The 140,149-nt window shown below is 44.4% G+C and overlaps 3 protein-coding genes and 2 long non-coding RNA genes across 7 annotated transcripts; 2 read left to right on the top strand and 3 right to left on the bottom strand.

The window, feature by feature from the left end:
- Nucleotides 1-11,276: 11,276 nt before the first annotated feature.
- Nucleotides 11,277-13,801, bottom strand: LOC104910121 (tubulin beta-2 chain). The gene is made up of 4 exons (XM_010708411.3): nt 13,643-13,801; nt 13,154-13,262; nt 12,782-12,892; nt 11,277-12,570 (listed from the first exon to the last, which is right to left on the bottom strand). The coding sequence occupies exons 1-4, from the start codon at nt 13,697-13,699 to the stop codon at nt 11,510-11,512; spliced, it is 1,338 nt and encodes a 445-aa protein (XP_010706713.1). The 5' UTR covers nt 13,700-13,801; the 3' UTR covers nt 11,277-11,509.
- An 8,456-nt stretch (nt 13,802-22,257) lies between these two features.
- Nucleotides 22,258-24,695, bottom strand: LOC146544606 (uncharacterized). Its single transcript, XR_014882309.1, has 2 exons — nt 24,578-24,695; nt 22,258-23,416 (listed from the first exon to the last, which is right to left on the bottom strand). It is a non-coding gene; the product is annotated as an uncharacterized LOC146544606 (long non-coding RNA).
- Nucleotides 24,696-24,730: 35 nt separating this feature from the next.
- PSMG4 (proteasome assembly chaperone 4) lies at nt 24,731-29,257 on the top strand. Of its 2 annotated transcripts, none has more exons than XM_085220278.1 (3): nt 24,731-24,975; nt 25,049-25,124; nt 25,666-27,901. In XM_085220278.1, the coding sequence occupies exons 1-3, from the start codon at nt 24,799-24,801 to the stop codon at nt 25,728-25,730; spliced, it is 318 nt and encodes a 105-aa protein (XP_085076404.1). In that variant the 5' UTR covers nt 24,731-24,798; the 3' UTR covers nt 25,731-27,901. The 2 variants fall into 2 exon arrangements, with proteins under 2 accessions (XP_085076404.1, XP_085076403.1); XM_085220277.1 differs by lacking the exon at nt 25,666-27,901 and adding an exon at nt 28,996-29,257 and having other exon boundaries at nt 24,734-24,975.
- Nucleotides 29,258-30,492: 1,235 nt separating this feature from the next.
- Nucleotides 30,493-129,821, bottom strand: SLC22A23 (solute carrier family 22 member 23). Of its 2 annotated transcripts, none has more exons than XM_010708408.2 (10): nt 128,509-129,817; nt 114,813-114,916; nt 109,368-109,522; nt 59,686-59,854; nt 56,617-56,744; nt 46,163-46,265; nt 42,761-42,993; nt 40,026-40,058; nt 38,920-39,043; nt 30,493-34,704 (listed from the first exon to the last, which is right to left on the bottom strand). In XM_010708408.2, the coding sequence occupies exons 1-10, from the start codon at nt 129,007-129,009 to the stop codon at nt 34,347-34,349; spliced, it is 1,908 nt and encodes a 635-aa protein (XP_010706710.2). In that variant the 5' UTR covers nt 129,010-129,817; the 3' UTR covers nt 30,493-34,346. The 2 variants fall into 2 exon arrangements, with proteins under 2 accessions (XP_010706710.2, XP_085076402.1); XM_085220276.1 differs by lacking the exon at nt 30,493-34,704 and adding an exon at nt 34,872-36,401 and having other exon boundaries at nt 128,509-129,821.
- LOC146544605 (uncharacterized) lies at nt 128,622-132,790 on the top strand. Its single transcript, XR_014882308.1, has 2 exons — nt 128,622-128,767; nt 131,712-132,790. It is a non-coding gene; the product is annotated as an uncharacterized LOC146544605 (long non-coding RNA).
- The last annotated feature ends 7,359 nt before the right edge of the window (nt 132,791-140,149 follow it).

The raw sequence follows: 140,149 nt of genomic DNA, 5'->3' as shown, positions 1-140,149 counted from the left end.
GAACACTGTAGTACGTGCCTTTTTATAATAGTAACTTTCCTTTAGTCTTAGCAGTGCTACAAGAATCAGAGGAGAAGAAGGCAGCCCAGAAGGGATCGTGATCATCCCAAGCAGCCCAGATGATCTGTATTATGTAGTTAAGGGCTAGCATTACCTCTGCAGTGAGAGCTCCATGACATCTTGTCTGAGTGATATAACTGCATCCTCATTGCTGGACATACAAAATAAAATTGGATTGGGCAGAAACTTGATTGTAAGACATTAATCAATTTGCAGTTGTACATTTTCAATTGTGGGAAAAAAAAAAAAAAGTTTTTTATTTGACTTGCTGGCCTAGCAAGGACAGCTGTACACCAGGACCGAGGAAGGGAAATGACAGCTTCCAACAAGGTTGGCAAAAAGGCAGCAGCATGGTGTACCTCATATTCAACACAACAGAGCTGAAGGGGGTCAATCTCAAGCATGTGCACACAAATACAGAAATGCCAATACCATGAGGACAGCCTGGCAAACTCTCCCATGTTTGCTGGTGAATCAGCACAGCAGAAGGAATTAGCACGAGTGAGAGATCTGTAGTTGCAGAACTATGGTGTTGTGGGGATCACAGAGACATGGTGGAATGCTGGAGTGCTGCAATGGATGAATGAAAGCCATTTAGGATGGACAGGGTAGGAAGGTGCAGAGGAGTTACCCTTTGTGTGAAGGAGCAGCAGAAACACGCAGAGCTCTGCCTGAAGATGAATGATGATCTAAGGGTCAAGATTAGAGGGCAAACTAATGTATGCTGTATTGTGGTGGTTATTTGCTATATGCTTCCTGATCAGGAAGATACAGATGAGATCATCAAAGAACTGGAAAAAGGCTTCCTCTACAGACCCTTATTCTCAAAGGGAACTTGAATCTTCTGAGCATCTCTTGCAGGACCAACAAAGTAGGATACAAGAACTCCTGGAAGTTTTGGAGGCAAATCAATGATAACTTACTGTCATGAAGTCCAAATAGGATAGAGATGCTGCTGGACTTTCTTATAAACAAGAAAGAACTGGTGAGGACTGGGAAGGATGGAGTCATCTTTGGTAGCAGTGGCTATAAGACTGTGGAGTTCAAGATCCTGAGAAAAAATGAACAAGGTAAATAGCAGGATCACAAAAAAGGTTTCAGGAGAACTGACTTCGGCTTCTTCTTTGGCTTATCTGTTTGCAAAAATTCCATGGGAGACTGTCTTGTAGAGAAGAGAGATCTGAGAGGACTAATTGTCTTTCATCACTCACCTCCATGAAACAACTCGAGAATGGTGCTTTCAGACATCAAGCAAAGGCTGCAAGATGCCTAGGCAGACAAACAAGGAGCTGCTGGTTAAACGCAGACATAAGAAAGAAACATACAGGAGGTGAAAGTAGGGTCGCATGACCCAGGAGGACTATAGAGACACTGTCCTGGTGTACAGTGATAGCTTAGGAACATCAAAGCTCACCCAGAGTTGAATCAAGCAAGGGATGTAAAGGACAGCAAAAACTACTGATCTGTCTGCAGCAAATGTAAATTTTTGACCCACTACTGAACACAGAGTTGATGACAAAGGACATGGAAAACACTGAGGTATTCAGTGTCTTCTCTAATGTCTTTTACTATTAAGGAAGCTCAAGCTTGTGAGACCTGTTGGAAAATCCGGAGCAATGAAAATTTATTCTTAGTAGAGGTGGATCTTCTTGAGGAACATTTAGATGAATTGAACATGCAAAAAGTGTGTAGACATTGGTGAGATACACTCACAAGTGCTGAGGGAGCTGTATAATGTCATTGTGAGGACACTTGACAATCTTTGAAATATCACAGCAACTGGAGAACGTTCCTGAGGACTGGAAAAAGGTAGATGTCACTGCTAACTTCAAGAGGAATAAGAAGGAGGATCAGAGAACAGGTCAGTCAGCCTTACCTCAATTCCTAGAAAGATGGGAGAATGAATTCTTCAGGAAACAACTTCTGAACACATTAGGGTCAAAAAGTTGGTTGGCACTAGTCAGCATGGATTTACAAAGAGGCAGTTATGCCTGACCTAGCTGACAGCCTTCAGGCACCAGTGCATGGTGGAGCCCATTCACAAGGAAAACAGCTTTGCAGGAAGGGGCTTGGGGGTCTTGGGCACTGAGTTGAACATAAGCCAGCAGTATGACCTTGCTACAAGGTCATACAGCAGCCTGAGCTATATTAGGAAGAGTTACCAGCAGTTCAAGGAAGGGGCTCTCTGCCCTCTCTGTTCAGCCGATGGTGACACATCTGGAATTTTGCATCTAAATTCTTTACTTGGCTCCCCATTGCAAGATATAGATGAAGACATTGTCCAGTGAAGAGCCATAAAGGTTGGGGGACTAGAGACTCTTGTAACACAAGGAGAAACTGTGAGCTAGAACTGGTTGTCCTGGGGAATGATTGGGGTACTTTACCAAAAATCTCATAAATACTTGAAGGGCAGCTGCAAAGAAGATAGAGCCTGGCTCTTCTCAGTAGCACCCAATGACAGGAAGAGAGACAATGTGCACAAACTGGAATATCAGAAACTAAATGTAAACGTAGGAAAAACCCTTAATGTCGGACACCGGTACTTGCTGGATGGTATCCTTGGAGATATCCAGAACTTTGGACACTGATCAGCCCTGATCAGTCTACTGTAGCTGACCCTCCTGGGTATAGGATTGGAATGGGTGATTTCAGGGGATACCTCCCCACTTCAACTATTCATTGATGCTGCAAAAGGGAGAGGAGTGGACCAATGTGTGGGACAAGTAACATCAGATTGATGGTTTATTGGTCCTAGCACCACACTGTACTATAATGTAAAATTAAAATTATAACAAAACAAGCAGAATTTTGCAGATGTGAGCTAATAGCTGATCTAGTAAAATCACTAACTCTTTGTTTTGCGTTTGGCTGCTGTGACCTTTGGAAAATAAGGTGGGGATTTTTCAAATGCAGTCCTCAATTTTCTTCAGTGTATTGATGTGCAAACAAACTATGTCTCATTTCCTTCCATAGAGCAGAAACCTCAGCTGCAGTGAAATATCGTGAACTGGCTCAAGCTTGGTAGCACATGGAATTACATGCTATTGCTTTTGCAACCACAAAATATCCAAGATTGTATTAGCACTGAGATCTTTTTTTTAATTGGCTTCTATGTTCATTGTATCATTGTATCCTGCTATTGTATTTCCCACTGACATATTTTTGTAGCACTTACTCACAGGCAATCCTTGTTACTGCTAGTGCAACTTGTGCATATACATTTCTCATGCTGTGGGTGTAGCCTGCATTTTTTTAGGCAGCCCCGGGCTGTTGCATCTTCTCACTATTTGCAGAGCTGCAGAACAGCTGTCCCTTTTGGCATCTCTATGGGATATACACAAGCATTTAAGAGCTTTTTGGCTGCCAAGTTATTCTTGGAAATCTACAAAGCAGCAGCTTTAAGCGTTCTTACTCCCCATCTGAAGGTACCTGGACACTCCCTGACATGCCTTCCTCCCACATACATACAGTGGCTTCCTTAGAGCTTTATTATTATACTCTTAACGATTTTGAACTTTTAATTCACAGAAACTATAGCACCCATTTCTTTGTTAAAACCTCACTGGTTTTTAGGGGTGTAACTCCAGATCTAAAAAAAAAAAAAAAAAAAAAAAAGTATCCACCTACAGTGAGGCTCACGTTTATGTATCTAAAAAGTTCCCTTATCTACAGTAATACTGAGCACTCATGAACACCCAGCAAAGAAAATTAAACATTAATTGCTTAAATGTCAATCCAGAATCCTACATTTTGGCAAATAAACACTATAAAAAACCCTTAGCCAATTAATGGCATTTAAATGAATAGAATGGTTCACTATAGCATTTTTAACAGGTTTTTGTTTCACTAATTTGAGGTATTTAATATCACAAACAAAAATCCAAATACCCCATTCATAGATTTGCAGTGCCTGTGCATGGGAACGCCCATGTGCCCCTCTGCAGCCCAACCACTGCTTGCAGCTCAGCAGCCAGCTGAACAAAACTCTACCTTCCCCTGTTTCCAAGGCAACCACAGAGCCTTGGAAATGAGCTGCACAAGGGAGGCAATGGAAATCTTAGCACATTTGAACATATCTGTAATTTCCTATTGTAGGATGGAGAATTGCAAACATACAAATACGGGAGCTGCTGAAGCATACACAATAATAGATTGAGCATCTGCCTCTGGCTTTATTCCCATTTACAAGGAGTGATAGCACATATTGCTTAGACGAAATGATTTTTTTTGAGTCTTCCCATTGAAATCAATGGATGTTGCTCTGTTCATTAGCATTTTGTCTGAATTCTATCAGACAATAACAGTATTACCACCTGATGAAAACTCTGAGATCACCTATGGCATCCAACGCTTAACCACTAGCGATGTGTGTTAAGAATATTTCCCCCAGCAAGAAAGTGGAATATTTGTGGAGGAATTTTTAATTCTAGTAGTAAAATGATAACAAAAATCTATTTTTATCTCAGAATTACAACCCACTGCAGGCACTAAAAGCAGTTACATAGTAGTGCTGAGCACAGTTTTATGAATGAGCAAAAGCAATTTCATTGTAGAGCCTTTTGTACTTGTGCTTTTTTCTTGGACTTAAATTTTCATGTTCGGCCAAGAACAAAAGAAGAGATAGGATGAGCACGTAAGACAACATCACAGAACAATATAGGGCACTGTCAGTTCTGAAATAACCGTTCTCTTCTTTAAATAAGCACAGTTTTCCTCATGAACTTAATGTTTCTTCCATACTGTGGCTTCTCTTGGGAACTTAGCCTGTAACCTCAGAGCCAGGAATTTGTTTACATAGTCCTAAAGGACACGACAGTCTCTGCTCATCTGGCTTCCAAAAGTTACCATAACAAATAGAATCATTATGATATCACTAAATGACTGCAGAAAGGGGAAAATATGTTTATCATCACTAGGCACAGATTTACTGAGAAGGAAAGAGGCAAAACAATACAGCCTCTCATTATTTCCGCTTGGCACACCAGATGTGATGGGGTAGCTGCCAGATGGCTCCTGCCCCCAGCCAGCCTGCATCTACCTTTTAAGATCACTCAGAAGATGAAATCTGTTTGCTATCTCTATCAACTAAGGCCTTCAAGTCAATATAAAACAGATTCCAGCATCGATATAAATGAAACGCTGCTAGCATGTTTTCCAGGGCAGCCTATTTCCCCCTTGTCAGTGGGAACAAGGAACAGACAGAGGCTTTGATCAGCTAGTCACAGTTTCTTTTGTTCCTCAGCCTCCTTGCTCTATCTTGCAATCCGATCATTACTTGTAATTCAAAGCGACACTCAGCTAACTCTAAGCTTCATCCTGAGAAATTTCTAAGAGATGCCATAGTTTGTGGTGGGATTTGATATATATTGCTTCAGATCACCCAGGTTCTCTGCAGGAGAGAGCAGGGTGGTGTTGCTCCAGGTGATTCCAGCCAACTAAGCACTTGCTCTGCTCTCCCCTGCGGACACTGTTTTTTGCCTTCTCTGTACCAGTTCTCACTTTGACGCACTCCTTAATCCAAGAAAAAGCTTCTTCCCATCTCATTTACCATATCTAGGTGGTTTAGGAAACTGATTCATAAAGGGATCAGACATGCTCCAGAGGGAATTAAAGCAGTAGGGTAGGACCATCCTTTTCAGCAGCTGAAGAATAATGAATGAGGCCCACCCATGGAGCTACCCACTTCTGTGAGCAGCAGCTCTCTTAAAGTCCTGGAAACCTTGAATCCAAACTCACTATATGGCTTTCTACCTGTCCTCTAGTGTGGAGCTGGAGTTTTCAAATACTAGTCATTCTACTAATTTATTAACAATAAAATCAGGATTATGCTGGATGCACGGTAGCAGACTAAGTCATCCTTGAATTTCATTCAATGCATGTAAAGCTTTTTTTTTTTTTTTTAGGCCATTTGAATTCTGCATGAAAACCCTGTTTAATTATTCACTGCGGAGGCAGGCAGTGTATTTGTCACATCCATAGAAATATGCTGAAACATTTTTCACTGCAAAACAACACAAAGCTGTTTACTGAACAAACTATACAGCCTCTGCCAGGGCAGCCATTCCATCTCCTTGAGCAAGTGCTTTCACATTCTTCTTAAGCTGAGTTACTAGCACTTCTGTTTGCAATGATAAATACAGTCTTGACAAGAAAAAAAGTGCCTTGAAATTATCAGATGAGAAGCCAAGTGAGGAAAAATAATGATTATAAAAGATGATATATCAGTAACTGGGACCAATTTGAAAATCTGTATCTCAGAAGAATCAAACATTAATAAACAGGAACTTAAAGCCAACTTGATGTTTTCTCAGGAGAAAAACTCTGCACATTAAAGAAAAATGGTTTTGAGTAGGAAGGATGGGAGGATCTAATCTTAAATTACTTTCTTACTCTAAATAGGTAACTGGTGTATAACACTAAAAATAAGTGATTTTTCTTTCTGGCAGTTGTAAATAAAGTACTTGAAACTGGAGATTGAAGCTAGAAGCAGAGAAACAGATTGGTTTTCATTAAACTGCTCAGGGAGAAAGATGAGTTTATCACCTGCACTATTTCCTTTGCTAGGATTGAACTCTTCTCAATACCTGGCCTTCAACATGCATTAAAACAAATGCTTAAAGGGCTCCAGATGGGCGAGTGTCCAGTAGAGTAAAGTCTAAGAAATGTCTTTTTCCAAAATACTCCACAGCCTCAGGCATTTCACTGTGTGACCAAATGCTTCCATTTTGATTTCTGATGTAGGCAAGCTAAGGATAACAGCCATCTAAATGGAAGCATTGATACGCAGTAGCATGCACTTTCCCATTTTAACAAATAAACAACAGAACACATTATTGGTGGAATATCAGAAGGCAGATGCCTAGCATTTTGAGATTGATAGGAGAAAGATTCAAGACTTTTTGATCCAGTCACATGCAAAATTGCTACAAATACTACGAAGGTTTATTTTCTGCACAGTGAAAGTTGGGAAAAAAACTCACCTAAGTTGTCTTAAGCCCCTAACACAGTCATGAGATTTGTTTAATGAAGACAGCAAATGTGAAAAAAAAAATGCACAGGAATATTGAGGAGTGAGAAAACAGTGCCTCCCACGTGCCAAGCATTACTCGCAGCTCCTAGGCAGGCTGCAGTGTCTGATTAGTCACTGAAAGTACATGGTAGTTACACTTTAATGTGGAATGGAAAAGTAACATCCTCTGGCAGAAAGGGAGTGACTACTCCTTGTACTTGGTACGCATGATCTCTCTAGGGAGGACTTCCATTTCCTCATCCCTTTAGCAAATAGGTTTTCAGGCCCTATTACATAGAAAAATAATCCAATAACTGATACACCACCTCTCTGTGAAGCAGAACTAATAGAACCGTAAAAAAAAAAAAAAATAAATTGTAAGGTAATTCTGTAAAAAGACCTCAGTGCAATAACTATGAAACTAATCATACTTTAAGGTGGTATCAGGGTTCATCCTGATACAAACTTGTTATTCAGTTTACAGAGCAGCAAAAGCAGCAAGTCAGAGGAGAACTCTTCCCTTCTGCATAGAATAGTATACTAAATGTTCTGGCCTTGTTTTTTGAGAACAGAAAAGAAAACCTGTTTCTCTAGGCACCACCATTACATTTTGCAGCAGAGCACTGCAACATCCACGTCACGTAAGAGACAGTCTGCTTGTGGTTTGTCCAGGCATGGGGCACTTGCACAGATGCCTTGAACGATCTACTAGCACCATGCTACTGTAGCATGGAACATGTGAGACTATCATCCAGAAGCAAGCTATTTCCTTAAAAATCAGGGTTTTTTTTTGCCTCTATTTGTGCAGAGAATTAGCTGGAGAGAAGATTCTAGATTACCTTCTTTCTTAAGTTTGTATTCTTGATTTACAACCTGATTTATCTCATACTTCCTGCAAAGCAGCTTTTGTCAACAGGACAGGCCCCATGGATTTCATTCTTAGATTATGCTGGGACTACTCTGTATTAAATGCAATCCCATTCTGATGTAGAAGGCCATCTCATATGTTGAGTAAAGGAAAATTATTACTCCAAACTGACAGGTTGAAAAACATCTGTTGAAAAGCAGATACTTGAATGTTTCAAGCTTTTGGATACTACTAGATCGTGTGATATTTGTGACAGAGGGTATCACAATTGTTTCTTTCAGACCCAGCCCATATACTGGACTATCCTTCCACAACACTGTTTGCACAATATCTTTAGACTGAGGTCCTAGAACAGGGAAAGAAAGAGTTGGCATCTCAAGTTACTGAACCCTAAACCTCATCCCATTTTTATTTGAAGTGTTTACAGCCTTATTTAGCTTTATCATCTACACTTCCACCTGCAGACAGTTGTTCTCTTGTGGTATGCATTAGCAAAGATGTTCTGCTAACACCTAAAAATGCCAGACATCAAACAAAACAGATGACAGAGACAGCTCTCTTCCCTGACACCATCAACTCTAACTGTTGACAGGATTTCCTACAGGTCACCATTACTACATTTAAATGAAAGAAACCATTTTTTGATAAAACCTCAATACAGATGAGTCATGTAGTTTAAACTGTACCCCACTGAGCCTGTAGTATCTACCATCATTTCTTCCAGAAAGGATGCTTCATGCAAGACCTTAAATCTTGGACCTGTTTATCACACGTATAAGAACAAATCACCAGCTGATGCAGGTTAAGGCAATCAGATAATCTGAGATAGCTTCAGTGGTTCTACTCTTCGTGAAAGAAGTAGAGCTGTGAAATCGTGAAGAGACATTCATCTGTCGCTTGGCAAACAGCAGTCAGTCGTCAGTTTTAATAATGAATGGTCCCCTAGGTGGCAGATGCAGATAATGCTCAAAGGTACAGCAGAAAAAAAATTGTACTGCAGCTTCCAGTCACAATACGAGACTACTCTTCCATTATAATTGATTTACTACTTCTATCAAACAGTTTTAAGCCTCCCTTTTAAGTCTCCCAGTATCCACTTCTCCTGTATTATCCTTAACTCCTACTAAAGTTACGTGGGAGGTGGGTCTTTTTTTTTTTTGGTATTATGGCTGGCAAATAAACTGTGTAGGATGGACATGTTTCTTTAGCTCTACTTATGGTTTCGCTTCCTCTAGGAAGCGGAGAAACAACATTATTTCAAAGAAAGCAATGTAGGAAGGTGTTCCACCTTCTAATACAGGAGCTGTAGTGCAGTAGTTCTCCTGGGTAGCTATACTGAAGTGTTAGCTGAAGATACAGCCATTACACTAAGGAAAAGGATCCGAACATGCTGAAGAATAGTGAAACTCTAAGGTCCCACTGTAGAAGGACGGATCTTTACCATCACTGTCAAAGACCAGATTCTCATATTTTTGAGAAACTCAAGTTCTTCTCCAGCTTCCTTCTCACCTTTAGGAATCAAGCTGTTTCTGACAAACAGGTTCAAGCACAATCCAGTTGGGTAATTTCAAGGGAAGGTTACTGTGACAACCAGACAGGTGGTTATTTCTCAAAGGGCCCGGGGCAGCACACAGTAACTCAGTTACTAAAACAACCTGAATTTGTTTAATACTTAATCCCAGAACTGCTCAAGTTCTAAGAAATACAAGTGCTATTATGAGTGCTGTATTTGTTTACAGACTGTTCAGGCATTTTAAGCACCTCTCACCTCTCTTTTCAGAGGTTTCACCTGGAATGAAGGATAGAGATGAGGAAAGAAACTGTATGAAAAGCTCATTGTTCTGCACTCAATTTCAGATCTTACTGGAGGATAACAAGCCCATCAGCAAAGCAACGGCATGCTCAAGCAGTAGAGTCCATTAACAGAGCCAAAACAGGCAAGATAATTAGTGCACAGTAGCTCCCTTTTAAGTCTTGATTCAAGTAATGCCTTCCCAGAGTTCCATTCAAGGATCACACAAGAGGTTGCAAATATGTGGATAGCTGTTTCTTCAGAGCAGTAAGGACCACAGTATTTGTTGCATTACTAATAGCTCTTAAAGTGTGTCGTTTGGGATTTTTTAGGCATAAGAGCACTTCCCTAAGCAGTGTTGGGGGAACTAAGAACTGTAAGCTCACATATGGGGTAACAACTATTCTGACAGTAGGATTTTATTCTCATCCTGTAGAAGAGAATCAGACATTATAATAACTGATTACTATGCTGTAGGCTCACTACATCTCAAATTCACCTAGGCTTCTTGTGACCTTTAAGCACACAGTAACACAAATCCCACCACCCTCACTATAAAGAAGCTGAACTTACCTTAGCAAAGATGCACACGAAGATCCTGCTGCACTGCTCATCTGCCTGGCTGGAGGTCCACCTCTTGTTGCAATTACTGAGAGCATCAAACAGCAGCAGTGTAAATATGAAATTGGGGTGTGAGAGACAGCTACTGTCAGGATATGCACATGACTACTCCACGACCATGTTTATGCTCCGGGCAGCTTTGAGTCATGTTAATTCGAAATCTGCCTGTCATCTCCTCCCAGGTCCTAAAGGGAATTGGCTGCCCTGAAGGGTCATTCCCTCTTACAGAGAAGGCCCACTTAGTGGCTTTTTTTTTGTAAACATTCACCTTGGAAAAAGTCTCCACACCTCAAAACAAAATTCAAGTTAACATCTCAGCTACTATTGTGCTGAAGGTACAGAACCTCCATACACCGCACATAAATTCTTTCTACTTAGAGAGAAAGGATCACAGAGCTTGGACAGCAAAGGACCAAGTAAATCCACAGCCAGCCACCCATATCCACAGCATATATGCCCTGAAACAAGGTCAATCAGAAGTGCTCTAGATGGCAGCTGAGAAGCCTGCAGCTATCTTGTCAGATCAGTTTTGACAGTTTATAACATGGCATTCAATGCCTTCTGGCTGACCTCACTACAATGTATGTCCATAAATAGAAGTTGCAAAACCCTCAAGTGGAGCATCTTGTTTCTATTAGTTAAGGCAGCTTTCTCTGTAACAACAGAATAACTGTTAAACATGAGTGCCTAATATTGAACTCAGTGCCTGTGGATTTGCTACCCTCTTACAGTGCCCATACATTAACTACTCACTTAAGCTGAGTAACTGCAGTTTACGTACTCTGCAGAATTAATGGTCTGAAAAATCTTGTTTTATTGACTTAAACCTTTCACAGAGGGTAAAGGCTTAGAATGAGAAGTGAAAGAGACAGAAAACTAGAAGAGATATTTTCTAGAACTAGAGAGAAATAAGGCAGAGGACACAGTTTAGAACACAAAAAGCCTTTATGTTTGAGGAGTTAACCATTTCAACAGAAGACTCTGAAGTATTTTTGCAACTACTGTTACATTGGACAGTCGAGGATACAAAACTGCTGACAAAAGCAACAGTGGAGAGCACCAAATTAAGAAACGCATGCTTCAGCACAACTGCACAGATTTATCCTCTCAATGAACACTTGCCTGCTCAGACTACACTTGACTTCTACCCATTTCCACTTCATGCCTCATCCTCCTCTCCTTCCTCTTCAAATTCACCCTGCTCATCAGCAGTGGCATCCTGGTACTGCTGGTACTCCGAGACCAGGTCATTCATGTTGCTCTCTGCCTCCGTGAACTCCATCTCATCCATGCCCTCGCCCGTGTACCAGTGCAAGAAGGCCTTGCGCCGGAACATGGCCGTGAACTGCTCCGAGATCCTCTTGAAGAGCTCCTGGATGGCCGTGCTGTTCCCTATGAAGGTGGCGGACATCTTGAGCCCACGCGGGGGGATGTCGCAGACGGCCGTCTTCACGTTGTTGGGGATCCACTCCACAAAGTAGCTGCTGTTCTTGTTCTGCACGTTGAGCATCTGCTCGTCCACCTCCTTCATGGACATGCGGCCTCGGAAGATGGCAGCCACCGTCAGGTAGCGGCCGTGGCGGGGGTCGCAGGCGGCCATCATGTTCTTGGAGTCGAACATCTGCTGCGTCAGCTCGGGCACCGTCAGGGCTCGGTACTGCTGGCTGCCGCGGCTCGTCAGCGGGGCAAAGCCCGGCATGAAGAAGTGCAGCCGCGGGAAAGGCACCATGTTGACCGCCAGCTTGCGCAGGTCGGCGTTCAGCTGGCCGGGGAAGCGAAGGCAAGTGGTCACGCCGCTCATGGTGGCCGACACCAGGTGGTTGAGGTCCCCGTACGTGGGAGTGGTGAGCTTCAGGGTGCGGAAGCAGATGTCGTACAGGGCCTCGTTGTCGATGCAGTAGGTCTCATCCGTGTTCTCCACCAGCTGGTGCACAGAAAGGGTGGCATTGTAGGGCTCCACCACCGTGTCCGACACCTTGGGAGAGGGCATGACGCTGAACGTGTTCATGATGCGGTCGGGGTACTCCTCGCGGATCTTGCTGATGAGCAGGGTGCCCATCCCCGAGCCGGTGCCGCCGCCCAGCGAGTGGGTCAACTGGAAGCCCTGCAGGCAGTCGCAGCTTTCCGACTCCTTCCTCACCACGTCCAGCACGGAGTCCACCAGCTCAGCACCTTCGGTGTAGTGCCCCTTGGCCCAGTTGTTGCCGGCCCCGCTCTGACCTACGGGCAGACCGGCAGCAGCGAGCCACGTCAGTGCCCTCGGAAGGAACGCAGACCCACCTCCGCCCGCCCCATGGGGCTCACACCCCTTCTGTTCCCATCCCCAGAGCGCTGCTGGGATCCAGCCCCCGGCTCGCTCACACGCCTGCTCTGAGCCTCCTGCACGCACCTCGCTCACGCTGGGGGACGCCTGCACGGCACGCTCACTCACCAAAGACAAAGTTGTCGGGTCGGAAGATCTGTCCAAAGGGGCCGGAGCGCACCGAGTCCATTGTGCCGGGCTCCAGGTCAACCAGGATGGCACGGGGGACGTACTTGTTACCTGCGGGAGGAACCAACGCAGCCTTATGGCCCTGCAGCCACAGCAGCACCGCTGCGCTCACCACCAGCTCCCTGTCAGTCATCACCCACGGCATGAGGGCATTCTTAAGAGCAAATCAGGGGCTAAGACATAAGTCAGCTATAGGGCTGTGCCAGGAAACAACATGCTGCGCACAGCTCTCATGACAGAACACACATGTAAGCTCCCCATGCTCTCTCCCAGGAGAGATGGAGGAGGAAAGCTACTCCACAGAACAGTTACCTGTGGCTTCATTGTAGTACACGTTGATCCTCTCCAGCTGGAGGTCGCTGTCCCCGTGGTAGCTGCCGGTGGGATCGATGCCGTGCTCATCACTGATGACCTCCCAGAACTGCAGAGACCACCAGAGAGACAGGGGCGTCACCGCGGCCCCGCCCCCCTCGACCACCGCCCCGCCACGCAGCGCGTGGAGAGCCGCAGCCGCTCCACGGTGCTGGGGTGTGGCACCGACTCCCCGGGACCCCGCAGCCCACGGAGACGGCGGCGAGCAGAACCGCTTCCCCGTACTCCCACCTCGGAGCCGCGCCACGCCCGCACCACGGAACCACCGCAACCCGACCGGGAGCTGCCGGCAAGGAGAAGCCGAGCGGAACCGCTCGTGCCTGAGGACGTGGGGACCCTGTAGGAGAGCCCCGCTTTAGGGCGCACAGAGACCGGCACGCGCAAACACGTGGCAAATCGCCGTGCACAAGGTGGGACGGCAGCCCGTACCTTGGCGCCGATCTGGTTACCACACTGCCCGGCCTGGATGTGTACGATCTCACGCATGATGCCGGTGTCCGCCGGTGCCGCGCTGCTCCCGCTCCGTCACCTCCCGCTCTCCGTGCTGCAGCGGCCGCGCCCCGCTCCGCGCCTTAAATCGGAGCGCTGAGCACCGCCCCTCGGTGACGTCACGCGGCAGCGGCGCGCAGCCAATGGGAGCGCGGGAGTGGGGCGGGGCTGCGGCGCCGGAACCTGTAGCGGGGAGCGGGGGGCGGGGCTGAGGGACAACCCTTCGCGCACCGGGGCCGACGCCCAGACCCCGCCCTGCCCCGCCGCCGGCACCGGGGACAAAGGCGCGGGTTGCGACGGGCGTCGGGGCCGGGACGGCGGCCCGGGGGTCGCGCCCCGGGGCTGCGTTCACCGCGCGGGTGCCGAAGCGTCCCACCGCCGCGGTACCCGCGCCGCCGCTCCTCGGCGCCCGCTCGGCCCTTTGTTTGCCCATCGCTGCCGCAGCGGCGGGCGGCGCCGGGAAGGGCGGGGGCTGTCACAGGGGGGTCCGCGAGCACTCGCCCTGAGCCGACAGCCGCTGCTGGGGGCGGTTAGGAGGTTGCTGCCTGCGGGGCGTCGGTGCGCCCTGCCCCCCCCCCCAGCTGCAGGGCACGCACGCGGTAGCGGGGCGGTGAGGTTGGCCGCTTGTTGGTTTTTCCCCCAGATGTGAAAGAAGCGCCTTGCTCCGAGCCGAGGAACGGCCCGACGTCGGGGCTCGTCTGTACCGGGGTGCGGCTGTCCCGGGGGCACTCGGCGCGCCCCCCCTCCGCCCTTTGTCACCGCCCATCTTCTTTGTCCCCGCCGGCCTCCCGTGCGACCCGACGGCACCGCGCGTGGGTCTCCGTGCCTCTAATTTCTGCCTCCGTGCCAGAGCGTCCCACCTCCCTTTGTTAGCGCCGCAGCTGGGGGGGGAGGGGAGGGCTGGAAACGCACCCGCGAGTTTGTCTCTTCCACGGGGATTTGGGGAAAAATCCCATCACTTGCGCTCCCGCTAAGAGCTGTCTGCACTGGGCTGAGCCAGGAGCGATTCCATTGTCTGGCTGAGCACGCTTCGCCGGCAAGGTGTAGTTTGAATTCTACGCGAAAGGTTTTTGCGGCACACTAAGGATAGGGTGGACACCTCTCCCATCGCTTGCCTAACAAGCAGCCCGCAGAACAGCAGCTCCCTCGGAACACCGCATGCTGCAGGTGCTGACCGAGTGGTGCCGTTCTCCCCTGCTGCTGCTGAAAGGACGGCTCGGCTCGGCTCGGCTCGGCTGCAGCAGAAGCGGTGCAAAATGCCGGGACCACGAGTGCTTGCCGCTGTTATCTCCAGGTGTTCCGAGTGCCACACGCTGTGTGTTAGTTGCTTGCTACAAGATTTATTGGCATTGCAGGGAGTAGCTGATCTCGCTCATCCTCCTTACCTACACTAAGCTCATTGCCAGCAGCTCTAGGATCTGAAGGAAGCCATTTTAAAACCCAATTCAAGAGAACGGATTATTAGCACCAGAAAGAAACCCACCCTGCCTGCTTGTTCCTAGAAGAAATTAATTCACAGATTTGAAAGGGAGGAATACGTGTCTGTGTTTTCTATAGAACTTGTTGAGACTGGAACGGAAAAAGAAGAAGAAGAAGAAAAAAAGGAAAAACAAAAAGAAAAGAGGTTATTTCCAAATGAAATATGGGGAGTGAGGGGGGAGAAGCAGGTCTGTGTTTTGCTATGTATCCCAGCTGAAGGCTGCGGCCATGCATGGGAGCCACCCAGATAACTGCGGCAGCCTTTGGGCAGGGCTCGGCGCACTCATTGCAAATGCTCCGCAAGGCCACAGCTTGCTAAGCTGCTCCTTTCTGCTGCCCGGGTTTTCCTCCCTGCACCCCCGTGTCTGCCGGCCGCGGGCTGGATGCCACCCTCAGCAGTTCCCCAGGCAACCGGTCCGGTGGCAGAAACAGGCTGAGCTGCAAAGGGAGGGGAACAAAAAGCCCCGCGACGATTTCGCTTCCAGGGCTGATTTCCCATGGTGTAAAAGTGGTGTGGCTACATGAGCCAGGCAGCGGCAGCTCACGGGTTGTTGTGCAGCCATCCCCGTCAGCCATATGAGTGTGAACAGGCACAAAGTGACCTCAGCACAGAGCCCGATTAATGAAGCTCAGAGGATCGGGCCGGTTTTCTCCTATGCATCTTCTCCCCGGTGCTGTTGGGATTTGCATCCTCCCATCTGGGAGCTGGATGTGATCCCCGTCAGCCTCTGCTGCCAGAATGATGGCTGATGGAAGCCAGAGGCCCTCGCAGGGGGCAGAACATGGCCAAGGGCAGCCAATGAATGCCCCAGGGAAGGACTCGTCGTCTTTGTGATATCTGCATTGGTGCGATGTGCTGCAGCAGTGTGTGTGCTCACTGGGATGCTTTTCCCAAGGAGGAATTTGCTCTTCCTTTTGGAAACTGTGCGCCTACCACACATCCTCATCCAGGGACACCTCAGGAGGATGCGAATGGCTCGAAGATCTGTCAACTACGACAGAGGCTGGGGAGCTCCATGGTGTAGGGGCATGGTTAGTGGGCATAGTGGTGGTAGGTTGATGGTTGGACTAGATAATCTTGGTGGTCTTTTTCAGCCCTAAAGATCCTATAGATTTGGGAGGATTTCACATTGGTGTCCAGGCTGAGGAAATGTTCTTGTCTCAAGCCGTGCTGGCTGGAGGGAAAGGGTGCGAAGCAGCACAAGGCCATGTGCTTGGCATGACTTCTCTGCAAGCTTGCCCCCACTCCTGCACAGCCCCGCTGCACAGCCTGGCCCAGGATCCTGAGAAAATCTCTAAGCTCCGAGAAAGTCATTAGAGCAGAGCCCTGCCAGATAGGAGAAGGTAAAACTGCAGACAGAAAGAGGATTATAGGAACAGGATCATGGGTAGCTCCAGGGCAGGGGAGGATCAGCAGTGGCGCAGAAAGCCTTTCTGTAGGGAAGAAAAGAGGGAGGGCTGGGAAGGATGACTGCTAGGGAGAGCTGCTGCCCTACAGTGCTCGCAGTGCAGGCATTTCTTGTTTTGGCTCATCCATGCTGAGGCTCACAGGTGTGCCCTCATGGCAGCAAAGGGCAGTGTGAGCACCTAACAGCATCTCAAACCGTGTGTAGTAGATGAGTATAAGCCACCGCAGTACAAAAGGGAGGTGAAAAATGGTGTCCGTGATTAGGAAATGATTGAGCAATTAGAAAGGCAGAGTTTTCCTGAGATGATGCAGGAGTGCTGATGAGGAATCGATCCCCACATAAATCTCCTCGCATGGACACCGGGCACGGCAAGGTGCTCTATTGGTGCTGTGGTCCCCGAGCCAATGGCAGGGGGGCACTTGGTGCTGTGTGCACGGCTCTCCAGGCATAAATATTAATAGGGTTCCAGCGCGGCACTAGTGCTGATGCAGCTGTTTCTTACGTTAATGTGGAACGAATTCACTGAATGCAAAAGAGCGAGGGATGAAAGAAAATATTCAGTTGCTAGTCTGAGTTGCTCTTGCAATCTGCTCTCAGTCGGTTTTGTCCTGAGCAGTCTCTTTGTGTGCGGTCTGAACCGAGATGGGGCAGATTTGCATAGCTGGAGAATCTGGTGGCAGATTGCAACGTTAGAGGGCAAAAACACTGCTGGAACTTCATTTGCAGTCCCCGGGTCGTGCTCTGGAACCATGACGACACGCAACCCACATGCCCGGGAAATGCTTCTTTTTGCTTCAAGCCTTGTTGTTTAAGCCTTATTCGCGTCCATCCCAAGGACTCTCATCCTTGAAAACCCAATAGCAACACACTGCCCCGCATCCCTATGGATTCAGCATTCTACCGAATCCACTGCTCGCTAGGACCTGGTGTGTTAATGAAGCAGGGGCTCGGTAACCGGGTTGAACAAAGCATTTGTCAAGGTCTCCTGTCACCACCCGCTCTCCCCTCCCTGCAGCAGCATTGCGGAGAGCAGCGCAGCTCCCTGCAAGGCAGAACTGCTGTCAACTCGTTAACACTTTCTTTCTCTTTGCAAAAGGCACCGCTGTGCAAATGGATTGTAAAGATCTTATCAGGCGTTGGCTGCTCTCAGGTGCCTCTGATACGCACTTTTCTGTAGGCTAAAGAAAAATAAAATGCTTTTGGAGGAGGAAAAAATGGCCTCAGATCATTTAAATATATCTATAATATTAAATCTCTAGCTTACGGAAAAATAAAATGGCTGTTTGGAAAGATCTCTTTCTTCTCTCTCCCCAGCATCAGCTGCTCTCCTGCACTGGGAGGAAGGAGAAGATCGGGGTGCCAGGCATTTGCAGTTGAGAAAAGCAGGATTTGGGGCGGCTGCACTGCGCTATGCTTTCAGGAGAGCAGCGCAGCCTCTCCAGACGGCAGGATTCAAACAAAGGCTTTGATCACTTGGGTTATGAAGCTGGAAGCGTCCTCACCAAACTGGGGCGGGTGGCAGACGCGGGCTCTGCTCCCAGCCCTGCTTTTTGGCAGCCCCTGCCCAGCAGCACACGCAGGCTTCGCGGGGCCGAGGGCACACCTCTGCCAGCCTGACTGCAGCGCCTTGGGCAAGCGATAAGCGAGGCTTATAATTAACAGCTTATCCTCAGCTCTCAGAAGCCAGCAGGTGCTCTTTCAATTGTTTTTGGTAGCGGCTGGCTCAGATCCTGAATCTGTTGCAGGAAGGTAGTATGCTCCCAAATGCTGTGAATTCCTTTGTCCTTCTCTCTTTCCCAGTTTTCCCATTCGTGACTCTCTACAAGCTCTGGGATGATTTTCACCTAATTTTTCTTGCCCCAGAAGAAGCACATAACAAAGGTGAGCTTTGTGGCACCTGGTACTTGTGTTTGCCTCTCAGCCCTGGGGAAGGACACCATCCAAGCGCTCAGCTCCAGCCACGCCTGGCACAGCTTCTCCAAATGCACGGCCAAGCTGGGAGATGGCTCCTCCTGCTTTCCAAGAGGCAGCAGGGAGGGATGCTCTCAGCTGCTGCTCAGAGGTGGGACACAGGCTTTTGGAGGTGCTTGCTGGGACCCCACGGGACTGAGAATACAGTAAATATGTGGTAACATATTCCTGGGGTAGCACGTTCTGTCAGCTCAGCTATTGTCTGGCCTGCTGCCGCACTAACAGGTAACGCACCCTTCTTCTTGGATTTATTCTGCATTTATGCTGGTCGTGCTAAGAATTCTGTTACATTTGAAAACTTTTATCCCCAGAGAACTGGGGACTAAGTGACGTTTCTGAAGGTTACACTCTCTATAATCATCACTCACATGAACTGGGTGCCAGCAGCAGTTCGACGCTTGCTGCTAGGAAATCGGATGCACCCCCAATATCACATACAGATACCAAACTACCATGTGGGATATTTGCTTTTTGTGCTAAGCCCTGTATCCAACACAGCAGGAAGCAAAGCAGATGCCAGCTTGAGGCACCCCATCTCTGAGCAAACGCATGGGACTGCCAGGGACAGTGCCAGGCTGTTAGCTCTGCTCCCTGCCTGGGGAGGAGGAAGGGAAATAATCAAAGCTGATTTTGTCCAGCTGGTTTTGTTGAGAACGGAAAAGTTAAAAGGCTGTGGCAGGACTGTAAGAAGTAATGAAAGAGGGTGACTGTCTGGAGAGCTGGACTGAGACACTGGCACTTGGTGCTCAAGAAAGGGGAAAACTGTGTGCAGACATGCCTGGACAATCCGCAGGCTGCAGAACTAGCAAGGACTATTCAGTCCAGGGAAGAAAAGAAGATTCATGGAAATTCTGCCATCAGCAAAGGAAAAGCACCCAGAAAGACAGGGAAGAGGCCAGCAGTGCAGCCAGTCCCACGGCCACTGCAATAACAAACTATCCTTCCTGAAAAGGCATTTCATTCCCCACCAAAATCAACCTGAACCTCAGTCAGACCATGGCTTATAGGATAACCAACACTGTGTGTTGAGTCAGAGATTTCCAAGGCTAGAAACATAGCTGTGTGCTGTTTGAGCAGTAGACTGCCTCAGCCCTTGCACTGGGAGCTGCAGCAGCTTCACATTCTTTCTAGATTCAAGCGCATCCTGGGGATGCTGACACCCAGCCTTGGTCCTGTTGGTGGCCTGAGGACAGAAAGACAGCAGCATCCATCATGTGTACTGAGTGCCATGTGGGATTTCGGCATTCCTTCCAGCAGTATAAGGAAAAACATTGCTCAGTACCATCTTTTCACACTTCTCTCAGCCTTTCAAAAGCTCATTTCCATTAAGCTTTTGTGTCCCTTCTTCCAAGTCCTATCACAGCCTTGTCACAGACATGTAGTAGCCAATTGCAGCTGCAATACAGCTTCTACGTGCCGGAGTCAGACCTTGCAAGCTGTCTGGGGTTTCTCCAGGGTGAAGTGCTTTATCTGTGTAAAAAATATGATTTCCACTTGATCACACAACCTCTTCTTGTCTTGAGGGAGCGATGAGTCACTCAGTGTCAGTGCCACGTCCACAGACAGACCCACGTGTCTGAGAAGCTCCGATAGATCTATGACAAGTTCCTCCCATGACTCATAACAACAAAAAGAAAATATCTAAACCATTTGCTCTGTGCTCAGAAAGCTCCTTGAGATCTGAGTTATGCAGATATTCATTCAACCGCAGGGAGACAGGCAGGATTGCTACACTTCCAGTCTGCAGATGAATGAAATGAAGCAGAGTGGAAGGCATTTGAATACGGTGCTAGGGAAGCACAAAGTCTGATTTCTGGCTGAGGACGCTGCAGCAGGTCACAGTGAGCTGCTGGCCAGCCTTCTGCACCCCACCCCATCAGAAATGCCAACAGCTGTGGGTACCAATCCCATGAAAAGAAGAGGCTTTCCCCCTGGGGAGGAGCTGCTACCTTAAGTCCTTTGGAAGTCAGGAACTGGATTTCCCTCAGTGATACCTATCCAGGAATCCTCAGATGTACCTAAGGTCCCGGCACCAGGGGACTATTAGAGCAGTTCTGCTAACATTATAATAAACATGTAATTGCTTGCCATCTAGATTTTACATTTGCTTATGTATGCTTTCCCAGATGTGAGCCTTTCAGGAGGAATTGACCTTGATATTGCTTTGGATCATGTAATTCATAGTAGGAGTTCAGTGCACTCCCCTTACAATTCCTTCTGAAATTCAGCTTGAATTCTCTTTTGGCCTTCTTTCTGGGCCCACAGAATGTGGCTGAACAGTGCTTGGTACAGATATTTTGAGACTTTGGGTGAACAAAGGACTGTGATTACGTTAGGACGGCCCAGGAGCAGTTTCCCATCGCAGCTGAACACCTCTTGCTAACTGCTGCTTCCTCTTCCTCAGCTTGCCTTCCTCAAGGAGCTAAACTCGCTAACCAGAAGGAACAGCTTTGGTCAGCTTAGCTCCCCACACTGACTCATCAACACATCTGACAAGGCCTAGGAAGCAGGACCAGGGCGGCTCCACCTAACATTGCTTTAGTTTGCCACAGCAACTGTATGGTAGAAGCAGAAGCACTTCTCCCTTTCTTGCCTGCTTGTGCTAGCCTTTTGCTGCCCTCCATTAGACCAAACATTTGAGCAGGGGTATGGCCAGTTAGATGAAAGGAAGTTCAATATTCAGAGCAAGGTGGGGACCCTGGAAGCCCAGAGCTGCAACAGTTGCAACATCGTGGTACCACTAGACTCACTGGATGGAGCAGCTGGAGGGTTTCCGTTGGCTTACTGTAACAGGCATTTATTCCTCTGCAAAAAGACAACAAATTGAGAAACCAGGAATATTCTGAGGCAGAGTCTTCACTTGATACATGTTAATGGTCAACTGCTTTTCTCATGTATCAAATGTACATCTTATTCCTACAGAAAAAAAACTGCAGAATCAGTGACAAGTCGTGTCCCTAAGGGGTCAGGGCTGGGACTGACACACTGTAATATTTTCACCAATGCATTGACAGTGGAATCCAGTGTACTCTCACCAAGCTTGCGGATGACACCAAACTATTTAGTGCAGTTGACATGCCTGAGGGATGGGATGCCATCCAGAGGGACCTTGACAGGCTCAGTCAGTGAGCCCAGGAGAACCTCACGAGGTTCAACAATGCCAAGTGCAAGGTCTTGCACCTAGGTCATGAAAACTGCTGCTAACAGTTCAAGCTGGGGAATTAAAGAATGGAGCACAGCTCTGACAAAAAGGACTTGGGGGTACTGGTGGATGGCAAGCTGGACATGAACCAGTAATGTGCCCTCACAGCCCAGAAAGCCAACTGTATCCCGGGCAGCATCCAAAGAAGCATGGCCAGCAGGTTGACGGAGGTGATCCTGCCCCTCTCCTCTGCATTGGTAAGATCTCACCTGAAGTACTGTGTCCAGATGTGGAGAGCTCAGTACAGGAGAAACATGGACCTCATTGGTGTGCGTTCAGAGGAGGGACACAAAAATGATCTAAGGGGCGGAACAGTTCCTATATGAGGACAGGATGAGAGAGCTGGGGCTGTTCAGCCTGGAGAAGAGAAGGCTCTGAGGAGACCCGATAGTGGCCTTTCAGTATCTAAAGAGGTGTTTCAGGATACGTTTGGATCTGAGAGATGGGATGTTTCAGGAGCAGAGGCAAGTAAACTATGCACTCAGAGCAGCACAGAAGGTTATGGGTTTTATTCAACACACATACACTTGTACATACACAGGCATCCATTTTAGATAATCCCCATAAGTGAGAAGCAGAAACTCCCTAAGCAAGTACACTATTACTTACTGACTCTTGAGAGACGGCAAACCATCAAAAAGAGAAAGAAAGAACAGGTCCCTGCTTCAAGGTGCACTTTTCCTCTCTCTCCCACCACAGCCTCTTTCCTGCTTTTTACTCTCCTGGGGGTCTGCAGGTTTTTTTCCATGTGCACACTGTATCCGCGTGGACAACATGTGATACAGAGCCCAAGTTGAACACCTACTTGCAAAACAAGTCTTTGCAAAAACAAGATAAACTGCCAAGGTCAGCTCTCTCTACAAAACAAGGTATTTGCAGCTCCTGCAACAAGTATCAGTTTCCTTAAAACTGTCAGGGTACTTTGTTTCATCCCAGGAGCATTCTTCAGTCAGGGCCCTTTAGGTCCCCAACACAAGCGGGGCTATGGAAAAGAAGGGACAGACTCTTCAGCAGGGTCCGCTGTAATACGACTAGGGGAAATGGTTTCAAGCTAAAAGAGGGGAGTTTTAGACTGGATATAAAGAAGGTTTGTTTTTTCTTATTTATGATAAGTGTGGCGAGGCACTGGAATAGGTTGCTCAGAGATGAGGATGCGCCATCCCTGGAGAGATTCAGCACTAGGCTAGCTGGGGCTCTGAGCAGCCTTATCTATCTGTAGGTGTCCCTGTTCAGTGCAGGGGAGTCGGACTAGATGACCTTTCAGAGCCCTTCCCAACTCAAAGGAGTTTGTGATTCTATGAAAATATTTGCTTCTTTCAGCAATATCCCAGTTCATAATCATGTGCTTTACATCTGTTAGCCCTTAAGTTATCAGTAAGGAGATTTACTCATGGTTTAGAGGGAAAAGGTGGGCTGCAGATTCAGTGTCTAGGATTCAGTTGCTCCCATGGGCAACATTACTTCCGGAGAAGAACAGGAAGAATAGAAGCGCATGCCTTTAAACCACACTCCTGGGGCTAGGACCTCATCACAGCAGCAACATAAATGCATCCCTATATACACATGCAGTGCTTTTTGCTACAGTATCATTGCTTTATCATTGATTTTCTATCAGATGCCTCACTGCAGTTGATGTTCATCCTGGCCTTGTACCTGACAAAACAGACAGATGACAATCAGCTCAGTTTTCATAGCAAAATAAAGATGAGCATGTTAAAAGAAATGCAAGAGGTTTCCTGTGCTGCTGGATCGTGCTCTCCTCTAGTTTTGCAGGGCCTCTGACAGCCTCGCAGCACTGTAATTAGAACATATGTTTCACACTTGATGGTCTGGTTCTGCACATTTCCACTCACCCTTCACAACTGCGTGGCAAACCAGCATGCTCACCTTCCATTTACTTGCCAGGTGAATACTTTTCTGAGCTTGAACATGGACCCAGCATGATTTACAGGCAACATTTATATTTCACAAAAGACCTTAAATATGTAGAACTGCATACATGCAGAAGGGCCTCTAAGGGCACTCTAAGCCCTTTAAGGACTTGCTTTAAAGGTCTGGAGGTCTCAGGATCCCAGGGAAAGCTACCAGTGCTCTTTACCTCTGAGATGACTTCTGAGGAGGAGAACAGAACATGGTGAAGTAAATGCAGTCACCCCTCTTAGGGAGGGAACAAGGCTGTAGGCAGCCTTATGAGCAACAGAAGAGACCTACAGTTGGTGGTGTAACACCAAGGGAGAAACAAGAGGACTGCTGCCTCAATTCCTACCCAGCAGGAGAGGCATGCTGGGCGGAAGCTCTACTAGATCAGAGCCTCCACTAGGACCGCACAGAGCTGGCTCTGGCCTAATGTAGCAGAGAAACTGGCTCCGGGCATCTAGAAAAAGATTTACCTATGTGAATAAATGTCTGCAAGGCCCAGCACACCTGCCTGACAGCCTAACTTCCCTTATGTTGATGGAAAGCAGGGCTCAGCAGAGGCCCAACGCAGCTCAACCTAACTGTGCCCCACACTGCTCTTTTCCCCCCTAGAAAACCTCCCCCACCTGCAGGTGCTATCACAGGCACCTCACCACCACCACCTGTGCAGCTTCTGATAGAAACACTACACAGCGCCCACTTTTTTTTTTTTTTTTTTTTCCTTTCTCCTTTCTCTACTTCAGACCACAGCTTTAGCTTCAAACGCAGAGCAAACCTGTGGCTACCAGAAGCAGAAAGATGAGAGTGACACAAAGAGAAGAGCTCAGAGCCCACCAGCAGCCCGCAACCAGCACTCAGCCCTCCCAGCGCAGCTTTGCCACTCGTCTGCCTCATTACCTCTAGTGAGGCGGACCCGCCGAACCTGGTGGCTGCCGCTTCAGGAACGAAGACACCAAACCCACCCCCCACGACTGAAGCCGCCATTTTGGAGGCCGCCCCGCGCCGCCATGGCTGCTCCCCTCCCGCCCCGCCCCGCCCCGTTCCGCCCCGTCCAGACGCTGTCTGGGCGGAGCTCCGCGCGGTGCCGCCTCCGGTCCCGTTGCGGCCTGGCCGAGTAGATGGAGGCCGCGGGCGGCGGTGCAGCGCCGGGCTGCATCGATCTGCACGATTTCAGCGGGCAATTGGGCGAGCAGCGGGTGCACTTCCACGCCATGCGGCTGCAGGACTCGCTCTTCCTCTGGGTGGGCGCTGTACCCGCCCTGTCCAGCCTGGCCGTGGCCATGTGCAGCCCCCGGGTGAGTGTTTGTGTGTGTGTGTCCCCGCCCGGTGCCGTTCGGCGGCTCAGCCCGCGCTGTGCTTTGCCCGCAGGACAGCGTTCCCGTGTCCACCTCGTTGCTCGGGGACCCATCCGACACCGCCTCCGCCTGCCTGGCCCAGCGCCTGGGTACGTGCGGGGCTGCGGGACCGAACTGTAGCCCTGGGGGGGGCTGGGGGCGGCGGGGGCGCCTCGTGCGGGGCGGGGCGGGCCGCCTTCCTGCCGGGCAGGAGTGCTTCTGGGGGCCGGCGACACAGAGAGACAGGACATCCCGAGTTGGAAGATGCTTACAAGAGCCATCGAGTCCTGCTCCAAACACTCTTGGACTCCGGCACTTGGGGCCGTGCCCACTGCCTTGTGCAGCCCGTTCCGTGCCCACCGCCCTTTGGTGCAGACCCTGTCCCTAACCCCAGCTGCCCTCCCCTCACACAGCTCCATGCCGTTCCCTCGGGCCCTGTCGCTGTCACACAGAGCAGAGCTCAGCGCTGCCCCTCTGCTCCTGTGAGGAGCTGCAGCCGCCATCAGGCCTCCCCTCAGCTCCTCTGCTCTGGGCTGAACAAAGCCAGGAACCTCAGTCACCCCTCGTACCCCTTGCCCTCCAGACCCTTCCTGTTTTCATAGCCCTCCTTTGGATACTCTCTAATAGCTTTATGTTCTCACTGTATTGTAGTGGCCAAACTGCACCCAGCGCTGAAGGTGATTGCACCAAACCCTGTCACATTTCTCACTGGTTAGCGCCCACATTCTGCCCTGGTGAGCCCCAAGCTGTCTCACAGGTGCTAGCACTTGCTCTGCCCCTGCACTACATAAGGTACACCTCTGGGGTTGTCACCTTCTTGTAACCATAGAATTATTGAGGTTGGAAAAAACCTCTAAGATCATCAAGTCCAACCTTCAACCCATTGCTACCATGACCTCTAAACCATATCCTTAACGTCTCCAGCCACTGTTAGAGCATCCTGGTATACCCACAGCACAACACCAATGCGTGCAGTAACCCAAATGCATGCCTCCATCTCCTGGCATGTCTCCTGTAACAGCACATCCTGTCAATTCACCTAGCACCTGCTTAGCTTCAACAGCAGCCTTGTGCCGGTTATTGGAGCTCACTAGCCAGTGACTGGTACAGCTCCAGTGGGCAAACTGCTGATGTGCTTCATACTGGGTGTTAGATGCTGGATGACGCATTGCTTGCTTTCTACTTACTTCTGTCATTTCAGTTGAAAAAAGTCATCTAATTCTTCCTCACAGGCTGGATCTTGATGCAACATGTCAAGAGTTTGTAGCACCAGGCAGTTCCATGAGCCTGCCCCTACTTCTCTGTGGCCCAACACCTATATAAAAAAAGGTTGTTCAACAGGGCTAATCTTGGACAACCATCACTGGTGTCCTTTCCTCATCCCTATAACTTGTCTTTTACCAGTTACTGCTGTAGCCTCCCCTGATGGCAGCTCTTTCTCTTACCAGGTTTAGGCATCTCCACCATCACTAGTAGTTCTATGGGGTGCTGTTTAACATGATGTGTTTATGTGTAGTTAGTGCATTGTCCTTATCTTTGTTACCAAGAGCTTAGTACTGGGATATCAGTTATTCTTGATCCTCACAGCATAACACATCTTCATCTCTTCCTTCTCTTTGTGTGCCTGCAGTACCTGTTATTATTTTATTTTATGCTTCCCATGCCTTGCTGGTCTCTTGGTCGGTGTTCCTGTCTGGCTCACCTCATGGCTGCAGTTTTCACCCCCCACCTATGTTCTTAATAAATTCTCTTCTCACTTGTAGTTTCCTGCCTAAGGAACACCCTACTGAGGAAGACCTGGGGACCTTTTTCACTTTGGGTTGGAAAGAGAAAGTCAGTGACACACTTCTGGCTTTGAGTAATTACGTGCTTGCTGATCATATTAGCTAATGGGGTTTTGAAAAAGAGAATTGAATCTTCTTTCTGAAATTCTACACCCTGGTTTCTAGCCTTACTTTTGTCAGCCCAGCAATGTAACGTGGGCCAAGTGTGCTTGCAGACACTCAATTCAAAGCTGTTTTACACTGAAATCAGTGTAAAATTACTGCCAAGCCTCTCTGTGTCTTCTTTGTTCCATGGACTGCGCGGCAAGGAGATGTGCGCTCTGCCCAGAGCAGAAATACCAAGCATTGCTTTGGCTGGCATTGAGCTTTGCTCCGGGGAATTAAATTCTCAGCTTCTGCAGTAACAGAGATGGCTGTTTGATCCCAGCCTGTCCCGTTGCTGAGGCAGCCTTCTTACCCATCCTGTCATCTTGGAACCTTCAGGCAGGCAATACCTTCTTTTTCTCTGTGCTGTCACCACATTTATGTGCCATTTCCATTCTGCTGTTTGCAGGCACTCGTTTAAGTAGCACACAATGCCATCTGGAGGCAAATAGTATTATTTCTTCTGCTTCCCAGTTGTGTTCCGTCACCTGTGCTTTGTTCCTGCAGTGCCAGGTTCCCTGTTTTGGGGCAGGAGTTTTGGTGTTCCCATGTGTCAGTGTATGCACATCCTCCCATTGTTTTCTTTACAGTCTGATCGACTTCCTAGCCCGAACAGCTGCATTTAATGTTCTGGCTCTGTCTTTTTCCTTACTTTATTTTCTTTCCCTCCACTGATGAAAGACCATTTGCAGCATTCCCATTCCTACATGCCTATTTCTATCTGTACTGGGTGCAGAGACTGCTTCCCACAGCTTACTTCCATGCCCTGCCTCCACTCTTTAACACGAGATGCATCTAGCCTGTTGAGAAACCTGCATCCTAAAAGGTTGTTCCCCGTGAGCTGGAGGAGCCCCTTCTAGAGAAATCTCTGTGTATGTGTAGCCTCTCCGTGCTAAGCGGGTGAGCTGGTAGAATGGAAAACGACAATAAACAAATTTGCATAAAGAAAATGCCTCAAAGGAGTAGTTAAGCTACATTTTATATATATGTGTGTGTGTTAAAATATGATTATGAACATATATATTGGTTTTCTGAAATTAACTTTCCAACTGAAGAAGGACTGAGATATTACACATTCTGGTGTCCTTATTTTCAGTTTTTAGATTCCAGATGATGATTTTGAATACTGAGTGGAACACTCTTGATTTTTCCTTGGGGCTGGCAGCTCCCAGCTTACTCCTGTCATGACTGTGGTGTGACCTAAATACCATTTTTGTCTTTTATTTCATGCAACTATTTTAAACTTAGTGTCTGTTTTTCCCTATGGTGCTTCAACAGTTGAGCTTTAGCCATGTATTAAGGGAGTTACAAAACAGCGATATCACAAAGGTAATATCTAAGTAGAATTCCATTTTATTTATAAAATGTTTCTTTGTATTATCTGTTCTGCTCTGATAATTAAGTTTTCCTGCCCCAGTGGACATTGGTTTTGTCACTGTTAATTAGTTCTCTGATGGATGACAACTCTTAATTTTATAGCACCTCTCTCCAGGTAGTTACCAGTGCAGTAGCCCAGAAATTCTGATGTTCCTGGATATGATGAGTGAAGGGTAGAGGAAACACAGCCACTGACAGCAGGCTTTGACAAAAGCGATGCACAGCTTTGGGAGCCTTTTTGGGACGTTCATAATGAAAAAAAAGAACTTTGCTAATTGTGCTCTGATAAGTTTCTTGTTGACTTTCCCTCTGTGTTTTTCATGAACCAAGTGTCAGTGATGCAGTTTGAGCTTGGTCCGTTGTTTCGCTTCCACTGTCCTATATTTAAGAAGTGTCCAAAATGCACAAAAAGCAGGGGGAGGTTTTCCAGCAACTGGTGGCTTTTGCATCACTCCGAAAACTCATTCGCAGTCACCAGGTGGGATTACATTGCCCACTCTAGCAATGTGCAGAGCTTTGCCAGTGTGCTGGGTGCTTTACAACTGGGTCCTGGCATGTGGGAAGTAGAGAATAGTCTGTAGGTGTCTTCGTGATCGTTTTTTAGAATGAGTGCTTGAGTATCTCCATGGCTTTTGTAGCAGTAAACTATGCCTGAATCTTTTGTTCTCTGTTTTAGCCAAGAAGACCAAAAAACAGGTATTTGTCAGCTACAATCTGCCAAACACAGACAGCAGTTTCACCTTACTCATAGAAAACAGGATCAAGGAAGAAATGATGGCTTTTCCTGAGAAGTTCTGACACTGCCATCATTGTAAAATAACTGGAAGTTTTTGTTTCAGAAGAACTGACTGCAGTTTTCACACTACCATTAAGCAGTGTACTTGTTTTGTATTGCATTGATTGAATTTGCATTTGTTATTAAATGTAACTGACCTAAATACAGTTGGACCTGGAATTTTTTTACCCCAGATTTGCCACCCTGCCAAGCTGGGGACAGGTTGGTCGAGTAGAAAGGTGCTGCCATACAACGTCTGGCCTGCTTCCTCTGCTGGGAAATCAGTGCCAAGTTGTAGCAACTTGAACGTGGCAGAGCAGCTTCTAGTTGTCTGTACGAACACCTGTGAGAGTACCAGAGAGCACTGTCTTTTGCTTCAGAGGAAAATGATGGTAATAGCTGAAATAGGGACTATTATAATTAAACCATTTGGTTTTTATATTCAACAGCTGTAAAATACAACGAATTACCTTGCTCTGTCATTTTAGTTGCTGTTGTACTAGCACTAAACATTGAATTTCCTTCCATCTTCTGGACACTGGGAGGCTTTCACAAAGGGTTTTCTGTACAGCCCTGACAGTGGCGTAGAGGGAAAAAGCACAGCTTGACTTCTGGAGCAGTGGGTAAGTCTGCCAGCTGCTAGAAAAACATCGTGTGTATAAACTGAACATACTCATTAGAAAAATCAGAGCAGTTAATACCCCCACCACTGCTAGGCATTCTGTTGCTACAGCTCTAGACTTGCTTCTTGCTAGGATATCCTTTCAAAGGCAAATCCCCCTGCTATTTTGTTCAACAAAACGGGCAGATTAAAATTAACTGTGTGAAAAAAAACCCCAAAGCCCAAAACACACCATAGAGCCAATGGTGTAATGACTGTTTGTAGCTGTCAATACACGCTGTGCTATTGAGCAGTACCTACTCTTCACAGCAATGTTAGGAACATCGAGCATAACAACCTGATGAGCAAATTGAGTATTTTTCTTTTTTATTTCAAGTTGAGTCCTGACTCAAACTTCTGATGCAACTGAAAGCTCCAAGTTCACCAAAGGTTGGTGTGAGGTTGAATTACAGCCGGTCTCCAGTTGTCTGAAGGAGCTGTAACGTCCATGACTGCAGACCTGCTGTGTGGGAGCACTGGGCCTGTTCTTACCTGGTAGGCACAGCCACCAATGCTTGGCTGCAGTTCAGGATCACGGCAGCAAAAGCAGCTAGTGGAGGGGATTTTAATTTATACAGCCCAGGAAGCAGAGTCAGCTGTTCTTCAGTGACTGAATGCAGAGGATAATTAGTTGCAAATCAATGTGCAGATTTAATTAGCCTGAATTAAAATCAGTTCATTCTGTTTGGAGAGGACCAGAAGTCAGGGTGAAGGAGACAGACCACGGAAGGCAAACCGATGGGACAACATCTTTTTATTCTGTACATTTACATACAAAGTTTCTCAGTAGGTACAACGGATGTAACATCATGCAGACATTTAGCTTGTAAGACTGTTTTCAGTACTCGATTTAAGCTTGTGCTATGAGGAAGCACCACCAGACTATTCATGATCAAAACATACAGTAACATGATTCTTTAAAATTTCATCAGAAACCGCAATGGGGAGGGAAGTCTCACCCACAGACATAACACACTGTTACTCCTTTCCCAAAACATTTTACACAATACATTTAAAATGAGGTTTGTCATTTTTCTTAAAAAAAAGTTACAGTGGGGGAGATGATCCCACACTTAATTGTGTTGTCTTATGTGCCAGCTACAGGCGCAACTTGACTTGACATTCACAGAGTTCATTTAATGGCACTTCTGCTTCCAATTTGGTGACCTTTAGTGTTTGGCTCCAGGAAGTGGCAACAGTTAAGCAAAATACTTCCATTAAAAAAAATAAAAAAATAAAAAAACCCAACAACCGTACAACAAGCGTGCTCACCAAAACTGCAAGGTAAATCAGACAGAACCCTCTCACAGGTGCCAGAAAACACCTCCAAACAGATGACAGCTTTCTCCACACTGTCCGTATCTGTCTGTAGTGTGTCAGGCAGCACAAGCATTACGGAAACCTTAAAAGGAAAGACAACAAAGATCAAGCATAATGTCACTTTCACGTTTTTCTTTAAAACGAGAAAGAAGGAAGAAAGCCCTTGAATGGTAAGCCAAAAGAAAAAAATCCATGGATGGGCTTAGGGGTTACTGAAGGCTCGCAGAAAAGGGCTGACGTGAACAGCACAACTCGGAGCGCTTCCTGCATTGTGGTGGCCAGAAATGGCTGTTGCAGAAGAGCAGCTCCTGGCCGTGGCTGCAGAGGAGCAGGAGGAGCCGACAGCTGAGCAACGAGGCACTGAGTGTCTGCCTGTGGCACCGCGCTGCTCTGCCGAGCTCTCCCACACCAGAGAAGCTTAAGAAAAGCTTTCCAGCTACACGAGTGTGGGGAGAAGGAAACAAGAACAGAAGAAAACACACACAATTGTTCATCCTTTCAGGAGAAGGTGCAAAATGAGCTACCGATCTTGTGTTCTATTATCACGACGGAGGCGGAGGGCCAAACCGGCCTGAGAAGCTGGGACTCCCCACGTTGCACATCAGTACCGAGTATCTGCTTACAGGCAAACAAAAAAAGCCTGCAGTAATTCACGTCACTTTTTAAAGAATTGACAACAACAAAAAGTGCGAAATATTCCTGTCACCTTGTGTTCATTACGTAAATGTTGATATGTTTAAACGAGCATTCTCTTCCCTGGGCCTGCCTGTCCTCAGAGAGCAAACACCAGAATAGGAAACGGTAAAGCGCTGTGGACACCAGCGGTGAGCACACCGGGACCGCTGACAGTGCTGGAAGCAGCCAGCTGTGTGAAGGGGCTCCAAGAGCCACACTGCAGCTTGAGTACACACAGAGACCTTTTCTATTCCCTTCAAACTTGTTCTGCCTCGTCAATTTCCCTTGTGAACCCACTTCTTCCCCCCAGTGCGTGTGGCTTGCCACAAAATTCTTATACTGAAGGTGAGAGGTATTGCACAAATTTGGCACGTGGATACTGTGTGGACTTGAAAGGCCTTGGGTTTTCCTTAGGTGAGCACAGATTGTGGAAGTCAGCACAGAACAGAAAGAGGGAAACGGCCACTCTCAAGCTGGGCAATAAAACTTTGGTGTAAGGAAGATCAGGCTCTTGCCGTCACAGCAAGTCTAGCAAAGATGAAAAAACAGCAGTGTAATTTTGGGCAAAATTAGCATCAACTGGTCCAGTGTTTTGTACCGGGCTCAGGAAGAACCCAAATGTCCACATCCTCTGTACAAAAATTAGTAGCTTTAGGACAACATTGCTATTCTGAACACAACAAACTGTTGCTTCTGCAGGTCTACCTGTCCTCCTGCTCGGCAGTTATCTGAGCTGTGCTGTGGCAGCACCTCTCTGATTTACTGGGGACTGGAAGAGGACATCAGCAGCCTAGTGGGGGATGGAAATCGTTAGGTTCAGTAGTTAGTAGACAATATATATACAGCAAAGGAGGAAGGGGGAGGGCAGGTAGAGGAGGAAAGTGCAAACAAGCGCTTTCCGTGCTTGCAAACGCAAGATGTACATCAAACAAAGTGGCAATCATATGGACACGCAATACAACATCAACATCCTGCTGCTCTGTTTGTTCAAACGTCTGCACTACTGCGCGATCACAAATGGATGGCCTGAGTGGAAAAGAGGGAGGGAGAGGAGAGAGGTTAACGACAATGCAAGAAAGCTGTTTGTTTACAGTGTCCTTGCATTGAACTGGATCCTCACAGTCATCACACAGTGAGAATCAAAAGCCGATGGCCAATGAAAGCAGTTGGTTTGGAGTCCGGAGGAAGGACGTCAAGTGGCCGTGATGGAAGAGCTATCCATACAGTATGTGACAAATCGGATGTTCACTTTCTTTAGAGTAGCAGAGTGGGATTGACCCAATTTTTTCTTTTTTTCCTGAAAGAAAATCCTACAAAAGCAGTTAGGAAAGGGGGGAAGTACAGGTGGGCTCACCGTGTATTCATGGGTCAGAACCAGAAAACATTTCAAAAACTCCCAAGACGGCCAACAGACAGTAAATCATTCACAGGCTATCAATTCCTTCCTTTTTGATAGTCACTTAAACATTTTGTCCACTTAAATTGGCAACAAAACCTCTGGTTCTAAACACAGGCAGGGCAATGCCAGAACGCTCATTTCCCAGGAGCGGCAATCGCAGCCACACTGCCTTGGAAAATAACAGTACAGACTGTAGCCAATGCTCCTTACTTTTTGTCACTGCTGGTCTGTGCTCTTCTGGAGCGGTCAGTTGTAGATTCAGGACCTCCTAGTAATTAAAGCCATTCTTGGCAAAACTAATTTTTGCATCATTGGTCAAATCATTTACATCTACATTAGTATTAAACGCCAGCAGGAACAGTCTAAAATAGGTTAACAGACTCTTAAAATGTGTAAAGCCAATTCTCACTGAAAAATCAGCTTGTTTGGGTAGGATTTTCTTCAATGCATTCGGTTAAAAAAAAAAAATCTTACTAATTTAGAAAGTAACTCTTAAATGCACATGGGCTATAAAAAAAAACACAAGCTGCCTAAAATGCAGTCAGAATTTCAGTCACAACAGGTTTTGCTTTGTTTCTTCTTTTTTTTTTTGGTGTATACAAACACAGCAGGCAACCTGGGCACTTTGCCTTTCTACACAGGCAGAAGAATGTTGCACAAGTCAAAGTTTCAGTCGATTCAACTTCGCAGTGATACCTCCTTCCTTTAAAGAAACACAAAAACAAAACAAAAAACAACCTCCCCCCCCATGGTTTCTTTCTTGGAATGGCTGCACCTCTTATAATAAGATGGCTTCATTTTTGTGATCTATGAAAGGAAAAGGAAATAAAGTGCTTCTTGAGAATAAATCAAAATAAATATACATATTTAATGGCAGGAAAAAAGAGTTCTGAAGGGCTATCTCCAGCCAGGTCTTTTCTCAGATGAGTATTTTCCCCCATAATTTTTTCAAGAGCGATCTGCACAACAGTTGATGGTTCCTACAAGTTGCTTCAGCAACAGGGTTGAATTCCCCCAAGTCTGCATATGCTCCATCACTGGTTCGTAAAACCTGCGCAAAACACCTTTGCCCGAAGTGCCGTTCCTCCTGCACAACAGCATCAAATAAAATACAAAAGGAAGGGGAGAAGGGGAAAACAAAAACAAAACAAACACCAAAGAAACAAACAAACAAACAAAAAGAGAAAATCCACCCAGTTACATGGACTTCATCCCGTTGGCAGTGGTGTTCTCAGAGATGCCATCGCTCACAGTCGCTGAGTCGTGAAGGCCCGAGTAGTCCTTGAGTTCAGAGTTTGTCAGGAGCAGGGGCTGCTCGCCCTTCTTGTGAGGCAGGAGGGGCTGCCTGGTGTAGTGCTCTCCGTCCGGGATGTTCTCGGGCAGGTTCTGATTCTTGCTCTCCGGCAGCAGCAGGATGCAGATGATGCAGATGAGCGTACAGCAGGCAAAGATGACGTGGTGCAGGAAGTAGCCTTTCTGGTTGTGCAGCTCCATGATGGGGGCGGTCAGGCGGCCAAAACCCGCGCTGGCCAGGACCAGCCCCAGCCCTCCGCCCCTGCAAACACAGCAGAGGTGAGAGCACAGTCCCACACGTCTGTGCTGGAAAAGCACTTGAAGGACCCTTGGCCCCAGGCTGTCTTACTGGGCAAGTAACTTGGGCACATGGACTCTGAAATCTTTGAGGCAGGGCTGTTTGCTCACAGCTTTTGTGCTGTGCAAAAAAAAAAAAAAAAAAAAAAAAAAAAAAAAAAAAGCTGTGTTGCTTTGCTGTTGTTGTAGATCATTACTGCCTATCTGCTGCTATGGGGGGAATAACAATAACAATACTTACCCATGTATCTTTTCTCACCCACATAACTGCACCTACATAAGCAGAAGAGCAGCTGTATTGTGCGAGTATGTGGCCAGCCCTCTAAAATATTTCAAGTGCTCTCGTATTTAATAAGGGCAAACCAGATTTTGCTTAACATCCTGCTTAGACAAAACACACAAGAAGTGGTAAGCACAGAAGCCTGTTTTGGCTGTCCCCAAAGTATCTGGCAGCAATGGCCAGCGGAGGCAGGAGATGAGGCTTCACAGACCATTGCCTCATTCTGTTGTACCAAGCACTGAGTGCTGAAATATTTTTCCTATAAAATGTGTTGGGGCTGGAACCTCTACATGCACTGGTGTTGTACCAACATGAATCATTTTCAGAAAAAAAAAAGATAATAGAGCAAGTGGTTAAAATAGGAAAATAAGTCAGGAGTTCAGGGATTCATTTCTGAGACCTCTTCCTGACTCACCATGAGGCAGGTGCCTCACCCCACTCTTGCTTTCCTTGTGCATTCATGTGCTGTGCATCAAGAGGTGACAAAAAGGTGAATACAGGTAAATGCTTAAATTATAAACAGGGAATTTCACAGAATATTCTTTATGGCACAAATGCTCATTTATTAAAGCAACGTGCCAGAGTACTGAGATCATACATGCAAGCACCAAGAAAGAGTAAAAAGGCATTAAAGCTCAAAAAGAACCCTAAAGTGTAAAACCAGCTCTTCTGTCACCTCAACACAAGAACGGAAACGTTTGCACTGGCTGCATTCTGTGCCATTTCAACTCTGGGTTATGCAAGCAGCCCCTGTAGCAATGCCTTACCTTCCCTGAAGCCTCTCCAAGCCCTGTGCACACCCAGCCACGTGGTCGGGGCTGCCCCATCCCGCCTGGTGACACCGCAGACATGTGCAGACCTGTTTCTGTGGCAGGAACACCGAGACCTCTGGGCTGTCACCCAAAGCTGTCCCCTTAGCTGCATCCCACAGAGCTGCAGCGTGTCCTTCTGCCCTTCCCAAGGCGCCCTCTCCTGCACAGGGAGGTCAGGCCCGGTGGCAGAGATGTGCGGGTTTCAAAAAACGCTCCTTACGACAAAAATTCCTGTATGTACCTTCCATTTCTCTAAACTTGGTGAAGCTCTTTTCATAGATAGGAGTGAATTTTCCCCAAATATTGCAAAAACCCTATTTAAAACCTTGCCAGCTTTCCAATGGCAATTTAGAAACCTCGCTGAATGCGCCCCTTGTGCAAACAGCCTCCCTGCAGCTTCATTAACAGGCTCACATGGGTGCTCTGCAGAAGTTCCCTCCTGAACACATGGTGAGCTGCTCTCCAAGTTGGCTCGCTCACATCAGCACTTGCTACAGCTACACTGCATCTCAGCGAGCGAGGGGACCTGAGGTGATCCTTCAAAGCAGCTGCGGAAGGACATCGGAGAGGCTGAAAGGAAGCAGGAAAAGGCAACAAAGGCAGCTCTGTCACTACAAGGCAAGCAGCTTCACGTTTGGAAGGGGAAAAAAATACAGTTTTTCCATGTCATGGCAGTAATTAGAACAAGTGTTACTTTATCCTACCCTCAGAAACTGGCAGGAGAATGACTGAAAATATATGTTGGTGTATGCTTTGTTTTTTCATGTCTGACTATATTGCAAATATGAAAATGAAAGAAGAAAAAAAAAAAAGCAAAAAAGCAGAACGCTCTGAGAACAGGGAAGCAGTGCCACCACTAGGGAGCAGACAGAGCTCATGTTGCTGCACAGCAGTTAGCAGGTGGCCTGGCAGCCCTGCTCTGTCCTGACAGGGCCTGTGCCCAAAACGGCTGCCCTGTGCAGGCAGTGTCCATCGGAATGCAGCACAACATCCTTCCCTGTGCTCTTGGCCTGAGCCCGGTCGAGCCTAAGAGGAAGGACTCACCCTTCTCAGTTTTGCACAGAGCACCATCATCTTATTTTGAGTGGGCCATTTGTCCTCAGAACCAACTGCTTATTAGGACTTTATCCTGGTCCAGGCCTCTTCTCCCACTCGTTAGTGACACAGAGGACAGGGAGAGGACACCACGCTTTTCTCAGCCCATTCATACTGAGGAGCTGTGAAATCCATAGTGGTATTCTCATCAAGATTACTGGAGATGGACTACCAGTGTTATTTGATGCTCAGAATCAGTAGCTGGAAGGCCCTGGTATAAATAAACCATTTGATCAGGGAAACCTCAGAGACAGCCCCAGCCTCTCACTACTTCTCTTTTCCATAAGGCTCCTCAAGATTCAATAAAATGCACAGTATGATGCTCTGAAACATTAAGGGATATCAGAATACCAGTGGTATTCTGGAAAAGAAGCAATGAGGCCAGAGCCCACCACAGTGCAAGACACAGCTTAACTCTACTTCCACCTGAGACATGTTTACAGACTGCCCTGAGAGCCACAGCATAATTACAGCCCCAAGCAGATGTCAGCAACAGGTTTGCAATGGTAGGACTGCAAAGTGCTGCAGAGTATCATCATCCCTATTTATAAACAGGGACCCTGAGGCACATCCAGCTATTGTCACTTGCCTGGTGTCACCCAGCAGAGCCAGGGGAAGCAGAACTTTGGTTCCCAGACAGGAATTTGTCCCCCTCTCTGTTACATGAGCAATTTAAGGGAAAAGTTTACTAGGTTCACACTGCATATCTGACCCCACTTGGCAGATCTTGTTCTAGTGGACTCGGCCAATTCCTTATCTGCATGCCTTTCAAATAGAGATGAGAAAAAACTGAAGAGGCATAAAGAGACCAAACAACTGACAGGCACGTAAATATATAGCTGCTAGTGTTATGGGCGCTGTGCAATCTCCTCTCACACTGCCCTTCCCTGTGGGAATAATATTATCTGTAAAATGCATTCACAAAGTCAGAGAGCTTAGAAGAGCAGGCTGTGGACTGAAGGGACTGGTAAATCTGACAGTTTTATTATAATGCTTTTACAAAGTTATTGAAAAAGGAGTAATTGGAGGGGAAGAGGGAAGCTCAGAATCTCCTCCTCCCCGCTCCCCTCTCCTTCCCACCCCTATGACCTACGTTCCTATGAAATTCAATGGAAATCAGAGCAGACTCCTGAATCGCTGTGGCACTGCTGAAAGCATTATCCAGAACACACAAGCATAAACTTCATGCCGGGAAAGATAACGGCGAATAAATAAAATGGTACATAAGCCACACAACACAAAGACAGTTTACAGAAGGCTCTCCAGAGATCATCTGCCTGAGTACTACTACTGCCCAGCATGAGAGCACTCCCCTTCAGAGAAACATTGAGCCTTGGCTAAAATAGACCTGGGGGCAAAGAGAAAAATGGCAAAGAGGTGGAGTATGATTCTGCAGTAAAGGCAAAACATGGTACTGTAGGCGAGGCTGCAGATCCTCAGAGCACCTGTACACTCCTGCAGCACTGAACACTGCATACTGCAGTATCTCCTTTCCACTGAACTACTCCTATAGCAGGATTAACTCACCCTATGGAGGCAGGGAACTGACTGCAGCTACGTCCTTCTCTGCACACCTGTGTAAACCTATCTTATACCCAGCTGTGGGCTCACACAGTTACCACTTGCACAAATCCAGCAGGGTAAGCAGAGTAACGAAATGGTGCAAAACTACAGAATCTGCTTCAGCTAAGTAATTTAGACCATACCATGCTGTGAACAAATGCAGTTCACGTGATGACTAGCCTGCTGAAAATCACCACGATGGGGTATGAGGTAGAGCCATCTGAAACAAAGCCTCTCTGTCCTAAGATAGGCATTTACTTAGACAGACAGACTGCAGCGAGTAAAAAGTGGCTCAGAAATTACTGTGCGGTCTCCAATTATGGGAGATTTCCCCCCCAACCCATACAGTGTTAACTTACACAGCCAGTTATCAAGAAAATGAGTTTAATTTCTTCCCTGTCCTTTAAGGTGAGGGGCCCTGGTGTCTCACCTTATTACTGTGGGTGTGATTTCAGCACAGAAGAATACGCTGAGACTTCCAACGGCATGCGAAGAAAACATCCCCACAATGGAAAATGCGGTAGAGAACTTGTCTTTGACACTGTCACTCATACCTGTCAAGACAACGATGTGCATGAAAGGAGAGAATGAGGCCAAATCTCCAAGAAGGAAAACAAGAAAACAGATCTACGTTACTCATTCTCCCTAAATAAGGATTTGAGTCATTTCTGTAAAGCTAATTTAAAACAGGTATTTATAAAATCCTTTCCCAAGCATCCAAGACATAAACACGGATGAAAAAAAATCGTAATGTCATGCCAAAAATGGCAGTGATCTCTGCATTATTTATGCTCAGCCACCACAAAAAAAACAAAAGACCAAAAAAAACCCCACCTATTTGGGCAGCCTTTTAGGCACCAGACACTTCCCTCCCAAATTTGACAGACAGGCAGATGCAGGCGGTGTTCATCAGGTTGCCAGCACTTACAGCTCAAAGCCCTGGGTGCTGGAGAGGCTCCTGGGACAGCAGGGGAGGGAAACAGAAATGCTCCCACTTCCGTTACACCTGCCAATGCCCTGCAAGTGATGGGTCTGCAGACTGTTCCAACTCAGCTTGACCCTCGCTGTGTTGGATCCAATGGATAACCACCCGCTTACATTCTTGCTGAAAGTATCAGCTCTTGGGAGAGCAAAAAGTATCTGAGTCCTTAGGTCACAACTTTTGCAGTGTACTGAATGATTCCCACAGCCTGCTGAGGGTTAAGCCCTTTCTGCCATCCACCCCAAGTCTGTAGGAGAGGACAAATCCTGCTGGCAGACAGGGATGTGAGCGCAGTGCTTTGCACACTGGGGCTCTGTGAGGCTCTTGGGCACTTTTTGTAGCAATGACCCAGTGGGCACTACTAGACAGAACAGACCTTGGAAAAGCCAAGACCTTGGAAAGGCCAGGTCTGATCAGTCAGATGCAGAAGTTCCCCTGCAGCCCATCGCTGTACATGACAGTACTTAAGGCTGAGAAACAGTGTCTGAGTCCCCTTCTCAGAACAGACCTCAGCACTGCTTCCTGCACATTGCAGACATGTATGTAAACCGTACCTGAGTCTGGAAGTTGACTGTATTTTCCAATCACTGTGTCCAAGATCACGAAGTTACAGTATGATAAAAATAAGAGAGGGAGAGAAAACAAGAGTGTACTATTGTTACTCATGCAACTCATCCAGAGTAAAAAAGACAAGGCAAGCCCTGCATGCCTCCCTCAGCCCCACGCACTCCTCCTGTCCCACAGCCCCCTGATGCGACGTGCCAGCTTCAGCCAAATGAATGCTAATGAAATGGTGATAATAACCACAGATGCAAAGCATTTTGAAGAGACCCAGAATTACTGCTGGGCAAACACAAAGGCCTCTTTGTTGTTAACAAAGAAGGAGAAGAGAAACTGCCCCCATCCTGCAGCCCCAAGTAGATGGCCAATGCAGGCTCTACTTGGAAAGCAAAGCTCTCAGTGTCAGCATCACTGTGTGGTGAGTGACCTCCTCCCTTGGTAGCAATGCAAGGGGCGACCTAAAGTCTGGAGCAATGACATGAGCCTCAATGCCTGCTGCTGATGGATACACTCATCTCCCTCTCCCCCCTTCTGCAATTCCCATTTCATTTGCTAATTACACTCAAATTATGCTAAACTGAAACATAAAGCTGTAACAGATTTAGTATTTGGTAGGGTCGCTGCTTCTCTTTAAATGCTGTCCAGCAGTTTTGAGGAAGAATTGGGTATCATCTAGAACAGGAAGAGACAAGCTGCTCCAAAGCTCAAGACTGCTCTTCTCTCCTCTTTTCACAAAGAAATAGGGGAAGAAAAGAAGGAACAGCCTACAGGAACAGGACATCTACTGAAGTCCATGTGTCAGCATAGCAGAGAGCACCTAGGGTTTGTGGCTGTTTTTAGGTTTTAGCAACTTTGTGTCACAGAATGGTCCGGGTTGGACAGGCCCACTCAGCTCCAACTCGCTGCTGTGGGCAGGGTTGCCCCCCACCAGCTCAGGCTGCCCAGGGCCCCATCTAACCCAGCCTTGAGCCTCCAAGGGTCGGGCACTACAGCTTCTCTGGGCAGCTGTGCCCACAAAACCACACAGACCCATCATGGAAAAGGTTCTAGCAATTCTTACAGGATGTTCCTCCCCACCATCAGCCCTTGTTGTTGCTGAAAAACTGAAACCAAATTTTAATGGCTCCAGTGTACTTTCTCTCTACAAAGCAACTATGTTTATTACCTTGGCAGCCTCCACAAATATGTGATGCCCTTAGAAATAAAGATGAATGTATTATAGAGACCCTGCTGGACACCATCACGAGAACCTGGAGTTTTGGGAGAACGAACACACACACACACAGTGTGCATCTGCATGTCACAGTACTTCAGAACATGAGATGAGACACGGAGCTTCTCCCCTTTCAGTTGATGCTTTTGGGCACAGTAAGTGCGCTCAAAGGAAATGTAAACATCTGTACCAAGTGGAGAGCAACACTGGAGTCTCCTCAATGTCCTGAAAGATATTCACTGTTCCCCCTTCCCACTTTCACAAATAGTTTGTTCACTAAAGGTTGACTTGGTCAACACTTTCAGGAAATATGGTCTGTAAATATGGGCAACACTTGCTGGCCAAGGGCTCCCCCTCAACACGCGGGAACATAAAAATCTTTCCATCCTCAATGCAAAAATCCTCTCTCATTAAAGCTCTGAAGTCATTTCTAAACTTAGAAGTGGAAAACAGCAACAACCAGTGTTCTCATGTTTGTCACAATTCCAGTTTCTTCAGAGGCACGTCTCGGTCTCTCAACAGCACCCACAGGAGGGGGAGAGACTCTTTTTTTTGAAAGGAACAGTCCCTCTGACAAGCTGCATCACCTCCTGAAATCATACCTACATATACACGTAGACCTTGCACACATGCCACAGGAGAAGTAGGGTTCCTCAGCTGTGTTTCTCCGCTACCCGCACATTACTCGGAAGCAGCAAGATGCCCAGATCAGGCAGAAGACGTGCACCTATTGCTTTAACTCCTGCTTCTTTTAGAGGCCATGTAGAAAGCAGAACCAAGTGGGAAGGCTCCTTCCTTCCCAAGCCCCTACTCAGCTGTTTCCCCAAAGCATATTTCACTGAAATAAATGCTTTTTTGTTTGCTTGTCTTTACGTGACAGAACTAGAAGCAGCACCAATACTCAATGAGCTTCACCACTGGGACTCATCCAGAACACAATTCCTCTTCTTAATGAGTCTAAGGCAACAACTGTTTGGAGAATCCTTCAGATAAATTCAGCTGCTTGAAGCTAAGCAGGTGTACTGCATGTCAAATCAGAGAGAGGTGATGGAAACATTCCGTGGTCCCTTATCCAAAGATCCTTGGAGGTGGGGGGGAATGAACCTAAGCTGCATAACATTTTCCATCAACTCTATGAACATGTTAAAATCAATTCTCCCCTCCCATAAGAAAAAAACATGGAGAGAAGAGAACCTTCATCCAAAATTCGACAGTGAATTGTTAACTCTGACAGAGTGTAAATCTCTGTACCTGTACAGTGCAAAGAAACATCGAAAAGGAGATTCCTATGAGCACCTAATGATGTTCTACTTTAACTGATAAAAGGGAGCCAAAATATACTATAAGTGACATTTCTGCTATCACCATCAGCAGGATCATACAGCATAGAAATCAGCCGAGTTCCCACACAGCTACTTGGCTGTCAGACTTTCCACCATCAACTGCTATGACCATTTTACCCCTACGTGTCACACTCAGCCTCCTGCAGTCCAGAAAAGCGCATCTCCAACTCACAGTTCAGAAGGCCCAGCTGAAGAAGCGATGCCAGAGCTGTAAGGATCATGAAGAGCAGGAGCCCTCCTCTCCTCCCCAGGAACCCAACCACGGGGCACATGGCCAGGCAGGATGCCAGTGCAATCCCAGCCATGGTATAGTAGTCTGCATAGAAGTTCTGGGTAATCGTCATCTTCGCTTCGTGTCCCATCATACTTTTTGCAAAACAGTGGTGAATGCCGTAGCCAGTCAGCCTAGGGAAAGGACAGCAAGAGATCATGGCCATGTACTGCAATGTAACTCAGCACAGGAACATATTCACGTGCGAAGCATTTCTGTGTGAGAATACAACACCTACTGCAAAAAAGACCCATTTCTAGTTAGTCTTCCAGGCAGTATCATTAAAATAAGACATTATTAAAAAAGAAAATTAAAAAAAATCCTTATTCAAATAGAGATTTGTAATCTACTGTCTGCATTTGCACATCTTTTGGTCAAGATCAGGATATGATAAACTTTATAAGGACTCTTAGTACCAACTCAATGATCCTTATGGCCTCTTCCAACTTGGGATATTCTGTGATTATAAGATTCTGTGACTAGTTTTCCCAACACATTTTGGAACCCTCCCCTTGAGCTATTTCCAACATATCCAACTGCTGATGGCCACTCAGCCAGCACTGCTGGGACAGAGCAACCCGTGTGCTTGGGCAGCAAAACACGCACAATACAAATACGTCTTCCAGAAAAACCCTCCTGCCCACAGCACTGCATCATACTACGGATGGCATCTCACCCCTCACATTAGTCTGTTACAACTGAAAACCCCTTAGAAATAAGCATTCGAAGTCACACACACTGTTCTGCAATGATTATTACTATGATGAAACAATAACGTCTACACACGTATCACATTAGAGCAGTATCTCTCCTTTTAGAAGGTTCTTCATGATGCCAATCATTCCACATCTCTTTGCACTGTTATACTCCTCTTCTTCCTGTCCTTTCCTCTCAATGCAAGAAAGAAAAAACAAAGAAGACAAGGAAGGGAGAGCAGGGAGGCTGAAGGCAGAGAAAACACTGTGAGAAGCCCACACGTCACACCGTGTGGTGCCATGCTGCACTGCACCACCATGGCTTCGGCAGGAGGTTGATGCTCTCAACTCAACAACCCCCAGGGCAGCAGCAGTACCCCTGCAGGGAAGGGCCTCCTGCCCCAGCACCTACACCTGACAAACCTGCTGCAAGCTCATGTCAAATTGATGCTGCCTCACAGCTGCAGAGCCAGGTCTCCAAAAATGAATGGCAGGTACATTATACTGATACACCTCTATCCTCCCGAGTGTCAGGAACTTGAAGCACTTGTCAGTGTAAACTGGATATTTAAGCATAGAAACAGCTGGGGAATACACAATTGCTGAGTGCATGACTACTTGGAACCTGGGGAATTTTTCTTGCTACCTTGTGAATTAACACCACAGTTCAAGAATACTTGCCCCAGCACCGCACTCCCCCCCCACAACAACAAACAGCTATGCAGTTACCTGCCATTATAGAGAAATGTCACCTGCTTTGGGTATCTGGATAACACCTCCTTCTAAGTGAAATATTAATTAGAAAAATCATTTTTTAATAATGGAGCAGCATTAACCACCTTCTATCTTCTCCCTTTCTCTTGTCTGCATGCACGCATGCTTGCTAAGGTTGATATTTAGGCCATAACCAATAAGACAGATTAGCATATCATCTGTGTTTTGCTACTCAGTCTGCTTCCCCACGAATTGCTCAGTTATCTTGCTGAAACTTAAGACATTTATCTGCCTTGATAACTCACCACTCCCTGAGAAAGGTTCTTCCTCCATGTCTCATCCACACTGCTAAAACTTAGTGCAGTCCCATGCAACAGAATCAACAGAACTTAGATTTATTTTTTCCCACCTCATAAAGACAAACCTGAAACACACATCAGCTGCACACTAGATGGATGGCAAATAGCCTCCATATACTACTGCTCTAACTCACTCTGTGGGCTCTGTAGTTCTGGGTTAGGGAATTTCCAAATACATGTCACTAGAAATGGTGTGGGTGAAAGGGAGAATTCCCCCGTATTTCCACATACAGCTGTATGGGAACTGCTGAATCATGGCCTGAACCTCTGACTGATCACCTGAGGCAAGCAATGAGTCAGCCCTGGGTTGCACCTCTCCCAGACCCATTTAAGAGCTGACTACCAGTGGGGAAGGATCTTTCTTCTGGAGATCCCTCCTTTGGAGTTTTACAGCGAGCCCAGGACAATGGTAAGCACTCCATCTATTCTTCCTTTGGTGTAATAACCTGCTTAGTCAAACTCTCTTGTATTTCATAATTATAACATCTGTATATTCATTGATTATACAACAGCTAACTCTGGTTATTCAATCTGTTTGCTCAGCCTAAGAAGAAAACACTGCTTCAGAACCAGCCCAAATACTGAGAGATGGCAAAGAGGAATGTAAAGACCTAAGAAGAGAGTTGGTTCTGCAACCAGTGCTTTCAGCAGCTGTCCTCTCTGTGTTAAGACTGGTTCATGTGCCTATTAACAGGGACAACGGCTGCAGAGTGGAGCCATGAACTGGGGAAGAAAAAGCCACAAGAGCACTACAGACTTTCTAAGGAGAACAGAAGATGTGCAGATGTCCAGTCTGCTCCCACTTCCCACTGGAAAAATCTCAGAACCAAATTCAAATGGACATTCTAGAAAAATTAGAAAATCTCCTTTCTACAAGCTGGATTTCATTAGAGGCTAAATGTGCAGCCTATCCATTACCTTTAAAAAGAGTTCTCAATTTTGGACAGGTCTCAGAGACTGCACCAGCAAAATTCTCAGGCAGAGGCCTCACTCTGCACACACATAAGCACATACCAGCTGAAGCTTCAGGACATAGGAATTGCATTGCTCTGTTCTTGATTAGGGAGATTTGAAACAACGTTGCAGTTTCTTTTTGAGGCCACACCAAGGGCACTGTTGTACAAGGGAGCAAGCTTGTGTTTGCTGGTAAGCAACGTCTTCCTCTGCGACGCAGCTATATCAGCTGTAAACAACTCAGGCTTGCACTCCTGTGGTATTAATGATTTCAAAAATCCCCTCCAGGATACCAGCAGCAGATGTTTGCAAGTGTAAGCACGTGGCTGCGTGAGATCTGTCAGAGCAGTTCTGATGGCAGTGCACTTGCAGCGTGACAAGTGGTGCTGCTGTCTGAAATGACCATTTCCTCCACTTTGCCATATAAAATAGTTTTCCTGCAACAGCTGGTACTTCTCCATGGTTTTTACCAGAGGCTCAAGCTAAGGGTCCCTCACTGGAGAGCCCCCATCATTTCCCATTGTTGCTTTCAGTTCACCAACCATAAAAATAGTCAAACAGAAACACAATATGAGACTTACGAGTTCACACACAATACCACAATGTTTTTCCACAGGTTCCTGGTTCCCACCACTTTGATAATGCAGACTTTCTTCGATCTCCTAGTGATCTCCTTTTCCAGCTCTGAAACAAAACAAATAAACCAAATTATTTGGTAATTAGTGATAGGATTCATAGGATAGTGACAGGAGAGTTAATGGCCTTAAGTTGCACCAAGAGAGGTTCAGGTTTGATATTTGGAAAAATTTCTTCTAAGAAGGAGTGGTAAAGCACTAGAATCGGTTGCCCAGGGAGGTGGTAGAGCCACTATCCCTGGAGGTATTCAGGAAATACATGGATGTGGCACTGAGGAGCACGGTTAATGGGCATGGTGGGGATGGGTTGACAGTTGAACCAGATGATCTTAGTTGCCTCTTCTAACCTTACTGATTCTATTCTTTTAATGAGGACAAAGAGAAGGAGCAGCTTAGTTTGTGAACTACTGGTATCTCAGGGATGTTCTGAAAAGTAGGATACTGCGGATGGTTACACTTACGCAAGTTACAAGAAGCTCAACTGCCTGCTGAATTCCATCCCAGGTTTTGCTCTTCTTCCCTCAGCAACCACTGCCTTAGGGCTGAAGAACTGCCCAGGAGTCCCTTCTGACAACAGCCTTCCCGCATGTGAAAACATTATCTAGAAAGCAGGCAGTATGGAATGTGGTCCCAGCAAGCAAAATGTGCTGAAGAACTTCAGGACTCTGCTGACTTCTAAACATCCCGAGCAGCACCATGCTCATGGAGGGTCCTTGAGTTGTGTTAGAACTTGTGCATTTCTGTAACACACATCTGAAATCCATGGGAAGGACTGGAGTTCCAACCTGATTTGTAGAGGAATTCTATCAGTTTTTTCTGAAACTTGTGTTTAAGCAAAGTGGTCACAGCACTATGCCAGTTCATTCTCTTCCCCTCATGTTTTAAATAAAGATGCCCTGAAGACATTTCCTTAGGGAAAGAATCCTGAGCATCATCAGTGACTTTTTTGTATTTCAAAACTAAAGCTGTGTCACGTCCTTAAACTGCTGAGCTAACTGCAAGACAAATTCTATTTACAATCCTGTAATAACACACAAACCTCTAAATATTGCATCTGATACTCTCCTCGGTGTAGGATGAAATGAAAGACATTGCTCAGTTCCAAAATATCATTAGCTTAGAGACTGAAAGTGAACTCCTTCCTACCCAGGATGCAACAGAGCCACTGTTCCCAAGCTATGGGAAGCAGTGAAGTCACCATCCCTGGAGGTGTTCAAGATGTGACACTGAGAACAGGGTTAGTGGGCACGGTGGGGACAGGCTGGCAGTTGGACTAGGTAATGTTAGAGATCTATTCCAGCCTCAATCATTCTAAGATAGAGGAACAGTGAGATAACCAGGAGGGCATGAAGCCTGCTGCAAGCAGAAGCCACAGCAGAATCACAAAAACATTGTATCCCAGGAGTGCAAATCACAACTGTTTTTTAGGGCAAAGACTTCTACTGCCACTTTCCAGCCTGCTCCGCAGCAGCAGCAGGGCCCCTTTCTGCACCCTGCTTCCATTCCCTTTGTGCATGGGCAATCAGCCCAGTGTCCTCAGCTGCCCACATTGCACTGCCCTGGCCTCTGCTCTACTCACTGAACAGTAATCCCTTCAAGAGATGCAAGACAGAGAGGAGGAAAGAAAAGAAAAGCAAAAAAAAAAAAAAAAGCAAACGACTACAGAGAAATGAGATAGACCAACTCTAGTTTACAAGTAAAACGAAAGATGTGTTTGTCTGTTGTTACTGGAAAACAGTGTCATAAAAATAATAAACCAAAGAAACACTATTTAGATGCAAATAGTCGCGCTGTTCACTGCTCACAGGTCACTCCTGGTCACCTATCTGCTGTAACAACAGGGAACGTTTCTGAGAAAAGAAATGAAAGGCATTTCATTGTACTTAATGACTGTACTTAAGCAGGATATTACGGCACTAGCCTCCTTATACCTGATAATATCCATTCTCCCCAGCATCTATGCAGCGTGAGGCCCACAGAATCATAATAGCAGAGCTGGAGCAAAAGAGGAAATTGGTCAAATTAATATTTGCAAGACAGGAGCACCCAGTGGGCTCAGCAATGGATTGGGGCTATCTTAAAAAAGAAAGCAATAAAAATGGCGCTACTTAATCTCAAAGAGCAAGGTTAAAGTGATTTTTGTAGCAAGATTCTGGAAAGGATTAAATGGAAAGAAAATAATTCAGAACAACTAAAGCAGTTAGATAAGACAGTCTATAATTGAGCCCATGCTAAACCTTATGCACTGAAAAAGTCAAACAAAACAGAAGAAAAAGCACAAGGTTCTGAAGAGCTTAACAGTGGATGACTGTTTACTAATTTGGCTCAAGAGAAACAACAAAAATCAATGCCCACACAATACACACACTGTACAGACTTCTTGGGGGCACGAGGCTTCTCTCTCTGTCTGTTTAAGTACGACCAGATCTGGACTTTCAAAGCAAAACATTTCCTTCTCTGTCAGCAGAAGACTGTCCCTAATGCCACGTTCTTTGGACTTTCCCAGTTTAGGTGTTAGTGCTTCTCAAAGTCGTTTTTCATTGTCAATCTGTGCTTTGTTGAGCCACAACTTAGTTAAATGAAATTAAGAGGACACGATACATATATATACATATAAGTCAGGTGCTATTTCCATTCTTTCATGTAATACTGGTGGAATCTTTGGGCTCTACCACTTATTTTTCCCCCATCTTTTCAATTTCCAAAAAATTCAAATCTACTCACAAGTCACTACCTTCAGATGATTGGCTGTCCCCAAGTCTCTAATATCATGTATCTTTCTGATGGCTTTCTCCATCCTTTGTATATATACCAACCAACAACAACAACAAGAACAAAAAAACAACCAAAAAACCAACTCATCCACCCCCGCACAAACACAATAGGCAAAACATTACTGAGATTGCAACAAATAAGGTATGTGACTGTGATTGGCCATAAGGAGAGCAGCAGCAGGGCCTTGGCAGCTCCTTGGCTGTCTAAACACTGCAGGTCAATGACAAGATCTTAAAAGTCAAGCCAATGTCCATTAAAGTCACGTGGAAGCAAACTATTTCTCTGCCAGTTACAGCAGGAAAACTCCCCCTCCCCCAACCTTTTCTTTGATTTTGCATTGAAGTCACCAGTTCAGAAGAAATTTGCATTAAACATTTCATTCTGACTGATACACCAGAAAGGCGAGTGTGGAAAATAAAAAAAACCATTTTTTCCTATGTACTCAGAAGCCCATTATGAGTTTCCCATACTCCAGAGCCCACACACACTGCAGGCTTCCTATTCAAGCACTCAGTAGGAAACCTGTCAGCATGCTAACTCTTCATGTCTCAGTGGAAATTAAAGCTATTCACTGGGACATTCTGACAGTCTCACAGGGAGGGGAACCCCATCAGCTTCCAGCTCCCACCGTTGCTGGATTCTCGTGGGATCCACAGCATCCCAGGACTATGGCTTTCAAAATTGTAAAGCATCTCTCAAGACTTCAAATGAAGCCACCCATCTCTGCACTGCTTGGCAAAGGTAAAATGGACAAAGTTTGAAACAAACCTCTGAAAAAGGATGTCCAAGGTGACAAACGTCATATGGTGATAGAGTGTTGCTGGATTTTTCTGGCTGCTAAGTGCTACTGTCAGTAGTGTTTTAAACATGAAAAGAGCTATGGAAGCATAACAGAAAGGCTCCATTGGGCCCCAGAGCTCAACAGTTCTGCAGCAGGAAGCAGACAGGGCTGAAATGCAGAGCTGAGCAACCTGCCATAGCCACAATGAGCTGCTGGTGAGCAGGGCTGTTCCCAGGATTTCTGTCTCCAGAAACTTATCTGTGCTTGCTTTTGTCTTCAAGGACTAGCAAGCAGCCTGGTGTACTGTATTTTTGAAAAGCCTAATGCTGGAAGAGTATTGAAGGCTATCAAGTCACATACAAAAATATGAGCTGGGTAAAGAGCTGACTGATGGAAAGGCAGCAAAAAGGGGCAGAAAAATGGAGATGACAGCAGGATGCAGAAGATTACTGCTGGGTGACTTGTGTTATTCTCAAAAATGAAAACAATATTTAATAAACTCAGTAGGGAGTTTGGCACAAAACTTAGGAATGTGTCAATGATGACTGCTGATGACAGCGAGGCGCTATCAGCCATTCAGCACAGAAATGGGACAACAGAGATAAATGGATGAACCTGAGATCGTGTGCGGCAAAAGCAAGGTGGAAATGCAAAATACAACTCAGCGATTCAAGAGAAATGCTTCTGCTGGAATATGAGCTTTTAACAAGGATTGCAGTGCCGCTGGCTCTATGCTGCTTGATCTATATGGCACTCTTACGTTGCATTCATAAAGCATTTCCAATTCAGACAACGAAATATGGGTGCTCTTTTAAAATTCTGGTCACCAACATCAGAGAAACTGAAGCCTTGGTAAGCCTATTTATCAAAGGAGGAGATAGAGAAGAACTCCAGCTGCCTGCTGATACAGTATAGGAAAAGAGAATAAGAAAATTAAGATAGAGCCAGTTGCAGAACAGGAGAAAATGGGAACAGAAAAAAGACAAAGAATCTGGACAGCTACAGTATATTTGAACTGAATGCTAAAACGTAGCCAAGCATAAGAGTGATTTGGATGAGGGAATGGCTTTCCAACAAAAGCATGGGACAAAAAAGCTAACAGCATTTAAGATGAATCCCGAGTAATCAGAACAACTGCGTAACTACTTGACTACAACCACAAAGGACTGACTGCAATAATCTGTTTCAATCCCGTGCTTCTAATTACATTCAAAAAAGGTAGGAAAAGCCAGACACAAGGTTGCCATTGCAATATTTCCAGTTGCTCATACACATTATGATACAGCAGTTTATTAGATGATCACACATTAGTCTTCTCTTCCAAAATGTTCAGTGCAGTCAGAAAATGAGCAGCTATTGATGATATTCTCTACCTTTCTCATTCAAGATGTGCCCCTCTGCCTTATTATTCAGACCTCACAGTGAATGCAAAATCGTAGCTTTCCTCAGAGACATTCCCACAGTGCTGTCAGAATATTCACGTACTTCATAAATATCAATGAAATCATCTCCACTTCTTTCTCATAAGATTATTCCAGTTTTGCAATGCAGGGAGACGAAATGCAGAGGAATAATGTCCAGAATGAGAAAAAAATCACTCAGCATTTTTAGGAGTATAGCTTGAGAAATATGAGTGCTGGGTTGCTCAGAATCCTCTGCATGCAATATTCATTGTAGGTACTGAAATAAACACACTACCTTTCTGCAAACCAAGCCCCAGAAATACATGCTATTGAGACACACGCTGAAGAAACAATCATTGGTGACAACTAGAAGAGCTTAATTGCAGGGAATGTCCTATCATTGTGCACGAATATCCCTGGTGGACACAGACACAAGTACAGCTCTTCAAGAGCTATTCAGCTTCACTCCCCTAAGACTGCCTTCTTTCCTCCTGCAACCCTCTGACTCATTCACTACACACCTTCCAAATTCTGCAACAAACGAGGAACAGACAACAGCTTCATTCCCACAGCATCGTCCATCTTATGCACTGATTTATCCACCCTATGTCCTGTGAAAAAATAGGTTGCAGTCATGTTATTAGAGGCTGTATCATCTTATCTTCATGCCAGGAGGCCAAACAAGGGTTGCCCAGGCAACCTGACTTTTTGCGTTTCTGAGAGCCTGACTTGCCAATGTTTACATTCCGCTAACCTTACCAACTCACACACACACACACACACACCCCAACAACACCAACAACAACAACAACAACAACAACAACAACAACAAAAAAGAAGAAGAAGAACAACAACAACAACAAAAGAGTATCTCAAATATCATATCTCAAATGTCATTGTGTGGAGCTGTATTTGGGCCACCATGTTACAGATACCTACGCAGGTGTTACGGCTACCTGTGGCTGGAGCTATGGAGGGAGGCTCAAGCAAGCTGGTTAGCAGAGAGGTGAGGCACACATTTTAGAAGTGGATTTCACAGGAAAAGAATGCTGAGACTGCATCCTAGGGCTTGACAACTTGTTCTGGAGGGAGGAGGAAGCAAATGGTCACAGCCGCTATGATCTCTGTGCCCTAGCTCTCCTTCTTCCTTCCTCTACAGCCATTAATGTCCCCTCTGTCCCCCGTTGCCTTTGTCTGTGGAGGTCACTTTCAACTATCTTCATACTTTGCCCCCACAACTCTTCTCACTCTCCTACTCCCTCTCCTCTCTATTAGCAGTCCCTCTTAGTGCTCTCCTCCTCTGATTGGCTCTTTAGGTTTCCTCTCCTCGCCCCTCATCCATGCCCTGTTCAGGCATTGAGAGCACCAGGGTTTGCTGCAAGCCCTCCATGCCCAGCTCCCACTGAAATTCAGTCAAGCTTTAAGAGAAGCTGATCACTACTGAATTGTTTTCATTTTTTATTTTATTTTACAGCATATTTCGCTTTTCCCAGTGGCATCACAAGGCACATCCTCAGTACAATGCTTCCTTCTACCCCGTTCCCACTTCAAATCCTGTAGCTGTCAGGTCATTACTGTCTTCACAGGGATACATACAGCCAGTGCATGCATGAGCTCCTCCTCCACTTCTGTATATTCAGCCAGCAAAAGAAGACTTACATTCATCAGTCTTACTCTTGTTGCTCACTACTTTTCCTGTATGGCATGCCTTGAAGGAGCTGCACAAACTCCATCAGCTGCCACTGGCGGACAAGAGGGGACTGTCAGGAAAAAAAATGAGCCCCTTCTGAAAACTGATAGGATATTCAAGACGGCAACAGAAATCACTGCCTGCTGGCTGGTTTCCTTTAACACAGAAATCTCTTTTGTCCGTGAGACTTAAAGGCTGCCTTTATTCCAATGGTTTGAACTGAATTTCCCACAATGTACCTGACAAACCCCTGGGACTTGCATGGGGTATTTAAGCTTGGCACTAATAAACAACCAAGAAACAAGACCTTGTAAAGGAACACGTCCAGCAGGTTTGCATGGAGCAGTATCACATGAAGCTACCCTGTATTACTGAGCTAGGGAACTTGCTTTCTTCCTCTATCTAATACACCTGGCTCTTCATCTATCCCAGTCTGTACACAGTACTGTAGTTGTAGCTGTGGTGGCCCGAAGGTACAATCAAAGGTTTTGTAGTTATTTTCTCATATTGGAAAGGAGACTGACTCAAACGTAAGGTGAACTTTTTTTTTTTTTTTAATTCAAAGAAAAATCCCCTGAAAACCACAGCTTTCCTAACTGCAATCAGCATTCATATGCACACACAATACTTGTCACCATCATACACTTTTGCAATTACATCAGCATTATTTCTCCAAGCTGCAAAAATATTTCTGTGCCTCCTTCCATGGCTCTACCTTAGAAAGCAATGCCTATACACACTATAAACCTTTCTGGTTTGTGTTTTCATCTAGAGTTGAACAACAGAAACCATTTTCGATATTCTGCCCAGTCAAGCAGTTTTTTTTTTTTTTCTGTTAAGGAACATCTAGAACATCATTCACCAAAGAAGAAGATAGGCAAAATGATAGTAGGGTGGGCTTTCACAGAAACATTATGTCTGACAACCAGGTAGCTGCTGCCAGGGCTTTCCCTGCTGAGCATTCCCAAGGGCACCCACACACAGTGAGGGACTGGGTATCAGTGCAGCACAGAGCAGTGTGCAGCATGTGATCTGTTCTGGCCAACACACCTTAGGACAGCTGGTACTCTGGGATTTCCAATACCCCTACACACTCTTTACTCCCACACTTTAAGAAGTGCTTCCTTAGCCTTTATTTCACTAAAAATTGACTGTTCCATAACTGATTTTGAATACCTTGAGTTGGAAGGGTCCCACAAAGACAATCAAATCCAACTCTGGTCACCACGCAGGAACCGCACAAAATTCAAACCCTATGTCTGAGAGCGTTGTCCCAACACTCCTTAAACTCGGGCAGCTCAGGGCCGTGCCCACTGCCCCGGGCAGCCTGTTCCGTGCCCACCGCCCTTTGGTGCAGACCCTGTCCCTAACCCCAGCTGCCCTCTCCTGACACAGCTCCATGCTGTTCCCTCAGGCCCTGTCGCTGTCACACAGAGCAGAGCTCAGCACTGCCCCTCCGCTCCTGTGAGGAGCTGCAGCCGCCATCAGGCCTCCCCTCAGCTCCTCTGCTCTGGGCTGAACAAACCCAGAGAACTTGGCCACTCCTCATGCATCTTGCCCTCCAGACCCTTCACCACCTTAACAGTCCTCCTCCTTTGGATAGTTTTATGGAGTCCAAAATGACATGCAGTACTCAAGGGGCTTGTGGTGTACCAGTGCAGTGTAAAGTGGGACTGTAAAGCTGTAATGAAAAATGTGTTTGTTCTTTATGCTCCACAGGGAAACAGAGAAGAGATGAGAAAGTTTTAGAAGAAACTGGCAGTGAAAAACCTCTACTAAATTAATATTATAAAAATATTTAATTTGCTCATGACTGAAGATGGCTTTATTCTGGCAATGTTTTGAAATATTTCTCAACAAAACTTAACAAGCCTGCTTTATAAGCTACATTTCAGAATGCAGCGGGATAAAAATAATTATTTTGTTGCAACAATGAATTTAAACTTCTCTTGCAAAAAAAGAAGGTGAACTGTTGAGCCCGGTGGTAAAATTGAGACTTCAGAGATACTTAATAAGGACATCTCTACTTTTCTTGTGTTAAAGAAGAAAATACAACTGCATAAACCACCAAATCTCCTCAAGATGGCAAATTATTCATAGCCAAAATCAAAATGTGTACCAGTTGTCCCAGAACAAAGCCCTTGCTAAGGGAGCAACCATCCATTTGTTTTGCAGTTCAGAACATACGCTGCCTTCACATTCTTAGGGCAGCTCACAGAATCACAAAATGGCTTACATCAGAAAAGACCTCAAGAATCATTAAGTTCCAAACCCTACAGAGAGGGTTGTCAACTGCTAGTTCAACATCCTCACTCACATTATCAGTGCCCCCTTACACCTACAAAGAGAGAAGGCCCTTCCAAAATCTTTAGTTAAACTCATTTAACCAGTTTGGTACTACTCTCATCTTAACGTTTCTAGAAAAATAAAGCATCATGGTACAGCTAGGTTAGGGAAGCCTTAACATGGGTTGCAGAGAGAGTCAAGAAGAAAAAAAATATATAGATAAAAACCCACTTCACATCAAAGAAAAAAAATCCAGCATCAGCAAAGTGGCAGAACTGCGCACATTCTGTATTACTAAAGAAGGTGTGCAAAAGGTAACATGCTGTCAACTACGATATCAAAATGTATGTGCAGGCAGAGTCTATGCCACTAAGAGTTACAACAACACTGTTTTGCACAGGAAAGGGAGTCCGTCCCTGAACAGGACTGTGGCTCTACCATGAAACTGCTGGAAAAAATAATCACAAGCAATAGGCATAAAACCATTTTGATACTTAGCACTACTCCAGTGACAATGTAACTAGGAAGAGCTTAAGTAAATCCCTCTAGCACCAAGTTGCATCTTTATCGTTTTCCTTAAAGGAAACTCAAGTAATTATTTTTCCCCTAAAAATACAATTTATTTTGTCTGCAAACTCAAGTAACTAACTAGCTGAGAAAGGCTAAATTTAGACTTGGTTGGGAATCTCCAAGTCTAATTGTGAGACCTTTTATTGCCTCTGAAACACATTTTCTCTAAGTTCCTTCATCTACCCTGAAGAAGATCTGCAGAACAGAGACAGGGATGGAGATCAGGGGCTGCTCCACACCTTTGAGCTTTTCAGAACTTTACCAAGAACATGTCAATTACACTGCACAGCCATGTTGTGTGTGATGCAGATCCAAAAAACTTCAGACATGCAATTCACATGCAAACAAGGTAATTAATACAGGTCTGCCCACTACTACAGAAATCACAGCAGCGGCCTTGGTATGACTACCAAGCTGAAGCACAGAACCAAACTGACCTGAGCTATTCCAGAGACCTCAACAATGAGTACCAGAATTTGATACAGAAATAGGATGTGATTTAGTTCGCCATGGGGCTGATGTTTCAGAAATTGTGGCTTGGGTGCTGCCATCTCACCCGTCTCTGTGTGATGGGCAGGACTCCAGCCAGAAGCTTCCTTACAACAGTTACCAGAGGCACACCGAGCTGACTCACTGCAGCCATGGTAAAATCATCCAAAAGATGCTCCTAAAAGCATATGGCACTGCCAGATGAAATGTAATTACTAGAACTGTTCATCAGACTGTAATTTTAAATATGGTTCTGGACTTTAGAGCAGTTTTTCAAGAAAAACAAAATTAATGAATAAGTGGAATGATTTTTACAGGCAGTAAATAGACTGTTTAATTCTGGATAATAACTTCAGAAGACAATTTCATCTGAATGGTTGGATTCATGAATGTCTGTTCTACTCACCAGGCACCACTCCTTTGATGTCGCTTTCCGCGTTCATCCTGTTCTTGCGAGTGAGCTGCAGGATGAGTTCCTTGGATGCCTCAAACTGCTGCGTAGCCATCAGCCACCGTAGGGACTCTGGGAAAATACTTCAGAGATGGAAAACACATTAGGGTTGCTCCCCAGTTTCTGCCAGAGAAGTATAGTGGGTAGCTGCTCATTTAAGTATTTGTAGGTAATATAACTATTTTCAAAAAGTGGAAAAATCATCTGTTAAAAAATATAAGAGAAAAAAGGCTCAGGGCACAGGAATTGGTGACGTTCAGTTTTACATTGATCCACAAATAATACAGGAACCATGCCATCACCTTGAGATAGGACATATTAGAATTTTATAACATATTAGAGGAGTTCTGCCTATTAATACCATTGTGAAAGAGCAGAGAGAAGGAGGAAGCACTTTATGCAGGAGACATTCGCTGCCAGGCAGGGGATAGATGAGCTGCGCAGTTACACAGGATAATTCAGGCCACAGAAGGAAAACATATGACAGAAGTGATTTGAATTCTCTTGTAAAGATGGAGATTAAAAAGTGAAAAATTACTTTCCAGGATTATAATGGAACAGAATTTTTAAATTTTTAAACATGTTAAAAATCTTCTTCCTCACATGCAGATTTTAAGGCATTCTTTTATACGGGTGAGTATGGTGTGCACTCCAGATAAAGTTCAGTTGCTGCTATAAAAGTTTTTCCCAGTAAAGACCAGATTATGTTAATTGAGTTGCCTTACAAGCATACACAGAAATGCACATAGTCATAATATAAAAGAGTTTATTTTTCATCTGTTTGGTTTCCTCAAGTGCTGACGTTCACCTGAATCTCCAGCTTAATTCTTCCCTATTTGTTTTTCAGGTAAGTTCATTTCATTTTCATTTTCATTTAAAACAAACAACCAAACAAACAAAAGCAACACAAAATAAATATAAAGATTTTTAATAAAAAAAAGCACCCCCAAACCCCCAGCAACACCACAGCCCTACACACTTCATCAATACAGATACTTTCAGAACGGACATATTTTTTTTCCTCTTGCTTTGGCCTCATTTTCATTCATTTTCCAAAAAACTTCTCTAAGAACGAATTTATCAGCTTCTTTTAATTTCAAATATATAGTAAACCTCATATTTCCTTCACAAAGCACTGACCCTTGCTGCAAATGCTACCCCAGCTCTTCTAAGCAGTGGAGCAGTCAATTGTACTGTTAGGTTACCACTTTTTAAGGTTACTGCAATATGGATCTCACCCTTAGCAAGAACTTAATTGTAAGTAAAGTACACATACATGTGAGTGTATTTAGATGAATTTATACATACCACAGTATAGTTGAACAGCTGTCCTAACCAGAGCCCATTTCAGCAAATGCAAAAACCCCAGGCAAAGTAAATTCTGCTGCTTTGCCTATTACTCCTGTGTGTCATATCACATATCATCTAAGCGGGATTAATTTGCATTCCCTGCCTGTCCTGACCAGCCAAAACACCACAAAGCTCTTGCAGATTTGGAAACAAGTTCTAGCATTTGCTGTTACTACGATCCCTTGTTAAGAGGTCCCCATTGAATTCTCAGAAGAAATGCAGGAGATTCTGCCTCAGCAATGTGGGGGAGCATCCCCAGATGACTACTGGGGAGTCACCGTCTATCATGCTTGTTAGGTATCTTCATTCTGCTTGGACACAGATATCAACAAGCATTGCACTGAGTTCTATCCAGCAGTGGATTATAATGCCCTTCAGCTGGTAGGATTCCAGCAGGAGGCTTTGGAGTAGACCTGTAAACATTTTGCATGTGTACATCATGTGTCAGGTTTGGGGGAACAGTATTGTACATTAGTGAGAACATTCTAGGCTACTCAACATCGAGGTATCACCAGCAAGACACTTATTATAAACTGGAAATTGAAAAGGGAAAAGAAGTCATTATCTTATAAAAGACAACTTTCTCCTGTATGTTGCTTTCTGCCCTCAGCCCAAGCTGTAGTATGCCCACCTATGTGAGCTCAGAGATGGGCAAAGAGATTTCTACTTAAGGGGTTATGGGGATGAATGGATGAGAACTCTAACTTTACCCAAGAACAGAATTGTTACGTATCATAACAAGTTCTTACACATTGCAACTTGTCAGGTGTTACAATCATCAACTTTCTCCTTTTCCAGTCCACAGCAACTAAATATTTAAATGTAGCCAGCATTACTTTAAAATTAATTATTTACTCTATTCTCACTGTTATGGTTTTGTACAACCCTGCTCTTGCAAGTCTCTGCTATGTTGTGCCACCACTGTGTGTCACTCTTTAGACAGAAGCAAAAAGACATGTTTTTGGGAAGTTTATGAAGTTTTGGTGGGGATAGAGCTCCCCACTCCCCCAGGACAGGCAGCACCAGGCCTGGAGCCCTTTGCCAAAGCACAGTCCATAGGGCTGGCAGTGAAGAACGGAAGGAGCCAGGACAGAGAAGCAACCTGTGGGAGTGCTGCCCAGTGCAAGCCGGCCACCTGGCTGGTGCCCTGTCAGCCTAGCACACAGTAATTTGGTCAAAACCTAGAAGGGAGGCTCAAGAGCTGGCCACCTCGTGCACACATTGGGCCCAGCTGTAATACTCACAAGAGGAGGTGTGTTATTTTTAACCTAGATGGGCTAACCGAGGCCAAAGGAATGAACAGTGACTGCCCAGAACCACAGTGCAGTTTTAAGGAGAAAACTGAGCTGTGCAGCTACAATTCGAAGCAGTTAAGCTGGGACACATCCTTTTGCATCTGTAAAATGGAAGCGACTGCCAGAGAAATTACAAAGTACAACTTTCTGCCCAGCAGAATACTTACCTATTGAGTCCTGACACATCAACATGTAAAATTTATGGCTACTACAGTAAGCTATACCATTATTCCTTCTTACTTCACAGTCAAAACTTCATACAAAGTGAGTAGAAGAACAAGGTAATAATTCATATGTATGGGGAAGCACCCTTATTTCCAGGCACCTCCAGTATTAGGAACTTGAGCTGCCTTTGACCAAAAGGGTAAGAAATACTTACACCCAGTAGAGCAGCATCAGCAGGAAGGGGCAGATGATGACGGCTTGGAGGACCTGCCAGTCCCTGCAGAGAGCAGCCAGCCCGGGCATCAGGAACTGCCCTGCCATCTCAATGAAGCTCGCCACCATGGTGATCATGAACCGGTGTGCAGGAGGGCAGAGCTCTATCCCTGAAACACAGAGCACATGCAATGCATTTAGACCCCCCACAGGAGCACCTCCCCACAGCAGGCTGCCCAGCTTCATGAAATTCCACGGACTTAGCATCAAGACCTTTGGCAAGAGTTATGCACCATCCCATAAATCCTGTTTCCTCACGTATGTGGGCTTCAAATACCCTCGCAGCAATAGAGAGCTCATTAGCAGCAAGCTGTGGTGCTAACATGTGCAACTTATATGCACATACTGCATCTCCTGCAGACCTGCTGCATCTCTAATTGTCAGCCTATGCCTCCTTCCCCCCAAAAACATATATTTAAGGAGACTAGAAGATGAAAGATGATCCACAGATTTCACGTAGAGCCTTTTCGCATTTCTCGAAGATACCAGACACCTTCCCAATCAGTCTGCTGAAGGCAGAAGAGCACAGCTCTCAGCAGGATCCCAGCTCCTACAGGATGCTAGCTTCTCACAGCTAAACATGCTGCAACTCAGCTGGTTTCAAGCCAAATGCTGAGTGGATTGTTTCTGGGTTTGGTTTTTGTTTTCATAATAACTGGTCTTGATCAACTTTCAAACAAGACAGCCTTGTATCTGCCTTATCCTGTCTCCCATCCTTCCTTTTGTTGTAGGGCAAATTACCACCATCACTGCTAGCATCGGTTGTTTCAGCTGCACTGTGACAAGTGATGCCAGTAGACTAAAAGCTTCCTTAAGTCCTGAATTGTGGCTACCTTTATTCTTGACAAAATAAGATGAATTTATCAGAAGGGCGGCTTCTTCTTTTTTAAGACGCAGAAGAAACAGCATTAAAATGCCTTTTTCAAATATATCCAAACATATACTGTTTTCACCAGTAGGAATACAATAGAACCCCCTATTTCATATTTCTCACTTGCCTACATTCGCTTCTACAGATTAATATCCAAGCACAATAAACCTGCCAGGACTGTTGTGGAGTACTTATCAGTATGCTGATACAGAAACACAAGCTCATAAACACTCATGATGTGTTGCTGTCAGTGCTGGTATTTTACCTTGGGATGTTTCCTATAGTTATTTTAAATTATGATTTAATGGTTGTTAAAATTGTAATTGGAAAGCCATAAGACAATAGGAAGCTGCTCATTTATTCACTCTCTGATCTGTAGCTTGTTCAGCACTTACCGCTGTAACACAGATCTAAACTCACTGACCAGGAACTGGCTGCCTGCAGATCAAATATAGGATTAGGCACCACATGCTGTTTGTTTCCTTTTCCTTCAGCCAGTAGCAAAAAACACTGATGCTTTTTTGTTAACACAAAAGGGAAATGTATCTGTTGTGAAGCAGCCCAAATTTTTGTTAGTTTAACCAGAAACACAACAGCTTTGGAAAACGAAGGGGAAGAAAAATCCCTCAAAGATTTTCACTTGCTATAAAGGGCTTTTACATTTTAATTAGGGAAATGAGATTAAAACACAGGACTTCTTATGACATTAATATGGCTTCAACCTTACTAACAAAGTATTCCAAGCCTTGGTGACTTTTTTAATTGTGCAAAGAGTTCACTTCCATTTTATTTTCCTGATCTTTAAGTCAAAGTGTTTCTGTTTCTCTTCAAAATGCCCTGAAGTCACAGTCACTCATGCTCCAGTATGCCTCCACTAAGTGCAAGGATGACTTTTGTTGCTATAGAAACAGAAAGTCTGCATTAGATAGGTGAGACTTTAGCATTTCAATCGCATTGCTCAGGTTAGTATAAGATAACAAAATTAACTGAGACAAGAACAACTTTTTCATGATGTCAGGAAGAGGCATTAAAAAAAAAAAAACTTATGCTCTTTGGAATCACTGGAGCATAATGTGTATAATTCCACATGCAGCAGTCAGTCATTGCATAGGATGGAAATCACTTCAGGAGTAGCCTGGCATCTATTTTTTTTTCTGGATAGTCACAGGCCTTTTTTTTTGCCTTTTCCTCTGGAAGAGCTGGAAAGGGGTAAAAAGTCCTTGCAGTAGTTGGGTGAGCATGACCTTAAAGCACCATCAGCAAGTGCTCTGCTTAAATGAAATATTGCATCTCTGTTGAAATGTTCTACATATCAGGACAGTCTACTGACTTTCCACAACCTCTGCCTTCGATTTGACACAATAAAATATTCAGTGCTGCTGTTTTTAGCAAGCATTTAGCAGTCGGGCTTTTTCCAGCCCTGTCAGTAAAGCCACTGCAGCACCTCTATGCAGGACTAGCAAGGGCTTCCTGATGCTCTCACCAGTGCTGCAATGTGTTCACCCAGTCCACAAGAGACATTACCAACTCACGTGCAATCATTGCAAGACAGAAATCAGCTCTCTGGCAAATCCAGTGAGAAAACTCCAGCTCTCCCCTTCAGCAAAAAAGCTTTCACCTCAAATATCTTGCTGAGTGTAGAGAGTCAAGCAAACCCTTGACACAGAAATGACCACCAGTATTATGAACTCCTGGACACATCCATTTGCTCTTGGAAAACATTATGTGGGCAAAGAGAGAGGCACTGAAAAGATTTTTCTTATTTGCCCTATAGTTCTGTTCCCAAAGACAAGTGCCTCCCCACACACGCGTTGCAGTTGTGGGCCCTGCATGCACCATGAATATGAGACACACATCACGAGCTTCGGTGCACAGCCCAGGCTCTTATGGGAGACACAGAAATGAAAGGCAGAACTCTGCTTTGGAAGTCTACCTATGTGCCATTTCACTAGTGAAATGAACAAATCAATGAACACTAGCCTTACAGTCTGCAATCCTGCCACACAGAGAGACAATGTGAACCATGTCCTCCGACAAGGGCATCAACCATTTCTGGTGGCTGCGTGCTGCACTCAGTGTAACCCCATGGCTAACCACACAGGATGTACAGAGATGTCCCCAGGCACCGAGGGAACAGAACCAGGCCCAGACACATCGCTACAGTCAGCCTCACACAGTAACCTGTAAGACAAGTGTTAAGACTGCTGATGAACAAAACCACTGTGACAGTGTGTGAGAGGAGCAAATGAGCTGGCACCAGAAGCAGGCAGAGCATGGGACTGGTACACATCCACCATGTCAACTGCAGTCCTTCTGCGACTTCACCCAAGTAAAAGAAGAAAGGACAAACCTAAAGGTATCCAAAAAATGTGAAGAACATGATCATGGCCATAAATTATCATGACCAAGAGGGAAAAAAGAACAGAGAAATTAAATTCATTAAGTCTGTCTGAGAGTTATGAGAGATGAGAGAAAACAATGAAGCAAAAAATTCAACATCAGTGCCTTCAGAAGTATGAAAGACCCAAACTGGGTTGTTGCTGTCTGCCAAGAACAGCCTCAGGGATGTGATGAGAGCTCAGGAGCCACTGTCTCATGTCCTCTGTGCTACAAAGAGCACATAGACATAGCACATCTGGTGGCTGTGAGCACAGGGATGCAAAACTGTGCATGAAAGAAATTCATGAGAGAATGAGCATGATTGTGCAAAATAAACCCACTAGAGATACTGGGGGGAAAAAAAAAAAATCAAATCACTTTGTTGTTCTGTAAAGGTCTCTCATTATATTATTTAGAAATCTCATGGGAATTTTTCAAATATTAGCCAAGGGAATAAGAACCAAAGCACCAACGCTGGCTGCTCCCAATCATAACAAGAACAAGCTCAAGAAAAGGACATTCAAGTGAACAATTTTTGGTGTACTCACTATGAGGACAGATTTCAGAGCACTCAGAACTCCACTGCTGATTCACATGCTGGCCTTCTTGCTCTACCCTCCAGCATTGCAGCAAAGGCCCTGCTTAGTCCCTAACAGAGCAACATGCACTCTTAGGATGTTTTAATCCTTCTAGATCACAGAATCATAGATTGGCTTGGGTTGTAAGGGATATTAAAGATTGATCTGTTCTGAATCCCCTTGCTGCAGGCAGAGCTGCCCCCCACCAGCTCAGACTGCCAAGGGCTCCATCCAACCTGGCCATGAGCGCCTCCAGGGATGGAGCACCCACAGCTTCTCTGGGTAGCTGTGCCACTGCCTCACCACCTTCTGAGTAAAGAATTTCCTCCTAATACTGAACCTAAATCTCCCCTCTTTTAGCTTAAAACTGTTCCCCCTTGTCCTATCACTACCATGTAAAAAGTCTAAATCCCTTCCATTTTTAAGATTCCTTAAAAGTACTGCAAGACAATGAGGTCTCCCTGGAGCCCTTTCTCTTCCAGGCTGAACAAGCCCAGCTCCCTTCTCCCTCAGCCTACCTTCACTGGAGAGGTGCTCTAGTCCTCTGACCATCCTTGTGGCCTACCTCTGGACCAGTTCCAACAGCTCCACATCTTTACTGCACTGGGGGCCCTAGAACTCGGGTGGGCCTCATTAGTGTGGCATAGAGAGGGAAAATCACCTCCCTCACCTCTCATGAGGCTTTTCCCCTCAAGAACCCGAAGGGACCAATGTCTGTTTATGACTTAATCTGGAAACCAATGTGGCTGGAAATGCTTCTGGAGCAGAGCAGAAAATGTTTCTGGTGTGATGCTGTAAGCAGATGAAGTATGGTACTTCTCAGGATTGTATTTGTCTTTGATGCATGTGCTGAGAGCCATTAGTCCCAAAAGCTTTCACTTCTTTTTTAAAATCATTTTTGGAAACCTAGATACAGCTGGCTAAAGGCAACAGGGCTCTAGACTGTTCAATGCCAAAATTAATTGCCATCCGAACAGCTCACCAAAAAAGCTCAGATTTACAGAAAAGGACAGCACTGCACCACATGGCCCTGCATGGCCGGCAAGGTTTACAAGGCCAGGGGCTGGAAGCTCAGGTCATAGTTCAAGTGAGAGGAGGGAGCTCACGGGAGGCTCTGTAGAGGAGGTGGACACGCAGACAGGCAACCATGGAGGAAGGACTACATTAACACTGTGCTGACATAAGCTCATGCAGCCACAAGGCATGGCCTCAAACCTGCTGAGTGGGCTGGGAAGGGACTAAGGGTTGTAGCCAGCCTTTCCTGCTTGGTCTTAGCCTTGTGCAGTGGTAATAGACCTCTTGCTTCAGATTTCAGAAAGACCCTTATTTGTTCTCAAAGGGTGACATTTGCACAAGGATGAATAGCAAAGTCTTTCATTTTAAAAAGAAAAAAAAAAAAAGAAGAAGAAAAAGTAGTAAACCATTTGCAAATAATACATCAGGAGAGAAAAGAGGTTAAGTCACACTGCCTGAAGAACTCTTTAGCATTCACTCACCTGTCTCTGGTCCCAAAGCACAAAGCAATTCTCTCAATGCAGTCCATACGCTAGGTTTACAAAGCACAAGCTAACTACTTTCTGTGCCTTTGCAGTTTTCTCTCCCCTCCCAGTTTCAGTCTATGAGCTGCCAAGGCTGTAATTATATAGGATAATCCCTTGGAGAAAATGGCCAGGGAAAAACACCTGAAGCCTGGGCAACAGCATTCCCACTGAAAAAAAAAATCCTTGAGGAGATGGTCTGACTACAGATTCATTTTCAGTTTTATAATATATGTTTTAAAAAATGCTGGAAAAAGAAAGACAGAGGGAGGGAGGGAGGGATGAAGGAAAAGAAAAACAGCTTTTGGTAGTTTTCACCATATTACTACCTATCCAAAAGTCTTAGTTCCCTCACTCCAAGGGCTTTCAAGATGCAATCCTTACCCCAAAAGGGAGGAGAACGGTCAGTTCTGCAACAAAGCCCTCATTACAAGCTGAGCAGAGGAAAGCTCAGGCAATGTAGTGTTAGGTATAAAATGCAGGGCGCCTGAAATCCTTAATGTCAGTAGCATTATACGCCCTGTGCGCGGCACGCTCCAGCACCTAGTGATCCTGGGGACTGCTCAGAGGTGACCCCATTCTACTGCTCTGTATTTCCCAATTTCCACCAAGCTTTCTCAAACCCCAGGTGTCTCTTCCTTCAAGACTCCTCTGTGGGATTTGCCCTCAGCTGGGAGCAGATTGTTCTGCTGGACTTTCCTAGAGGAACACAGCCCCCATACCAGCCCATGGCTAGACTACCAGATACTATTACAGCAGAAGCTATTAATAACTCCCCAGCAAGCCTTTAAGTTTGCAACTGGCTGCCAGGGGAAAAATAAACACATAAATAAAATCCAGCAAATACCTGCATATATATCGAAATTTCCAGGTGGTTATAGATTCAAACTTGTAAACGCTGCATGCCCTACTCAGGAGCTCGATCTTCTCCTTGCCTCAATCAGCGTGCTTCTAATTCAGCACAGGTTAAGCCTGCTTGCATTCCTGGCTCAGTTTAGACACAGTGCTTTTTCTTGATCATTTTGGTTGTCACCAGAAGCAGCAAAGGAAGCACGCTGTGTAAATACAGTTTATTAAGGAACAGCAAATAAAGCAGCATGTGGAAGGAAAGGTTATCGCACACACCACAATCAGCCAATTCGTGTAAACAAATGACAGAGATGGAGAGAAAGAAAAGGAAAAATCTAATTTCCTCTCTGGAGAAATTCAATCTGTTGTCAAGTAAAGAGAGCTGTAACAGACTAAACTTCAAATAAGAGAAATGGGGTTATTTTCCTCCTACACAGCACAGGACGAAAGTTATCCTAAAATGTATGGGAAAGGACACTGATGCTCCTTTGAAAGTACTTTTCTACGCATCTCATGGTCGATTTCTTTTAAACACACACTATCCCACCATTTACACCCAGTGAATGTGTTTAACTATCCAACCAGCCACATGCAAACATGTAACCTGAGCTGGCAGAGGGAATGGTTTTAAACTAAGACAGGAGAGGTTTATGTTAGATGTTAATAGGAAGTTTTTCACACAGAGGGTGGTGAAGCACTGGAACAGGTTGCCCAAGGAGGTTGTGGATGCCCCATCCCTGGAGGCATTCAAGGCCAGGCTGGATGTGGCTCTGGGCAGCCTGGTCTGGTGGTTGGCGGCCCTGCACACAGCAGGGGGTTGAAACTAGATGATCATTGTGGTCCTTTTCAACCCAGGCCATTCTATGACTGTGATGGGCAGCCCAGTCACATCTCACCACACACATAGTGGCACTCCCCATGCCTGGTCAGGGAATGCACCTGGTGCTATCAGGCTGAGCTAGGAGATAAATATCTAATTTGAATGGGTTTCTCTTACCAAAACGGCTCCACGTGCTCATTTTGAGTACAGGCACCAGTGTATTGTAACAGCTGCCGCTAGGCAAAGCACCTTCCAGCCTCAATACCCAATTTCTGCCAGCATGACCCCACAATGTGCAGTCACGCAGCACTGGCCAAGGTGGCAACACCTCTTGTCCAAATCCAGCCAAAACAGAAGGCTCAGCATTTCCTGACTTCTCCCCGTAAGAGAAAGGAGACAGCCCAATAACCTGTCCTCATTTCAGACTTTCCAAAACCAGATCAGTATTTGTTTTCATTTTTGTCCCAGAGTAAGATAGCCTAGAATTGTTGCATTCTTCCTTGTTCCAGAAAGTTGGCTTGCTCTAAAAGAAGCATGCAGCTGATCACATGACTATTTTGCAAACCTAACACCTCTGTTGTTCACGCCAACTGGCCCCTCTTCTCCTGGCAGGTTCTAAATCAAAATTGGCATCTTTTTGATGGGGATGAAAAAACGCAGCTGAAACAAAAACCAAAGCGCAAGAAGCATCGGAGCATGTCTATTTTTTTTTTACACTTCCAATGAGGGGAAACCTGTATTTGTTGGAGAATTTAAACAATACGGTAGTCACTTAAATTATAAAAGAAGAAAATCAACAGCTGCCAATGCGCATGGCCATCTCTTAATTAACCAAGTGACAAATAATTTTCCAACAGCAGCTATTTCTAAATCTCAGCTCCCAAGCTTCAGACAGATGACAGTTCCTGAAAGGCGAGCACAAACAGCCTAATACCTTGTTTGGGGTTTATTAAATGTTTCTCCCCAAGACAGCAGGGCAGCAAATACTTTGTGCCTTTAGCTTGTATGAACTTAATAACAAAACACCCAAATGTTTTTACACACAAGGTCTAAGCAAATATTTGGGTGAATGGTTCTTAAACTTCCATACACTGTTGTGATCACACACATATACTCTCTATATGTATATAGAGATACATACACATAATTGTCAAGCAGGCCGGCAACTCAGCCAAAGAATTTCGTAAGTACATTTGTGAGAGGCTATGACACACTGGGCCCCCAGGGTGCCCTTGTTTTTCAAGGTTTAGACTGGACACTCTAAATAGAAGTCTTGCAAACAATGTGAAAGAGGAATTCAGGGATTCAGAACTGATAAGCTGTTGCACTTTGGGTGTGTTCATTAGGGTACCCACCTGCTGGCAATGGAAGTACTATACAGATTAGCAGGAAACTTTCGCCTTAATGGTGCTCTGAGATTCAGCATGAAAACTGACACAGATCAGGGAAGGCAAAGACAAGAACACAAAATAAGAGTGCTCACACGGTGACCGAGGAAGTGGAACTCCTTAGAGTGACTGACTTGAAGATGTAGAACAGTACAAGAGCTACTGGTATTACAATGTCCATGTAAATTGCTCCGCTATGTATGACCACACAATACCAGAACAGCCCATCCAAAAACATCAGCTTGGATTTGAAGTTTTCTAAGGGTAGGAGCTCTGAAAAATATACGAGTTAGTTCAACACTGTATGTTAAATCCAAGCAGACTAGTCCTAGCAGGGGAAAATACCTGATAAAACTGTGTTAAAAGTGGAATATTTCTGCTGAACAGATGGCAAAAAATGGCTGCTCCCTATTCATTTGTAATAACTGGAAATGAGAAAGCTGACATCTCTTCATAACTCCACAGCAATTAACAGAGATGTCCCTTTGCAGAAGAAGAGCCTGCAGAGGACGCTGGCTCTCAGCAGTGAAAAACCTTTCATTCAACTGTCACCCACAGTGGAGCTTCAAAGATGGCAACAGTTGCTGATTTGTTCCAAACAAAACAAGAACGAATTGCTGAACTAATTAATAACATAATATTTAAAAGAAACTAAGCTTCTTGGAAAGAATCCAGCTGCACTTCATAAAAGTGGATTTCATTTGCTCTGATGATAGTGTTAGCAAACTTCGTACACATCACAACTGCAAACAGAATTGTCAAGATACGTACACGCACTCCTCTGCCCTTTGGAGGTTAATATTTAACCTCTCCTTATCAACTCCCAAGCGATTCTTTACATGACTTATGCATTTCACACAGTGGGTAGGACTGAGATGTGTTTCACTGCCTGTGATGATGCAAAGTCAGAGGCAAGGTAAGAGCTATGGGCAGAGGCAATGCCAGGAGACCTGGCACAGATCTCACCTGCCTGAGTGCAACTGTGCAGCAGTAAGGTCACGGGATTTGAGGGAGATTGTGTCTCTACTAAGTTTTGCTGTTTGACTTGTTTGCCTTGAAGACAAATGCAAATAGCAAGCAACATCTCAATTACAATCGTATTATCATTTGTACAACAATACACGGACTGCTCCCAGTCAACAACACAACTCTGACATCCTTTGCAGGCAGTGCGACTGCACGCAGCAACAGAGAAGGGGACAGGGAAGAAGAAAGAAGATGAGAAGGTTGGGGAGAGGGAAAACTATGGAACTATAGATAAATTGTTCTCAGCTTATCATTTAAGGTTTCCTTCTGTAATGCAAAAGCATTAGCATTTCTGCATAAGGTTTACTGATGTTGAGGAAAGTAAATGGAGGCAAGTTACCATTCATAAGTTTAATAGAGAGGCACTCGCAGTACTGGGGGTGGCCAGCTGGTACAGCTTCCATCAAGCCCTCATTACTGGAGGCAGCCCTAGGGTTCCCCCTGCAGATACTGGTGCTGGCTGGCAAGATGTCCACATGCTCCTTAGTACAGTGGCCATACACATAACAGTGGGAGACAATAAAGCATTGTGCATCAGGATAAGCAAGGGTACCTAGTTACAAGTTACCTAGTTACAAAGCAGTTTCTCACAAACAAGCTTCTTCCAGCTACCTGCAGAAGCTAGAGCCAGTTTACTCACGTTTCCAAGCTAATATGAGCTCTTTCTCACGGACTAGTTGCCTGTTCTGTAGTTTTCTACGTATCTCCCCACACTAAATTATGAACAAATCACTCTGTTGCTTAACATAAGAGGAATAGTTAAGTCACAGTTTCCAAATTTTCCTTCTGATCTTCTTCCCAGTAAAGAGATAGGAAGGAAAAGGCAGAACTGGAAAAGTATGAGAGCCGAGCTCAGTTTTCAGCTCAGACTGAAAACTGCGAACCTTTATTCTGCAACCATATCCACCACTTAAAAGAACATGGTAAACTAGACAGGTATACCCATCCCTCAGACAAGCATTGAGTGGTGGGAGGAAAAAGGTTGCTTTTTGGATGGTCCTGCCTGTCCATAAGGGCTCCTCAGTGGCCCCAGGCAGTGCTGGGACACCAGCACCTCCCGAGAGGTGGCCTTGGACCCACTAGCAAAAAGATTTCAATGCAACTTTTAAGCTGCATAGTCCAATTAGGAAAAACACTCCATTACTTAACATTCTGATCTTACCAATGGGTAAGATCAAGATGGCTTGGGTTGGAAGGGACCTCAAAGTTCATCTAGTTCCAAACCATGAACAGGGCTGCTAACTACTAAATTTGGCACTAGATCAGGCAGCCCCTGGCTCCATCCAACTTGGCCTTGAACACCTCCAGGGATGGGGCAGCCACAGCTTCTCTGGATGACCCTTGCTAGTGCCTCACCACCTTCTCAGTGAACGTACTTACTAATGAGCTATATCCATAAGGCAATCTAGTTTGTATGCCTGCAAAGAATAGCTAAATCCATAAGATCTGTTCTTACTTAAAACTAAGTGTAGACATTGTTTGAAAAATTAAATTAATGCTCACTTCCATTTATATGTATTTACAGAACAGAGAAAATGTGAGCAGCTGCTCTGTCTTGCTGAGTGATGTTTCTAATCAAAATTTAAAGGAAAAAACTAAAGACATTTGGAAGTGCTGTAAACCCTTCAGCTATGACAGACATGTGGAGAGTGCCACCACAGAACAGCTGTATTTGTTAAGCTGAACTCCAAAGCTTGTACAATGAAGGATAAAGCTCAGAGGGCTTTATAATTGGGACACATCTCGAATTCTGAGCCAAAGGCAAAAATAAGCAAGTAAACAAGGAGGAGTAACACAAGAGTCATAAAAATAAAGAGCAGAATTGTTCAGAACTACAGGTTCTAAACAATAAACCAAAATACAATTCAAAGTTTCAAAACACAAAGCTTCTATAGGCATACTATGCTATTTATGGACTACAGGAAGAAAAATAGTTCTGCTATTTTCGTTTTCAGTTTTCATTATTCCAAGTGCAGTCTCAGAAGAAGGGCTTTTGCCATCTTGAGGTCTGGAGGAGGGATTAAAGGAACTTTCTAACCATGAGATCTCAGGATCAGGTAAAATTAAATGGCTTACATTACACGTGGTGAAGACTACCACAGCTACCACTACCTTGCCTCATTACCTTTGAGCTTGATGGTCAAAATGAGAAAAAGCAGACATGTCTAAAGACACAAGGCCCACAAGTTCTACACGGAGAGCACAGACAGAGGTGGCCACAGCTCTCTGATTTCTGCCCGTACTTCCATAATCTGAGGCAGTTCCCACATGAGACTACAGGGAAAAGTAAAGCAAGCAGAAGTCTCTTCAGACTACCCTGCTTGCTTGCATGACACTTGCAGACATCTTGTGCAGCACTGCTAGCTTCTCTGCCAGCCATCTATTTTTCACAAAGCAATTTTAAGCTCAGGTTTCTAAGAACAGGAGCTTCTATTATTGCCACTGTTTCCTTATTTTAAGGGATTTTCCTATATAGTTAAGTCACGATAAAACTCTCTACAAAACCATGCAATGTGCAACACTTCACTTGAACCGCTTCTTCAGTCACTTCCTCACATTTACAGTTTCACCAGATGTTCCATATGGAAGAAGGAATTCCACTTCTACCAAGAGCAAAAATAGATGAAAGCAAGCTCTTTTCTAAACAAAACTGCCTTCGTCCAAAGGAGAGGAAATGCCTGGTGCTCTTAAGTGTTGGATGATGAAACACCCTGAGTACCAGGCGAGTGAGGTGGCAGACATCTGCTCTGCAGTGCACAGCCTGACAGAGACTAAAAGTGAACTGGCTTTCAAAGGGTTACATGGTACTGCACCGGCCTTAAGCAACAAAAATCCCAACCCCTACAATCACATTTCAGTGGGAAAATCTCTACTCAGGGTACACGCTGCATTCACAAAAAAAAAAAACCCACTGGCATCATGACTCCTCTGCACATTCACGAGTGAGTAAAGTACACCATTAATTTCTTTACAAAATTGTATTTGTCGTAATGAGCTTTTATTTTGCTGGGGATATCTGCATCTGTATACAACCATGCCTGAACAGTTCAGAATTTGCCTGTGAAAGAAACACAGATCTCATTTTAATGCAAAAAAAGGCATTCATCAGTCTGGGTATAGAGGTAGTATTTCTAAGTGAAGAACCAGCACCACAGGTTTCTCATCTCGAAATTTCTTCTGCTTTAATGTGAGCTGATGTCAAGCCCCCAGCTGCCCGCAACACATTTTTTGTTTTTATTGTATAAATAAACTTAGGAAGTAGATCTGCTAAATTAAACATCTGGCTACATTAGATATACAAGGGGTGGGTGGTTGAGGGTCCACCACTCTGAGAGCAGGGAGCTCTTCCCACACCGAGCAGAGCTGAACGCACAGCCACAGCATTTGTTCTGCTCTGCAGCTGCCCTGGTGTAGCTCTGGTTGTCTGCTTGCATTACTGCACCCTGTAGGGCTCACCCTAGACCCAGCGTACAGCATCCGTGTGGCCAGCCTGTCTGTGCTCCTTGGAGAGCACAGCTGAAGGGCAGCCCAGATTCTCCAAAAGTGAACCTTATATATGGTTGCAGTACAGCTGTGTGGGAGAAGGCAAGCAGAGGTGAGCTAGAGCAGCAAGAAATGAAGGACGCCATGGGCTGGTTATTTAATTTTGCTTTCCTGCCTTACAGCAGGCAGTGAATATGACCATAACTGAGAAAGGAAAGCCTGACCAACAGCTGTCACCAGAAAGAGTGACAACAACAGCCACCATGTCCTAATGCCAGCAAGAGACAGCACCAGAAGAGGAGACAGGATGCAAAGTCTACCAGAGATCTTCCAACACGTATAGCCATGCCTACCACCGAAAAAGAAATTCAACAAAAATTCTACATCTGGAGAAGCTGAGCTAGAGGCAAGCAATAGCATACAAAACTCTGGAGATCATATATAGTAAAATAAAAGAGGTTGGATATAAGGAAAAAGTCTTTTATAGTGAGCACGGTGAGGCACTGGAACAATTGCCCAGAGATGTGGTGGATGCCCCGTCCCTGGAGACACTCAAAGTCAGGTTGGTTGAGGCTCTGAGAGACCTGATGTAGCTGTGGGTGTTGCTGTTCACTGCAGGGGAGTTGGGCTAGATGTCCAACTAGTTGGAAGGATCCCTTCCAACTCAAATGATTCTCTGATTCCAGTCCAGTGTTCACTGCACAACAGTACACTGCCCGTAAATACACAAACAACCTGCAGAACTTCCACTACCTATCATGAGTTAGCCTCACTCCCAAATGCAGACAACACATCCCTTTCCCTGCATAGAGTTAAACAGTGGGAATAATCCTCACCTTAAGTTGGAATTTCCTCTAACCTAATCAGAAGCTGTGGCTCAGAGCACTTTGCATCTGGCACTGCAGACCTATAAATAACATAGCCAGGCACCCATGTGCATTTGATTAAAATAAACCCTCCTAACAGGGAGGCCACCTTTGAAATGGAAACAAATAGAGATGGGAAAGTTGAGGCTGTACAAGAGAACTGCTGAGCTAGCTATTACCAGAATGCCACTGTCACCACGATGCCGTTGTCTCCAGCAACCCTTCTATATGGCCACAACGATCAAAGCAAAAGCAACTGTACTGTGGTGCTAATTTTTAATTTGGGAGGATGCAAATCAAGGGAAGGATTGGGAACCACGCAGGAAAAAATGTAGAACAATCACCCAGGTACAAGCCTAATCACATTAACATATTTATTACTACATGTGGCTGACAAAAACGCAATACGCAAGTTCCTAAAAGGAGAATACAAACACAGGCAGCACAGAAATTAAACAAGGCAAATTGTTTATTAAGAAAAAGAAAATTGCCTGCAGCATAGATACCAAGATAACGATATATTGGGTTCCCTGCCCTACACAGCTCATCAAAAGCAGTGCAGCTTGGCAATGAGCACCAACACAAAACTACCTCTTCCCTCCTGTGCTTGGGGCTGCTTTTCCTGCGGGTGTCCCCCGCAGCTGTGACTGGCTCAGCCCTATGGGCACAACACAGCCAGATGGGTGAGAAGCTCAGTGAGCACTGCCGTTTGTCCCCTTTCCCCTTTCCCCCCCGCAAGGAACTTGATTTACAGCCAATTTCTGAACTCCAGATATGAGAAATTGGAAATGCTGATACAGACATGGCTGCGGGGTTTTCGGCAGTGCAGCATGGTTTTAATATTGACCCAGCTGGCTGCTGGAGAATCATCTGCAAACAGTGGTGGAGATTAAGATCTGAAGCATGGTAGTAACTTCATTTCAAAATCCTCCTCCAGAACTGGAAAACTCCCTAGGCAGTCCACTACACAAAGGACAGCAAGCAGCAAAAAATATCCAAGTTCTGCGCAAAGAAGGAAAAGCGTAGGCATGAAAAGCTTGCACTGATTTATTATTGGCTCATCAGTAGCTACATACAAAACCAACCATAAAAGCAACAGCTGTAAAATAGTTTTCATTTCAACAATCATTGCACGCCCTTCCTAAAAGATATAAAGATTTTTCCACTGTAGCAAATGTCTGCACAAGCATAACAAAGAGGAAACAGATGCTGAGGAGTTAAAAAAAAAAAAAAAAAAAAAGAAAAATAGAAAGGAAGAAAGTAAAATTAAATGGATTTGATTTTGGATCCTCTCCCTCACCTAAACATGAATAATGTAATAACAATTTCAATGTGTCAGTGTATTCAAACACAGAACCACAACGCATCAACTCCAAACTGAACCATTAGGAAAAACAGATTAATGTTATGTAGAGACATACAGGAAACAAAGAAAAATGCCTGGAATTGGTACTACTAAAAACATCTTCACGCCTGAACATTGCACACCTACACTGAACTATTTATAGCAAATTTAAAGCTCTAGATCTACTTATTAATTTTCATACATCATATCAGATTCAATTGCCTATTAAAAGGATTTTCCCTTTTCTGGGTAGTCAATTATTCATAGATCTCCAAGAAACATTCATAGAAGACAATTTATTTCAGAAAAGATTAGGGAATTGTCATTATGAAGAAATTTGAGCTTATTATTTAAGACAGAAATAGGACAGGAGATAATGGGACACAAACGGCCAACATCAGAATAATCACACGGAAATCATTCTGGACATTCTCTATGAGTACAATTGGTACTAGGCGAAAGAATACAACCACAGCAGCAATAAACCAACATTTTCAGCTAGAGAATGTATTTCAAGCAGAAATTCTTACATTTACAATACTCCTGTAGTCCATGTAACAGGTTTTCCTAGATCTGATGCTTCCCTCAGCTGTGTTTCCACTTTGTGACTGACCATGCTACTTCCACTTAAAACACACTGCGTTCCGAAATAGCCAAATAGACATCTGTACTACAAAAAGCACTGTCACGTACAACAGACATGATAATCAAAGAAGAGTATAAGGTATCGACAAGTCAAAGGACGTGTTTCTTTTGATTATACCTTGGGCCAAAGCAGTGAAGAGAAAAAGCTCGCCTGTTTCAGGCTCTTACTTCCCTGGTGTTAAAACACTCAGTGGCTATGGGCTGCAGTATGTGCAGTTGGTTGATGTTTATCTCACTCATGCTACATAGCTCTGAACACCAAAGGATCCTAACACAAAATATAATTGCCTCTCAAAATATGCAGGAGTTGCTACACATTCACTCAACAGCTGCCGGTTCCTGGCACAGAGTAGAACAGCTTTGCAGAAATCCACAGCAATACTTCACTCCAGCTCAAGAAAGCAGTAAAACTAATCCTTGCTCTGACATGAGATGGGGAATTTGCCATAGACTGGGATCTGCAATGCTCTTCTACCAGGATGCAATCTGGGTTTCTGTTCTTGGCAGAACACTGGTACACTGGGTGAAAGAGTACTTAATCTCCTGACTTTTGTCTCAAGTAGGGCAACTACAACTGCCCCATGGATATTGGAAATGATAAGAATAAAGGGAAGAAGCGTTTTCTTCAAGAACCAACTGACGTCCTAACAGAGTTAACATACACTGCTGTCATTCTCCAACAACCTGGCTAATTGAAAATATCATATATCAAATATTCATAGTCTGGGCCCTACAACAACTGAAGTGAGTTTTCTGAAGCTTGGATGGTTAAAAATTGATAGCAATGGGGAATATTTGAGACCTTATTTCCTTCTGAACCTTACAGAATTAAAATATCATGTTGAATATAAACAAGGCTGAAACAGCTAACTTCAGAATTGTCTGAAGCGTGCTCAACATCTTGCTTTCACCAGTGCTATCTGCTGCTGGCAAACCAGGACCAGTTTATCCCCTTTTCTGGAAAATGGAATTCATTTTTTCCACGTAAGTAAACTTCCCCTCATTCAATTTTCTTTTTGTATGGAATACAGAAAAACAGGTTGGTTTTCAAAAATAAATAAGATATACAAATAAAATCACAAGCGAAACTACTAGGTAGATCAGGTAGTGAAATAAGGCCAGAAGCTGGCAGCCTCTTGTTCCCCAGCATATTCACAGCTGTGCAGCCCTTGGGACAACATCTGCCACGCAGGGAACACTCTTTATTGGTTATACACCAAATGATCCTCAATGCACTTCTTGGCAAGGAAGCAAACAAAGCACTGAACTTCCAAGGAAACACATCCCAAGGAAGTGGGATGGGTGACCATGGTTTTGACAAAGCTTTAAGATAACTAATGATGTGCAAAAGCATTCTGAGAGATTTTTGTGTGAAGCATCTAAAAAACATCCACAAGACAATAGAAGAGTCTTTTCCCCACACATTATTGCTTAAATTAAAACTGATCCCTGTAGCAAGGCATACACCAAAACTTATGAAGGCCCATGGCCAAATCCACCCTATACAGGACCAGAATATGCAGAACTATGGCTAAAAAAAAATAAGTTTTCTCTGGCTGAAGCACATTCCCTGTGAAAAGCTTGCTAAGAAATGCCATAAGAGCTACAAACAGAGGCTCTGTGCTAGAGTTAATGTAACATGGTAGGACACATACATGCTTAACAACTTTGAAATGAAAGAAGGAAAGGCAATAAATAATTTCTTTGTACATCTACAATACTGGCAACAAAGCAGATTTCCATACCTTGTATTAGAAGACAACCAGATAGCAATTTATGGTGTTATGGACTTGGTACTGTGGGCCAAATCTGCTTCTTATCCAAAGACACAGATGTGAGGCTTAATAAAGTATCCTCAAAAGAAGCACAGCCTGAACTCCCTTCCTTCCCATTTTCTTCAGCTAGCAGCTACATGCCATGTCCCCCAAGTCCCATCTTGGCAATGCGTGTGCTTGAAACACTTCAGCAGCCACCGTCTCTCTTTGAGAGGGGCCACAGGGTCTCCTTTGAATTGAGTTAGCTGTTAGAAAGAGGAAGATCCTCTTAAGTCTCATAAATAGAGGGAAAAGACAAAAGAAGTAGAGCTTGAAAAATAGTGTTTTTCCTCAGGAATCAGACTGAGGATATTTTCTGCATGGGAAATCAAGGAACACAAGTTGGTGCTATTTGAGAATTAAGGTATTTCTCTTCCTAATGGGCTTCTTTGGAGACAGTACCCGCAATGCATGTTTTGCCTACTTGTTTGCTGTAGTACTGCTTGCTCACACAAGCAGGCAGTGTGCCAGGTCTCTGCACTGAGGAGAGCTGCAGAGCGAGCAAAGGGAAGCATCCTCCTTCAGAGATCAGTCTTCCCTCCCAGAGTAGCTGCATTCCAAGCAGCCTGGCACCCACCTCCTTCCCACAGCCAAAGCGATCTATCTCAGACATTTTTGCTTTTCACTTGTTCATCACCATTCTTGCAAACCATACGGATTATTCTTCCCTTTACAAGGGTAACAACAAGCCCCAAAGCCCTCCTTACATAGCAGTGAAATTGTAGATTCATACAGGTTGGAAAAGACCACAAAGACCTAGTCCAACCAGCAACATCTCCACCACACCCATTAACCATCTCCCTCAGCACTGTTTATACCCTTCTGATGAACATGTCCAGGAACAGTGACTCCACCATCTTCCTGGGCAGTCTGCTCCAAGACCTCACCACTCTGTTTAAAAAGAATTTTTTCCTAATATCTGATCTGAATTTCTCCTGGCACAACTTAAAGGCACCACCTCTCATCCCTTTGCTAGTAACCTAGGAAGTGACCAACCTTCATTTTGCTACAACCTCCTTTCAGGGAGTTCCAGAGAACAATAGTTTCCTTTCCCCTAAGCCTCCTCTTCTCCAGGCTAAAGAATCCCTCAGCTGCTTTTGTTGCTCCCAGAGGAACTGGGAACTCCTTTTGTTGCTCCAAACCCCCAACCAGCTTTTGCTGCCCTTCTCTGGACACGCGCAATGTCTTTCTTGTAGTGAGGGGTTCAAAACTGAACACAGTACTTGAGGTGCAGCCTCACCAGAGCTGAATACAGAGGGACGATCACCTCCCTCATCCTGCTGGCTACGCTATTTCTGATTCAAGCCAGGATGCCATTGGCTGGGGCACACTGCTGGCTCATGTTCAGCCCGTGCCTTGGCTGCTATTCTGTGGAAGAACTTATGTTTTTGCCATGAACTGTCACATCTAAATGGAGAGGAGCTCCATACAAACTTGCTTACTACCTTTCACATCATTTTTTATAGCTATGGCTAAGTCATTTCCAGAACTTAAGAACTCCTGGGTCTCCACTCCATCTACAAAGCAGACATAAACTCAGATAATACAGCTGCTTTCCAGTGTTGGCTAACACCTGCTGAAATCATTAAACACACTGAAGTAAGCTGATGGTGAGATGGTACGCCTTGACTGCATCCAATTCCGGGGCCCCCCAACACAAGATGGACACAGAGCTGTTGGAGTGGGCCCAGAAGAGGGCCATGAAGATGATCAGCACCTTCCCCTGTGAGGACAAGCTGAGAGAGCGGGGACTCTTCAGCCTGGAAAAGAGAAGGCTCTGAGGAAGCTTATAGTGGCCTTTGTATGGGAACTGCTGAATCACGGCCTGAACCTCTGACTGACCACCTGAGGCAAGCAATGACTCAGGCCATGGGAGCACAGGTGAAGGCAATTCACCTATTCTACCGGAAGGGATGGAGCCTGACTGCACCTCTCCTAGATCCCATTTAAGGGCTGACTGCCACCAAGGAAGGATTTCTTCCTGGAGATCACTCCTTGTGGAGAATATTGTGAGCCTACAACATCGGTAAGCATGTTCCATTTATTATCCTCCTGTTGCAATAATCTCACTTAGCCTAACTTTCCTGGTTATTTGTTAATTATAACTGTATGTTTGTTGATTATACAGGCCTTCCAGCACCACAAGGGGCCAACAGGAAAGCTGGGGAGGGACTTTTTATAAGAGCGTGTATCAATACGACGAGGAAAAACGGCCTTAAACTGGAAGAGGGTAGATTTAGACTAGGTATGAGAAATTCTTTACTGTGAGGGTGGTGAGACACTGGAACAAGTAGCCCAGTGAGGTTGTCGATGCTCCCACTCCAGAGGAGTGCAAGGCCAGGCTGGATGAGGCTTTGAGCAACCTGATCTAGAGGGAGGTGTCCCTGCCTATAGCAGGTGGTTGGATCTAGCTGATCTTAAGGGTCCTTCCAACCCAAACCATTCTATGACTGTGTGATTCAGGCAATTTTTTTTTTTCTTTCTTTTTTTTTTTTTTTTTTTTTTTTACATCAAGGAACTGTTAAAAAGAAGAAACAGGAGTAACATCTATGTCTGATGCTACTTGTTTTTTTCATTCATAGAAATTAAAAAACAACAACAAAAAACTATAAGCTTAATATCTGTTCTTCCTGAATCATTGTTTCTCCTTCCTCCACTAGGAACACACCTACCTGAACAGATATAAGGTGATCTTTCTCATTCCCATACTCCTGACTTAAGAATTATGCCAGCCTACCTGCAAAGCAACACCTAAGCACAGAGTCCTCTCTGATGTAAGGGCTGTCATACACCACAGGAACGAGGTAGGAAACAAAGGTAAATTCAGGAAGTCAAACGTGTTATAAGAAGCTTCTGTTGTTGCTCTTCCCCCCTCTCACCATACTGGAGGAGCCAAGGCATTCCAAAGTTGAGTCGAGAGATGCTCCTTCTCACATGACGAGCAGTTTCTGAAACACCTTAATCTGTTGGTAAGTGCGTTGCTGAAGTATCAGATAGTCCACAGAAATCTTGCCTTATTTTTGACATACACACCCAGCTACTTAGTTTTTAATCTCCAATTAAAATATAGGACTAGCTTTCCTTCCTAGAAGACATGTTTTGAGTATGTTGTTTTTCATCTCAGTATGATGTTTACCCAATTTTAAAATCAGGCTACCAGCAAAAGCAAGACCTGCTGGGGTGGGAGATGGTTTATGGAATGAGGAACCTTTCCACTACAAACCACACTTCTGTAGCTAGATTTAAATTAGATCTGAATTTCTTAACCAAATTCTTCTAATTCTACTACTGAAATCAAAGTATGCTTACTGTAATCAGAACTAATTCTAAAAAAAATTTAAACCAAATTAATTGAGAAGTATATTCAAGCAATTTATGATTTGCGTGAAAGCTTTAAAGAAAGACAGATGCTGAAGTCTCAGTAGTCCTTGACTAATGCTCTGAAACAGGAGTTTGCAGAAAGTTTTCCTAACTTTTGAAAACTCCACTTCTCCACAAAAGTGTAAAGAATTTAAGTTTATTTCAGTTTGTTTAAAGTAACCTATTACTACAGGCTTTCAACCTGATGCTGAAAACTATCTGAAGGGAGGTTTCAGGACACCAAAGGCTTACTTGTCTCTTCCCTCCAGTATACACTGTTATCTACTGTAATATCTAAAGTCTTGAAGGACGTGAAGACCAGAAACAAAAAGCCACAATGCCCCCTTTGTTTAAAGAGATTGGGTAGCTGTAAAGAACAGAAACACGCTTTGATAAATTTCCTTCTCACTTAACCAAAAAAGCTTGTGAACAAGCTTTTATTTTACTAATAATTAGTCTTTAAATGCTGTTTGTGCTTTTCAACTCCATTTTCCATCCAAATGCAGCTTGGCACAAGCCACAAGAAAAAAAAACAGCTATTAATCAGGATCTGAGCAAGTGTGAGTCGTACAACTGCCTCAGTAAGAACGTGTACAGAGAGATATAGTGTGCACCCACTCAGTTTTCCAGGAACAGAGCCAAATGAATGTGAAAACTATACTTAATTACAAGTCATCATATTTGAATTACTACCAGTGATCACTTCCCCTTGGAAAAGCATCTTAAATAATTTAGCTCTTATTTTAAGCTGGAGTTTCAGCCTGAAGGCAAGAATATAAAATCTATGGCCAACTCTAGGTGTTTCCCACACCAAATATGCTATTTTAAGCTATGATGTGAAATTGGAATTTGGACTCAGCAGCTGGATCTAGCTTTTGCATTTACTGGCAAAATCACTGCAATTTTGTGGATTACGTTAAGCAGCATCCGACCCTGTTGCAGACCCTGACCTGAGTGAATGGGGCTGCTACTGCAAGTATGCGTTGAGTGGTTAAACAACAAACATCTGTAACCTGACCCTGAACACACAGATGTCCTCGTATCCCAACATGCACTTTGCATGTATTTCCATGCTTATAGAGCAGAAAGTTCTAAGAACACTCAATTATGATTCTTTTACACTGACTGTGGTTGAAGACCAGAGTGTCCTTGCCATAAACCTTACAGGTGCAAACCAAAAAACAAACAAAAACTCAAAACCATTTTTGCTGCATCATAAAACCATAACCTCAGTATTCTAGCACACTGTAACAATATCTTACTGATGGCATTTCTGTTGAGACAGAACTGTGCAATTATCAGGTGGTAGGATGCGGTCAGATTGCTATTACTTCTCAGTTTATCTAAGACTAGAATATTTTGCAATAACAATATCAGATGTTTCTTTCAAACACTTTTCTTGGGGGAAATAAAAAAAAGGAAGCAACAGAAGTGGCTTTGATTTGAAAATCTCTTCCTCAATTAAGATGTACAGAAGAGCACTCTTTACATATTGCTTTGGCATTAGATTTTTGATATTGCTGTGATGGCGTTTTTTTTTTTATGTACAGAAAGGTCTCTGTGAAGCTCTTAACCTTGATTTTTATTTTTTTTTTTAAATGGCTCTTATATCTCGGAAGCAAAAATTGACAGCAAACAACTAGAGGGAAAGAGAAAAAAAAAAGCACCCAAGCCAATAGGAAATGAATTTACAGAGCAAATGACACTTTGGTCTGGGAGATTAGACAAGTGGATTTAAATCCACTTAATTAAATTTAAATTCACTTTCATGTGTGTTCACTACAGCTCTGTTTTTTAAATATATCCCTTTGTAGGTTCATTCCATTTCCCAGAACAGCCTTATTGCCAGGCATGTAAATTCAACTGGGTTTGAATGATCACAAGGCATTCTTCCCATCCAAGGGCTTAAGGACATCCAAAGCACTCTAAGCAAGGAAACACATATCCAGCAGCTTCTTTCTAGCCTTCTTTAAATAAGAGAAGGGAACTAATATGTTTACATTCAAGTGGGTTTGATTTTGACCTTTGAATGAATGACATTTTCAGACAAACGAATATACTGGATTTGCATCAGTGAAAACGTGAAACTCAAGAGATTTCTAAATACCATCCAGCTTCCCTTCCAGAAGGAGCCACATCCCAGAAGTGTCACTAGATATCTTAAGAACATCAATGCATGTGTAAGGATTTCCTTGGTCTGCTAGTCTATGTGTTAAATGTAACTAAAACCTCTTGCTGTAACTGCAAATACATCTTGGTTTGAATCAACAAACCAGGAAAGCAATAGCCCAAAGACCCCTAGGGCTCCTTGGTCTGGATTTCTCCAGCACTAATTGATATAACATCTTTGTGCACACATGAAGTTCATTACACTGTTTTGATTGTTTCTATTCCAGATAACTTCAAAGCACTGAAGCAAGTTCAAGAAATCCTACAAAATACAGAGACTTCTGGTCTACAGACATGGCTATATAATCAGTATGAGAAAAAGAAGTCTCCGCTGGAGATACTGCTCTACCAACAGCGACCTTCACCTCAAAAACTGCTTTATCAAACAGCATTTAAAAAAAAATAACAAGAAAATTTTTCTTCACAAGAAGATTCCTAGTCTCTCTGGAGAAAGGCAGAAAGAAGCTGCAGCTTTGCTTACAAGCAGACCAACACCTACTACACCCAAGGCAGCCTAACATAAGCTTTGTGAGAGGCATATGAGAAGTCAGTGATAATCTAAAGGCATACAGCTCATTGCACTGGTGTGGCACTTCAGAGACATGGTGTAGATGAGGGCTCATCTAAACATCCCTCTGACACCTGCACAGTACTTGAGGGGGCCCCAAGACAGGATGAAATTCCATGACCTGGTGGGACACTTCCATTTCTCTATTTCAACTCCTCTTTTCAAGAGTGGGGAACAGAGGGCTCTGCTCTGCGTGAGGCAAGTTACTCATTAAGTATAAAGCACCTAACTGAGAGACTCTCACTCCCTCTCAGGAAAGATGCTTGGGAACAACACGAGTCCCAGGAAGCAATGGCCTTCACTCAGAAAGGAGACACTGTCTCACAACTGTCCTGCTACCCCTGCCTGAGCAATCGTGCCATGCTGAGATGCATTTTATCTCCTGGCACCAAACAACTCCCTGGCCAGAAGGTTACCTGCACCTGCACTGGTGACCAAATATCAGTCAGATCTCAAGAGATTCAAACCCCACAAGTCCTGCCCAACATAGGTTTCAGTAAAGCCTCCTGTCAACAAAATCAGAACAACCAGTTTCAGAGCTTGCTATCTATTTGTTTAACCTAAAAGGAGAGAGCACTTCCTTTTATTTTTGAGCTGCGCTACTTTTCCTTTTACTCAGCTGCTCCAGGAGCTGGAAATATTTCGCACTGCACCCATCTGTCCAGGAAGCTTCAGGACACGTAAGCATCTCCTAGGCCTGTCAGCCATATAATGAGACTCTATGAGACCTGAAAGTTAAAGTTTAGTTGGCAGTCATTAGCTCAGTCATTACTACTTCTCCACAGGCATGCACAGGGTTTTAAGCAAAACCTCTGTGGCCACCTACGCAGGAGGAGGGTGTGAGCTGAGGTCTTGTTTACAGAAGCACTTGACATTATAAACATGTGGAAACTTGGCAACAGCTAGCAAAGCTTAAACGCCCTATGAGCTTTTACCTATTTCACTACCTACTCAAAAACAGAATCTAAGAGCCTCTTCCTGCCTTCAGATGATGCTCAGCACCCTCTGAAGGTACTGAATGCTGAGCATTTTAACACGGCTGGGACAACACACAGCAGCTGCCACGTGCCTGGCCTGCAGCCCTTCCAATCTCAGTTCTAGGCACTCCTCCTCTTCAGCTTTCCAAATTTTAAGTCTGGTAACACCTGCTTTCAAAGAGAGGCACAGAATAATAGTGAGGAGCTGCACACCAAGCTTGATGAGTGCTTTGCAAACAAATGAGATCAAACTCAAGACAGCTCCTGAAGAAGGGAGCCATGGGCTCAAAAGGGACGGGGGCAAGGAAAAGGGAGCATGAACGGGAAAGGGGAGGAGGATACACACTAACCAAATGAGCTAAATTAGTTGATATTTGTAGGCAAACAGGCTTAGAAAAAACAATCAGTTAATGGAATGACAAGTATCTAGGCTCAGGGATGCAGGACATTGAAAGCAAGGATAGGAAATGTGGAGTGTTCTTTCCAGCTGTGCCCATACCAGAGCCACCTGACAATGCTTGGGATTGCTTCCTCACAAGACTAGTAGCTCCTGGACAGCTGCAGGGGACAAACTATGAACTACTGCTTAACTACAAAGCCAAGGAAAGGACACTCCTAAAGAAAAGTACTAATTGCTTTCACGGCAGCTACCACACTTTCAAACAACTTTGTTCTTGGCCTTCTTGGCATGCCAAAGAGATATGCAACAGTGTTTTAAATGGTCTGACTCCCTCCCTGCACATCATGCTGATTTACACTGTCACCAATTTGAATAAGGCACAACACCTAGCTAAAACAACCGCACCCAAAAAGTCCAGTTCAGATTCTCACTTTGAGGATTAACGAACAACTAAAATACCCATAACTTAGCCTTGGTGCAGCAAGGACAGACCTTCTCCTGCGATGCCCGCTCAGTTCTAACAATTACCATAGGCTGCTAACTTGTCCCTCACACTCTCAAGTAAAAGACTTGCTTTCTTACTATGAGACTAGCTCTTGTAAGTCAGTTAAAAGATGAAATGTATAGAAAGCAGCAATAACTCAAGAAGAAAAGTTTTCTTCTTTCACACCAACTTGGCTTGATATTCCAGAAAAAAGTAATCTGCAGTTAGAATGCACAATATGATTTTTCATTTGTTGATGTAAAACTGAGCACGAGCCAGCAGTGTGTACTTGAAACCCGGAAGGCCAATGGTATCCTGATTCCATCAGAAGAGGGGTGGCCAGCAGAGACAAGGACATGGTTGTCCCCCTCTACTCTGCCTTCATGAGGCCCCAGGTGGAGTACTATGTACAAGTCTGGGCCTCTCAAAACAGGAAAGATGTCGAGCTTTTTTGAAGAGGGTCCAGAGGAGGACCATGAAGATGATCAGAAGTCTGGAGCAATTCTCCTATGAAGATTCACTGAAGGAACCAGGCATTAGATGTCAGGGGAAAGTGGTGTGTTGTTTTTTTTTGTTTGTTTGTTTGTTTTGTTTGTTTGTTTGTTTTGTTTTTTTTACAGAGAGAGTGGTGAGGTGCTGGCACAGGCTGCCCAGAGAGGATGTGGATGCCCCCGTCCCTGGAGGTGCTTAAGGCCAGGCTGGATGTAGCCCTGGACAATCTGATCTAGCAGCTGGCAATCCTGACATGACATAGGGTTGGAACTTGATGATGATGCTTGAGGTCCCTTCCAATCCAAGCCATTCTTCGATTCTTTGATATAACAAGAACTATGGAAAACAGAATGTGTTGGCAGCACAGAGCGTGAAATGACACAGGCAATTTGTCTGCCAACAGCAAAGACTGTTTGGATTAAATAAAACTAATTGTCAAATGTTTGCCTGTGCCAAGAAAGCTTGACCCTGACTTTTGAGAAAGATATTAATTTGTTGATAACAATAATAATAACAAATTAAAGTTTCAATTATGCATTACTTACTGCTTGGAATTAAAAAAAGAACCAACAAAACACAGCACTTTATATATACTCTGTATAAACTGCTGAAGCCATACAACCATACTGCTTGACACTGTTAGGATGGTGCTGAGATTCTCTCCCCCTCCCCCCACTGCTGACCAATTCATCCAGTACAGTCACCATCGATTCAGTGTTGTGCAGGGCAGAATGAAAGCTAACCAAGTTATTCTCCCCATTCCTGCTGAAGGCTTGGCAGTACATATAAACTGGGAAACAATTTCAATTCAGCATTTCAGAAGCTTAAAGTAAACATGTTAAACTAACACTGTAAAGAAGCTTTGCTTTTAACAACAATAGTTCTGTGCTACAAATTCCAGAAAAGTACGGAGAATGTATGGCACACAGCAAATCCAGCCTGATACCTGTATTTCTGCATCAATCCTGCCAGTACCAGTCCTTCTACTTATATAAATGGCTATTAACATCTATTCTGAAGAAATGACAGCACTGCCTTAATAAATAATATACCTTTTAGAGCCCAACCAGGCAATCAAAATTAAAAACAAAAATTAAAAACCAACAGTGAACTAATGCTCTTTGTCACACTGGCAGCTAATCAAGCTGTCTTCCTTATGGCCCCCTCCCCCTTGCCATCAATCATCTGCTTTTACTTCACTTGTTACAATATGTCACCTCTCTGCTCACAAATACTTGATGATTACTAATAAAAGACATATTGGAAATTAACTTAAAGAGAACAGGCTCAGGACAAAGTAGCTTATGTAATTCTATGTTTTTTTCACAATGCCAACAGCACATAATAAATATGGAGACACATATATCCTAGCTACAAACAAAAACCCTGCAAAATCACTGTGCAGTGGCTTTTGTGTCTTTTTTGTTGTTTTATTTTTTGTTTTTAAGCTTTTTTTCCTCTTCTCATTTGCTATGTCATGGACATGAAGATCACTTTGCTGACACCTCTCAGTTGGATCATACTCAACCTATACATTCCAGCATATACTTCCAGCACGCATGGAGACTCTCCCCAAGCATGATGTAATCACAGTTTTTGTGCACCTCAGCTCCATCTGAAGTAATCAGCCTATGTGCATTCATTTAGTTTGGAAGACTCGCATACTTGCCAAAGCATACAAGCTGCTGGGAGCAAGGAAGTTCAGTAACTACTTCAATTTGAACCCTTGCTCTCAGGCTAGCATGCGAATTGTAGCATAGTAACAACTATATTTTAAAGTGACAAGAAAAGAAATGCTAATTGTTCCCACAGTGAACCTGCTAGCTTCTAACTTCCACTGAAGGAAGAAAGCTTTTCTTCTTCCTAAATAGGTGTCTAAAATTAGAACATGGTTTAAGGAAAGGCTTAATGACTGAGAGGACACACTCCTCCTTCAGAACCACTTTCCAGTTTTAACAAAGGGAGAGCGGAACAACCCCAAAGAGCAGGGAGAAATGAAGCAGAACTCTGACAATTTGGTCATATCATATTGATAGGTCACACCTATCAAAAGATCTCAGCTTTCAAAAAATCTGAGCAACGCTACAATCAAGAACATTGTTGTCTTACAGCAAAAAGAAGATGTAAACAATTTAAACCTCTACAGAAAGCACAGCTCTTCAGAACAATTTTGATACAGCCTTACACTTAATGCACCAAGGGCCCTGACCCTGCTGGAAGCAGCTGCTAATGTTGAAGAATGTTTTAGACACTTTTTTTCATCATTACTTTGGGCCACATGAATAGCAATGGCCCACTGTGCAAAGCTAAAAGGGACACAAAATTAGAGCCTTGTCAAATTAGCTGTAACACTAAGTAAGAGCAAGAAAGCTAAAACATATCAGACAAGAAGTGCCTGAACTCAGCAGAGGGTGAAGAGCTAAATGGAGAGCCTTACAATTCAAACGAATGCAAGCAATGAGCCAGGCTAGATTTGTCCCAGGACACAAGAACATTTGAAGATGCATGGCACCAGAAAGATGTGTAAATGACAAACAGAAATCATCCAGCCAAAAACTGAGTATTCCATAGCTGCAGCAACAGAAAATGACATGAACTATTAAGTTCTTCAGGCACACAGGACTAAATTTTTCCCAGGTGAACGTGGCAGGGATGACCTCCCCCCTAATCATATCAGTTAAAGACAGATGTGCCTACTTTCCTCATCTCACATGAGATCTCTGCATTATCTTCCAGGCTATCTGTAATAAAGAGAAAGATCCGTGATTTCCACTGCAGATCCTGTGTGGTAATCTTCTCTTTGCAGAAAACCATTTCAATTTTATATATTTCTGTTCTCCCTCCTCTCCTAGAATAGTTTGAAACACAGACATTCTTGCAGAGTGAAAACAAAGGTACTGCCAAGAAGCACAACTGAATATAAATGGATTCACCAAAAATGAAGGAAACCTAAGATACTACCAGAACCTGAGCATTCCAGATAAAAGTTTCTGAATCAGCACATCTGGAAGTTCTCCGTATAGCCTTCTTTTCCTGTTACTGCTTTGGATAGCTCTGCACTACATGGAGTACCAGTATCAAGACTGCACAGAACAGCTGCTCAGGAAGACACTTTTCTATGCCTCCTCAATCCTCCTGAGGGTATCTAACAGAGATGCCTGGCCAAACTTTTTAAGTTTTAACTCAAGGCCGAAACTGATTTTGATTCTTCAATGAAATGTTCTCCCTCATCTTCTTTTTAGCTGATGTTCCCGTTTTCTTTATTTAAAAACAGATCAAGCAGCTTCTAAATTTAGACTTTTTGCTCAACTTGTCTTCCAAAAATATTCATGTAGTTTTTTTAAATTCATATCTCCATCAAATCTGGAAAATAATTAGCAGTATCTCCTTTGTTGTGGCTGTCTAGGAGCAACATATACACATGCAGAATGGCAGAAGATCCCAGGTCATTTCTAGTCCATCTCACTTCTGGTTCTACAAATCTTCACCCACACAAAGACTATTATTAATTAATATATGAGAGAGAGAGAGAGAGAGAGAGAGAGAGAGAGAGAGGGGAGAGTTGGGAACAAGCACAGAAAAGCATCTTCATCCCCAAAATGCTCAAGTTCTTTTCCAAGCTGACCAACTTCAAGCACATTAACTATCATCCTGAATGCAAACTACTTCTAATCATGCCCTGGCACTTTTTGTAATCAAATCCCACTGTTGTAACACCTGAGCTTGTCATCAAGATTATGGCAAGACCTTGTTCATGAGGAGAGGGATTTTGCCCGAAGCATTACTAGTGACAAACAGAATACCAGCTTTGAAATTCTGCACAACACAATTCTGGTTCTACAATCCAGGATTTCTACAATAGTATTAAAAATAACCAAACAAAAGAAGAAAGAAGCCTCTTCATCACTCACCTAATCTAAAGCACTCATCTTCACTCTGAAATGCAGAGAGGATACATGCAAGTGATCATGCCCTAGCAAAAGAAGACTCCCACCTCCTGTAAAACACTCAACAATCAGACTGCCAATACTCAGTGAGGTAGTTAAATAGAGTCTGAACTAAAGAAGGAAGACACCAGTTTTTGAAATTCTGATGGAGACAGATTCAAGCATAAAAGTACTCAACAACTGAAAACAGAGCTGATAGAGGAAGGGAACACAAGAGGATGACATCTCAAAAACTTGAGTTAAGTGTTCGCAAGACAAACAGGGAGGAGAAAAACCCATGAGAAAGCCTTGGGAAATTACAAAGTAACAGGAGCAAAAAGCTTCCAGTTTACATTGCTTGTACACAAGATTTACAGCATTCTTCATCAACTGACACTGCTGTAACCTATTGTTAATACACACTAAGCCCTATTTGTATTTAAGCTACCAAAAAACGAGTACAACTGTGATGAATACCTGGCATTGCCCTTGTGCTGAAACATCTTCTGGCAGCGCTACGCAAATTTAAATCCTCCATCTTTTCCCTAAGATTACCTGTCTTTTAGCTTGGTACAGCCTGCAGCGTGTTGTGCACAGTTTACATTTTTGATGCTCTTCTTTTAGTATCCCAATGAATAATTTAGTCCAGTTGATGATAAATCCTTTTGTGCACTTCGGGCATCCTCCCCTCAAGACTATCAATGCAGTCCCAAAGCATTGAACTGATGGCACTTAAGCAGGTGTATCGACTGCTTCTCTGCCTGTATTTGGCCTGTTTCATAAGAAGTATAGTTCAGAACACAGGTCAACAAGCACAGGAGAGATTTTACCAAAATCCATACAGCAAGAACAGAGGGGTACTCCAAGGGTGCTTCCTTGTTGTTGTTTCTTTAAAAGAAAGAAAGGTGGGAGGCACTTGGTATAAACACCTCTTCTTCCTCCAGTTCTGAGGAAAACACAGATGTCTCCCTCTATCGCACCATGGAGCATCTCATCAGCACTCTGAAATTCAAAAAATCCCTTTCTTGCTTTGTTCATAGGCAGGACCAGGAGAAAGCTCTGCACCATGGCTGTGCTGAAGTCATTCACGCACAGCATGTGTATTCCCTGCAACACAGAAACTGTGCCATGTTTCCAAATAGCATCACAGGTTGTTTACAGAGATAAGCCAACTGAAGATATTTTTACTCTCATCTCCCAAGACTGATTTATAATTAGTGCAGCCTTTGAACAAGATACACTTGCAGCACAGCATCAACAGGCTCTCTCTAAAGAGGGCTCCATGCAGTGCCTGTGGCCTTACCAGGACAGCTTTTCTTAATGACTTTTGGCATAACAGAGGCCACCCAAATGCAGAATGGGAGGGCTGCTGGACACAGTGCAGACTGGGAGTTGTGAGTGTAGGAAAGCACCCTGCAGGTGGAACTCCCCCAGGAGGAAGTATTCCTTCTCCAAGCGGATGATGCTCCCTGCAACCTCTGTGTGACTGATCTGTTGAAAGTTTCTTCCCTTCTACCGATATCTTAAGATTTGCTCTGCTGCTGTGTGGACACACAGCAGTTGCTTTGAAGAAACACCTACATGGCAGCAACCACCAGCATGCTTTGCACTGGCTGGCACTGCAGCATCCCTTCCATTTGCCTGAAGCCTCTCTACAGCTCCGTGCTTTGCTCACAGGAGTGTGGGCCATACAGCTCAGGTCTGAAGTGCTCTGAAGTGCCTGGAGCCTCCAATATAGATTACTGCTGTAGTGTTTCTCACAACACACAAATACCACAACTTCATCTACAACAAAGGCTTCCTTGTGCAGCACAGCACAGCCTGAGAGGGGATCACAAGGGCATGTAGCAAGGGAGTAGGAAAGTAGAGAAACTGAGCCAGAAGAGAGAGAGTAACAGGAAATCTGAATCCAGCTGCCTCCTCCTCCTCTCCCTCTCCTCATTATAGTGAAATACTAGGTGACTCAAACTTTGCAGCATTCCACTCACTTTGTGTTTACAAAAAGGAGAAGAGAGCAAGGGAACCCCCCCTGGGGTCCCACTGCCCCCCAAATACTGGACTGCTGCTCCTGTGGTGGCCTCCAGGCACCCAGCACTCAAAAGGCAGCAGCTAGAGGGCAAGGGAAGCCAAAGTCAGATAACACTTCAGGTCTCATTTCTGGGACAAGGCAATTATAAACCCTCCATTTGCCCAGCTCCATCAATTACCAGGTCAGGTAGTTTCACCCAGCAATTTGCCTGCCCAAATAAAACCACACAGAAGTCAGCGCCAAAGCAAAAACAGGGAGTGAAGTCCATAAATTGCAGTGACATCCACCCTGAACTCTTATCTTCTTAAAAAAGAAGGTCTGGGGGTTTAAATGCAAGCAGAAATATTTATGACAATCCAAGCAACCCTCCTAAACATAATTAGCAGTCTTGTTTTGTTCAGCCATGAGGTCACAAAGACTCCTTTTTCTATTCTGCCAGTTTTCACTATAGAAAAAAAAAAAAGGCACCAGAAACCTCATAGATGAAGCCCACAGTAAATTAACTTGGCTTCCTGTCTTCCTTTGGCTCAAATAAGCAAAGCCATTACCTCAGGAGAAACAACACTTGTTACCTGCACCAATGAGACTTCAGGACATTTCAACACAAATGGAAAGCCTAATCAAAACAGCCACTGCAGTGAGCTAAGAAACAATCACCATCCACTGAGATCTGCTTCGTTAGGTGTGCTCATGCTCCCCTGGCAAAATGCTGTCCCCCTTCCACAAGTTTCTTTGCAGTTCCTCAGCCTGCTGAGGCTCTTCCTCCTATCACAGCTTTACCCCTCCACAGGAAAAAGCTCCTTTTGTTCCTTTCTGCTGGAAGTTAACCAGAAAGTAACAACTTCACTTCCTACAGCAGGTTCTGCTTTTATAACACACCAGTAATCTTTGCAGCATTTCTCACATTTTCAAGGGAGGCAAAACATTAGGTGAATATATGCAAGCAACAGCACTTTCTAGCTCCCATACACTAAGGAGCAAAAGATTCTGGGGTGTAAATTAAAGGCTTCCAAGTCCTGAATTGGCCTTCGGTGCCTAAAAACTAATAGTTGCTTTGCTCTGCCTTAGCCATCCTGACTGCAGCTACTTCAGCAAAGAGAAATAATCCCATGGAAAACGCTGGCCCGTTTCCAAGGTAAATAAATAGCGATAAACTGAGAACAGCTGAAATCATAATTACAGACAACAGTCAGTTTGGTGTTGCATATTGAGTAGCCAGGGAGAATGGATAAACCGATCCTCTCAAAAGTAGAAGAAAACAAGAGGCAACTTATGACCTCTAGAACAGTGTGGCTACAGGTCAGTGGCGTAAGGAAAAAAGCATGCAACACAACATATTTCTTGTGAATGTGTGCGTGTCAGAGCCCTGCACACAGATCTGGCTCTTAGTGAGAAGTGTGGTCTAATGCTGGCACTAAACTGTGCTCCTCCGTTCCAGGAAGGAAGAATACTCAAGTATGTGCACTCCAACTCACAGTTTTTCATATCAACAACACAAACTGCAGGACAGCAGGAAATTGGTTTGTTTTTGTACAGCCATCCCTTAAAATAAGTTACTTTTTGAAAACAAAATCAGTAATTAATTTGTTTCTAAAGTAAAATGCATACAGCTTTACAACAAACAGGCAGTATTTCTGATGACTCAAAGCATCGCTGCTATAGCAGCATTCCAAACTAAACTGTAGACCTCAGCAATCCTAGCAATGTGCGTGCTCCAATGTCTGAAATGAAGAGCTGTGCGTTTCTGTGATCACAGTGGGAAGTGCATACTTTGCTCTGACGGCGCACCACTGCCTGTTGGATGTCCTGCTGAAAACTGACAAATGACTAAAATAGCACCAAACTGAAAAACAATACTTTTCTTTCTACCAGCCATCAATACTAACCAGTACTCATCATGAGCACAGTTACTAACAGCACTGCAGGGAATCGAGGAGCACAGGCTTCGTTTTAACCAATTTTCTCTGTTGATTCAGAAAGAAACACCGTCCCAGGTGCCCACCGATGCCAGGCACTAACTGTACAATTGAGCTGCTCCAGGCAACCCATACAATCTTGTTTGGCAACTGAGCAGCGCCCCAACCAGATTAAAAGCAGTTAGACGGGGCAGAATGATATTACCCTGTTCTTTTGCTTCTGGAAACCAGGGCAAAACACTGGATCAGCTACAAAGGCAACACTGGTGGACTTAACTGCATGGACTGCTAAAAAAAAAAAAAAAAAGGCTAAAAAGGCAAAAAAAACCAGCACTGAGGAAGTCTCCACTTTGACATCACTGCCTGACTGCTGAGACCTTCAGAATTTAAGCTCTGCATATTTTTGAATACAACAAAGCAGGGAGGGGATCAATTCAAAGGGCTTACGATGGCCATCAGCACTAGCTGGAAACACAATTCGTTAGAGATAGGGCTCTCCACTTCTCTGTCCACCTCTTCCCACTCCTTAGGCTTTAGAAACTAAACCAGAACCACATTATTACTCCTTTCATCTCAAAAAGCTTCTTTGTCCTTCCTCTCCCCAACATGCCTTCGCCAGTCCTGCCTTCATGCCATGTGAATATCAACCAGACTGAATGAAGTGCAAGAGTGGGCAGGACAAAGCCCAGCACACAACTGTGACTCTCCCACCTGAAAAAAAGCAGGAGTTGCTCAGCTCAGAGAATACTGCTAGAAAACCCAAGGGGATCTCAGGAAGAAAACGAGTACTGGCACAGGGAGCAAGTACAGAGTCCTCCTGCTTCACACCACTCATGCTGAAGCAGAGGTGTTCCATCCCTTGAATCATTTTTGTGGCCTCCTCTGGACGGGCTCCAAGAGGTCTGCATCTCCCCTGTACTGAGAACTCCGCATCTGGACACAGCATTCCAGATGAGGTCTCAGAGCTCAGAGTAAAGGGGCAGGAGCACTCCCTCAACATGCTGGCCATGCTTCCCTTGATGCAGCCCAGGATACAGTTGGCTTTTTGGGCTGCAAGGGCACACTTGCCATCCACAAGTACATTTTGGCTGTGCTCCATTCTTTCATCCCCCAGCTTGCACTGATAGCAGGGGTTGCCTCAACCCAGGTGGAGACCTTGAATTTCTATTTGTTGGACCTCGTAAGGTTCTGCTGGGCTCACTGCTTGAGCCTGTGTAGGTCTCTCTGGATGGAATCCTGTCGCTTGGGTGTGTGAACCACACCACATAGCTTGATGTCATCTGCGAACATGCTGAAAGTGCACTTGATCCCACTGTTGATATCACTGATGAAGATAGTAAAGAGCATCAGTCCCAGCACTGACACCTGAGAGATACCACTTGTCACTGATATAGACTGGTAAGTGCTCCAGACTTACATTTTCATTTGTAGTTTTACTTCAGTTCCCACTCCCCCAGGTAGCATCACAGCCATACATTTTCATTAATTCTCCTTTGAAATAATGAAGTGAATTAGAAAATATAAGTAATAGGCACCCTGTGCACAGCAGTAGCAGCTTCCTCCCTCCCTTCACCTTCTCTCCTTGCACTCCCCATCTATTTGCTTCACTCACCAACAAACCAACAGAGAGAGTGTGAAGATTAAGAACTCTTAAATAACTGTATTTTTCCTTTAAACTAATCAAGATGACAAATACTGGGAGATTACAGATAAGACCTGTTGGATTTGAGCAGACGCTCCTTAGCACCATTGCCTTTTAGAAGTCAGGTTAGTCTCCAATAAACCCCAAATTCAGATATTCAGAATACAAACAGGCAGTTGTGCTCTCAGATCATCTAATTCTGAGAGGAAAAGCAGAACGCATTTGTTTGAATGAGAAATAGTTGCTATTAACTGACTGGAATTAGGTTTCACTTCAGTGCATTTGATCCAACTGAATTCCAAACCATCCGTTCATAAACATAAGATGCAAGGAGGCACAAATAAAGTCTTCCAGTCTTTGCTGCACGTCACTGAGATGAACAACTCCAGCAACTCCAGTACTTAGTTAAATCCAAAAGTTGGTACAGATGCTGAAACCTCAGCAATTTCTCAACAAATTAATTTACTGAACTGTCTCTTGAGGGGAGAAGTTTTAAGCCTCTGAAATGTATATCCAAGTACACAGCTAGCTTTAAACAGGAGATGACAAACAATTGCTAAGTTGGCTGTCCTCCAGTTAATCAGTCTGCTTTGACGACTCAGATTCATCTACAAACTGCTGTTGAAAACCAATTGCTTGTTTAATGGGGCAGAAAGATGAAATCAATTTCAATATGCACATCTAGAGCGTCCCTCTTATGTAAAAGGGCTGCCTGAGGGAGTAGGGGACATTCTTCCTTCTGGTTGTGCCACTTCCGCTAGCAATCTGCTCTCCCTACAAGTACAGAATTATAAATCTACATGATCTTTTTGGTGTACAGCATCCTCGATGCTGAGAATTCGTCCCTGGCCTTCAAGGAGATCACAGCCTTATACCCAAGTGAGATCAGTTCACACTGACTCATCAGGTGTTTCATTAAGAAGCTGTGCCAGCAAAGAAACCGAACCCAGGAAGCAGGGAGAATGCCAGCTTCTCTGCTACCAGCACCCACAGTGCCCTACAGAGGGGTGGCGATGAGCGGAGGAACAGATCACGCTGTTGTGTCCAGGGAATCCAACTGAAGCTTATAATAGACATAAGCCATTAAGTGCCATCACCAGGAAATCACCACCAGTAGTGAGGCAGACAGGCACAGCATTATATGACTTTGCTCAGGTGAAAAGCGTTTCCACTGGATCAAAAGAGGATGCAATGCCATCAGCAAATCCATCGTGACACATAAATGCGTGACTTGCTCCTTGTCCCTGCCCCATGGGGAGTCACAGTGGCTCAACGTTCCCTAAAATACTTAGAAAAAAAATGGGGAAGGAGAGCCTAGAAGAGAGAGGAAAGAGTGGCAGCAAAATTCAGGGCAGTGCAGGCAGGGAGAATGGCACAGGATCACACACATACACAAAAAAAACACTCTCCTCCTGCGTTGCACAGAACATGAGCATTGCCAATAGAGCCAAGCACACCAGCAGCAAGGAGCCAGTTTTGTCTGCCTGTAGATCTAGCACCTGATCTGAGACCATTTTACCATCAGATGTAACTAAATTCACAATTTGTATCTGACAACCTTTCATTATGCACCTTAAAGACATTACCTTTAGAGGATAAAGTACATAGAAATACATGCATAAATGATTCCACGCTACACACAAAAAAAAAAATACAGAAGAAACAAAATCATTAAGAGCGGTTCTTGGGAATATATTCCGCCAGAATCGAGTTCCAGCAGAGCCCAGGACAGTAGGAGCGGGGCAGGCCTCTCAGCTCTTGCCTTTGCTGCACTATTTAAAGGCTTTCCAGGAGCTTCCCAAAAAAGGCTCTGACTTCACGCCCAAAGGCTTTGGACTGTTGCCGTAATCCTCATTTAAATGAGCAGAAGAAGGAATACTTGCTTGGTTATCAGGTACAAACACACACTGACACTGATGTCTGCAGTTTGGGAAACAACTGTCTCTCCTATCTCACACCCATGCAGCACACAAGGTATCTCTGAGAACATCTCAGGCCATTCTACACTATGCTCAGTCAGCATCTTCTGTAAACCAGTCTCAGTTCATTGCTAAGAACTTCACGCGGAGAAATAGAAAAGAGGAGATGCCTACAGTAGATTATATACCTTGTGTGTGTGGGATGGGGAGTCTCTATCCCACGACAAATCTTATTTTGACATCTGTTTTTACCTAAGTTTGTCCTTTTTGCCTACGAATTCCCACGATACAACAGAGTAGATCAGCAAGGAAGAAGGCTGCAGTAAAAATATACGATCCAGGAGACTGGGCATGAGGAATGGAATAAATATTACATTTATGAGCATCGCATTACTTTCAGAGACCGCAGAAATTAAATTTGACCCAGAACAAGACATTTACGATTTCCACAGCATAGAGAGATGCCACGGAAATGAAGCATCTTCTGCAGAACGTTTATGTTAAGGCAATACAGCTTTCAAAAGAAATGTGCATATTTTTAGGCAACCTTCCCCTCCTGTAAGTCATCTGCCATGGCTTCTATTTAGTGCTTTATCAGGCACCTTTTATCTGTTTTCCTCCATTTACTCATACACCCATGTTTGCTGGTCCCTGCTAAAATTTCAGAACTCCAAATGGAGAAGGGGAAAAAAAAAAAAAAAAAAAAAAAAAAAAAGACTCATCAAAAACAGCGAGCTGAGAGTTTCACCCCCTTCCCATGTGAGAAATGCAAGCTTAGCTAGAGGCTATATATGCACACCAGCCTTCATTTCTTTAACTTCCTTTACTGGGGTCCAAAGGCTGTTGCCATTCCTTCTCATAGCACAATGTTGTGATTTCCTTCCTTTTGGTTTCACTCCACCTGAAGTGTATTCTCCAGTACACCAGAGCCTCATCTACTTTCAGCTCATTTTCAACACACACAGACAATAGATGTGTGAGAAGGAAAGGTGTGTTCCCTCAGCTGCACCAACTCCACTGCTGATGCAATCTCATAGCAAGCGTAAGGCACATCTCTTAAAACAGAGGGTAATAGCTCAAGACATGCCTCTGAATTTCCTTAATCCCTTTTGTCTTGCACATCTGATTTCAAGCACAAAACTGGCTAAGCAGGAGGAGCTCCTCCATGCGAGTTCATCCTCAGGAGTCAGCATGCAGCCGAAGAGTAAAAATGCAGCTCTCCTGCACGGCGATCACAGCAATGGGAAAGTATGGCTGTGATCACTGAGCAACAGCATCTGTTGGCATCACACCCACAGCACAGTTCTTATGCTTTCCTTAAGGATCACCGGAAAAAACAGTGATATTCCATCTAACACATTTTACACCAAATGACTGACTTAAAATTGTCTGATGGTTTTATAGCAGCAGTACTGCTTCACACCCAGCTATACACTGTACAAGCATAACTGCATTGCAGCAGAAAAAAAATGGAGATATTCTGGTTTGGTATTTAACCTTGTTACAGTAACACCTTAAACCTAAGTCAAAATTCTACTATTTGAAGTTAGAATTATGCATAATATTTTGCAAATTAATATTCTTGATTCAGAATCATCAGGACAAATATTTTTCTATAAATCTTAGTGAATTTCTCTTAATAGGTGTGCTGCAGCAGACCATATTTCTCATTGGTCTTTTCCAAAGAATAAGTGCTACTCCCTTCCAGTGCTGAGAAAGAAAGCCTTCCTTTTTGGTACTACTAGTTATAGCAAAAAAAATATGGGCGATATTTGAAGCCTAAATGCAAGACTCCAGAAACTTCCCTTTGTATTACTCAGTTTTATTTTAAAATAGAGATGTACATTGTAGTCAGACATTGTCAGGCAAAACCTAAGAAGCAATCAAAAATTTATTAAAAAACAAGGGGAGAAAAAAAACACCACACCAAAACCTATAAAAATCCCAAAGACTCTGGGGAAGACCAAGGTCATATGAGCTGTGTTCGGCGCAAAGTGAACCTTTCAGCATCTTTACACTAGCTACAAGCAATATCGTTTCTGCCCCTCAGTCTTAACTTCTTATTCCCCTCTAAAGCCAAAAATAAAACCTAGTCCTCTCTTTAAAACATTTAATTTTCTGAAAGAACAGCAACAAAATGACCTTTCATGAGCCTTTCCAGTATTGCAATATCAGATTGATGGTCTGCATTTCTGCTCCCAAAGGTTTAGGGTTGCCAAGTCCACAATCAAGTTGTTTTACTCTGAATCACGCATTATTTGTTGTCATCAGCAGACTGGAGGCTTCTATTTATTCACTAATTTAGATGTTGCTAAGAAAAGCCAGCCAGAAAATTGGAAGTCTCATAGGCAAGACCTGATCATATTTGGTTGTCCAACTGAGTTTTAGAAGTTTTAAACAAATACAAACCCAAGTTTCCTCACACCAAGAGCTGAAGTAAATAAAGCTGTACAGATCACTATAAATCATTTTTAAGAGTCTTTCTCCCTGCTGCCAGTTCATCCACTCATCTCCAATGCACGCTAATGCCCAGAAGACACGAAAAGACTTCCATCTGCTACTATTGCAAACAGTCAGCTATCCTGGGAGGACATGTCAACCTGTCCAAGAACACACGTTTAGCTAACACATTACACCTGCTGTATCTGCCAAGCTGCAATTAAACACAGTATAATCTCTGAAAAGCCTGTAAGAAAGACATCTGAAATTCCATGTTCAAGAATGAGCCATGCAGAATAAAGGCAAACTTCACAGTGACTTGTAGCAGACCAATCTGTTTTTAACAGGACAATCTCCAGACTTCAGGTTCCTGCAACAAGCATTCAAGAATGAAACTGCATCTAGAGCAGGGCACCACAGCAAGCTAAATTTGTATCTCCTTCCAACAGCAGGGAAAATGCTTCAGTCTATTTCAGCAGTACAATTTTGATAGTTTAGATACTTCCAGGGATCAGAGCACGGAGGAGATCTGTATCTTCTCTATAAAAAGCCCACCAGCTATATTGGGTGGGCCAGTGGGACCTCTCTCAGAGATTTCCACTTCTGCATTCAGAACCATGGTGCAGCTGGGTCGCTGCAGCAGCACACCTGGGCTGAAATAAGGATGGAAACACCGCAAAGATAGATGCTTTCTCATCACAACAGACCTCACGCTAAGATGTCTGAGCAGGAAAAGGCATTAATACGTCCCATGCAAGTGCTGCCAGGCACTCAAGGAACCAGGAGGGCAATACTGCCTGGATCTGCACAGACTAGCATGACACACAGCCTGCTTCTCTTGGCTGTGTTTTTGTTTCCGAAATAGCTAGGATACAAAATCTTTCATTGTTGCTGGATAGGAGCAGATTTCTTCTTTCAGAAAAGTTATCTGTCACATTCCCTCTTACCAGGAAGAAGAGAGAAGACACAGCTGTTGTACACACTACGTAGTCTATTTTCCTTACTCTTCCTCTTTGGGTCATGCATAGGCTATTCTTGTTCTCTGCCTTGCCATGCATTACTGTCTCCAGAGCTGTTTGAAGCACCTAAGCTCAGCCAAGGAAGGAGACTAAAATGTCAGGACAAATGTCAACTGCACAGATACTTATCTTTTATTTTTAGTTTGAGATGTAACACTTGGTCAAGAAGAATGAAGTTTGTCTCCTTAAAAAGTTGAATCCATCAGGTTAAAAGCTTACAAGGTGCAGACTGAACTGCACATATTCTCTCCTAGATGTATCACAGCCACTAAGAATGAAGTAAGCAAGAACAGGACAGGATGGTCCATAACTCTAACTGCACGTGTAACATCTCAAAAGACTGACACGGGTAGAGACAAGGGTTGTATAATCAAAGCTTCTCCTGTCCAGATTCCAAAATGCTCAAGTGCAGTAATTGGTTTTCTCTACTTCACAGATACATGAGAAGCCATTTTTCCAATCAATGACTAACAATGACAGCTTTATTTCTTTAACTTTCAAAGCAGAGTTATTTTTAATGGTTCTATAAACTAGAGGCTCTTTAATTAATTTTCTTCAAGCCTCCTAGAAACAGATCTGTTTTTGTCTTGAAAAATAAGTCTGTCAAGTTTGAGATTAAACCCCCTTTTCAAGACAGAGCTATAAAGGAAACCAAAATGGGATTTTATTAGAAATGCTGGTTGCAATTGCAACATACAAGCTACTTCTGCCATCATACAGTTTTTAAGTTGCTCTTGTTCTTCCTCCCTGCCTTCAATCCATTTTTGTTTGCTATAATTAAAAAAAAAAAAAAAACACAAAGCCCAAAAACCATTTCTTCTTAAATTGCTTTCCCTGTCTAACATTATTGATTCTGCTTCCTGTGTGTTTTTGGTGCTTCTTTTGCTTCTAACCTCCCTTATGAAGTCACAAACCATGTTCTGCCAGGATGCAGCAATACTTCCAGCACAGCACCAAGATCTAGGTGAAAACATCACTGTGCCTGGAAGAGGGCCTTGCAGAGGAGCTGAGAGCAGCACTGCATTCCCCACCACACAGAAAACTTGACAGATTCATTAATCTGTTTATTTTAAACAATGATTCCTGGTCCACGAGCCTAAATATGTGCTGAACTAAATGCTTCACAGAGAAAACACCCTCCTAATTTCTCCACACCATTAGTCTGAATGATTGGATAACAGCTGGCATGAAAAGCAACTTACCTAAGCCTCAGCACCGGGTACTTATTTCCAACAGATGATTGTTAATTGCAGCACTCAGGCAGGGTTTGCCCTCCTCCACAACACCAAATGCCTCCTCAACCACAGCTAAGGAACAGTGCTCCCTGGCCCCCTCTGCCAGCAATTACCCTCCTCAGAGGGCACATAGAAGAATGAATGAAATGCATGCCCCCTATTATGCTGATGATGTGAGATAAGCCACTGGTGGAGATGTATTTGCACCCCAGTGCATGACTATAGTGGAGACAACTGAAGCTTTACCACACAAACTAAGAGTATGCCTCTACAGAAGGCAATCTCTGCCACAGATAGGACTAAAAGGTAGAAGAGAGAAACCACAAGAATGGTTTATCTGATCTGAATTCCTATTAACACAAGCTGGACTGAGATACTGGGCATCCAGGAGCCAGGGAAACCACAGACTCATTAAGGTTGGAAGAGATCACTGAGATCATCAGGCCAAGCCATCAACCCATCACCACCAGGCACAATAATCCATGTCCCTCAGTCCCACATATCTGCATGCTTCTTGAACATCTCCAGGGACAGCGACTCTACCACTTCCCTGGCCAGTCTGTTCCAATGCATGATTTTTTTTTTTTTTCCTAATCCAACCTGAATCACAGAAGTGCAGATCCCAAACAGATGAAGCTAACAGTGAGCCACACTCCCATTCACACTTCAGCACAGAAGCCCTTCATCAGGAGATAGCCATACTTCCAAACCAAGCTGCCATCTTCAAACGCCTCTTTTCTCCAGGAGACTGCCTGTTTTAGATCACCCAACTAAGTCTAAACTCAGTATGATCAACAGCTCAAAGATTCAGTACTGAACACACTGGGTGCCTACAAAGAGCCAGGTTAAGCTCAGGTTGTAGAACAGAAGGCGTGCTTGCAAAATGTCTGTGTTGCTCACTAGAATCCAGTGAACTGATATCTTGTCTCATAATTCATAACACAGCCAGAATTTGAAGAATGCGAGCAAACAAGTTTTCAAACTAGCAACAAACACTTGTGCCTAAATTTATCCGTAAGAACTACATGGTTGTATGTACATTTCATTTAAGAGGGGATGAGACGTTCTCAAAAAACATAGCTCATACTCATAACTGCAGCATGTGCTTCATAAAAAAAAACATATGCAGTGCAACTTTGAGCAGAAAAATGAGTTATATGAGAACTGGTGTAGCATGTTGTCAGCCTACAGAACTTAATCACATAAATAAAGGCAAGAATTAAAACAAAAGTGAACTTTTTATTATATCTGACAAAATAATATGCATTTTTGGAAATAGTGCAGTGAGCACTGCCTGCAAACTTCGGCTTTGAGTGAAATTTAATTAAGTTGAACTAGTAAAAAAAAATTCCATGGGGTCGTGTTATTTATAGGTGAGAAAATAAGAGTCGTGTCCATGTGACTAGGGATGGAAATTTGGCTAGTCTTGTTAAATTACGGTTCCTCTTGAAAGACACAAATATTTACGTGAATTTGTGTGCTGACATTTGGTGCTGGACTTAATATTTAAGCCACTACAGATAACTGCTAAATCCATCTTCCACATACACACTTTTTTCCTCTATGCACATCCTGCTGCCACTTGGATTTTTCTGACAAGTCTGTAAGGAAAAGTAGGAAAGGGAAGTGAAACACTGTTCGTAGGTGATTTATGAACCTATGATTTCCTCCTTCTGCAGCAGAAAGTAACAGCAAGATGTGCATTCATCCATGCCTCACTGGAAGAAACATCTGGGAAAAGCTCAAGCCTGTGTACTGACTGCCTTCCAGGCAGCTCCTGAGCTCTCCTGCCCATCTCATTCCCAGCACTTGCACTACCAGCTTAAAGGTTCTGTGGGGATGCAGGGGGACAGACCTCAGCCAAGGGAAGGGGACAGCTAAAACTCAGTCAGCCATCAGACTTAGCAGAATAGGCTGCACATGCATGGTTTCAACAAAGGAAGCTTTCTGTAGCAGATTCAGTTTCCTGCCAGGAAAAAGAATAAATAAATAAAAATCATGACTGACAGAATTTTCACACCGCTGTCTCCAATCCACTTGTGTTTCTCAGAGAAGAAACACTTCTCAGATCATGGAAGTATACATTGGTGATAGGTTGATGGTTGGACTTGATGATCTTAGAGGTCTTTTCCAGCATTAACAATTGCACGATTAACCGCAAAGATGTCAGACATACAGCAGTACTAAGGGTCTGCTCACCATTACTAAACAAAGAAATAATAAAAATCCCTAGAAATGTCATCATAGTTATGATCAGTTACAAGAAACTGAACAACAGAAGGTAGGATTTCTCATAGTAACCTCCTGAGGAGATCTAAAGAGAATACTGTTCCCCTTAGGCATGTTTTAAGAATTGATACACATTTATTTCAAATTGGCTGCCTCAAACAATACAGCATTTCCAAAGTTTGCGAAAAAGTGTTCAGTGCTCCAAGGGCACGCACAGAGGTTAAAACAAGCAACCCAGACAGTACTCCATGGGCAGGAGTATATCTCTAGAAGATTCCACACCACTCTGAACAGCAAAAAAGGGAAAGAATCACCAAGGAGAAGGAGGCCAGTAGACTATTAGGAGTCACAACTTAATTCTACCAAATAGGTCCAAATCATTTAGCAATCAATGGCCTCTTTAGAGGGATTTCTGTGCGGTAGAGCCCTCCGTGATCACCCCTCCCAGACCTGAGTTGGATGACTCAGAACAGGAGAAGGCTGGTTACGTGAGCAGAAGGCGGCTGGTTATGTAAACAGAAGGTAGGTGGCTTAACAACCTTGCTCTTATCACCAAGTGTCAGCCAAGAGAACTGCGTGTTACTGCAGAACTGAAGCACATGTCAGTGCACTGGAACACAGCCGGATGTTTTCCACTTCCCCTGATTTGAAGAAGGCACTACAGCATTTTTAATTTTGTTGGTTCAGATGGAACAGAATAGGCTTGGAGCCTATGGCCTGCAGCACCTGCCTTGCCTAACCAAGACAATGTTTGCTGCTGAAGAGTCAGGAGGGGAAAATGGAGAATAAAAATTTGAGCAATTATTGCTTAAACCATTCCAGCTCCACTGGATTTGAGGGCTGCGTGTTTGGAGGTGCTTCAGAGCCCAGCATCCTGAGTCCACACACTTCTTAGCTCATTCTTCAGCATTAGCAAGCTTTCCAGCATGCTGCTCCAGCTTTCCAGGATATGCATTAAAAAAACCAAAAACAACAACAACAAAAAAGGCAGCTTAAGAAATCACACTGAGCCTCTCTCAGGTCAGTGCCTTGTAATTTTCACGAGTAACAGGTTAGGTTGACCTAACTACAAATGAGAAAAGATACATCACAGCTGGGCATCTTAACCAGTCTAGAAACCCTTGCCAGCATTCTTCAGCCTTTCCAAACAAGCTATTATTTTTCACTGTGTTTCTACCTTTTTCCTCCAACCAATGAAAGGGAGAAAACAATGTGCCTACTCATCCCACTACTACGCATCAGAGGTACACTCCTGCTTCCTCCCTACAACCTGCAGAGATGATGTCTCCCTTTCAGCATAGCTATTTTCAGAGCCTATTTACTGTTCCATTCAAGCCTAGGCTTTCTAATTTCACAGTCTAATCTGCAGTTCAGCCACCCATGAAACAGCCTGCAAACCCACACCACAGCTCCTGCTGCCTGATCTCAGGTGTGATCACCAGTGCTGCTATGGGAGCTGCAGAAAAATACTTTCCGCCCCCACCTCCTTCTTAAATGTAATTAACACCATCATCCCAGCTTCTGCTATGGGTAATGACAGCTTATGCACCCCCAGGCCCAGAAAACACCTAAAGGCAGGTGAGAAGAGACTGCCAGGCATATCTTGCTGACGGCAGGATCTTTGCCCTGTCCTTGGAGGAACGGGGACAGCTTCCCCACACAACTACTGATGCCAGCACAGCCTTGGCAGTGGCATGGGTGCAGACCTCCTGCTTGCAGCCCTGCCAGCTCCTGCATCAGCACATGTGGGTTGTGAAACCCAGCCCTAGGGAAGTGCAGTGTGAGGCCACAGCAATATCCCCGCCAGGCTAGAGGGACCCAGCAGCCACTCCCTTCATGCTCTCCGGAGTCACATTTGCTGCTCACTCCTGTGGTTTCCACATCTGCTGAGCATACTTTGTCCCACAGGGCTGGCAGCCAGACAGTAGAGCTATTTGTGGGGAGGCACACCTTCACCAGCTGTAAAGGCCTGCAGGCATCAGCTGAGGCAGCACTCAGACACCCCCGGCACTGCTTGAGGTTGTTCCCCTTTGCCCCCCTTTCAAGGCCAATTCCTGCTAGGACCAGCCACAAGTCTTTCCATCCCAATGGGTTAACTGGAAGCCCCTCACCTTCAGTCTGACAGCAGGCTACAGCACCCTGCACCCAGGTGATGTGAGATGCCCATCCTGCTGTTTCTGCACTCTCCTACTCAGCCAACACAGCCACCAAACCAGCAACCCAAGTTCTGTGCATCAGGCTGTAGTGCACAGCACATTGAGCAGAAGAGGTGGGAAGCACCATCATGAAACAAAAGCCTCTCAAATCTGCCCGTTTCATAGAATTGTAGTTTATTCAGGTGAAAAGAACCATCTCCCTCTTATTCTCCCAAACAAGGTGATCAATGCAGCACTGAGAAGAAAAATCCCAGGTTCATTCCTCCTCTGCTTGCCCTGTTCACAGCAAGTGCCAGCACCTGTGCACAGACCATCTCTTCCTGCAGGCTCACCAGAAGTTTCATCTGAAATCCTTTCCCAGCAAAAGTTTTGACAAAAACTAAAACAAGTGCAAGACAGCTTTTCATCTTAGCTAAAGAAACTTAGATTTGTTAAGTCCCGAGCAACAAGATGCTGTGCGGAATCACAGAATTATTCAGGTTGGAAAAATATTTTTAAGGTCATCAAGTCCAACCATCACGCAACACTACCAGGTTCAGCACTAAACCATATTCATAAGCACCACATCCACATGTCTCTTAAACCCTCTAGGGTTGCAGACTCTGCCACTTATTCCAATATCTAAACACACTTTTCAGGAAGAAATTCTTCCCAATACCCAATCTAAACCTCTGCTGGTGCAACATGAGGCCATTTCCATACATCCTGTCACATTTGCCACCTGAGAAAACAGGCCAAACAGGATCTCACTGCAGCCTCCTCTCCAATGTGCGGAGCCTACAAGAAGCCAACTCACAGCACTGCTGAAGCCAGCCTGCAGTGGCACAGAAGGCAAGGCCTGTCCCAGGGCTTGCGCAGCACACTGGCAGGGACCCACAGGAAAACCACATTAGGCTGTTGGGCAGAACACTGTGTGAACAGTGAAGGCTACTTAAGTTCAGCAGCTCTGTGTTATAAAGGCAGCACTTTGGTGCTATTCCCACTCCTTGAGCATCAGGATAATTATTTACAATTTCCCTGAGGCGGGCCATAAATCTAAGCATAACCAGCAAGCTTGACACAGTGTAAAGAGAATCTCTGTGGCAGACTAATTATCTTTGCAGGCTGTACAATCCTGTAGAGTTTTCTTCTGCACAGTAGCATCAGAAACTTCAGCTGGTGACTCTCTGGCTGAATACACTTTCTATTTTCTATTGTTCTGCTCAGGGCAACCAAGTAAGAATTCTGGGGCCCAAAGCTTTGGTGGAAGAGACCAAAACCATTATATAAAGAAAGGAGGCTATGAAACAGAAGAGGACTCCACAGAAGGTTGCAATACCTATGCAGACACACGCCCACTTGCAATGGGTAAACTCACATAAGCAGTTATAAGCAAACACTTCAATTATGGTGGAGGGTGGGCCTGAAACCAAATTCAAGCCCTTGATCTGAATCAAACAGAGCATGGACCAACCTTGGCTTTTTTTTTTTTTTTTTTTTTTTTTTTTTTTTTTTTTTGAATGGGACCTTTTCTGGCAAACTACTCCAACACAACACAGACTCTCTCAGGTTCATAATGGAATTTTTTTTTATATATATCCCAACAAAAATTTTCAGTTGCAATGACTCTCTTAAAAAAATTTAAAAAGCCTAACTACAAAGCAACCAAGAAAAATGTACATACTTCAATGAGAAGTGAAAAATCCAAACTACTTAAATTTCATCTGAATATCCTACTGGTAAGAGCTGTCCTTGGAAGGGAAGATCTTTCTTCACAGCCAAGATCATGAAGAGCATTTGGAGTCAACCACAGCAGGACAGCAGAGATTAGGTTTGATGCTATTATGCTTCAGCAACAACTTTGCCTCCATTGGTTTCTTTCATTCTAGCAAGACCTCTAGGGTCACTAAGAAAAAGGGTTAATGAAGTTTCACTGATATTATATACAGTGTGATGGGGGGGGGAATACAAAAGAAGATTTCATGTCTTCAATAATAGTTTTATTTTTTGATGAAGAATTCTTGCTAGGAATTACAGAACCACAGAATTGTAGGGGCTGGAAGGGACCACCTAGTCCAACCTCACTGCCATAGTGGGATTATATCACCGAAGGCAAGAGAAGCAAAGGAAAAAAAGTAAAACTCTCTTGGGTACTGTACTGTCTACTACAAAGAAGTGCAAAGAACAAACTGTTGTGTATTCCAGTCAGGTTCTTTTCCCCACGACACAGTCTCAGAACACAAAAACAAATACTGTAGAGCTTAATACTCCACAGAGTGAGGATACTGCAGTATCTATAACCCATAAGGATTTAACATCTACGATAGGAAGTGAATAAAATTTTATGAAGATTTGTACAGCAAGTCCCAGGATATATTTAGGCAATACTTTTCCAGAGCCATAATAAAAAGGAGGAAGTGATGTATTTTTCCTCAGGTGGTGTACTACCCGTTTATCACAAACAGCAAAGGAAGCACAAGCACACAGAGCTCCCTGGAGTGCATCCCAGCGACACATTCAGGGCTGGCAGCACCGCACGTGCACTCTCTGAAGGCACAGCCTCTGGAGAGGGCTTCCATATATTTTGGCAACAAGTTTACCAGGCATCTCCCCTAGACATTATGAGTACACAGACTTTTCTCACAGGCTTTCCTTCAAGATTCTCTCAGATTTTATCCCCCTTGAAATACTCAAAAACACACGAACAAAAACTACACAGAATCAAGAAGCCTTGATAAGAAGACATCGGGCTCCTCATCTCACATATTCCTGCTGCACTTCACAATCCAAGGCAGGGACAAGAGACCTCTTAGCTGCAAGTAGCAGGGGAATTTTTGGAATAGTTCCAGACAGGAAAAGTGTAGAATCTCCTAGTGAACTTAGCATTGCTTCGTAGCAACCTAAAGAGATAGCTGTAAAGATCCCTACTTTGTTATTAAAACAAAGGCTGAAGCTTTTTTCAAAGGGTATGATTCAGAACTGTTTGCTTGTAGGAAAGCAGGATGCCCCAGAACAGCTATATACTCCAGAACAAATATACTCTGTAAATATACATTTGGATGGGGTATAAAGGTATACTCACGCAATGCGTACAGGGAGAGGACTATTCCAGCCAGGCAAAACCCCTCAAAAAACCTGAGTGTGCTGAACATTGTCACATTCACTGAGAGTGCCACAGTCAGTCCAAATATCAAAATGAATATGACAGAGAAGAGCAGTATGGGCCGTCGACCAACCCTAAAAATAAGAAAGGAAGTAGAGAGAAATAGAGTTAAAAACCAGAGTGGACATAATATTCCAGTATTACAAAGAGCACAAATCATGCAATGCCTTCTAAATATTCCCACTCATTTTTAGTTCTTGTTCCATTTTCCCCACCCTCCTGCTTACTAAAAACCACTTGATTCTTCAGTCAGCTTTGCATTGCAGATTAACTTCAGGTGGGATTAAGCAGGGTCACCATGTGATTTGTTACTTCTTGACTAAGACATCAGTTGACCAATTGCACAACACCAACAGTGAACAAGGAAACTTCTAGGAACTACAACAGAACCATAAACAAATATCTTAGAGATCGAAAACAGCTTCTCAGAGCTTTCAGTAGCAGATGAGATGGGTTTATATTATATATGTTACATGATAGCATATATTATTTCCCTACAGCCACAGAGCTTATTGCAAAGGTCTCTTCTTCCCAACAGACATGCTTTCCAGCCTCCTTTGCAAGAGAGGCACGCTCAAAAGATCACATTTCTTAGTCTCATTATTAAGGACAAGCCTAAGAAACAGGGACTGAATGTAAGAACAGGGCTCGTGCTGCTTCCCTTATCCTCAGGCAGCTGATAGTAACGCTTGCAGAAAAGCGGTGAGCTCCACTCTTTTATTCACGTCACATCCCCACAGTGGCTGAAAAAACCCACAAAACTAGCCGAGGAGGGAGAAGAGGAAAAAGAAACCACTCCAAAGCAGACACTGGCAACTGAGATGTAAGTATTTGCAGCCCTCCTCGGCAGAGATTTTCAGCTGCAGGTGCCGATAAGGAACTATGCTGCTACCAAACACAGGGCACCTGCTGCAGAAGTCAGCTCCTATGCAAAGCCTCATATTCCTTTTATGTCTCACATGCTCACTGTTCATAATTCCCCTTCCACCCCTCCCCCTTCCTGTGCAAGGCTGGTAATATGAAGCACCAGAGCACGCTGCTATTTTTAAGCAAAAATTGGATCGTTATGTGGAGATTTCCAAAATTTTTCAACTTGTCAACTCCCACAAGTTTTCCAGTGGAACTGAGGATTTCTTTCAGTCAGCTCCATATGCCATTTCCACAAAGAATATATGAACTTGCTTTTCGTAGGCAGCTTTCACAGACGCATTCAAAGCAGACTGTCAGCTGCAAGCCAGCTATCTGGCTGAGTGTCAGCGCAATAAAGAGCACATAAACATCACTACCTAATCCAGTTTCACATACTGAAGTGTTTCGAGTCAATTATTTGATTGTTACCAGCAGCTGTAAAGTGTATTTCATACATGCAGTCACAACTAAAACTTTGGATTTTGCTTTAAAATGGAACAAGATCAATGAAATAGAGGACAAAGGGATGGAAAGGAGATATTGTATTTGATGCCTTTGGAAACTGGAAAAGCGAACCAGTAATTGTATCATCACTTACACTTTTTCAAAGTACACCGGAGATGATGATATTAGTCAGGTTTTTGGGTTTTGATTTCTTTTTCCCAGCTGCAGCATGAACTGCAGGGTACTTCAAAACTTAACTCACTGGCACCAAACATTCCATGTTTATAAAACGTTGGTCATCCTGTGTGGAGCCAGGAGTTGGGACTCGAGGATCCGTATGGGTCCCTTCCAACTCAACATATTCTATCCTCTGAAAGCAGCAAAGTGCCAGGGGGCAGGCTGGAGACTACAAGGTCAGAGCAGATGGTTCTTCATTAGGGTGCAAATACAGCTAGTCAGAGATGAGCCTCAGAGTGAGAACAAAGCTTTTCTCCCCCCTCAGAGATACGCAGTGTGCTGGGAACATGGTGGACACGGTGGCAGCTGCTGACACCTGTGCTTTACATTTTGTGTTTATGGGGCACACAGCACTTGGGCAGGGAGGGAAAGTACCTCATACCAAACCTTGAATACGAAAACCACGAACTCTGTGTTATTGGTGATGTGCACAGAATTTCACAGCCTGGTTTTCGTAACAGTCAAGCTGCAATTCATACTAATTAGTATTTGTGGAAGCGTTTTATAGATGAAAGGCATTAGGCAAGCCCTCAGAATTAGGAGTTTAATTCTCATCACAAGCCTGACCTGCCATTTCCTGATGCTGATTAAAAAAGGCTCCATGCTTCACAGACATCAGTTCCCTTCCTCCCCTCCTCCCATCCTCTTTACTTGAGGTTACCCATCATTAGGGCTTGGAATTTCTCCTACCATTATACAAATTATGCAAATGAACATTTGCTGCTAACAAAGAATCGGGAAATCCTTCTGGGCTTCTGAAAGCCCCAAGCCCCTTAGTACCCACTCCCAGAGACAAAGCTAGCATTTCTCCTCATCCCAAAATTCATTTCATTTATCATAAAAAAAAAAAAAAAAAAAATCAGAACTGCAGGGCAGCTATCAGCCACATTGCTGGTGATCCAGCAGCGTTTTGACAGGATGCTGTCTTAAGAGTATATAAAGCCTTTTATGTGTAGACAGAGTTATTTGACTAGCACTACATGGAAATGCTTGTGAGAGATTAAACCATACACAATCTCCCTTGTAAAACAGCCCTGGGATGCTATCCTGCTGCCATCCACACTACTTCAGAGAGAGATTTCCATGCCACAACAGTCTCAGCCTACACCGCATATTATTATCTCTATCAGATGATAAATGCTGCCTACACAGGTAAGTAACTAGGAATACAAGCAACCACAGGCTCCTGATCAACCTGCAACCTACGCAGAGTGATATGCAAATGCATCAAACAGATACTTCCAGTGTCACCAGAGGTGCAGGGCAAAGGCAAATATTTTGAGGACAGGACCTTATGCATGTGCCTTGCCACCCTTGAGAAGACTGGTCCTTCAGCCAATCTAATCATCCTTTGCCATTCTTTGCAGGCTCTCTCAGTTTTGGGATTTGAATTGACACAAAAGCTCCAAGGAGTACCAGAGCAGGGCAGGAAGAGGCAGAGGCTTTCTGTCTCGATGCCACACAGCCACCAAGGGTGCCTGTTCCAGAGGGACCCTTCTACAGAAACCTCTCCAGCTCCTGTTCTGAGACAAGAGTGCCAGCAGCACCCTGCCCAAACAGGCAGTTTACTCAGCCTTTGGACACTGCTCATGTTTACACAGCCTAACAAGTTTGCAGATCTTCTTCCTATGGATTTATCACACACAGCTACTGAAGCTTGCACACCATCTACTGTATGTTGATCACAGACAACTCAGTCCACTTAGCAAACTGTCATAATGCATACTATGCTTTGGCCATGTGCAGCTTTAAAAAGCTTTCAAAAAGGAAAAGCAAAGCTCCAGATCTTATAGGCTCAAAACAAATAAACAACAAAAAAATTCAAAACGAAATACATACTCTACAGCCAAACAGCAATAAATCAACCAATCTAAATCCAACACCCAAAGCCTCCTCTGATTACCTGAACTGGATAGTGATATACAAGTGAAATGAGGATTTTCAAAGATTATAGCACTTCTGTATATCAATCTGGCATATCTTGCCTGCTCTTGCTTTGGATTGACTTAAAAAAAAAAAATATTTCTCACAAGTACAATCCCCTTTGTATTTGTCTTTCCACACAACCCCCAATCTTAGAAGAAATTCAAAGAGTGATTGAATAACAAAGCAAATCCTGTTTAGGTGCTCTTTCAATAGCTCCACTGCCACTACCAAATGAAAAAGGACTATCCCAGTGCAGGACTACCTTGCTGCATTAGTTACCTTAGATGGCAATGATGGGGGCAGAAGAGGAGCACAGGGATCAGCTCTGGTGGCAGCAGCCAGAGCAACGCAATGCTTGCAAAAGGGCAAGGGGTGCACTCATCTCCCCCAGTTACCAAATTACCCTTTTCTCCATCGCATTACTTCTGTCAAACTGTTTGTCCTTAAACTCTCTTAATCTCACTGTAGGGAAAACACAGAAAAAGAACGTGGTAGAGCAAACTACACACTGAGGAAAGAAATGGATGGCAGAACTGGGCAATCCTTTCTCAGAGAACTATTAAATCTGCTTACTGCATCTCTCCCTTAAAGCCAGTGCTTTAGGCAACAAGTTATTCACTTACTTGTGACTTGTCAATTAAAGCAGCATTTCCCTAGCTTGGCAGTAAGTCTGCTTCCTCCATACAAACTCCTATTTTGGAAAAACAAATGAGAACTCTCATCTGTTTCCCCGCTATACTTTCTACATATTGTTACAGCCCTGTTTTACTGTGGCATTTTAATCAAATTCAATTGTATTTCACCATGCCCATTCCCTGCTTCACTGAGAAGTCATAATTCCTCTCTTGCCTAAAAACATTTAATGACTGTTCAAGAAGAAAGACGTAGTTTTGCTATAGAAGTTTGAGACGCATTGCTGCACAGCTGCAGGGAGCCTTTTCTCACTCGTTGACTGACGAGCCATCGCTGGGGCTTTTTAGAATTTCTGTAATAAGCAACTCCTTCCTTTCCTGGTTTAGCAAACAGTGGAATAGTTAACTTGGGGCCATCTAAAGCACTGACACTGGCAACTGTGCTGGAAGCCACTGAAATGACTGGGACAGCATCACAGCTATTGTTTCAAATTCAGCAAGTTGCCATTTAAATCACTTGAATCAGGGCTTTAATTTTCTTCCCCTTCTCCTGCACTACAAGACCCTTTTTTTGCATGAAAACTGAACTTTCTGAACAACTAGGGAACCTCATAATGTTTTCAGTACTGTAATTTAAGAACTGCATTTTGTGTTTAAATCTAATAGCCCAATATCAACAGCACATAAGTCTGAGATTCCTTAACACTAATTCAGAATGTTTGCTTAACAACGACTTTAAAAATGGACCAATTGAAAGGTTTGCAGCAGTCTTTTACCATTCTTAAAAGTCACTGTACAAGCACATGCTTGACATTACACAACTCTCTTATATTCAGTCAAATCACAGCTGCTCTCAACTTCTTTTTACCTTACCTCCTATTTCAGAAGAAGAAAAAAAACCCTAGACCTAAGGCTTCACTTACATGATTAGCAAATACATAGTTCTGCACCAGCTCTACAGCTATAATAAATTGTGCCAGCAGGAAATAACTAAGTCAACTATCAAATAGCTTATTTTCTTGTTATTTACCTTGGAGCACATTACTCAGTTCAAGCAATTAACACACAGTTTTAAACTGTTCATCACGTTCTTTTCAGAACATGAAAATCATTAAGCATTATTATCTACTTCTTTATGAAGTAGATAAAAATCTAAGCAATATTTAATACTGACATTAATTAATTGATACACTGCATTAAAAGATATTGCACTTACCAGTCAGCTATACATCCTGTTATCAAGTGGCCGAAGATTAATCCTACAAGTAGGGAGAATTTTGCAATGTGGACTTTCCAGGCAGAATCACAAACAAGATCCCACTGGAAGAAAGACAGATAAAACAAAATAAGTTGTGAAATTCTCAAATGCTTTTAAAGATACTAACACTGAAATAGACTGTTTTTCAAGCTTCATTCCTAACATGAGTGATGGAAATTTATGCAGTTCTGTGAAACAGCAAGGGAAAGTTTTCCACCTCAAATCAAGCCCCAAATCCCATGAAGTTCACATAAAGATTAATTTGAGTAAGTTTAACCAGGCCCTTATTTACAGAATGGGAGCACCTAGCACAGAAATCTCTTCCCTCCTTAGGCCACTTTTGTTTAAACACTATGGGGCACAACTGGCACTACTGATGTAATTAGGGCACACCACCATAACGTCCCCAAACACCTACTGCTAGACAACCTAGAAGGATATTCTGCTACTGACTTATATGGGATAAGTCAGTTGGATACAGCAGGAAAAGTAGCTCCTTTGCCACAAAATCCCAGTGGCTTCTGGTTTCAGGCTCCCATAGGCAAAATGGAAAGATGTTTCTGCTGTCAGAAAAACATCCTGAGATGCGGAAGGTGACAAAGACTAATGATATGTCCTGTCAGACCAGCTTTTCATATTGAGCCAGAGAGCCTTAGTAAAGCAGCCTCCATCACAGCTCACAAATCAGACAGGAGCCAAACTTTCATTCCAGAGCTACCCCTAATACCAAAAACACCCTTTTCATCCAAAAGAGCAGCAAATGGACCACTCTGTGAAGCTGTTAGGGCATGCCCACCTTTCTATGAGAAAGATGGTAAAAATAAAGGTCCCTTAGCTTCCCTAACCTTCAAGATGTTTTCCTCTCAGGCTCAGACTAAGCCTCAGAAAAGTCAGACTGCATTCCTGGCTTTAGCCCAACATCCTTATTGCTCTCAGACAGGCAACTTAGTCTTTCTTGGGTGTACAGTGCGGACAGCCTTATTGTATCCTTGAATAAATGTAGGAAGGCATGTTTGCTCGCAGTTTGTAAAGTGTTCAAATATTGATGGTAACAGTAGCCATACACATTTAATAAAAAATAAGTACAGCCAACCTTGGAGGATCAGATACTCCAGAATTAAAACTTCACAGAATAAACAGCTGCTTGCATATAATATAATTGTAGTGGCTGTCCCAAAAATACTAACTGAAATCTAACGGCCAATCATGCAAACTAAAAACATGAATTTGTTCTCAAAAGTCAGATGCAACTTCAAAACAAACCTTCCCTCAAAAGAGCTCAATTAGGTGCACTGCAGCATTAGGCATTTTCATGACATACAGTTCTGACTCATCCATTTGGTTCAACATCACAGAAGATATCCTCCCCAAAATGTACCATCTCACCAAGAAGCATAGCACTTCTGTGGCTAAAAGAAACACGCCAGCTTTCTGCAGACACTTAGGCTCAGGCTTTTGTTTTCATTAAATATTTTTGGAGTTTGTCACTACACTGGCTTGTCTGATTCTCTACACCATTCTGCAAGCCGCATATTGAAGGTACACAAAGCAACCAGAAACAAATGCTATGTGTATTTTTTTCCCCACCAAATAGCTACTGGCTATCTACAGCAAGCAGTTCTGCAAGGCAGTGAGAACTGCTCTTCGAAGCTCTTGACATCTTCAAAGTATTTTAGTAGGAATTAAATTTCTTCCACTTAATATCTGCAGTTATTAAGAATCAATTTTTAGTTTGCAGCAAAAGCGTCCAGGCAAGCTGCAAACAAAACCACACTTAGGAGGTACCTCTGAGTTCCATGCAAACTTTCAGAAGTCACTGGGCTTATTTTTACAATCCAGAAGGTCTGTATAACTCTTAGAAATGAGAAACCCCTTAAATGTAGATTATAAATTAAAGGTACTAAAGATAGCTATGTTTATACACAAGCACTTCCTAAAGACAATCTCCGTAAGTTGCCCATCTTTATTTTGTTACTGTCAGATGAGCAGTAACACCACAAAAAGAACCCGAGGCCCATTTACCTACAGGGCCTACCGCTGCCAGCCACAATGGCTGGCCACCACCAGAGCCCAGACAGGGAACGCAACATGCCAGGCCAGGCAGAGGTGAAGGTTCATGGCTGGAGGAGACCAAGCCTCACAAAGGGCTGTTGTGAAATTCCAGGCCAGGACAACAAGCCAGACACTAAATTGTCCACTTTAGCACATAGAGCAGGAGTTTAAAAACAGAAGAAAGGTTAAACTCTCAGCAAGTCCTTCAGTAATGCCCGGAGTGCACTTTCTGATAAGCTATCCAAGAACCACGTGTCTGTTTGCTTTCAAGGCTCTTGCCCAACTCCTCAGCCACACTCGGAAAGCAAAAACATCTATTTCCATGCCAATCCCATGGTTGGCCACTCGCTGCCTTCTGAAGGTTCTCTCTGCAGCCCAGTGTAAGTCAATTGAGAACAGAAATACCTGTTTCTGGACATCACAGACACCATCTGAAACATCATGGACATCTGTCCACAAGAGCAGCATAACATGGCACAGACAGATGCAGCCATCAAGGCTGCCTATACAGTGCGACCTTCTACAAGTACCAGTGGTTTTGTCCTGTAAAAAGGACAGTCAGGTTTGCTCCACAAAGAAAGCAAGCACAAACTCCCACGTCACTGCACACTGGGAAAGGCAGTTCAAATGGCACTCCAAGTAAACGTGCACCAGAATACTATTTTGGCCAGAGACTAGACACTAATCTCCTATCACCTCTTACAAAAGGCAGACTAATGTGTGTTTCAAGCAGGGAGACCAGTAAATCCTGTAGCTGCTCTGGCAGAAACCCATGGCCTCTCTCCCATTTGGGAGTTACCAGTCTGCAGCCTGAAGGAAGGGCGCTGGTAAATTCACAGTGAACCCTGGGTTTTTCTATCTTCCATCCAGCTTCACAGTGCAAAAGATCTGATAAAGTGATATGCTGAGGCAGCAGGTTATGCTTTAAAAACACCCAGAGCTATATAAAACATGGCAAGGGATCTTACAAGAAAAAAAAAAAAGTAACTTCTGTAACAATATACAGAATCTCACCTGAGCAGACATGCAATACATTGCAAGTGTTTTTTACATGCTGACAGCACTTTTTGTCAAAGCCTAAGGAGTCACACCTTTAGCATCCTAATGTTTAAAGGATCTCAGCGAGTCACCACCCATGCCGAAAGTCACTCAGCTTCAAAAGCCAGAATTCAAGCCCGAGGACTGTTAGAAACACACTTCAGAAGACACGTGGCAAAAATTAATGCACCTCAAATGTAACCATCCCATATCTTCCTTACATGAGATGGAAGTCTGAATAGGACTCACACAGCAAGCCCAGATTTGTTGTGAAATTAAGGCAATAGTTTTATGTAAAATGCAACTGTAAAACCTTTTCCTTGCCTGTTTCCTTAGTCTCTGGACAAGAGGTGCCACCCTGGGATCCCCAGCCTCTAAATGTTACCTATGCCACAGCCAGCTGGGGCAACCCCAGCTGGCAAGAAGCCCCATGCTGCTACATTGCATGGCAGTTTGGAAACAAGAATCAATTACATGTCACTGACACCTATTCGTGATTTATCACTTTATTACTAGACCTTGGTGGTTTTCCCTACATGGCTCTGGAACCCATCTTTTCTCTCCATTTCTATGTAAGCACCTTGTATAGTGAGAGTGTATGATGCCTTTGCATTCTCACAGTATTTTTCCCAAAAATCTGAACCACAAATTCAGTAAAATAAATAAAAAAAATAAATAAATAAAACAAGCTACATAGAAAATAAGAATTAAAAAAAAAGTGATGTTTTTCATACCCTATATATAACAAAAAGCAAAACAACCTCCAGGTCCTTACTGATGGAGGAAAAACTTCAAGTCAGTAGACTAAAGTACAACCAGAAAAACAGCAAATATACTCTCCCCCTCCTCCCCCCCCTACCCCCCCAAAAAAAAACAGTCTAAAAAACGCAACCCAACCAAAAAGTAGAACAGTCAGTCCTTCTGCCATACTACTAATGCCTTTTCCCAGTAACTCAATTGCTGGAGTAGTGCTCACAGTCACAACCACTGTAGAGGACAGTGACAAGAAGTTCCTATGGGCCGCCACAGAACAACTCTCCTCTCCTTTCTCTCTCAGTCTCCAACCAGAAGTAACAACCTGGCCGTGTTTTAACGTTAAAGTTTGAGAAAACATACAAGATCCAGAAAACATCACAATGCTCAGCTCTATAGAAAGTAACCCTGCAGCTCTGTCACAGAAGAGGCTGCCGGAGAAGCCACCCAGAGACACACCAGAGACCAGACTGCAGCACAGAGTTGGTTTTACTGACAGACATTCTTGAACAAAAAAACCCACCAGAAGAACAACAAATCAAGACAAAAATTACAACAGGGGCAGCTCTGTCATACTTCCAGCCTCTCCTTCCTGCCAGCAGTAGCAACAAAAGAGCATTTAATCTTTTTAATCTTCAAGGCTCAGGGTAGCAATGCTTCTCTGTTGAGCACACAGCTGGGCAAAACACTCCCCGATCTTCGAATGTACTTCAAGCATCAATAAATTGTTCTTGGGAACACCTGGCATTTTTGATCACCAATACAGCCAGCTGTGTGTAAGTATATTATATATAATGTCACATTTCAAAATGGTGATTTGAGGTTTAAAATATAAGCCAAATAATCCCGAAAGGCTTCAGAAAAAGGGACAACAATAAATTCCTTTTTCTTTGACCAGCCACATTCAGAAGCAATAGTCTCCAAAATAAGTCTTTCCCACTGATGAGAGGAAATCCCTGCAAGAGGCCTATGTTCTTATCAGGTACAACTGATTTACCTGGAATATGAGAGTCAAGAAAAAAAAAAAACAACCAACAAGAAGGCAGCCAGCAAACCACTACTGAAAGCGTTTGTTGTATGTTTGCTTTCAAGAGCTACTCAAAGAAACATGCACCTCCTATACTGGAATGCCTGAACCCAGAACACCAGGCTTTCAAGATGCTTCCTTCCTGCACGACACTAGACTTCCAAGCACCCCATATACTTAACTTCCTTCAACTTCACCCTAAGTGGATGCTTTTGTTAAATAAATAAATGTTAAAATAAATGCTTCTTCTAAAATCACTACTAAGCAAGCACCCACTGATATTCAGGGGGGAGTTAATAACTGCCCAAGTTTGGAAGAACTTTTACTCAGGTAGCAAGAAATTGTTCACATGGTATCAACCATTTGGGTGTAACTACTTTTGACTGCTGCCACAGGGTCAAGAGTCTGGGGGACAGAGGAAAGGGGAGAGAGAAAGAGAAGCAGGCGCATGAGCCAGAGGACATGTGCTCAGCAGGCTTCCCAGACAGATATAATTAGACCACAAAGTGTTGCATGAAAGCAGTTTCATGTACCTATGAAAACTGTTTCCATACCTTCAAAACAGTACACAACCGTTGACCTCATAAGCTTACCTAACAGTTTCTGAAGTTGTTGAAATTCATCTTTGGGATAGACAACTTCGCTGCGGTATTTCTACCTTAATTTTTGAAGTGTTTTTTTTAAAGTCTGGTATTTCAGCCTCACAAATAAAGCATGCAGGCTGGGTGCCACACCACCACACATCACTACACAAACACGGATACATAAAACAACTCTCCCACCTGCTTTGCAAACTTCAGCTCCTTCACACAGAGAGAAACCTAATACATAGGGTACATTAAGATACTCTCAGCCATTGCCCTGTATAATACCTCAGGGTAAACAGGTTGGCTACTCCCTGTGATGTGATGCTGACTGCTCTTCCAGCATAGCTCTGCGCCCCACTTCCACGCCTGCCAGCCAAGATGCCCCACTCACATCTGTATGCACGAATCAAATACGAAGGTATTTGATGCCTTTTTATCATGGCTCACTTGAGATAGTCTTCTCCCCATGGTGACATTGCTCCAGAAGTGGTGTGATCGAAAACAAACAAACAAATCAAGCCACAAACTTCAAATACACAAGACCATAGAAACTGACTTTGTCTCTCAGTCACTAAGTTAACTAAGTATCCAGAAAAGGCTTCTGTTTAAAATTTCACTGCTCTGCACCACATTACTCCTTAGTTTATGCATCAGGTGAAGATGACCCTCCAAGCTATCCAATAACCACTATGCCAGCAGAATCCAACAGTGAGGAGATGCAATCTGAAACACTACAAAACTAAACAGGTTTCTTCTAATCTACAGTTCCATCTTTTAAATAGGAGCAATTAGCTCTTCTGTTCCCAGCCTCGGTCCCATCTCAGATCTGTTTCTTTTCCCCACTGGAACAGGGAAGAAGGAAGTTTGCTAGGTAAATAATCATCACTAATACACTAACAATTAAAAGGTGATTTGTTAATCATATGACAGTCTTGTGAATACTCAACATGATTAAATCAGTTTTAGTAGCATCCACATACCACCCACTTCTCTATCACTTCTTTCATTTTCACTAGCAGTTCCCTTTATCCTGAGACATCCTGATCTTCTCCAGACTTCACCCTACTAAGATTAGTTGACTAACTTGTTTTCCAGCTGTTACAATTTGCTTCCCCTTTTGCCAACTCCACAATATCATCTAGCATCAAAGCACTGGGAGTCAGAAAGTCTTGCCTGCAGCTTTCGTGGACACTACATTCACATGTAGGATACTTTCACCTCCCTTCTACATCTGTGCTGCATCTTTTCTATGTATGTTCCGACATCACAGGGAAACCATTGTCGCAGATCTGACTGACTTCAAACCTATGCTTTGTTTTAATACCCACAGATGTTTGCCACCCTCCAGGTGCACGGAAAGACTAGGAAAAGGACACCTCTCACTAGAACTGACTGAGACAAAAATCTTTTTTTTTTTTTTACAGTGTCCTAATGTCACACCTCAGTTTTTAGCCAACCACACTTATTCTGGAAAGGCACATTCTGGTGGGACTGACTTCGTGATCCAGATAAATAGAAAACTGAACAAGTTGTCAAGTTGCTATCTTGAACAGGTCTAAGCACTGTAAATAGAAGTCAGACGTAAAGAATCCACAATGCTTTAGTTAAATATTAACATTCACTATCATCTGATTATCAAAACCAAGTTAACACTTTCAAGGCCAGTATTTTTCAGGACAATACATACTTGAAACAAACCACACAGGCCTTAAGCACTGGGAGAAAAATCTCAGAAATGCCAAGCATGGGACAAAACTCCTGAATGGGGATAAGGTAAGGAGATGAGAAAAGGAAGCCATTCCTCAGGAGAAACACTTGCTCAGTCGCTGCAGATAAAAAGATCGGATGCCTTAATTTTGACATGTAGTTATTACTGCCATGACCCTGCCCTCTCATTGTAACTCAGGTAAGAAAGACCTATCCTCAACAATATCTGTAGGTTGGACATTGTGACACTGCAGACATCCTCACAGACTTCAGCCCGTGGGCCAACAGGAGACTGGGCAGCAGCAGAGTACTGCACAGGAACACAGACAGTACTCGAGCCAAAATGAATTCCTCTAGACCCATTGCTGGGGATGAACCACCTGGTTCAGGGAACTGAACCACCTATCTGGTGCTCTGAAACAGTGCACAGGATAGCTATAAACTACATGCTGCTGAACTTACCTTACAAGCAGCATTCCTGATTTTCCTGACCCTGCTCCTCGTGTACCTAAATATGCGTCCCAAGAACAAGTACCAGAAAATATTCATTTATCTGATGTTTTGTTCTTGGTGTTTCATTGGGACAATCCGTATCTGGGGCTCTCCCTTAGCTGTAAATTAAATACAGAATAGAAAGCCTTAAAAAAAACCACAGCCCCTCTATATTACATATTGAACTTTCCTCCCAAGGAGAAGATTAGAAATTTTAAAAAGAACTTTCTCTTTTACCTACAGTTGCTGATGGATAACCCTGAGACACGCAGCTACAATGCAGGAGCACAAGGGCAGGAAGGAGCAGGGGAATGGTTGTTCCAGGCAGGGACACCAGGTAGTGCAGAGGGGGACATGGATGGAAACTAGAAGGCTAATGGGGAAAACAGAACCAAAGCAACACGAAAGCTTAAATCTCTTTTGACACTTCTGAATTTAGCAGCTCTCTAGAATTTATCTGGAAAGCTTTAATTGAAGCCAATGGTTTTTAAGTGAAGGAAAACCACAAATCTCTTGCTATTCCAGATGTTACTTAATTGAAAATGGACACCTTCACAACCAGCTGGTCTGTAATTCTCATCTCAGTGTTACCATGACAAACAGCTCCAGATTAAATACTTTTCCTAAACTCCAGTTCATCCTCCTTGACAATTTAAGAAAACTGTGAGGGCATCTTTTACAATCACACACTTGCAGCCAGAGTAAGCAGAGAGAAAACTGCTAAAGCATATTAGAAATGAAACTGCCTGAACAGTTGGTAAATACACACTGAAGCTTATAAGTCCTGCCACAACAGGTGCAGGGCTGGTGTGTGTAGACTGAGTGACTGAGATACAGGATCTACCAGGGAGTGGAAACGAAAACAAACAAAACTCCAACCTTTTCAAACACAAATACCAAACAAAAAAAACAGTGGTTTCACACACTCACAGAAAACAAGGAATAGGAAAGGTCAAAAAAAAAAAAAAATCAGTCTGATTTCTCAAGCTGAGAATGACGTGAAGATTTTGTAACGTGGAGTTACCTTCCCAATAATGGTTATAGTTTGTGCCATTTGTAGAAGCAAAAATTTACAGTAGATTGTAATCAGGTTCCAGTATCCAAGACACTATTTTCAAGCTGATAATAAACATTAACTCTGTACACATTCCCTCTAGCACAGCAAATCCACACCAAATAGAAAACAAAGTCTATATGAGCCCTGGTGGTGGCAATATCGATCTTAATGTAGTTGGTGTTTTCTACACCAATTGCTTAAAAGTATTTTGGTGTGCACATAGCACCCCCCCAGAAGTAAATAAAAACAGTGTGTGAGCTCGCTAGGCACATATTTATCATCTAGTGAGATCACAGTTGGCTATCGCATACATCAGCATATGATAAGGCACGGTTGGCTACTGCATACGTCAGCATATGATAAGGCACTGTTTGCAGGCAGACAAAGCCAGCTCAGCACAGCTCCAACACTGGGAAACGTGGGCACTGCAACCGAAACAGCCGTCCACATCCTGCACTCTGCTCAGCCAGAACGCACATAGATTCATGCCTTGTCTTAGGATGGCATTCATTAGCAGCCCGATAAGTGGAAAGCCTCATTACACGCTCTGCTTCCCTTTTCCCCCTTCAATCCATACAAGGCAAGCATGGGCAAAGGCAATACACTAGTTTTGATGTTACTGCCTCTGGCCCAGCTACTGCACTGGGTACTGTAACTTGGGGGTTTAATAGATTTGGGGTTACTCAGCCAGGAGCCCAAAACCATGTCCAGACAGCTTTTGAGTATGTCCAAGGACGAGATTCCATAGGCACTGTGCCAAAGCTTGGTCACTCCTCCTTTTGGGAAGGACCTTGCCAGAGATCCCTGTGAATTAATAACTGTGTTCTAAAAGTGCACTTGAAATGCACACCTGTCTCCTACTCCAAGACATACCAACCCACGAGCAGTGCCAAACTTATTGCTGTTATTACACGCAGATTTGTGTTGTAACCATTCAGTTACTTGCAGTTACCCGCAGTAAACCTGTAAGACATCACTGCAGCCCAGGGCATGAGTCAACACGCAGAGCCATTTCACTTCATTAACTCAGCAACAAAAACTCAAGACGGAAAAAGAAAATGATGACTTAAAAAAAAAAAATAAAAAATTAAAATTTCTGCCAGATTAGCAAGACAAGACAACAGAAGACCAGACCAGAAAAATGCCATAACTGCAAGAAAGAGAAGGGGATAAAACCTGGCAGGGCACAGACATGCCCTTGCAGAGGCAAAGAGCATCACATCACTGCTTGAACTAACTCAAGTCCCCACCAAGACAGCGCTGCCCCATGCTCACAGCTGGACCACACAGGGGTTCCCCTGAATTAAGCTCCCCTTTTCTAGGGAAGACAATTTGCTGGAGGCCCAGCCAAACTGGAATGAGAAAGATCAAACCAGCAGCAAGTAGGTAAAATCATGGCACGTTCCTTGTGAAGGAAGATGATTCAACCCAAATCAAGCGGGAAGCAAAGAGCCAAGAGGAACAGCACTGCAGCAAAACAAAGCATCCGGAACAGAAAAGCAGCCACAACAACAATTCCCGTGTGACCAGACATGAAATACTATTACATAATTGTTCTAGATGATTAAAAAGCAGCCTCCAACTAACCACTTGGCCCTACACTGCTGATCTGGAATGCCAGCGCGCATGGAGAGATGCTGCACTACCACCCACTGCAATTTAATCAAGCTTCAGTCACTGCCCATTGCCAGCTCTTGGTGTCCATTATACAGATTAGCATTCAAAACAACACCACACCACCACATAACAATACTGAACACAGCAGACAGGTCTTCTTGGTAACAAAAGGGAAAAGCAAGAGCCATCAACCCCATAACTACACACTGCCATGAAAACTTCACCCCAGGAGTACAGCTGGCTTTGCAGACTGATAGAAGACGCAGCCATTAAAGAGTGACAAGAAGGCTGGAAAAGTCCCTGCTAAGTACATACTCCAATTTCCTGATACACTGCACAGCAGTATATATTTAGCTGTAATTATGTTGCTTGTTATGTCAATGTTAATAATTTATTGGAATGGCCACTCTGCAAATAGCCAAAGTGAGACTCAGCTTTCTCCTTTTCAAAAAAAGAAGAAAATATTTCTCAGCATGCATCCTCCGGACAGCAGTGAGACACAGTCCATTGACATGATTCACTTGCTAGCTTTTGGCCCAAAAGACAGTTCAGGATATATATATCACAAGTGATACGGGTGCACTCTGTTTGTAGTGATGTGACAGTGGTGATGATGCGACAAAGAACAGCTGAAAATCTTCCAAGAAGCATTTAGCATTAAGAAGCCTCACAAGAGAATTCTCCGAGAGAGATATTCTCCTAGGGATATTTACACACGAAATAGCTCAAGACCAAGATTTATGCACCAAGGCAGGGCATGAGCTCAGATCCATGATTTAATATGGCCACTGGAATTCCTGTGGTTAAATTATGCACCTGACCTCTTCGCTGTATGTATCTCAACGGCATTAAATAACGAGCAGCACGTCCTTTATTACCTCTCCCAGTTCTAATGACTGGCAGCACTATAAAAAGCAGCGCTCCCAGTGACTCACTGGAGGAGGGCAGGGCGATGGCAGCGCTAGGTGAGACAGTGCTGGCCTCCAGGGAGCATGAGGCCACCGCCGGCCCCAGCAGCCTCCTGGGTCAGAGCAGGGAGCAGCCAGACAACAAGTAAGGCTGGATCACAACTCCACGAGCCCCAAGTGTGATGTAGGGATGGGTCAGCTGAGAGAACAGGGGCAGAGACACAACACTGGATTGAGGTACCATGAGAGGAGAGGATGTGGAGACAGCGGAACTTAGAGTAATAGAATCATCAAGGTTGAAAATGACCACTAAGATTATCTACCATCAACTCATCACATATATGCATACTAACCCATGTCCCTCAGTGCCATACCCACACAGTTCTTGAACACCTCCAGGGACAGTGACTTCACCACCTCCTTGGGCAGCCTGTTCCAATGCATTACCACAAGAACAAAGTGGCTTAGTGGCCAAACAAAAGTGCATTTTTTATTGATATACTTTTGGCTCTGTTTACGATATTTCCATATAACCCTTGGCTATTACATAGATTACTGTATATTAGACTAAGATTTAATAAAACTCTATTTAGAAAGATGAGAACATCACAATCTTTTACAGAAACTAAAGTATTTTTGAGAGGAGTTAAGGGAGATCTGAATATCTTGGGATGGGAACACCTCCTCAATCCCCAGCAAAGTCCCTTTGCACCAAGGCCGGTGGGATGCACGCAAGGAGAGTCAGCAGTGATGAGAAATGCTCCCACACCTCAGGAGTGCCTGGCGGTTTATGGGAGGAAGACAATTCAGCCATACACTGATGCTCTGCTTGGGTTTTCCTTTTTCTTTACTGTGATGAAAACAGACAGCACACCCACCCAGAAAGCCCCAAAGAGAACAAAAACACAAGCTAGGGAGGAATCCTGACCCCATAAAAACAACCTAATTCTAATTATAAGGGATTAGAAATTGAAGAGAAAAAGCTGCCAAGTTTTTGGAAGCAAACACACAACAAGAACTCCACACTGAAAAAAACTCGGAGTCTCAAAAGATGATTATTATTCTTTCTTGTAAAAAAGAAGACAGCAGGGACCACAGCTGTTTATTTATCCATTAAAATTGATCTGCCCTTTGCCGCAAGTTCTTCCAAAGAACGCTTTATTATTATTATTATTATTATTAAGAAAGCGTGCAAGATAGCAAACTAACTCTCCCTTGACCTTCTGAGGCCAACGTGACGATGACCTTCACAAGATTCCCAACATTTTGAGAAAAAATTTTGTTACAGTTTGCACTAGAAGGAAATATTTCAAGATCGTTTCTTTACACTCCAGCATCAGTGTGAAGCCCAAAAAACATACGAATCGTTCCATCTCTGGTTATAATCAGAAGGAAATCTGCTTCTCTTCTTAAATGTCAAATTTCATTATGCGCTCTAACACCACAAGCCAACCAAGTCCACCATGTGCCTGCGCTTTCCTCATGGAAGGAGTGCAGCAGGCTTGTTTGAAAACCATTCTGGATTCAAGTTTTGGAGGATTTGCTTTACTTGTTTTCCCAGTGTTGGGCACGCTTTCGAGGGACACAAAGAGAAATGATGATTTCCAACGATTAATACCAGTGCCTGCTGGCAGAGCAAAGCACGAGCACACCGGCCACCCGGTCACTGCTGCATTTCTTCCTCCCAACCAGATAAGCACAGCTAATCCCTAACACGCTTCTAAGGCAGGAAGTAATTGTGCTGAGTTTGGGGTTTTGAGCCAAAGGGAAACCACTTTCCTGGTGTAACAGCTTAAATCTGCACTTCCAAGAGCTGCAGATAACACAGCACTTTCAAGAGCTCTCTGTTAATACCACCAGGCCAACGGCAGAGCCTTCACACAGCCAAAGCACGAGCAAAACCTGAGAAGGTGAAGACATGAGGCTTCTTTTAGAAAATAGGAAGGGTTCAGCCTCCCTCATCAGAATTTTTCCACTTTAGCCACTGCACGAGGGAGCAGAAAACAGAGCTTTCTACCTCAGAAGAGGTATACAACTCGCTCGAGACATTTCCTCTCTTACTACTCTATTGAAAACCATATAAAGGGTGTGACTGTAGAACGAGACGTTCACAGAACTTTGTCCGTTTCCCTGTACCATCAGTTTCCCTGTGCACCAGCCCGACTCTTGGCTCTGATAGCACACACAGAACTGAGAGGCACCCTGCCTGCGCCCTGCCCCAGCCCTCCCATGGCCACCTGTCTGGGACAGACCCACGTTCTGGGACAGACAGACACGCATGCGAACAGCGCTGAGAACGCCATCTCAAGACACGAGACTAAGACAAACCCACGCAGCAATGGGGACGGGATAAGGGGAAAGGGGGGATCGGTTCCACGGGGGTGCGAACCCGGGGACCCAACAGCCCTCCGCTCACCTTGCTGACGACGTTCTGGACGAGGCCGGCCCGGATGCGGTAGTGCCACTCGTGGCAATCGCACTCGCTGGCGTTTCCCGCAACGGGGGTGGGCAGAGCGGCCGGGGGGAATATGCTGCCGTTGCCGCTGCGATTGCCGTGGCCGGGAGCCACGCTCCAGTTGCCCTGCCCGTCGGCCTGCCGGCACCAGAAGTCCGGCTGATCCAGCAGGAAAGAGTCCGAGAACTTGCTGAAGCCGATGAAGAGGGCCGGCACCCAGGTGAGCAGCACCAGGGTGCGCTGGTACCCGCCGCCCAGCCCCCCGAGGAAGGGCAGCACCGAGCCGTCGTAGTCGAGCAGCAGAGGGCTGCAAGCGGCGGCGGGCGGCGGCACCGCCTGAATCTCGGCGGCCCCGGCGGGGGGCGGCCCCGGGGGGGGAGCGGCGGCGCCCGGCACGGAGCCGTTCTCCTCGGGCAGCGGCCGGCCCCCGCCGCCCGCCTCGCGGCGCCGCTCTATCGCCATGCGGCCGCCCGGGGGGCCTCACATAGGGGGGGGCACGGCGGCAGCCCTGGCGCCCGGCGGCTGCCGGCGAGGCGGAGGGCAGCTTTTCCTCCTCCTCCTTCTTGTGCCGTCCGCGCACGCACACCTTGCGGCGGAGCGGGGCGAGCAGAGGGGGCGGCGGCGGCGAGCCCCTCACCCTGCGGGCGCGGAGGGCTGCGGCTGGCGGCGGGCCCCCCTCGCCGTGCCCGTGCGTCAGGCGGCACTCATCCCCGCGCTCCCTTCCCCCCTCCGAGCGGCACCGCCGAAAATAAAGGGAAGGATCCAGCCGGAGCCGAGCATGCGATGGGCCACGGGAGAGGGAAAAAGGAAAGAAAAAAGGAAAAAAAAAAATAATAATAACGAAGAAAGCACACAAAAAATCCCGCAGCCCAATCACCCTGCGAATCAAACCCGGCAACAGCGAACCAAGCAAAACCGGTGCAGCAAGGCTCTGCGAACACGCCTCCTCTCCCGGTTTTGGTGAGGAGGAGGAGGAGGGAGGAGAAGAAAGACGAAGGAAGGAGGAGAAGAAAACAGCGGCTCCCGATGCGGCTTCCCGGCTGCCAGCTAAAGGGCCACCCCCGGCCGCGGCAGCAGCGGCGGCGGCAGCCCCCAGCACCCCCCCGCGGGCCCCTGGCCGCCTCCCGTCCCGCACATCTGGCTCCGCAGCAGCAGCGGGCGGCCCCGCCGGCCTCTCCGCGGCCCGAGCTGCGGGAGCGCCGCCGCCGCCCGCCTCTCTCCTCGCCTCGGCTACTGGCCCAGCCGCCCCGCGCCGAGCCCGGCCGACCGGCCCTCCGCCTCCGCCTCCCGGCAGCCCCCACCTGCCGGCCCGGCCCTCCGCTCCGCCCCCGGCGCGACCGGGTAGCCGCACCTGCTCCCGCCGCGCAGCCGGTCCGGCTCCCCGCAGGGACCCGCTCGCCGGGGGCGGCCCCGCACCCCCCCAGCTGAAGGCGGAGGGCTGTGAGCGACGGGCCCGCGGCGCTGCGCGGATCAATTATTTACGCGGTGCGCCTTTACTAATGCAGTGCGGCTGCGGTTGGCTGCGCTGCAGGAGGAGGAGCGGCTGAGGGGAGTTAGAGGTGCGGGGCGAGGGGGCACTTCGGGGAGTAGAAGCGGGGCGGAGGGTCTGCGTCTCTTCGGATCGGTGCGAGCTTAAACTAATCGTGTGAGTGCCTCCCGTTAATTGTAACATAGGCATTTCGGATTGGCGAACGTTACTTTTGCGTTCGGCTGAACCCGTTTGGGGACGTAAGCCTGTGCATTACTGAGCTATGCAGTTGTTTCTTTCTATGGAAGAAGAGAAGCAGAGACAGCAGATCAATAGGTGCTCGTACACAGGAACGTGGTTAGTGAACAGAAAATACGTGAGTGCATTAGTAGAGGAATGGCATCTTCACTGAATGTAAATGGAAGAGCAGGTTTGTGGTGGACAACCATATTTATCTGATCTGGTCTCTGCAAGTGAGTTACGGCGCATCATTAACTCCTCGGATCTCATTCCCCTCAGCTCCTTTCCTGCAAAGGGCACCATAAGGCCCCTGCTCTGCCGGTGGCTCTGGATCCTGTCTGCATGGCATCCCTCAGCACTGCTCGCAGGACCCCAGTCCCTGTGGCCTCCTGCATTGGGCAGCCCCCCCACCCTGCTCCTCGCACACTTTGCCATCCCATTTGGTTCCACCATTCCCTACTCAACAGCTGTGTCCCAGGAAGTCCCCACCCTTCTCCATGACTGTTACTGCACCCTCTCACAACCCTGCTGCCTCACTGTTGCCCTCATGTAGCTCAGCCTGCTGGCTCATGTAGGCCTCAGCCTGCTGCCCCCCCCGCAATAGTGCTGCCTCCTGTCGCTTCCAATTGCATTTCTATAGATTATTTTTAATTCCCATTTCATCCTCTTCTGTTCACTCCCCAGTTAGTGCTGCCTGTGGAGGCTGCTAATGAAACAGACCCCTTTGGAAATGCATTTGTAATCCACTCGATTGCCAGGAAATGACCAATAACTGCTGGCATCAGAGTTCTGTGCCCACTACCCGACATTTTCACATAAACTGAACTTCATTTACAAACAGAGGCACAGAACCTAACTAAGGTCGCTCCATTCTTCCACAACAAGGTCCTGCTGTCAAGGGCAATTTGGTCAGCTTGACCCTCCTGGCTGTTTGCAATGGATTTGCCTGTTTGTACTGGGAAGAAAATGGCTGCCTGCTCTCTGTGTTTTTAAAGCGCCCTTCCGCAGAAAGGTCCCACTCGTGCTTTTCCATCAGCACATTCTTCAGTTGCCCTTCCCAAGCTCCCAGGGGTGGACAGTAATGTTTCCAGCCTTTCCAGAGCCACTCCTTTCAGCACCCTCACCCACAGCCAGGCCAGCCTGTTGACTTGAACACCTCTAACTTGCTTGAATGCTTTTGTACTTTCTTCTTTCCTTTTCCTTTGTCACTGCCGTGTGTAATGGCAATCACCTAATCACAAGCGACCTCTCTTAGCAAAGCCTGGTGCACAGAAGGCATTAGGCACTCTGAGCCTTTCCAGCATCAGTCAATAGCTTTGCCTCTGATGACTAATTCACTTTCTTTTGACTTCCTCTCACCACTGCAGTACATACTGAATGATTTCATGTTACTTGTGATGCTCTCACTAGTTGAGTTTTATTTTCTGCATTGGCTTTTTGTACTTTGTCCCTGCAGGCTCCTGCTATCCAGTGCTTAACCCGCAGGAACTTCACCTGATTTCTCCATGTTTTTGCCATGATGAGCTTGTGATTTACCCCGACCGGTTGCTCACTACTCTTCCTGGATGCCTTCTGCAATAGGACTGGCCTAGCAGTTCCCTGATACCATCAGCTCTCATTTTCCACAAAGGGCAAGGCCTACAGCTGGCAAGAATAAACAGAAATGACCTTTGGGAACAGAAGTCAAACTATAGGTTTGAGAAATTTGACTAAAAGCAAGGAACAGAAAACTTCGGAAGAGATAGGAGGGAAAAAATCATCCAAGGGATGGAATGCCTCCCCAGCAAGGACAAGCTGAAGAGCTGGGACTGTTCAGCCTGGAGGAGAGAAGGCTCTGTGAAGACCTCATAGTGGCCTTCAAGTATCTAAAGAGGGGTCTATAAGAAAGAAGGGTCAGTCTCTTTAGTAGGGTCTGTTGAAATAGAAGGGGAGATGGTTTCAAAAAGAGGGCAGATTTAGATTGGATATAAGGAAGAAGTTTTGAGTTTTTTTTAATGATAAGGTTAGTGAGGCATTGGAACAGGCTGCCCAGAGAGGTGGCCGATGCCCCATCCCTTGAGACACATAAGGTCAGGCTGGACGGGGCTCTGAGCAACCTGATGCAGCTGTAGGTGCCCTTGTACATAGCAGGGGAGTGAGACTAGATGACTTTTAAGGGTCCCTTCCAACTCAAATGATTCTGTGATTCTATGAAGAGAAAAGCCTCAGAGAGAGGGGTAGGAGTGATGTGAATGAGTAGATACATAGAAACTGAATAAAATCCTACAGGGCAATGAAAAGCATATAACAAGAGGTGACAATTTCTCAAGCTGTCCATATACATTCATGCAAAACACCTCTTCTGGGCTGCTTCTGCGTTCTAAGATATTGTTTGGAACAGAAAATTTCCAAGATGTATATTGCTGGGAATCACATATTTTTATGTAGCAGAAGTTTTCCCATCCTTGAAATAGGGATCCTCAAGAGACTGCTGCTGGGTCCAGGAGGGTTGAGGACAAAAAAAAAAAAAAAAAAAAAAAAAAAAAGGAAAGAAAATACATTTTTAGTAGCAAAGAAATGTGTTTTTGAAGAAAAAGTAGCATTGGAGTAGTACTTCATTGAAGGTATCTTTCAAATAACAGAAAGGTCATTACATGTTCTAGTGAAAATTGATTTTGATTTGAATTGAGAAACAAAAACAGTTTGAAAGGAATATTCCAAGTAATGTTGGAGGTTACACACAAATAAATGTTGAGGGTAAAATTACAGAAGCAAGCCTTTCACTCCTGTGCAGGGCTTCTTAACCAGTGCCTCACCTCTGACAGAAAATGAAGATGTGTTGCCTGTTTGTTAGGAGACAAAAAAATACCACTGAAAAGACAGGTTATACTCAAGAATGACTCAATGTCTTTCAGCATATTTTTTCCACTGTCATTGAATTATATTAAGGAAGTTGCATGCTGTTGACCTGTGTTCCCAGAAGTTTGGGGAGGAGGAACAGGAAAGGTGGCTTTGGTCTCTTCTGCTGTTCAGAACGTGGAAGAGTCTCAGTGCTGGAGCAGCACTGGAAACCAGTGAGCATCACTCTGGGCAGAGCAAGCCCCTGGTCACATAATGGGCATCTTGTCTGTCGGCACTCAGCCACAGCTAGCAGGATTTAGAGTTAGGACCCAGACAAATATCATCTTGTTTACAGAGAAGAAAAAGAAACCAAATTTCCTTAGCCTTTGAGTTAGCATTTCCATATTCTTGGAAGGCAAGCCATGGCAGTATGTAGAGAACCTGGCACAAATTCCTGTTTTATGTAGAATTTGCTACGGCCTCATTTCGTGTAATAACAACCATGGCTATATTTTGCTGTTTTATGGGATGTATGCTTGGTTGCCTTTTTTATCTAGAAGAATCTTGTACTGTAGAGGTAAAGTTATGACAACGCAATAAATCAAAGCTACTTGATACAAAGACTGATTAATAAAGTAGCCTATTAGAATGCACACTATTTATATAATGAAGAAAACCAGAAGAGTTCATAGGATCATGGGATAATTCAGGTTGGAAAGGACCAGAAGGATCATATTCCAGCTATGAGATCAGATCAGGATGCACAGGGCATTATCCAGGTGCAACGGAGAATTTTTCAGTTCACGACAGCAAGGTATACTGTGAAAGCTGGGTGTGGGACAAGGAAGAGAGAGAAATTAATTAAAAATGGTAAAAATGGCTGAACTATGTGGGGAACAGGCAGAAAAGCCTGTGCTCATTTCAGCACACTCTCCACTAATCCTGAGATTAAACTAAAGACACTCAACTTTTACCATTCTTCTGATGTCAGCAAATATTAGTGAAACTCACTGGCCAAATGTTCCATCCCTCCCTGTTGCAGATACAAGCAGAAAATGGCAACCTATTACTTGTACCATTCATGCTGCTGGCAGAGGTCTGTACCGCTATGCAGGATGGTGTGCAGTGAGGGAAAGCTTCCCATTCTCTGTCCACCACGGATGTTTATTATCCTAAACCCAGAGAAAATTACCTGTACAGTAGCTATTGGAAAAGATAACGAATGTTGCAAAGCCAAGCAACTTGGGATTGGTAAATGCTGCAACTAAGATTCCTTGGGTAATTTGTTATGGGTTAATTTGTATTGGATTAATTTGTGCCCCAAATCTTGTGCATATACATTCCAGTGCAACCTTTAATTATGTGCACATTATGATGCAATCTATAATTACACCCGCACATACAATATTTCTTGTAGAACTCCTACCATTTTCAGAAAAAAGAAAAAAATGAAAAAAAAATAGATGGCTACTTAAGAAGCCCTGACTCTCAGCGGGATTTAGGCTCTTAAAATACCTTTGAGAATCTGGATCTTAATGAGGAGAGATTCAATATTTTGTTTTCTCTTTGTTCAGTATGGAGCCACATGATTTATTTAATGCACTATCTTCAAACTCTGCTCTCAAGATCTAATGATTAATGTCCTCATGGGCTTTTTTATAGTTCTCCCCTACGAAGTATACAAGTGTTTCACAAATATTAATGCATTTATTTTCACGGTGTCTCCATAAAATAAAGATTTATTGCCATTCTCTTTATTGGGAAACCCAGAGGCAGATAGGTTAAGGTGAAAACTATGAAGTTTTGGGTGCCTAACTTGCAGCTCCTAGCAGTTTAGCATTCTTGAGCACAGTGCAGCATTTTGTATTTTCAAAGCACGGCTCCTCTTGGCAACCGTGAACATGCAGTGCTTTTGTACATCAGAGTCCAGAGTCTCAAGGCATGCACTCATAAAAGGAGACAAAAGCAACTGGAATAACATCAGATGAGGCTTGGAGGAAGAGGCAGAAGCCTGACATCACTCCTGGGCAAAATGTTGAAGCTGCTGAGGCAGCACTTGATTAATAAGGAATTAAAACCGAGTAAAATAATTAGAGACAGTTGACCTGGATTTAAGAAAAAGAAACCTTGCCACACTACCAATTCTTAAATGAGCATATAAATTTGGTTAATGAAGATGAAGGTCCTCCTGTACTGTATTAGCAACTGGAGAGTAAGAAAGATAAACCCGAGGTAGCTCTGTGTTACCAGGTTGTTCTCTTCTAGACACAGTGGTAACACCAGAAGAGCTGAAGTCCATCAGCTTCTTGGGACCGTTTCCTTGCTAGAAATTAGTTCCCTTTGCAGTCTGCGTGCAGAACTGCTCCTGCATTCACCCTTGCTTCAGAGCAGGGCAAATTGGCAAAGTTCATTCTGACTGCCAATTTAAATTGCATGAGCTTGTCAGGAGAATTCTCCTTGAGTGGAGTTAAAGAGCTAGCTCAGATATTTCTATACCTGTCAGCTGTCGCCCAGCTGTCTTTCTAAATGATGAATTCAATTCCCTGCAGAAGCAGTGGCACACCTCAGCTCTTCTTGCAGCCTCCCACCTCGTTTATGATTCACCGCTTCGACAAACGGGGCAGGGTCGTATGAGGAACAGCCTTCCTCACTGCAAAGTGACCCACATTGAAAGCAGGTTTGTCCTGTTCACCAAACAAGGCAAACCCTTTATGGAAAAAGCAGGAGGTACTCATGTAATTAAAGGCTTTTGTCCCAGTACAAACAGAAACACTGCACTCATTATTTATACATGTGTAACATAGACGTGTGAATACAGACACACACAGAGACCAAATTAGATTTACATAGGCTTCTTTACCCAGTGTAATTCCTTACTTTCAAGTGCTTGATTTTGCATTCTTTGTGGTGTTTTAATGTAGGGCTTTTTGTCTGTGTGTATACATTAAAACAATGCAAAAAACAATGAGTGCTCACACAAGACAAGTTACACAGTGTGTATAATTTTTAGACACAGATGGTTTGAATGCCTTAATGGAATATAGGAGAATTAGGTAGGAATTAAGTCAGTCCAGTGGCTTTTTTATTTTAAACAGATCTTCAAAGACTAGAATTAAATAAATTAAATGAAATGAACAATTAAGTTAAATTAAATTAAACACAGGCTTTGAGCTGGATTCCTGCTTTGAAGGACCAAAGTCTCAAACAGCATTCATTCTACATTCCCTTGGTCATGAGACTGTAGTCAAATATCTGATGTTGAACATCACCAAGTGTAAATATATTGTATGTATTTTCTGCATCCTCCTCTGAGGATGCTGACAGATTCTTTGCAGAAATAACGAGACTGGAATAGTAATCCTTAGAGTTCGGTAGAAAGATGGGTGCATTTTCACCTGTAATGGGAATCACAACCTGCTACATGCAGATGGCTACTGTCACTTTTACGGTGTAACTTGATTTCTAATGGGAATGCAAAAGCCAGACAGCACCTAGGATATTCCTTGAGGATTTAGAGGAAAGGAATCACGACACCCTGAGGTAACTCAGTGACTCAGAATGCAGCCCTCAGACAGATAAATTACACCTTGCATGCAGACTAACTGTGCAAGTGTGTGTATGTGCTACCGAAAATAACCAAACAAATGTAAGGACGGCAGCTCACAGCCTAATTGCCTCAAATGTATTAATCACTAGGTTCCAACCTTGCAGGACTAAACCGGCATATTTAATAAGGATAGAACATATAATCAAGAAACTCATTTGCAGATGAAATATTTCCCTTTGCTTTTTTTTAAATTACACCCGAGTAAAAGAAACGCTCAGTGGAAAGTGTTTCATTCCATGCCTGCTCCTCTACTGCACATGCAAGCTCCGACTCACCTGGCATCCAAATGGCTTTGCTGTGAGTGAGTGAACTCCAAGGAACACAGTCTTCATATTTCCTTGATCCTGCCCATCCTTTTTTGCATTATATGGCATTCTCTGATGCTGTTCCCTAAATCACAGACAGGAATCGGTGGGATAACTGGCAAAGACCCTGCTAAATTTGACCAGCCTTAATACAGCCCAGGATACTCTCCCATTGCCTATCCACAGGGGTACCCACACTATTGGCCATAGCTCATCTCCTAGTTTGGGTTCTCCACAATAAATCCTTTCAAAAATATCAAGAAGAGCACATTCTCAATTTTCTGCATGCCATCCAACCGTGACCGTGCACATATGGTTTAAGAGGGAAACAAGAGTGTTAATTAGTTCAAGTCAGAGAAAGTGCATGTTGATTTTGCTCAAGAAAATTGTTATGAAAAAAAATAACCGCCACAAGAACAAAGGGAAAAGAAAGAGGTGGGGGGGAAATCATAACTTTTTATTTTTTATTTTTTATTTTCTATCAACATATGAAGATTTGGGAGAGAACAGGCTTGCACTGCTAGGAGCTAAATAGCTTGTAGCTACCTAGAATCCAGGTCAGCTTGTGTAAATACAGCTCTGTGGTGCGGTCAGCTCAGCAGACTTTGTCTTTCCAGGCACATCCACCAGCTTGTACCCTACCCCACAAAGGTCACTACTCCCTCTCCAGCACTCTAGCAATGTTGTCTTGTGTTGTTAGACTTGATCGTGGAAACACCAAGCTCCTACTTAACAACACTTTTTGTTGTTTGTTGGTTGGCAGTTTTTGTTGTTGTTGTTTTGTGGGTTTTTTTTGCTTGTTTGTTTTTCAGCCTGAGCATATGCAGCCTAAAATCAGGGAGTAGCTGATTTTGATTTTGCTCTGGACCAGGTAGAATGTGGCTCACCAGGACGCTACCCTGTGTGTCCACGGGGAGGTGAAGCCATCAGGCCTACCAAGTGTTCTGCACCAAATGGCTGCCGCAGACCTGCCCCAGCCTTTTCTGCTGATGCTGGGTCTGTGGAGTCTGAGAACACAGCAGCCAGCTAGAAAGGGCAAGATGCTCCATCTGGAGGCATCTAGTTAGCAACATATTGCTTGGAGGGAACAGCTGCCAGCAGTAGCCAATGGAGAATGGGAGGTTACACCTGGGGAGAGGAGAAATGCTACAAGAGAGGGAAACAACATCTGGCGTGCAGAGGTCTGGCTTAAGGAAAAAGATAAACAGCAAATAGCAAACAATACTGGGAAGAAAGAAACTTGTTATAGGATGAAAGGGGAAAGAGAAATTAAACTTTCCTCCCTGCAAAGTTCCTGTTTGTGGTTCGTAGAACGATAGAATCTTTTGTGTTTGAAGGGACCCTTAAAGTCCATCTAGTCCAACTCCCCTGCAATGAACAGGGACACCTACAGCTACATCAGGTTGCTCAGAGCCCCCTCCATACCTTGGATGTCTCCAGGGACGGTGCACCAACCATCTCTCTGGGCAACCTGTTCCAGTATCTCACCACCCTTATCATTAAAAATTTCATCCTTATATCCAATCTAAATCTTTCCTCTTTTAATTTGAAACCATTTCCCCTTGTCTTACCAAGTGGTTAATATACAAAAGGACAGAGGAGCGTATATGAGAAGTGCAGACTTTGCTGTGGAAGTTGTACTCCCCTGTACCCATTTGCTGATCCACTGGTGATCAGGCTTCAGAGCAGGCAGTGTCTGGCTGCCATCAACAGGCAAGAGTGTGATTTTTGCTAGCAAACCTACTTTTCTCTTAAGACAACTATTATTTTCTGCCTTCTTCCTCAGGAAGAAACGAACCAGGCCACAAGTAGCTAGCATTTTAAAGAACAATCTGTACTGGTGACTGCAGTTGTTGTAAATTGTTCCCTCTTGTGACTTTGTCATGAAGCCTCCACCAGCTTCATGGTTGTTTGGGATGAGATAGGAAATAAGCCAAACTTGTCTTGGCAAACATCTCACATATCTCATAGCTTAGTTGCTCTGCCAGCTACCTCGGGGACATTTTCATGTCTCGCTCCTTTCTGTAGTGATGAAGTGTTCCTGGTTTTGTCAGAAGGCTGTGTACATTTATTAGCTTTAATACTGTTTCTGAATTTAGGCAGGGGAGACACTGTCAGGCTAGATTCTCAGTGGTGTTGACCCATCTGCAATCTCTCAACTCAGTGCCAAATGATGATCCTCAATAGTCACCTCTCTGGCTCCTCATTTTCATAACCTCACCCCTAGCTGGTGACTAACTGGTGCCCAGTTCAGCTTCTCCTCTGCAGCACTTGTGTTCCTCACACGAGTCACCCCTCTATACTGCCCCTGATTCCTACAAGATGAGGACCAATCTGTGTAATTATGCTGCAATTCTCTATTAACCACTCTCACTTATTTTTAAAAGCATGTTGCTATGGAAGAATGCTCCTGGAGTCAGTTATTTCAATTTTTTTCTTAGAGTTTAAACCCATTCTTCTCTTATTTTCAGCTCAGAGGACAAACCTTTATTCCATTAGTTACTGCAGATGGAAACTGTGTTGTTTACTCATCAAAGACCTCAGATCAGTGCATGTTGGGCATTAGCTGACAGTAAAAAAAGAAAGAAAATTGTGGGTAACAAGTTCTAAAGTTTAAGACCAAGTTTCTTCACCTGATTTCATTACAGATAGAAAAAGTAGGTGTGGTACAAAGCTCAAAATTACTTCTTTTAAAAACAGAAATAGAAGAACAGAGTCCAAGTTGGATGAAGTTCACAGACTGCTGTTTTCTTTAAGTGAATTTACCTAAATCTTCTGTGAACTTTAAATCAGACTTCTCTGCTGCCTTTCCCTTCTAATTGCAGGAGGTGCAGACTCCTGAGCTGTGACAGATATTAGGCATCCATAATCATCTCATTTTTCAGGTTGGCTGCTACTGTCATGGAAAACATTGGTATCAGCTTTACCTTTTTGCAAAACAGTCAGCATTTGGTTTGGCTGAACAAAAAATATTTTGGAATGGACCTCAATGACCTTCTGCAAATTGATAGCTGGCTTTCAACAAGCAAAGCTGAGTCATCAGTTGAATGGGGTTGAAATTCAACCCATATATCTGTAGCAAATCTTGCATTTCCAGTGCAATAGGCTTTGTGACACTCAGGTTTTAAAACAGCTTTGAAGAGCCCCTGATCAGAGTTTCAC

The sequence above is a fragment of the Meleagris gallopavo genome, chromosome 3, assembly GCF_905368555.1.
Source record: "Meleagris gallopavo chromosome 3, MGAL_WU_HG_1.1, whole genome shotgun sequence".
NCBI lineage: Eukaryota > Metazoa > Chordata > Aves > Galliformes > Phasianidae > Meleagris > Meleagris gallopavo.
This window is presented reverse-complemented; position numbering and strand designations above follow the sequence as displayed.

What these genes read in the sequence shown, in the direction of transcription:
- LOC104910121 (XM_010708411.3), bottom strand. Translation starts at nt 13,699, where the DNA reads ATGCGTGAGATCGTACACATCCAGGCCGGGCAGTGTGGTAACCAGATC. An exon ending in GTACTACAATGAAGCCACAG is followed by an intron (nt 12,893 to 13,153) that starts GTAACTGTTCTG and finishes TTCCTCCCGCAG; the next exon opens with GTAACAAGTACGTCCCCCGT. An exon ending in ACCCGACAACTTTGTCTTTG is followed by an intron (nt 12,571 to 12,781) that starts GTGAGTGAGCGT and finishes GTCTGCCCGTAG; the next exon opens with GTCAGAGCGGGGCCGGCAAC.
- PSMG4 (XM_085220277.1), top strand. Translation starts at nt 24,799, where the DNA reads ATGGAGGCCGCGGGCGGCGGTGCAGCGCCGGGCTGCATCGATCTGCAC. An exon ending in TGGCCATGTGCAGCCCCCGG is followed by an intron (nt 24,976 to 25,048) that starts GTGAGTGTTTGT and finishes CTTTGCCCGCAG; the next exon opens with GACAGCGTTCCCGTGTCCAC. An exon ending in CTGCCTGGCCCAGCGCCTGG is followed by an intron (nt 25,125 to 28,995) that starts GTACGTGCGGGG and finishes TCTCTGTTTTAG; the next exon opens with CCAAGAAGACCAAAAAACAG.
- SLC22A23 (XM_010708408.2), bottom strand. Translation starts at nt 129,009, where the DNA reads ATGGCGATAGAGCGGCGCCGCGAGGCGGGCGGCGGGGGCCGGCCGCTG. An exon ending in ACAGGATGTATAGCTGACTG is followed by an intron (nt 109,523 to 114,812) that starts GTAAGTGCAATA and finishes TCTTATTTTTAG; the next exon opens with GGTTGGTCGACGGCCCATAC. An exon ending in CATCAAAGGAGTGGTGCCTG is followed by an intron (nt 46,266 to 56,616) that starts GTGAGTAGAACA and finishes GTTTTGTTTCAG; the next exon opens with AGCTGGAAAAGGAGATCACT.